Here is a 143426-nt window from a genome sequence, read left to right on the forward strand (position 1 = left end):
GGGGGGGGGGGGGGGGGGGGGGGGGGGGGGAGAGAATTCAGTCGCAGGCCCACTAATTATATTTAAAGGTATGGTAACACATGTAAATCGCCACCATGATGACTTTCAGCGCGAATCGGTTGGCTCTGAAACTTTAGGCCGGGAGACGCGCAGAGGCCCAGACGCCCAGTGGGAAGCCCATGAATTGGCTGCCGCTGATGTCTCCCGGCCTGCTGTGCTACTCAAACAGCACAGCACGCTGGGAGAATCGCCCCCTCCCCTCCCTTATTATTCCTTATCTGTGTTACTAATGAGCCAAGCAGAAGGACCATAAGCCCCTGGAGCCAAGCAGTAGTTTCCAGTTCCTCATGTCCTGTGCGGTGTTTGGTCTGGGGTTTAAAATGACACAATGCTGGTGTTGACTGGAGTTTGGGTCCGGAAGGTAAAACACTATGTTACTGGATAGAGTAACATTTGGGGATCAGTAATAATTTTGCTTTAAATCATCTGCATGGTAGAGACAGGGAGACCACTGACAGAGCCCTTTAACATGTGACTTTAATAAATCAAATCAAAAAAATCTCTTCATGCAAACTCTGGTTTGAGAACCCCTGTCCTCACCCTAGATTCCCCCCAACCACGGAAATTGCTTCTCCCTATCCATGCACCCTATTGGTTCCCCTTAATGCCTTGAATTATTTCATCAATTGACTCATTAATCCTCTAAATTCCAGGGAATATATCCCAAGTTAGTGGAATCTCCACACATAGCATTCTCAATTCTTCAAAGGCTTGGTGTCCAGAATTGAACCCAGTACTCGAGGTGTGGTATAACCAAGGAGGACATGGCGGTGGAGAGGAGGAGAGTTTAGAAATCCCAGAGTACTGGAATTATGTGAATCTGGAGGTGACAAAGGCATGTGTGAGGGTTTCAGTAACCGATAGGTTGAAGCAGTGATAGAGACAGGTGATGTTATGGAAGTGGAAGTAGGTAGAGATGCGGAGACCACGTGGTTGGACTTTTAGCTCCAAGTTGAATAGGATAGCAAGATTGCAAACAGTTGGCTTCAACCTGAGGCAGTGGCCCAGGGAGGAAGGGAAGAGAACATGTGGCAAGGCCAAAAAAGGACAGCTCTGATCTTCCCTGCTTTTAACAGGAGAAAATTCTGGCTCATCCAGGGACGGATGTCTGCAAAGCAGAAAGTCAACACAAAGCAATAGGAAGGTTGAGAAAGGCACTGCAATGGGAGATTAAGTGGAAGCTTATGTCTGGCCTGCATTGCGGCCTGAATTAAAAAAGAGGATTGAATAGCAAGAAAATCATTTATGGAGCTATAGTTTATTGTTCAGTAAGGTGCAACCGGTACAGGAGTCAATTGGAAGGCTTAGTCTCCATCTGCTACCAAATGGGTGCTCCAGCTTCACTGATTATAATTCCAAGAGATTGTAAAATGTGACAATGTCTTCAGTGCTTTCAGGCTGCATTGTTGATGTGGGCTAATTGCTTAGTGCAAGCATTGTTACTGTTGTCGAGGGTTCTGGTACACAAAGGGTTAATGCGGGACTGAAACTGAGTACAGTACTTGCATACAGTGACATAGGAAGACACCTGATCTAGAGCTACAGTCAGTCTGGAGACAGACAAAGTTAAGAACTAAAATTGAGTCAGCTCCATATCTGTACCTTCTACTGTAAATATGTATACAATCATGAGTTGTTAATAAAGACTTGCTGTTAACATACTCCAATCTGGAAGCCCATTTCATGGTGTCCCAAACAGGACACTTCATGGTGGCAGTCTCAGGATTTAAAGCCCGATTTTCACGGCAATGCTGAGAAACTAAGGGCACCTTCAATTAGTTCTTCACCAAATCTAACTCCCAACTGAAACTACAGACACTGAGAAAATTCACCAGAAAGTGAAGTCAGTCTCCTCACTCAAATAAATGTGTGCCTCTCTTTAAGTGCTGAGTCCCTTGAAACTGCATTTCAGATTCTCCCAGTTCTAAATGGATTCTAAATGGATACAAAATTGGCTTCTTGACAGAAGCCAGAGGGTGGTTGTAGAGGGTTGTTTTTCAAACTGGAGGCCTGTGACCAGCGGTGTGCCTCAGGGATCAGTGCTGGGTCCACTGTTATTTGTCATTTATGTTAATGATTTGGATGAGAATATAGGAAGCATGGTTAGTAAGTTTGCAGATGACACTAAGATTGGTGGCATAGTGGACAGCGAAGAAAGTTATCTCCAATTGCAACGGGATCTTGATCAATTGGGCCAGTGGGCTGACGAAAGGCGGATGGAGTTTAATTTAGACAAATGCGAGGTGATGCATTTTGGTAGATTGAACCAGGGCAGGACTTACTCAGTTAATGGTAGGGTGTCAGGGAGAGTTACAGAACAAAGAGATCTAGGGGTACATGTTCATAGCTCCTTGAAAGTGGAGTCACAGGTGGACAGAGTGGTGAAGAAGGCATTCCGCATGCTTGGTTTCATCGGTCAGAACATTGAATACAGGAGTTGGGACGTCTTGTTGAAGTTGTACAAGACATTGGTAAGGCCACACTTGGAATACTGTGTGCAATTCTGGTCACCCTATTATAGAAAGGATATTATTAAACTAGAAAGAGTGCAGAAAAGATTTACTAGGATGCTACCAGGACTTGATGGATTGAGTTATAAGGAGAGGCTGAATAGACTGGGACTTTTTTCTCTGGAGCGTAGGAGGCTGAGGGGTGATCTTATAGAGGTCATACGAGAGAAATTCAGGGAGTTGGGTGCTAGGCTAAAAAGTAAGGCCTCCAGGGTAGCAATCTCTGGACTGCTCCCGGTGTCTAGTGCAAGTGAGGCTCGGAACAGGGAGATTCTACAGTTGAACGCGTGGCTAAAGGACTGGTGCAAGAGGGAGGGTTTTAAATTCATAGATAACTGGGAAATCTTCAAGTCAGGATGGCAACTGTACAGAAAGGATGGGTTACACCTTAACTGGAAGGGAGCGAATATCCTGGCTGGGAGTTTTGCTAGAGTGTTTCGGCAGGATTTAAACTAGTGTGGCAGGGGGGTGGGGAACAAAACAGTAGGTCAGTAAATACTGAGGCTGGGGTTGAGCTGGGGGCCAGGGCAAGGCTAGCTAAGAAGAGGAGCACTCTGGAGGAGGATGACCTGAGTGGGCCTGGAGGTCTGGAGTGCATCTACTTCAATGCGAGGAGCGTAACGGGTAAAACAGACAAACTTAGGGCCTTAATGCTTATGCGGAATTTGGATGTGGTTGCGGTGACGGAAACTTGGTTAAAAGAAGGACAGGAATGGCAGCTGAATATTCCGGGGTATCAGTGTTTTAGGCGAGACAGAGGAGGGGCTAAAAAAGGTGGGGGAGTAGCGATATTAGTTAAGGAGCATATTACCGCGGTGCAGAGGGTAGACAACTTAGAGGGGTCATGTACTGAGTCACTGTGGGTGGAACTCAGAAACAGGAAGGGTGCAGTCACTATGCTGAGGGTGTACTACAGACCACCCAACAGCCCACGGGAAGTGGAGGAAAGGATATGTCAGGAGATTCTGGATAGGTGCAGAAAAAATAGGGTTGTTGTAGTGGGGGACTTTAATTTCCCTGGCACACACTGGAAAGTGCTTAGAGCTGGGGGACCGGACGGGGAGGAATTTGTAAAATGCGTACTGGAAGGTTCTTTGGAACAGTATGTAGATAGCCCGACTAGAGAGGGGGCTATACTGGACCTAGTTCTGGGAAATGAGCCCGGTCAGGTCATCAAAGTTTCGGTAGGGGAACATGTGGCAAATAGTGACCACAACTCTGTTAACTTTAGGATAGTAATGGACAAGGATGAGTGCTGTCCTACGGGCAGGGTGCCAAATTGGGGGAAGGCTAACTATAGCCGGAATAGGCAGAAATTGGTGGATGTTGATTGGGAGAGGATGTTCGAGGGTAAGTCCGCGTCTGGCATGTGGGAGTCTTTTAAGGAACTATTGATAAGGCTGCAGGATAGGCATGTGCCTGTAAAAAGGAAAGATAGGAAAGGTAGGATTCGAGAGCCGTGGATAACCAGGGAAATTGAGGATCTGATTAAAATGAAAAGGGAGGCGTATGTTAAGTCCAGGCAACTGAAAACAGATGGAGCTCTGGAGGAATACAGAGAGAGTAGGAAAGAACTCAAACGGGGAGTTAGAAGGGCAAAAAGAGGTCATGAGATGTTCTTGGCAGGCAGGATTAAGGAGAATCCTAAGGCATTCTATTCATACGTTAGGAACAAAAGAGTTGTCAGGGAGAAAATCGGACCTCTCAGGGACAAAGGAGGGGAATTATGCTTAGAACCCAAGGGAATAGGGGAGATCCTAAATGAATACTTTGCATCGGTATTCACGAAGGAGAGGGGCGTGTTAACCGGGAGTGTCTCGGAGGGAGGTGTTGACCCGCTAGAGAAAGTCTCCATTACAAGAGAGGAAGTGTTAGGTTTTTTAGGAAACATTAAAACTGACAAAGCCCCAGGGCCTGATGGCATCTATCCTCGACTGCTCAGGGAGACGAGAGATGAAATTGCTGGGCCTCTGACGGAAATCTTTGTCGCTTCTTTGGACACGGGTGAGGTCCCTGAGGATTGGAGGATAGCGAATGTGGTCCCGTTGTTTAAGAAGGGTAGCAGGGATAACCCAGGAAATTATAGGCCGGTGAGCTTGACGTCCGTGGTAGGGAAGTTGTTGGAGAGGATTCTTAGAGACAGGATGTATGTGCATTTAGAACGGAACAATCTCATTAGTGACAGACAGCATGGTTTTGTAAGAGGGAGGTCATGCCTTACAAATTTGGTGGAGTTTTTTGAGGAAGTGACAAAAACGGTTGATGAAGGAAGGGCCGTGGATGTCGTCTATATGGATTTCAGTAAGGCATTTGACAAAGTCCCACATGGCAGGTTGGTTAAGAAGGTTAAGGCTCATGGGATACAAGGAGAAGTGGCTAGATGGGTGGAGAACTGGCTTGGCCATAGGAGACAGAGGGTAGTGGTCGAAGGGTCTTTTTCCGGCTGGAGGTCTGTGACCAGTGGTGTTCCGCAGGGCTCTGTACTGGGACCTCTGCTATTTGTGATATATATAAATGATTTGGATGAAGGTGTAACTGGTGTAATCAGCAAGTTTGCGGATGACACGAAGATGGCTGGACTTGTGGATAGCGAAGAGCATTGTCGGGCAATACAGCAGGATATAGATAGGCTGGAAAATTGGGCGGAGAGATGGCAGATGGAGTTTAATCCGGATAAATGCGAAGTGATGCATTTTGGAAGAAATAATGTAGGGAGGAGTTATACAATAAATGGCAGAGTCATCAGGAGTATAGAAACACAGAGGGACCTAGGTGTGCAAGTCCACAAATCCTTGAAGGTGGCAACACAGGTGGTGAAGAAGGCATATGGTATGCTTGCCTTTATAGGACGGGGTATAGAGTATAAAAGCTGGAGTCTGATGATGCAGCTGTATAGAACGCTGGTTAGGCCACATTTGGAGTACTGCATCCAGTTCTGGTCGCCGCACTACCAGAAGGACGTGGAGGCTTCAGAGAGAGTGCAGAGAAGGTTTACCAGGATGTTGCCTGGTATGGAGGGTCTTAGCTATGAGGAGAGATTGGGTAAACTGGGGTTGTTCTCCCTGGAAAGACGGAGAATGAGGGGAGATCTAATAGAGGTGTACAAGATTATGAAGGGTATAGATAGGGTGAACAGTGGGAAGCTTTTTCCCAGGTCGGAGGTGACGATCACGAGGGGTCATGGGCTCAAGGTGAGAGGGACGAAGTATAACTCAGATATCAGAGGGACGTTTTTTACACAGAGGATGGTGGGGGCCTGGAATGCGCTGCCAAGTAGGGTGGTGGAGGCAGGCACGCTGACATCGTTTAAGACTTACCTGGATAGTCACATGAGCAGCCTGGGAATGGAGGGATACAAACAATTGGTCTAGTTGGACCAAGGAGCGGCACAGGCTTGGAGGGCCGAAGGGCCTGTTTCCTGTGCTGTACTGTTCTTTGTTCTTTGTTGTTTAGGTCTATAAAATAATGAAGGGCACAGATCAGCTAGATAGTCAATATCTTTTCCCAAAGGTAGGGGAGTCTAAAACTAGAGGGCATAGGTTTAAGGTGAGAGGGGAGAGATACAAAAGTGTCCAGAGGGGCAATTTTTTCACACAGAGGGTGGTGAGTGTCTGGAACAAGCTGCCAGAGGTAGTAGTAGAGGTGGGTACAATTTTGTTTTTTAAAAAGCATTTAGATAGTTACATGGGTACAATGGGTATACAGGGATATGGGCCAATTGTGGGCAATTGGGATTAGCTTAGGGGTTTTAAAAAAGAAAAGGCGGCATGGACAAGTTGGGCCGAAGGGCCTGTTTCCATGCTGTAAACCTCTATGACTCTAGTCCATCTCCTTGTTGATCCAGCACTCCCTTCTCACAGAGGAAACGCACTGATAGCATATGCAACATATTTAAATGAGGCAACCTGGTAGGTAGACCTGCTATGTAAACTAATGCTGAAACATAGGATCATTGAAGGTGAATCAACACTTATACTACAAACCTAACACATTACACACTATACAGAGCCAGTAACTGCTGCAAAGGAAACAGTCTATTTACTAACAGGTGAGATTTAATAACTTATTTATTAGTGTCACAAGTAGGCTTACATCAACACTGCAATGAAGTTACTGTGAAAATTCCCTGGTCGCCACACACCGGCGCCTGTTCAGATACACTGAGGGAGAATTTAGCATGGCCAATGCACCCAACCTATGGCCAACGCACCTAATTAAATATACTTGAGCTGAAAGTTATTATTTGTCTTGATCCTCTGGTGATCATAATCAGCGCTGAACAACAAAGCAGGAGCAGCCAGAACAAGAAAAGACTGCTGGTGCATTCCTATGGGCACTACCCACACTATTAAGATATGCAACACAGTCAGTCTACCAATTCAGGTATAACTACAAAGGAATGGCAAAAGTAATGTACCTAATGAGCCTGAGGCTAGGCAGGAAAGCAATGCCAGCAACTTTCAAAGCACAGCAGATGAGATCAGTTATCTGTATAGTACTGTCAGAAACTGCCAAAGTCACTACAGCACTCAATTATTATGCGACTGGTTCCTTGAATGCTACTACTGTGGACCACTGCAGCATCAGCATGTTGGCTATCAAGAAGGTCATTAGATGCAACAGAAATATCACAGAAACATTATTAGGCAAGGACAAGGATTAATCTCTCTCATCATTGACTAACATGAGCAGCATGATAGGGTGTACAATCCTACAAATCAACTGGCATTTATTAAGTTCAGAGAGTTATTCATTACTCCCAGGTTGCCATTCAAAACAGGAGTTCTACTCTACTAGAACCTAGAAAGAAAATGTTTCCTCAACAGCCATCTGGTATGCAACCATCAGAATAAAATAATCTTTCTGAATGCCAGCTTCCTTGGAGATCAAACTATGCTCGAATACATTCAGCTCTGACTCCTTTATCCGAGAGGGAAGGAAGTTTGAAAGAATGCTCATAGAAAACCAAGGCTGCCTTCGGCAACAATAGCTGGGCACACCCTGGTGCCAACCACAGAACAGCCAGAGTGCAAGTGCAACAAAGCTCAAGCAGAATGATTAGCAAATGTACCAAAAGCAACTTGGATATGTCTCTACCTCGTGGTAGCATCCTTCATGTATAATCTTCCTACAAGAGTCTCACAAAAACTGTCATCTGCTGCATTCTACATACGTCCACTCTGTAAAGGGGCCTCGGCTCAGAGATTGAAGAATTGGATGATGAACCCATGGCACAGTACAATACTACAAGTGATGAGGAACTAGCTGCTAAACCAGCCTTCAGTGAGGAAGACAGAAATACCAGGCATATGTCTCCAAACAAGTGTCAAAATTGGTCTATTTCTTAGAGCTGCAAACTAGATCTGCAAATAAACCCACCCAAAACCACCTCCATCTACACTTTCCATTGTTCGCATAATCACTCAAATACCACATTTTGCTGTTTTTCTTTATTTTTCACCATTGATACATTTAGCACAGCAGCCAACTTAACTGCAGTGGCTTTATTCTATTCGATGTGTGGTATATGAATATGTTGGTATGTTTTACAAAAAGGCTTCCCCTTCGTGTTGGCCGATTGTACATGATATCTAAAACCTCTTAATCTTTCTAATTGATTCCATCTAAAGGAGCAAGTGTGCTGGCAGGCTATAGGGTTGCTTGACATCCTGGAGGAGAGGACTCTGGTGCCCTTGGACCTCTTTGTGATAAGGCCTTGTATTAGAGTCAGCCGTGTGCAGAATCAGCAGTGTCAGCCTTGGCCTGCTTGTTTTCTGATACCATTAATAACAGTTGCCATGGGATGTTGATGATTCATAGAACACATCAGCCATCTCAGCCATGACTAATGTATGACATTGCTGCTAAGCAGTCTTTCAACATATTCTAAGAAGCTGAAGCAGGCTCAGGATACTGTGGTCAATTAGATATACAGTTTAAAACAAGTGAGGTCCACTCATTCATGGCACTGCATTAAAGTGCAGCAATCAGCAAGACAGTAACAGGCATTCTTTCCCAGTCTACTCACTTTCAACCTCATCCTCCCAAACTTCCTCTAACAGATCTATTCCGTTTTTATCCTTGCAGGTTGCATATTATTCCTTATTAAAGGTAAAAAATGGACAATGATTTCATAAAGCTATACACCTTGCCATGGTAATTTCTGACATGTTTTATATATCTTTATAAAGTTGTACCTAGGGTTTCCAACCCTCCATGATTGGCATGGAGTCTCTGGGAATTGAAGATCAGTCTCCAGGTCACTGCTGTGTGCAATCCTGGCGAAAAATCGTTGGGACATTGAAAAAGATATTTTTTGTCATTTTCTTTGATTATTTCTCTATTTACCAGGCATAAGAATATTGAAAATGAGAAAAGAAAAGGCTGTTTGGCTAACAGGCAAGCATCATCCAATGGTTTAAGAAGGTGTCATTGCTTTCCAGTTGGTATAGGAATTTCTGTATGTCAAAAAGGATACATGTGTTAGCTGACTAATGGCTGGAGCATGGGGGGAAGTCATGTGATGAAACCTCCATTTCATCACAGTTGGCAACCCTAGTTGTGCTTGAGTCTTATTACCTATACCATTGGATGCTGTGTTGCAAATGCCACATAAATGGCCATGTAATCCAAGGTAGATGGCAGCAGAAGCAATCATACATCCATGCCTGTGCAAATATAAAAATACACTCCATCATACTTCTCCCCAGGTCTCATGGTATGTTTTAGGAACTGAAGGGAAATAATAGTGATCTGGCAAAAAATTTAGATTTCTCAGCACAGTCTGTAATCCCTAAACGCTGCCTCAAAGGCAAGGGCTTGGCATTCAGCAGCATTTTCTCCTTCTATGACTACTTCCTTTCTATACAACATTAGCTATGACAAGCTAGACAAACTGAAGCAATATTACAGAAGTGATCATGCTTTGCATATGGTCTGCTATAATAATTAGAGGAAAACAGTTTTTTTTTCCTTTTGGGGACAGTTTTTGTAAGAGTAAAGATTTTCTGACATGAATGATAAAAAAGGACAAGCAAAAGTTCAGATCTTACGATAACACAAAGGTATTTTAAGGTATTATTAGTATCGATCGTGCAACAGAGCTTAAGGCCTAAGAGCCTCTGATCCTCCAGACTAATTGAATTAAAGTCTTGGACTATTTTCATTAAATGCATACAGATTACAGGGAGCGTGATGTGACAGAAATGTTTAAAATTTAGAATGGATGGGACAGTGTAGATAGAAGCAAACTGTTTCCACGAAATAAAGGTCTAGAATAAGTGGTCATTGATCCTGCCAGACTCTTTTCTGTCTCAATTACCCTTTAGGAAAGACAAGCTGGGGTAGGAAGAAATGAGAGAGTAGTGGTGATGTACTGGGCTAGTAATCGAGAGGCACAGGCCAATGCTTTGTGGCATAGATTCAAATCCCACCATCACAGCTTGCGGAATTTAAATTGAACGAATATAATCTGAAATTGAAAGCTAGTCTCAGTGATGGTAACCATGGAATTATCATTGAGTGTCATAAAAACCCATCTGGTTCACTAATGTCCTCCAGGGAAGGAAATCTCCCATCCTTACCTGGCCAATTGGGGGATGGGCAACAGTTGCTGGCCTTGCCAGCGACACCCACATCCCGTGAAAGAATGAAAACTTTTAATGGCAAGCAAAATTTGTAAGGATTCTGATTCCCCCAACTACTGAGCTCATGTTGTCATTCCCAATAAAAACTGGGGACTCCTTTATGTTATAATAGTTATTATAGTGATGTCAGAAATACCAGTTCGTTCAGCTCATTTCAAACAAAGTAGGCACAAATCCCAAACAGCTGGCTTCTAAAACCTGGACCAAATCCCAAAGGAGAGTTGCCAAAGCTGGTGCTACTAACATTTCAAACATTCTTATATGTACAAATTTCTATTGTCAGACTTCTATCACCTTCAAACTTCCCCTGACTTATACTGTCTAAAGTGAAAACTCCTCTTTAATACCATAGCTTATCAAGATTAAAGCTTTCCTTTCAGATCAGATGTATGATCACTATTTTGGAGTTTTCACTAAAGCTATTAACATGCCTGTCTGAATATACTTATCCCCAAGAGGTTCTTCACTTTTGCCTAGTGAAAATGAGCATTGATCATAATATAATCAATAAAATCATCTCCAAAAGCTTTCTGCTAACACCCAACCTAGCATTCAAAATAGAGACCATTACATGATTGAACCTTTATGTTCCAGGTTCATTCAAAAATAATTTTGAACATTAATAATTAAGACTGTGAAATCTTCTGCCAAAAAATCTAAAGAAATTTAACCCATAGTTTCATATTAGCAAGAGTTTTTTCTACATAATATAGTGCATCAGTATAATTCTGAATTTTATACCCTTATTAACTAAGGGTATGAAATTCAGATACATTGTACCACTGGAGTCAGTGCTAAAGAAGGTAAACACACACTGAAGGTGCACATTGCGTCATCTGTCAATTCATCTGCAGATTGTGCAGTGTACCAGTTTGAGAGCAATAGGAGGCACCACAAGAAACTAAACTGGTCATATCATGATGTCACACAACCTCACTGGCTGACATGATGCAAAATGGCAAAACAAGATGGAGCAGAGGGGAGAGCAAACGATCCATGGTCACACCATCAGCAATTTGCTATTATCACGACTGGCAACTGATTAACAAAAACTGGAAATTGAAAAGGAGCATAAAGTAGAAAGATCACTCTCAATGTCCTCAGTGATGTCAAATGCCAAGGACTCTAGTACAGATGGTTCTGTGATACAGACAGCTTAATATCCATAGAGTTCAGAAGATGCAAACATCCTTAAATTGTCCCCTGCTGGTTTATCTCTATTTCTTCTATTCTGTGGTATCTTGTCCCACAAGACAGCAGGCATAATGTTAGTGATTCAGTTGCACTGTGTTTGGATGATGTGCCTGCCATAGCTGAATAGCTGGAGGCATCTGGAGGCAGCAAGAGGTAAGAGGCTGGCAGCATTGCTCGGTGCATAATGGTGAGGTGGGGCATCTGTGTATTAGGTATGGGTCCCGAGTGATGATGAGTGATTGATGGAGGTGTGAGAGATTGGTGTTGCATTGAGTGAGAGAGGTCATGTGGAAGTGCACACACAGACCTTGGCCACCCCCATGAAGTCAGTAGTCCTTTTGTGGCATTGATATCAGGTCCTTAGCACTGAGTGGCAGGAACTGACCTCCCTGGCACCACATGCCAATCCTTTCTGAGGGTTGTCATTGAGGACTTACTGACCCACTGTGGAACCATGGTGTCTCTCCTCCAGTACTAGGGCCTCCAGAGTCTCAGCCATAACTTTGGAACCCTCTCTCTGCTTTAGTGTTCCAGTTCCTTGTTTGCAATTTGTTTGTTATTAATTTATGAAATATGGGTGTCACTGCCTAGACCAGCATCTATTGCCCATCCCTAGTTGCCCCTGAGAAAGTAATAGTGAACTGCCTTCCCAATCCACTGCAGTCCCTGAGGTGTAGGTACACCGATAGTGCTGTTAGTGCTGTTTCAGGATTTCGACCCAGCGACAGTGAAGGAACAGCAATATATTTCCAAGCCAGGATGGCAAATGACTTGGAGGGGAATCTCCAGGTGGTGGTGTTCCCAGGTATCTGTTTTTCTTGTCCTTCTAGATGGTAGTGGTCATGGGTTTGGACAGTGCTGCCAGGTGGAACTCGGTGAGTTCCTGCAGTGCATCTTGTAAATGGTACACACGGCTGCCACTGTTCATCGGTGGTGGAGAGATTGAATGTTTGTGGAAGGGATAGCAATCAAGCGGCTGCTTTGTCCTGGACGGTGTTGAGCTTCTTGAATGTTGTTGGAGTTGAACTCATCCAGGCAAGTAGAGTATTCCATTACACACAAGGTGAAGTGTAGCCCTGTATCCTTCACTAAGAGTGACAGATGACTGTGTCCTGAGGGTGTATATGATGAGGAGGGCTTAGTATGATGAGGAGGCATCCACACTTGTCTTGCCTGTCCAGCCAGCTGAACCCAAAAATGGCATTATACTCTCACAATCAAACTCACACATGAAGGTAGAATCTAGAAACTCGTCATCTGACTGGGACTCTGCAGAATCCTTGCCTCCAACAGCCTTCCGCGTAGTGGAGATCTTGCATAACCTTGTTTTCATCTGCTGTTTAACCAGAATCTGTGCTGTGTTCACCAGACTTTGACTTGAGCTCACTCTAGAACTTGATCCACTTGATCCCACTGTGCTGTGTATCTCTGCATTGGTGTAGGCTTGCGGGTGAATGCTGTGATGGGTCTTCATCCATTGTGTTTTCAGGATCCTGATTTGAAGTGGTGTGGGAACTGAGGCTGAGGGATTGGCTGCATGTTTCACTGTTACCCGACAAAGAGTGGACAGATTATTATCGATTGACTGCATAGTCAACATTACAAAGCACTCACAGTATAGCTGGAGCTGGGACCTCATTTGGTTTTGAGATACCGATCTCAAAGGTCTCCCCCTTTTGTTGTGGGTGAGCTTTTCCTGTATAAAAAGAGATGGACAGACTGTGAACATGGCAGATGCTGAGGCAGATGATATGGATGCCTGCCTTGTGTGGGTGTTAAGTAGGCCTGTGTAAGAGCTGAGGATTCGAGCTACACAGGGCGTGAGAGGAGCTGAAGATATCAAGGTGTGTGAGAGAGGGAGCTAGCGGTAATATCCCTTGGTAGCATGTGGATTGTCACATGTCTGGCAGACCTGTGGGAGTGTGAGCTGAGAATGAGGAGGAGGGGAGTTATCCTGATGGAGCGGATGAGATGTTTCAGAATTTTTCTGCACCAGAAGGCAGATCTCCTGTGTGCAGAGTTGGCGCTGACCACACTGGCCCCCTCTTCCCAAGCCGAGTGGTGTGGTTGGTGGACCTCCCTCTCACATCATTGGAGTAGAGGACATGCCCATGTTCCTCCATGGTGCCTAGAAGAGCCCTCAGCGCCTTGTGAGAAGTGCTGTTTAAATATGGCATCGAGGAGGATGAGCCAAGCGGGGGGCTGCCACGGGATTCAATATGCTTCCTGGGGCATGTGAGTTGGAAAATGGACTATCTGGCACAGGAACCCACCATTGCGGCCAGAGGGAAATGCTCCACTTTTGCTGTCCGTCACTACACTCAGTATCCGGAGAGGAAACTTCCGCACTTTAACTCAATCAATGGGGGGGAATCTTACCAAAAACTGACAGTGCTGTTTCTGAGAAACACGCCGGCTTTTTCTCCAGATCTTACAACACTGTGCCTAACAAATCAAGGGGCCGTATTTCACACCATTGTGCAGGCGGACAGGGTCTCAACACGTTACCAAAACCCAGCCGCAAGCTCCCACTAGGGTCCACCCCTTGGCACAGGTTGGAACAGACAGACCAATAAGTTTGAAATATATCAAAGTACCTTTCGTGCTGTTTTCACTATACTTCCAGTTATACTACCAATAGATTTTCAACACTGCTGCATAAAGCTTTTTAAGTACAAAAGACAATGAAACCCTAAATATTAAAGTCCTGTTTTGTATTATTTACACTTAGGTCAGTTTTCGAGCTAATTCTTCATTTAAAGGAGCATTCTTTCATGAAATCATCTTTGGCAAGCTATTTCATTCATTGATTGAATAGATTGTATTGCAATGCATGATTTTGTCAATGTTCTGAATTTACTAGTTCACCTTCCCCAAACAGTATTATTTAATTATGAAGACATGGGCCTGGATTTTCCCCCAGTCGCGTTGGGCGGGTTCGGTGGAAAATCTCGAGAAATCCCAAATCTCATTTCATGCCAACATAAACACATGCTGCAATATTTGAATTTATTAGCATCTAATTATCAGGCCTCTACGCCTGAATCTTCCCCCTACCCCACCCCACCTTCCTCCCCCCCACCCTCCTCCCCGCCACCATCAGCAAATCCATTACGTGAGGGCGGAACGATGTGAATCACGACTGGTCTCCAAAGGTGTGCATCTGGCAAACTGACCTCCCGAGGAGCTCTGAGTGCATCATCACTTGCAGGGGGAGTAGGGTCATGCCTTGGGCATTGCTCCTGCATTGCCTTGCGCACTTCCTGGGATTTGCCCCCTTGCACTGAGCTAAAGCAAGGGAAGGAAGTGATGGAGGCAGCTGATTAGATTGTCTCAATCATAATGAACCTTTCCCCCTTTCTGGAGGGGGATGTGGAGATGGGTGGTTAAACTATTAGCAGAGTCCACAGGGTCAGCAATGGGGGGGGGGCGGGGGGGGGGGGGGGGGGGGGGGGAGGAGTGGTGGTGAGTTGGGGAGAGGCAGAATGTCACCCATGACTGTACACTTACTGAACTACAAAGCTTTACTATTTCTTTTACCACTACTAGATAAATGGAAACATGAGGAAGTGCATCTAAAGAGACTAAATGCATGCACTTGCAAGTGTGATGGAGAAGGATTGAAAAGGCAGAGCGAGAGGGTGGGGTGATACGCACAGCAGGATGTACGTGAAGGTGCAAAAATACTCACCATTCCTGATCTGGTTAGTCTGCTAAATCCAGAAACGTAACACAATGTTCCTGCTGCTAGTCCCTTCTGGCAAGTGCCGCCACATTCTCTTTGTTGCAGCAGCAGGTTTCTTCATTCGTTGTGGGGGAAGATGATCTTTCTCTGACTCGTCACTGCACTCAGTAGTGTATCAAAGAATACATTATTAAACATTGGTGTGGCCCGTGACCACTCTGAATCCATCACAATATTTCCCCCACACTTTGCTGCAATACCTAGCTTCACCAGATGCCATCCTTGGATTGACTCTTTAAATGCTGGAGTTGAGATTGCTTCTTGCAGGCCTGCACAATGCCTTCTGCTGTACATTCAATGCCAAATCCAGAAATAATGTTAAGTGAGGTGACCCTGTAAAATTGCACAAACCAATGCACTGAAACTTCATTGGGTTTCTGACCCAATATCATTCCAAACATACTTTAGAGTTTTACTGTGACCAATATGAATATTTAACAGCCAAACCCTCATAATAATTTAACCTGATTTCAGGCCTATTGAATGATGCCCATATGATTTTATGATTTAAATTCATATATCTAATCAAAGATGACCAATATTGTCATTGTCTATTTGAATGTCTAATGTTGAAGCTAAAATAACAAGGCACAGGAACTACAAAAAGTAATATTAGAGGATAATTACAGGCTGAAATGTTTTGATTAAACATTGTACTGAAAATTGCAAGGATACCTTAAAATTATTATAAAACTAATATGACCATAGTTTCTATGATAGACATGGTGCTCCACATGAAAAATCATAAATAATTATGAAAAGCGTTGTGTTAATGTTACTGGACTGGTAATCCAGAGGCCCAGGCTAATGCACTGGAGACATGAGTTCACCTCTCACCACAACAGCTTGTGGGATTTAAATTCAATTAATAAATCTTGCATTGCAAGCCCTTCAGTAGTATCAAATCACTACAAAAAATTGAATAACCAAACAGACTACATTGATCGATTACCTGGGCATTAACATATTGGAAACAACAAAGGCACATCCTGTCCAGTAGACTCTGCAAAATCCTCCTCACTAATATCTGGTGACTTGTGCAAACATTGGGAAAGCTGCCCCACAGTCATACTCATTGAAGCACAGATTACAGCAGCAGATCCCAAAATGCAGAAATAGCATTTGGGGTTGCAGTCACCCCTTTCTCCGATCAATAATGATGATTGTGGAAGGGAGACTCTGGACCCAGTGGATCGATGGCGCCAAACAGCAAAGGGGCAGTTGGTGAGCCCAAAGTGTTCTTTAGCCTTAGGAAACGCTTTTAGCAGTGAGTACCCTGTGGATCCAGGATGCCGATGCACCGACTTGTCACAGACAGAGGCAAGTAAGTGTAACTCTGTGTGGAAATATTGGGAGGTAATGCGACTAAGCTGAGAAGGTGAGTGGCAGTTTCAAACTGTACTGTATTTCTGTTCTTGTTTGCTTGTTGTGCTGCTCGGACCACTGAGTTGCATACATCGGCAATTAGATCAAACAAATGAAGAAATTAGCTTCCTGAGATATCTTGAAAGAGTAAAAGTGTTCATTAGTTAGAATGGAAGCGGGAAATAATTTGGAATTCATTACTGACCATTTACTGGAAGTCTCCTGTCAATGGGCGGCACAGTGGCACAGTGGTCAACACTGCTGCCTCACAGAGCCAGGCATCAAGGTTCGATTCCCGGCTTGGGTCACTGTCTGTGTGGAGTTTGCACGTTCTCCCTGTGTCTGCGTGGGTTTCCTTCAGGTGCTCCGGTTGCCACTGTCCCAAAGGTGTGCAGGTAAGGTGCATTGGCCATGCTAAATTGCCGCTTAATGTCAGGGGGATTAGCTAGGGTAAATGCATGGGGTTATGGGATTGTGATCGGTGCAGACTCGATGGGCCGACTGGCCTCCTTCTGCACTGTAGGATTCTATGATTCAATGTACAGCTACCTATATGTACAAAGGTATTTCAGAATACATCTCAAGAACGTTTGATTGTAGACCAAATCAAGCTATTTTGAGCTGAAATCGCTCAATGGAGCAGCCATAGCTGAACTACTGTTCACAGTTTCCAGAACTTCTTGAAAGAACACTGATGACTTGGAAAGAGTTGAGATAAGAGTGGCAAAGATGAAATTGACATTTAGGTCTCTAAATTATAAAAAGAAATTTGAAGCTGAACTGGTTTACATTGAAGAAGAAAATTAGAGGCAATATACTGCAGATTTTTATTATTCTGAAAAAACAGCTAATGAGGAATATTGCCTGCAAGTGCATTATTAGATATAAATATGAAATGAAGAAACATCGAGTAAAATGAAGTTAGATTTTTTTTCCAGAAGAGTAATACATATATAGGATATCGTCCCAGGAAAAACACTTGAGGTTTTGTAAATCAATAGTCATACAAATGAATGAAGAGCCAAGTGAATATTGAGTTGGCCATGCATGGAGATTATGATGATAAGTGCAGAGGACTGAACACATCAGTTCAAAAGATAGTTTCCAAATAGTTTCCGGCCTGCGTCTTAGGATCTTAAAAAGAGTGGCTGTTGAGATAGCAAATTCATTGGTTATAATTTTCCAAAGTTCCTTAGATTCTGGAAGAGTCCCATTAGATTGGAAAATAGCTAAAATAACAATTGTATTCAAGAAGGGAGGGAGACAGAAGTCAGGAAACTACAGGCCAGCCTATCATCTGTCATAGGGAAATTGCTGGAATCCATTATCAAGGAGGTGAAAGCAGGATTCTCAGAAAATTACAGTTTAATCAGGCAGAGTTAACACAGGTTTGTGAAAGAGAAGTTGTGTTAAACCCATTTATTAGAATTTTCTGAGAAAGGTAAATTTCCAGAAAGCATTTCATAAGGTGCCACATCAAAGGCAACCACACAAGATTACATGGTGTCAGATGTAACACGTTAGCATGGATAAAGGATTGGTTAGCTAACAGGAGGCAGAAAAGGATAAATTTGTTTTTCAGGTTGGCAAGCTGCACAGGGTTCAGTGCTGAAGTCGCAACTATTTACTATCTGCATCAATGAATTGGATAAAGGGACCAAATGTATGGTAGATAAATTTGCTGAGGACACCAAGATAGGTAGGAAAGTAAATTGTCAAAAGGAGGTAGAGAGTCTGCAAATGAATTGGACAGGTTAGCAAGTGGGCTAGAATTTGGCAGATGAATTATAATGTGGGAAAATGAGAACTTGTCCATTTTGGCAAGAAGAATAGGAAAGCAACATACTATTTAAGTTATGAGATTGCAGAACTTTGTGGTACAGATGAATCAGGGTGTCCTGGTACGTGACTCACAAAAGATTAGTGTGCAGGTATAGCAAGTGAATAGGAAGGTAAATGGAATGGGCGATGCTGGCGATGACTGTTTGGGGGTAGTAGAGTGGAGGTTTTTTCCCTCTGATCTCAGTGCAGTTGGGCTTTGCTGACGTGTTTAGATTCTGCCTCTCAACATGACACCGTGAAACAAGTGCTAATTTTTTTTTTGACAAACTGCCATAAGATCTGGAGAGAAAACTGGCCCATTCATGCTAATTTTCAATCAGACCCTGACACTTTTTGATTTTTTGGTAAGATTCCACCACATATCTGGAGTACTATGTACAGTTTTGGTTTCCTTATTTGCAAAATAAAAAAATTGCATTAGAACAGTTCAGGGAAGGTTCACTTGACTAATTCCTGAGATGAAGAGCTTGTTACATGAAGAAAGGTTGAAAAGGTTAAGCCTATACCCATTTGAGTTTATAAGAATGAGGTGATCGATTGAAACATATCCTAAGGGGATTTTACAGGATAGTTGCTGGGAAGACTTGTGAGAGAGACTAAAACTAGGGGGCTCAGTTATGGGCATTAAATACCCTTGGGGGTTGCTAGTAAAGAATTTGCTGCGGATCGTAAGTCACTAAAACACCAGACCAGGTAAGGATGGCAAATTTCCTTCCCTTGGATGCTAGTGAAACAGATGGGTTTTTACAACAATCGACAATGGTTTCATCATTAGGTTTTTATTTCCAGATTATTATTGAATTCAAATTTCATCACATGCATGGTGGGATTCAAATCCAGCCCCCCAGAGCCTTACCTGTGTCTCTGAATTACTAGTCTAGCAACAATACCGCTGTGTCACTGCCTCCCCATGGCGTAATCTTATAACTTTTATATTAAGGAAAGGACTATAACAAGGATGAGCAAAAGAAACAGTGCTTCTTCTATAAAGTCTATAGAAGGAATAGACTTTTTATGTATATGCTTAGGCAATATTCAAACACTCAATATAATTCTATTTTATCTTCTTCTTCTGTGCAGTTGGCTTTGCTTTAAGGGGAGTGTGGTGTTATTTCAGGGTATCTATTTAATTTATGCTAGTAAGCCATTTGTGTCTATCACAGTATCCACTGTGATGAATGTCATGTATTTCAACAATGCAGTTTCTGCCAAATATATCAAGTAATGGAAATCGTCCCCTTGCATCTACATGAACCGTACCCCCTGCCAGCTGTATCAACTGTACTCTCTGCATCAACTGTCCTCTTCATGCTTCTCTGGTGTTAGTCTGAGTGGTTACACCCAACCCAGCTGCATAATCACTACAAAGGCATACCAGTTGTGCCAGCTGAGATTCAGCACCCTGCTTTCTGTCAGCTATTCTTTACATTGAATATTTAAAAATACTTTAAAATATCATGTGGTATTCCATTATGAGTTTTCAGTTAACCTACCCAGAAGAGCCAAAATACTGAATTGTACCAAAACAGTGCTCTAAATCGTTAAAAGCTAAAATATTTGTTGATGGTATAATTGTTGCCTTACAATCCAATCTTGATATTAGAGTTTAGAATTCTTTCCTCAGTGGCACATTAGAACAACATAAATATTACTGAACAGATGTATTCATTATAACATTTAACATTGGTAAAATGGAGTAAAAATTGATATCAATTTCTTGGATACTGTGATTAAATTGTATCAATAAAAGGATTACAGAAAATTACTCAATATTAGAAAGGGAGGATTATGTAGGAGAGGTGGGGGTGTTGATGGAGGAGGTAATTAACTTTTGGGTAGGACTTCAGAGGGTATTAACTGCAAGAGTGTGCATCTTTTGTCACTGATAGGTTCCTCACCCAGAAGTCAGCCTGATTAGGAGCCTTAATTTCAATTAAGCTGGAGGAGCAAGGCACAGAGGGAGGTATGTCCAATTCACAACCAGGTGAGGGGATGAAGGGTGATGGTTTGGGACCTACTCCTCGCTGAGGGTGGGATTTGATGCCTAGTTCAACGGGGATAGGGTGGTCTGATCCCCGACAGCATGGGGGCACATTCGGCTTTGCGGCAGCGGGGAGGGAGAGAGGAGGGTGGTTCCAATCTCCAACCCTGGAGCAGAATGGATCTGGCTGGGCTCTGATCCTCAACTGTTGGTGAGTACAATCACTGGCCCCAGAGTAAGTCTGATCCAAAAAGGGGTGGTCAAATCCCAAACCTTGATGGTCTTTGCATCTTGGTGTCGGGGGCAAGAGATCTGATAGTTCAGAGGAATTTGGAAGGGGTCAAGGAAGTAATCCTGCACTAAAGACACATATCTTTTACCCAAATTTCTCCTCATCTTCCTTCAACTGCTAAGGTTCATGAAGCATGGGAAATGTGGCCATTCACTATAAAACCTGCAAAGTTAAATCGCTGCTAGAATAAAAGCAAAATCTGTAGATGCTGGGAATCTGAACAAATTCGGCTTGTTTGGCAGCATCAATGGAGAGACAAACAGAGTTAACAGGTGGGGTTTTATGACCGAGCTCTGGGGAGGCTCGTAAAATCCTGCCCGAGGCCAACGGAGAATTCCGATCTGCGAGCCTCGCCCGCCACGATTCTGGGGCAGGCGAGGCCAAGGTTTCAAATCCATCTGATGCTGTTCCGGAACTCTGAAGGAGAGTCATACGAATTCAAAACATTAACTCTTGTTTCTCCCTCCACAGATGCTGCTGGACCAACTGCGTTTTTCAAACTTTTCTGTTCTTATTTTAAATCAGAGGCTACCGGTCTAATTAAAATATTTGAATTGCCAACCCGCCTCCTGGAAGCTCACCCTTTGTCCTGCTTCCATTAAACACAGAAGCAGGCAGATTGCAGTCAAGGTTCAGATTTTTAAAATGTTACAGTTTGTTCCATCACCATCCCACCCATATTTGACTGTTGTTGAGGGGTAAGTTTTCACCTAATTGTTTCTATCAACCAAAAAAGCAGAAAGAAAAAACTCACTTTCTTTCCCCACCTCTCACCCCAGCCACGGCAACCTGATTTGACACAGTAAGAGTTTTAACAATACCAGGTTAAAGTCCAACAGGTTTATTTGGTAGCAAATGCCATTAGCTTTTGGAGCGCTACTCCTTCGTCAGATGGAGTGGATATCTGCTCATAAACAAGGCATACAGAGACACAAACTCAAGTTACAGAATACTGATTAGAATGCGAATCTTTACAGCTAATCAAGTCTTAAAGATACAGACAATGTGAGTGGAGAGAGCATTAGGCACAGGTTAAAGAAATGTGTATTGTCTCCAGACAGGACAGCCAGTGAGATTCTGCCGGTCCAGGCAAGCTGTGGGGCTTACCGATAGTGTGACATGAAATCAAGATCCCGGTTGAGGCCGTCCTCATGTGTGTGGAACTTGGCTATCAGTTTCTGCTCAGCGACTCTGCGCTGTCGTGTGTCGTGAAGGCCGCCTTGGAGAATGCTTACCCGAAGATCAGAGGCCGAATGCCCGTGACCGCTGAAGTGCTCCCCCACAGGAAGAGAACAGTCTTGCCTGGTGATTGTCGAGCGGTGTTCATTCATCCGTTGTCGTAGTGTCTGCATGGTTTCCCCAATGGACCATGCCTCGGGACATCCTTTCCTGCAGCGTATCAGGTAGTACCTGATACGACAACGGATGAATGAACACCGCTCGACAATCACCAGGCAAGACTGTTCTCTTCCTGTGGGGGAGCACTTCAGTGGTCACGGTCATTCGGCCTCTGATCTTCGGGTAAGCGTTCTCCAAGGCAGCCTTCACAACACACGACAGTGCAGAGTCGCTGAGCAGAAACTGATAGCCAAGTTCCGCACACATGAGGACGGCCTCAACCAGGATCTTGGGTTCATGTCACACTATCGGTAACCCCCACAGCTTGCCTGGACCTGCAGAATCTCACTGGCTGTTCTGTCTGGAGACAATACACATTTCTTTAATCTGTGCCTAATGCTCTCTCCACTCACATTGTCTGTATCTTTAAGACTTGATTAGTTATAAAGATTCGCATTCTAATCAGTATTCTGTAACTTGAGTTTGTGTCTCTGTATGCCTTGTTTATGAGCAGATATCCACTCCATCTGACGAAGGAGCAGCGCTCCGAAAGCTAATGGCATTTGCTACCAAATAAACCTGTTAGACTTTAACCTGGTGTTGTTAAAACTCTTACTGTGTTTACCCCAGTCCAACGCCGGCATCTCCACAACCTGATTTGAGCTCAACACATGTTTATATTTGGGTCATTCCAGCAGTGAACTGCTTATACATTTTCAAGTGGCAAATCTAGCAACTCCACCTTGGAACCTAGTTAGTCCAGGTAAGTTAAAGCAGGGAGGAGACAATCTTGGGGGGAAGGGCAGTAGAGAAGTTGGCTGGATGACAGGAAACAAGAGAGTGGTAGTGAACTCTTGCTTTTTGAACTGGAGATGGGGAAACCATGGGGTCGACAGGGCTCGGTATTGCTTTTCTTGATCTATATCAATGACTTGGACTTGATTGTGCAGGGCACAATTTTAAAATTTTCTGATGACTTGGAAGATTTGTGAATTGTGAGGATAACGATTTCAAGAGATCGCAGACTGGCTGACAGAACAGGCAGACATGTAGCAGATAAAATATAATGCAGAGAAGTGTGAAGTGACTAAGGAGAGACTTAAGTGGCGATTTTACCTTTTCTTTTCCTAAGTGCTGGACGGACTTGAAACTGGGAGAGTTTCTGATCCGTCTTTTGGGCCTGTTTTCAGGCCACCCCATACACACTCTGCCTGCAAAATTTTGAGCAAGCCTGTTGCTCGCTGCAGAAGCTTGTGTGTGGGGCTTAATGCACCCAAAACCTTACAGAGGGAGGTAGTGCACATGTGCAGGCCTCTGATGCAGCACATGCACATGAGCAGTAGCAGGGACCTGACAGAAAAGAGAAAGCTGTCAGGCCCCTTCTAGTGCAGGCAGCCTGAAGCAGCTCCCTCCCCCTGGTATCGTGGGGGCCCGCGGTCCGGGATACAGCCCCCGCTGACCTCCCCTGCCGTCTAGACCGATCGCGGACCCCCAATCCGTAGCGATCGTGGACCCGCTGCCCTTCCCTCACCAATCACGTATCCTGCTGCCCTCTGCCCCACCGATCAATGCAGAGTGGCAGCAGGCCCCTCTCCTTCCATCCCTCCCTCCCCCCCTCCCAACCGATCAATGCAGACTGGCAGCGAGCCCCTCTCCCTCCCTCCCCACCAATAGCTGCAGAGTGGCAGCGGGCCTCCTCTCCCTCTCTCTCCCCCACCGATCCCTGCAGAGTGACAGCAGACCTCCTCTCTTCCTCCTGTTCCCTGCAGAGTGGCAGTGGACCTCCTCTCTCCCACTGGCCCCTCCCCCTGGCACTGCCCGGTGAGCATTGCCCAGGTGTCAGACTGGCATTGCCCAGGTGCCAGGATGGCGCTGCCAGTCTGGCACTGCCCAAGGGGCATCGCCCCACCACCCCCCACCCGGTCTCCCGGGGGGCGGGGCCTCAATGGCCTCCGGTTCCACCGGCGAGGCCAAGTCAACTGCTCCCCGTTCATGTGGAGCATGTCTACTCCTCGCCGGTGTGAACCTTTCTCGGTGAGGTCAGAAAGGGGGGTGGGCCCGGACGATTGAGCGCCGGGCTCTCTAAGCAGAAGTAAAACAACATTACAATAAATTTGAATGCATTAACCTGCCTCTCAGCTATTTCCAGCGAGAGGCTGACTGCACCGGAAATCCGGCGCTTGTAAAATGGCGCCATTTGTGAAAACCAGCGCCAATCGCGTTAAACGTTTTACACCCGACTTTATCACTACATTGCGCAACGCGATGGTACAAAAGCAAGGAGGTTATCATGAACCTTTACAGAACACAGGTTTGAGCTCAGTTGAAGTATTGTATTTAATCTTGAGGCATTAGAGAGCATGCAGAATGTTTCAGAAGTGAGAGATGTCAGTCATGCTGATATAGATAGCCAAAGCTGGGGCTGGATTCCATTAGAGGAGGGAAGATTGCTATATGTAATAGAAGTGTTCAAGATCATGGGGAGTCTGAACAGAATAGATAAGGAAAAATTGTTCCCATTGGCAGAAGGGTCGAAAACCAAAGGGCACTGATTTAAGATGACCGAAAAAGAACAAAGTCAACATAAGGAAAAACCTTTTTATGCAGCAAGTGGTTAGGATCCGGAATGCACTGCCCAACAGTGTGGCGGAGGCAGATTCAATTGTGGCTTTCAAAATTGAATTGGCTATTATCCAAAAGAGAAATCATTCCCAGGATTACCGGGAAAAGGTAGGAGAATGGGACCAGCTAGGTAGCACTGACAGAGAATTAGCACAGACATAATGGGACAAATGTAACCATTCCACGATTCTATGAATTGGGCTTCAACTCAGTGGCAGTGGGAATGGAGCAGTTTTTTAGGACTTCCTAATCCCACAAACATTGCTTACAAACTACTCCCCCACATTTTTTTTCCTAAGTGGGCTACAGGTCCTTTAAGGACCATTGGTTGGAGCTGCAATGCAATTGGATGAAACATGAAACATCAGATCAGTCATGGTCTCATTGAATGGTGGAGCAGGCTTAATGGACCGAATGGCCTATTTCTGCCCCTATATCTTATTTTCTTATTATGTGGGGCACACACTTCAATCATTGGCACTTCAAAATTACATTTGGGTCCTATTTACATCAAAGGATCCCGATTTCCATTTGCTAATGCACTGTTAATTTTGCACAAACACTAGGGTCACCCACTTCAAGGTCCCGATCTAAATGATGGAGGCCTAACTATTGGCTAGGAATGGGGAGATACTGCTGTATCAATATTTTGGTCACAATACTGCCAGGTGGAGGATGTGAAAAATCTTCCTTATAAGTCATCTATGATTTGGACTAGTATTCCCATTCTACTTGTTGCTTTTGGCTCTCAAAGTTGAAGGATTTCCTGTTTAAAACTATTTGCGTAGCTACTCAAATTTGAAGTTCATTCAGTACAGAAGGAGGCCATTCGGCCCTTCAAGGCAGAGAGTGGCTGTGGAGGGGTCTTTCTCTGCATGGAGGTCAGTGACCAGTGGAGTGCCCCAGGGATCTGTTCTGGGACCCTTGCTGTTTGTCATTTTCATAAATGACCTGGATGAGGAAGTGGAGGGATGGGTTGGTAAGTTTGCTGACGACACCAAGGTAGGTGGTGTTGTGGATAGTTTGGAGGGATGTCAGAAGTTGCAGCGAGACATAGATAGAATGCAGGACTGGGCGGAGAAGTGGCAGATGGACTTCAACCCGGATAAGTGTGTGGTGATCCATTTTGGCAGATCCAATGGGATGGAGCAGCAGTATAAAATGAAGGGTACCATTCTTAGCAGTGTAGAGGATCAGAGGGACCTTGGGGTCCGGGTCCATAGGACTCTTAAATCGGCCTCGCAGGTGGAGGATGCGGTCAAGAAGGCGTATGGCGTACTAGCCTTCATTAATCGAGGGATTGAGTTTAGGAGTCGGGAGATAATGCTGCAGCTTTATAGGACCCTGGTTAGACCCCACTTGGAGTACTGCGCGCAGTTCTGGTCACCTCATTACAGGAAAGATGTTGAAGCCATTGAAAGGGTGCAGAGGAGATTTACAAGGATGTTGCCTGGATTGGGGGGCATGCCTTATGAGGATAGGTTGAGGGAGCTTGGTCTCTTCTCCCTGGAGAGACGAAGGATGAGAGGTGACCTGATAGAGGTTTACAAGATGTTGAGGGGTCTGGATAGGGTGGACTCTCAGAGGCTATTTCCAAGGGCTGAAATGGTTGCTACGAGAGGACACAGGTTTAAGGTGCTGGGGGGTAGGTACAGGGGGGATGTCAGGGGTAAGTTTTTCACTCAGAGGGTGGTGGGTGAGTGGAATCGGCTGACGTCGGTGGTGGTGGAGGCAAACTCGTTGGGGTCTTTTAAGAGACTTCTGGATGAGTACATGGGATTTAATGGGATTGAGGGCTATAGATAGGCCTAGAGGTGGGGATGTGATCGGCGCAACTTGTGGGCCGAAGGGCCTGTTTGTGCTGTGGCTTTCTATGTTCTATGTTCTAAGTCTGTACCAACCACAATCCCGCCCAAGCCCTATTCCTTTAACCCCACACATTTACCCTGCTAATCCCCCTGACACTAGCATGGCCATTCTACCTAACCCAACCTTACAGTTTTAGACTGTTGGTCACAGAATTCTCAGTTTTGTTTTGAGATTTAAAAAAATTTGCATTATTACCTACTTTTAACCTGGAAAATATTATGATGTACTGCATGTATGCAATATGACACTGTTCTTCATTTTCTATTTAAAAATAAACTACTTATTTAGTTTTATTATAACATTCTGGTTCAAACAGAAATTGCATTTTCATCTTTTCATGCAAAGAAATTGTAATCCTTCTTTAGAATAGGTTATAATCTGTTTGTAGTTAATCCTACTCTCCATTTGCATGCTCTCTGTAGCTGCTCATTAGTAGATGAAACAGCTACTCAGGCACATAAGTTGTTGCATACCACAATACATTTGTTTAGGTGTGAAAGATGAAGCCATAAAAGCTCAGATGTTGTAAAATCTCTTTTTCAAATGCAATTTATTAATTAATTTTTTTAACTGCTGAGATTGAGTTAATAAACGACATACTAATCTCAGTCTTTGACCTTAGTTCTAATCAATCTAATAGCTGTAAACCAGGGTCAAAACATTGAGATAAGTTGGCTCAGAAATCCATATTTTTAATCGCATAATTAAAAATGAAATATCTCCCAAATGGATCATAAGACCATAAGACCATAAGACATAGGAGCGGAAGTAAGGCCATTCGGCCCATCGAGTCCACTCCACCATTCAATCATGGTTGATTTCAACTCCATTTACCCGCTCTCTCCCCATAGCCCTTAATTCCTCGAGAAATCAAGAATTTATCAATTTCTGTCTTGAAGACGCTCAACGTCTCGGCCTCCACAGCCCTCTGTGGCAATGAATTCCACAGACCCACCACTCTCTGGCTGAAGAAATTTCTCCTCATCTCTGTTCTAAAGTGACTCCCTTTTATTCTAAGGCTGTGCCCCCGCGTCCTAGTCTCCCCTGTTAATGGAAACAACTTCCCTACGTCCATCCTATCTAAGCCGTTCATTATCTTGTAAGTTTCTATCAGATCTCCCCTCAACCTCCTAAACTCCAATGAATATAATCCCACGATCCTCAGACGTTCATCGTATGTCAGGCCTACCATTCCTGGGATCATCCGTGTGAATCTCCGCTGGACCCGCTCCAGTGCCAGTATGTCCTTCCTGAGGTGTGGGGCCCAAACTTATTTTCATAGAAATCATAGAAACCCTACAGTGCAGAAGGAGGCCATTCGGCCCATTGAGTCTGCACCGACCACAATCCCACCCAGGCCCTACCCCCACATATTTACCCGCTAATCCCTCTAACCTACGCATCTCAGGGGCAATTTTAACCTGGCCAATCAACCTAACCCGCACATCTTTGGACTGTGGGAGGAAACCGGAGCACCCGGACGAAACCCACGCAAACACGAGGAGAATGTGTAAACTCCACACAGACAGTGACCCAAGCCGGGAATCGAACTCAGGACCCTGAAGCTGTGAAGCAGCAGTGCTAACCACTGTGCTACCGTGCCATGCTTTTATAAGGATTAAGCTTAATTCACACTTTCATACTTCCAGATACTAAATTCCAATTGTCTTAGAATAATCCAAATTTTAAGTGAATCCCCAAGAGGCTATACTGAGAAGATTGGGAAAGTTGATACATATTCCCAATTCTCAATTGCTTGCTCCAGATATGAACTAAGTTTTTGATTTCTTTCTGAATCTCTAGGAAATTTGTATTAAAAAATGCAATTCTCTAGTATCTTTCATGACACTCCAAATACTTTACAGACATAAAGTAGTCACCGTTGTAATGTAGGAAACTGCAGTAGCCAATTCATACACAGTGAGGTCTCACAAGCAGCAATGAGATAATGATAAAAGAATTGTTACATTGATGTTGGTGAGCGACAAAATATTGGCCTGGACATCAGGACAATTCCTCCGTTCTTTTTCAAATAGTCTCTTGGGATGTTTTACATCCATTGTGGCATTGGTGTAATGCATCAGTAGAAGAATGACGTTCTTTGCACTGTACTGAAGTGTTACCCTAATTATCTGTTCAAGTCTACAGGACTTGAGCTCTTGGCTTCTGCTTACCACTGAGCCAACAATGGTAGTCAGTTTTCTCCCAGTATCTTCCAAGTCCAAAGTCAAACTTTAGGCGAGTTGACTTTAAAGACAAAATAATCAACTAAGGCGAAATCAGCTGCAAGTTCCAAATAAATGTAAAATTTCCTGAGTTAACTTTTAAATTATGATGATTACTTTTGTTCATTTTAACTGCCAACTTAATAGAGTCTGCATTTTGAATAATATCATTTTCATTATAAAAAATATTATTCTAGTAAAAACACTCTAGATATTTAAAATCAATATTTATTAAGTGCTTTATTACTTTAACCATTGTACAGAATATATGTATATTTTTAAAATCCTATATTCTCTCTTTTCATGCAGTTTTTTCTGCACGCATATAAGAAATGGAAACTATTCCTAAACTGATGCAGTTATAATTTCTGCTGGTTTGCATCTCGTTCCTAAAATGAAAAACAAAACAAATCATATATTCCTGCAGGCATACAATCGGTGTCATATGTTTTCATTTTACTGAGTTTATTATTGCATCGTCATTTACTTTAGAAACAGACAAAACACTAACATGTATACTTGCATAAAGTAGAAGTCAGGAAATTAATTCACATGCTTCTTTCCATTTTGATACTACAATCATTTAAATAGCTTTTGTATGTCAAACAAATAATACCCTGAGTATTTTAAAATGCAACAAATAAATAAATCATAGAACGGAACTTTGATTAAAAAGCAGTGAGACTAGCCAACAAAATAATGTTTTATTTTGCTGAACAGTTCTCAAATGTTGTGGTGTTCTGAACAATTTCTAGATCTTGGATGCTAGAGGCATCTATGGTGCTATGGTCACTGGCATTGGTGCTAACCATGGAAGAGATACTAGCTATGAGGGAGTGCATATTTTTGGCATATATGTCTCGAATATTCATGTAAGGTAAATCAGAACAATCTTCTACAAGTTCTGCATTGCAACGGTCAATGTCCACCATTTTATGCTTCCTATAGTACTTGGAAAATTTATTGAAAATTATAGTAATGGGGAGAGCAACTACCAAAATCCCACATAGAATGCAGACGCTTCCTATGAGTTTTCCTAATAGAGTGACAGGGTAAGTGTCCCCATACCCGACTGTGGTCATGCTGATGGTTGCCCACCACCAGCTCATAGGAATACTATGAAGCCCTGACTCAGTTTCATCTTTTTCAACAGAATAAGCAAGGACAGAGAATATGGAGATCCCAACTGTCAAGAACAAGAGCAAGAGCCCAACTTCATGGTAGCTGTGCCTGAGTGTGGCTCCCAATGACCGTAGCCCCACTGAGTGCCTGGCCAGCTTCAGGATACGGAATATCCTCATTAGACGAAGGATTTGAATCACTTTACCCACGTTTTCTAACTCCTCGCTGTCTTCATCCATTGACTCCACACCCAGTGTGAAGTAGAATGGTAGAATTGATACAAAATCAATTATGTTCAAGGGGCTTTTGAAGAATTTCTTTAAACTTGGCGTGACCAAGAACCTTGCAATGAACTCCACGGTGAACCAAACTATGCATGCGATCTCTAGTCCTTCTAGTCCAGGATTAATTATCTCTTTGCCATCCTCATCAAATTGTTGGAACTCATGCATGCTGTGAATGCACATAGCCACAATGGATGTAAGGACCACACTTAAAGATAAAATCGCCAAGATTTTGGCCAGGAGTGAGTGTCCAGGATTTTCAAACCTGATCCAAACATTCTTTCTTATTTCTCCACACCACATATTGTTAAATTTATCCAAATCTTTATCGAAGGCTGACAGCTCTTCAAAGGAAGAATCAACACTTTCATCACTTTGCTGTTCCCAATCTTTATCCACCTTTCTCTCTTGGTACCTGTTGCTGCAGCAAGAGTCAATGAAAAGTTCATTAATCCCCCAATACTCGATCTCTTGGCTGAAAGAAAATGCACAAAGCTCTTCCATGACGTGCAGTTTCCCAGTGTAGTAGAAGTTCAAAATGTACCGAAACAAGCAGGGATTGCGATCAAAGTAATATTCCTTGTCCACAACATTGTAATCATCACAAAGCTCTAAAATAGCTTCCTCAGTGTCACAGTTCAGTAGTTTTCCTAACCTGGTGTGAGGAAACCGCAGCAGGGTACCCTGGTCGACTTTCTGTTTAAATCCTCCCACGTTTATGTTGATAAGTTCATGATCAGGCACTGTCCTTTCGAAAATCTGCCCATAAACCATGTCGACGAATCCTTATCGCTTTGTTGCTTCCATTTAATATCTCCAAGTAATTGACACGTTACACCTAAAATACAACAATTGTTACTTAGCATCTTACAGTTGAAAACATAAAGGACATTACAAGAAATATCTGTTATCATTCTAAAACAGAGGTCATGGAGGACACACAATATAAAATAAGCATTAAATCACGCATGATACCATAAGCAATTACCTGTAATGTGATTTACAGTATTTACTGAAATTCCCTCAAAACATTTACTTTCACTGGTTATTTATGATGCATGATATGAAGATAGACTGCAAATTAACTATATATCCCAGAATCCAATGAAATAACACATTCAAGACCCACAAATTGCATCGGGTCCAAAGGTTCAAAAGCTTATCTTCCGGAACAGTTAGTCAGACTAACAGTGGAAATGAGAGCTCCAAAGTTTGAGCACAGTTTACAATATTTCAACAAGAGAAAATAAAATATGGATTTAAAAAGCATTTATTGGTTATATTATCAATTGAAATTTGTTTATTTTTTAGTACAGAATTAACAGACATTAGATTTGTACAGAATTAACACTGACATTAAATTTGAGGAACGTCATTGAGTACATCAGGCATTTATCTACTGATATTACTAACTGAAATTTCTAAACAATAACGTTTATATATATCAGGCAGTGGTAGGAATAGATTCAGAATTCATCACAGGGGATGGTGATTTGTTAGAACAGACTGACCAAGGAGTCTTTGGAATGGATAGCACGGTAAATTTAAGAAGGTGCTAAATAAAACCTAAATTATGCTTTCAAGAGTACATTGGGGTATTTTTCAAACTTTTAGGCTAGCCAGATAAAGCGCACCAGCCTTCTCTAGTGTAAAAACAGAAATACACAGCAACTGGGGTGTGAGAGAAACAGAGCTAACATTTCGAGTTCAATATGGCTCATCTTCACAACCTCTTCCATTTCTAACCCAATGCCCTTTCCAGTACCCCACAAGGTGCCTTATGCCCATGTGTAGATGAAACAATCTTTGCTGGGATACAAAACCCAGAGAACGTCAGTGAAGAGCATCTCAGCAGTCAGAGCAGGGGCCTGAGCTGCCTCTCTGTCTGTCATGAAGTCACAGGGGTTGCACCAGTGATAGGAAAAGAGTAAAAGTTGGTAGTTGTACAAGGGTATGCACGAGTCCTTTACTTATTGTTAGAATGTTAAGTTTCTGTTTTATATGAGAGTCACATAAATATTATTGTCTTATGCCACTTTGCAATCTTGGTTACTGGCTGGAAAGTGGCATTTTCAGTTGTGCGATGATGAATGGGAAAATGTGAATTGACAGCATGCTTTGACAGGGTGTTGCGAAAAGAAAGTTTAGTTGTTTGTAGTCATTGCTTGGGAGGACAAAAGTGGCTTCTGCATGTGGTTGTTAAATGGCTGAATCGGTAGGACTATGTAAACCCCAGGATAATGTGAGCATTCCTGGCAGCAATGTGTGCCATTGGTGATGCGCTGCCCAAATCACTTTCCACTTCTTCCTCCTCATATTCCTTTCCTTCCTCAGAATCACTCATAAGAATCTGTGCTGCATTTTCCTCCGACAGATCCAAACCTCACTGTTCTGCTGCAATGTTTTACAGAGCATAGCACAGCACTATTATTCTGAATCTCCTGGCTGGATCTATCCAGGCACCTGAACTGCACCTTCAACTTGTCAATTGTTTGTTCAGTGATTCAGCTGGGGTCATATGACTTTCACTGAATCACTTTTTGGCCTCCCTTTTGCCTCAATCCTTGTCTCCAAGTACCCAACGGTAAATCTATTTTGATGTGTGAAGTGATTACGGTGAGTGAACTATAACAGGATGAAGGAATCATGTCAGCCATCTTGGATTGTTGTGCATACCTACATAAACATCCTTTTCTAGTTGTACACCATCTGCACAATGATGGAGTGGAGCCACTGTGGTTGACAAATACTCTACTGATTCATAGTTGCCTTAACTGCTACATATGAGAAGCCAGTCAGGGCCACAAATCCAAGCGTCCACTTATTCTGTCAGATGTCATTGCAGGCAAAGTTCACATAAATTGCCAACCCCGGCAAGGAAACTATCAATCTCATGTCTTATCTATTTGTCGTGCCACTCAACGCAAGATGCTGCCAATGTGACTGGATGAACCCTGGAAGGATCCAGAGCAAAGGAGTTGAGGGTGGTGGTGACTTTGACAATGACTGGTGAAACATGGCCAAGTGAACTTCTCGGCAGCATGTCTTACTCTAGCAGGCTGCAAATGCCTGCCATGACCTGACGCAACATGCTGAGCCTCTTGGGACACTGGTGTTCAAAGATGCTGAGGAAGATTATCCTCTGCTTGTAGACAGTATGAGTTTTAACAACACCAGGTTAAAGTCCAACAGATTTAAAACTCTTACTGTGTTTACCCCAGTCCAACGCCGGCATCTCCACATCATGTAGACAATATGCCAGCATGACTTTCAGCTCTCTGCTGTCCCCCTCTGCCCTGTAGATCTGTGACCAATAACCTATTAGTGGTGTTGGTCCTCCGGCTGATGGTGATGATATTGCTGGTGGTCATCTTGGTCCTCATTTGAGGAGCACACAGTGCAAACAGTATCCATGTTGATCAAACAAATCAGAATTCTGAAGTGCAGATTACACTGTCAAGTGTGCGGTCACCTTCAAAGGTGGGGGTTTTAAATCATCTCCAAGGTGTGTAAAATAACGTCTCAGGACAAATATTGTGAATAAACCCTTTCATGTGAGAGGAACGGAAGCAGCTCAGTGTTAAATGGAATATTTCCTTTTTCATGGGGTAGAGTTTTCTGCTCCGGAGACTAAGTGCAATGGCTAGCAGGAAAAATGGCACATCTGCCGCCAGCTGGAATAGTGGCTTGAACGTCAGACTGTCTGCTTTTCATTACATATGTATGAGCAAGATGTAAATCTCGAGGCGGGGCAGGCTGCAATCTCATTGGATCATGTTTCCAGGAGCCATATTTAAGCCACACCCACACACATCATTCACTCTCTGCAGCTCAGGATTTGTCCCGGCAAGTGATGGCCCCCCAAAGTAAAGCAGCTGACTGCTCCCAAATTTAGTGATAAAGCACCAAGGGTACTTCTGGATTTGGTGGAGACACACCAGGACGTGCTTTACCCCAGCAATGCAAGATGGACGTCCACCAATCTTGGGAGAAGGTCACCAGTGCTGTCAATGCCAACGCAGCCCACGAGAGAGCTGCCATCCTGTGCATGAAAAGGATGAATGATTTCATCACTCCACCGGGGTGCCAACTTTCTCTTGACTCTCAACTCCCACAAGCCCATCAGGCAATCTCAGGGATCTCACACACTGCCATTACATCACCACCAACTCTCACACATTTGACATCTTCATCTCTTCTCACAATTTGTGCAGTTGACGTTCTCAGTCCTTACACTCAGAACCCACAGAAAACAGGCATCCTTATCATCTGCCTCAGCAACGTGCCCATCCGTCTTTATGCAGGATAGGATTGCCCACAGCAACTGGGAGAGATCCCGGAGCAAAGGTAGGATGTTCAAGTTTGGGCCCCTCACAGAGTTTGAATATGAGACAGTGCTGGTCAGTGAAGAACAGATCCATGCCTGTGCCAAGGGGGAGATTGGCATCTCCAACCCACATGGCTGTGTAGTGAGGATATATGCAGCGCTGGGGACAGAGTAGAGTGAAGAGGCCTAAACACTTGTCTCGCTGAAACGATTGCCTGTGCAGAGAAACCACAAAGCCAATTCACAATGTACCTGCTACTTGAAGTAGATAACTAGTGATGATTGACATCCTTGAGGCACCTTGCATGAATGCAATACTATGAGAGCAATGAGGATTGCAGTGCTGCTCCTGCCTCTTAAAGGCTGCCAATCGCAGTGGAATGTCACTGAGATGTTTGCAGAAGCTGCACTATCTGAAGTCTGCTAGCCAAACACCATGTTACAGTTATTATCTTATAAAAGAAAGGCCACATGCTCCCAAGGCTGCATTACCTTCCAAGGACAAGTCCATCGTGTAACTATTCATTCAGAGATTGATGTGCTGCGCTGCGGCCGCATGATAAAGATTGCAATGAAGTTGGTTATGTGAACCCAGCATGGAGAACAAAGATCAGAAGCTACTACTGGCTAATCGTCATCCTCCTCCTGAAACCTGGTAGCCATAAGCAGGTCATATGCATGCCTGCCTCATCTGCCTGTGCTGTGGCTTCTTCCTCTGGAGCCGTCACTTCCTCATCCTCTTCCTCATTGGCAGAGATCTGCAACCCGTCCACCTCGCTTTCTGGCAAGTCATCCCCCTTTGGAATGCTAATGCTGTAGAATGCAAAAACACATTATGTTGCTCAAGGCCCCCTGGGGAGTGGAGTGTAGTGTGCCACCTAACCTGTCCAGACATTGGAAACACATTTTTGGGATGCTAATAGTCTGCTCAACCAATGAGTGTGTTGCAGCGTGTACCCCTCCTCAAAGGCACTTCGTGGGCGCAAAAAGGGCATCATCAGCTACATCTTCAGCAAGTTGCCTTTGTCACTGAAGAGCCAACCTTGGATGCACTGAGGGGCCCTCGAATATCTGTGGCAGCTGGGAATGGCTCAAGATGTACGCGTTATGGGAGCTTCCAGGGTATCTTGCACATACCTGCATAATCTGCATCTAATTATTACAGACCCACTGCACATTTAGTGAGTGGAACCATTTCCAGGTAATAAATTGTACTGGCTGCTGCCAGGGAGTTCTTAAAGCCACATGAGTGCAGTCTCTGGCACACTGCACCTGTGGGAATCTGAAGATGGCTGCAAATATTACTGTTCTTGTAGCCTGGCTGGCCTCACCAAGGGAGAACTGGATGCAATTGTGTGCCTTGCTAAATAATGTCTGTAACCTCTCCGTTGCACTTGGGTGTAGGAGCTGGAGAAATCCAGCAGAGGTTCCCAGTGGAGCCCTGGAAAGAGCTACTGGTAAAGAAATTCAGAGCAGTTGGGAGCCACTAGCAATTGATGGCCTCACAGTCCCTGCGGCATCAACTCCTCCTGGAGAATGTGACAGATATGAGTGACTACACCTCCAGATATGCAAAGGTGTCTACAGCATTGGCTCTTGATCATCTGGAGGAATAAGAAACATCTTCTGTACACCCTTGTTCTTGCCAGATGCCCATGTACCATGCTTCTGTCAGCTCCCACTTCTGGGTGTTCAGTGGGCCTTGCTGGCTCTTGATCATTAGAGGGAGAATCTTGCCTTTTCCCTCCCTGGTAGTGATAGGCCCTCCTTCTCCACTTCCTTTGTTGCCTGACTGGCAGGATGAACCCAATGCTTCCTGTTCCATCCATCATTCCCTTGTGTTCGTCTCTGTGGAAGCAATTAACAGAAATGGGAATGAACATAAGGCTGCAATGATCACCTTACATTCACTATCGAGGCTATCTGTGTGGAGCCATGTGTTCTGATCATCCCAGCCATTACACCCCTCTCAGTCCCTTCAATCAGCTCAAGTGCAGTGGTCAATTCCTCCCACAAGTCCTGAGAGCATGTTTTTCCATACTTGTTTTTCAATAAAGCCATTAGATCAGCTTGAAAAATGGTGGTGCTAATGTTTTACTGCCAGACCAGCTTCAACGCCCAATTCCACACCCGACGAGATCCCTCCCACCATACTGGAGGAACAACATGTTCAGGTTTCCCTCCAAACAATCACTCTGCTTCCTCAAGTGCAGTGTAATGAAATGCAGGTGAACATACCTCAAGGTCACATGTAAAGTGATGAATGTCAGGTTTATGTCACTTATATCCGGTCGTGAATTCACTGATCTAATTAGCCGCTGGCGTGGCCCTATGATGTGGAATGATTCTGACGAGTTGCCTTTAAAATGAGTATTTGTGATATTTAAATGAATGCAAATGTGATTCTCGACATGGCGTGATGGGCTGCCCTGCCCGACCCACTAAACCTACCATAAAAGTAGAGAGGGGACAACTGCAAACTTTTTTTATACACCAGTGGGAAACTGACTTTTGCCCCACCTCCACATTCTCACTGGCAAATTCCAAGAAGCCCCAGAAACCTGTGAAGTCAAAACTGCAAAACCCAATGTAACTAACCGTCCAATTCTCATATTGAAATTGGCAACCTTCCTAGACTGATGAGGTTGCATGCAGTCTCATGCACAGGTGTAAGCTACAGAAGTCAGTTTTCCAATGCACTCATTTTTTCTGGATTTCACCTGAACCAAATCCACACGCTCACCTTGTTAAATCTTACCCCCGTACACACACACACACAAAGCGCAACCACACACAAAGCGCAACCACACACAAAACAGAGTAAAGCATTTTATATATATATATTAAAAAAACTTTGGTAGAATATTGGAAGAATCCGGGAGAAACAGTGTAAATAGCAAATGGCTACTTACACCACTTTCCTGAGGTTTCAGCTGCTTTCACAAAAGGAGCCCCTGTGGAATTTCAGAGCCTATCAACCTTTGACATGATAGATTCCCTTTACAGAAATTGATCAGATTTGTCTTTGTCCTAAGAAAACAGCCACTAGGAAATGTGGACACATTGCTTGATTTGAAAGGCAGTTAGTCCCTTCTGGCATCACTTTAAGTTGTTCATAAAAAAGTGGTTTGTCTTCAAACACTTTAAATATGCTAAAATTACAACATAAACCACCTAATGAGAATCAACCCACTCTTCATACACAATGAGCATAATTTTTGTTTCCCCAATGGTTTTAACAACCAAAGGATGAACACATAATTCCAGACAGCTTGTTGTTGTGGAGAGTATTCGACTTTTGGGAGCATATCTGGCCAACGATGTGTGCCTGTAGCACCTAGGCAGGGTAAGCCATTGGTTTAATCCACCCTGCCTCAACCTCATCATCAGTACCAGTGACTTCAGCCTTCCAAGCAAACATTCTGGAATTCTCTTCCTGAACCCAGCCACCTACAGGTGCAAAATACCGCACATGCTGCAAATCTGAAATAAAGACAGAAAATGCTGGAAACACTCAGCCGTTCTAGTAGCATCTGTGGACAGAGGAACAGAATTAATATTTCATTAGAACTTCGTTATCTCCTCCTATTTCCTCCACTACCTCCTTAAAACCCAGCTCTTTGACCATTCCTTCATCACCCACCTAATATCAGTTTTCACCCAGCGCCCATTATTTTGCTTTAGTCTCTGAGAAGTGACTTGGAAATTTCTTGTGGTGTGTTTAAAGTAGCTTGCATGTGCAATTTCTATCTGTTCATGCTTTTCAGACCAGAAGGTCATTCTGTGGCATTCAGTCATCTTGCGGGTGACATTAACTGCAAAGTACCCAAGTACTCAAATAGTGTGTAACTAGTACACACAAGAGAGAGCATGTGTAGATAGTCATCAACTCCTAGTTGACATCTGCGTGCTGCCTGACTGCCCCTATGAGATGCCAAAGATCATTGCAGATGCCATTATGGCCTGCCTTTTAACCAAAAACTGAAAACAAACAGAGGGAGAAAAAACTAATTAAATTCTCTCTGCATTCGACTGCCCTGCAAACCATCTTTTCAGCAACCTTCACCTCTAAAGAGATGGACACAGTGTTGACATCACCAAATCTGCAAGGCCACTGGGATTGATGGTATGTACTCAGAACTCCTCAAAAACTAGGACGCAATTGGATGGATGTTGTAGAATGTGTATTCATGTATATGGTTCCATGACCTGTACACAAACGCAAGAGTTTTCACTTAGTGTGATTACAGGCATGGCTTGTAAGAGCTGCAGAGGATCTTGTAGTAAACTGTTTAAGTTTTAGTCCTTTGTCATAATTTCTACACAACACAGCAACTTTACATGGTGTCAGGAGCTGGCTGAGATGGCACAAGGACTTTAGTGCCTCTAGCCCGCTTATCTTTGATGAGAACATTGGCGACAATTGGAAAAAGTTCAAAAAGAAATGGCACGTATACTGCCATGCTGGTTGCTCTGATAAATCAAAGAAAGTACAAGCATACAAACTGTCGAACCAGAGGCGGTCAAAAAAATCTGAATCCTCTGCCTTCCAAGCTCAGGAAGACCAAGAGAACCCTGAGCTATTTTTAAAAATTGAACACTCATGTGTGTCCGTAAAAAAAGGTCAACATGGACAGACACATTTTTCACACCACTAACCAGAAACTCGTTGAATCGGTACAATCATATACCTCAACATTAAAATTCTGACAAAATGGGCATATTCAGTACTCTCACCAATGGAACTTGTAAGAGACCGTGTAGTGTATGGAATACACAGCATGCAGCTGCTCCATGAAAAAACTCATGGGAAGCTACAGAATGTGTATTTATGTATATATCGCCTGGACCTGTACACAGGAAATGATGTGTCAGTAGTGCAGAAGTTCTCACCAATGTGGCTACGGAGCTGCTGAAGATCTTGTAGTTAACTGTTTAAGTTTGTCATCATTCCTACACAACCCAGCAACTTTAAAGATGTGACTTGCCATACTCACCTCCAGCATCCTTGACACAGCGGTAAGCCCAGATGTCTGCTGCAATTCCAAAATCATTGCCAGTCCAAAGGTAGAAAAACCAGCCAATGATACCAAAGGCCATTGTCCCATTGCCCTCGGTCAACAGTCTACAAGGTGGTCAAATGGCACAGCCTTAATCTGTACTAACAAACTAATGAGCAACTGTAAGTTCTGTATCTATCTTGATGACAAGACCAGCCAAACACAGATGCTCAACAATGATTTGCCTCAGGGCACCGGGCTTTTCCCAAAATGTAGAAGGCAAATATGCCCTGTACCAAACCTGGTAGTTCATATGGGTGGCATGGTGGCACAGTGGTTAGCGCTGCTGTCTCACAGCACCAGAGACTTGGGTTCAATTCCTAGCTTGGGTCACTGCCTGTGTGGAGTTTACATGCTCTGCCTGTGTCTGCTTGGGTTTCCTCTGGGTGCTCCGGTTTCCTCCCACGGTCCAAAGATGTGGAGGTTAGGTGGACTGGCCATGTGAAATTGACCCTTAGTGTCCCAGGATGTGTAGGTTAGAGGAATTGGTGAGGTAAATATGTGGGGTTGTGGGATAGGACCTGGGTGGGATTGTTGTCGGTGCAGACTCAATGGACGGAATGGCCTCCTTTTGCACTGTAGGGATTCTATGATCTATGATTCTATGATTCATCTAAACCAATGGCATAGTACAACTAACGCAGGCATCATTCTACAGAAAGCAAGTAAGATTCTCTCAGGCAACCTGGATCTATTTATATGCTACCTCTGTACCTGAAGCCTCCACCTCATCGAGAGAAGACCGTCGTGTCAGAATTCCATCAGAACAAAAATTCCACAGGGGCATAACATAACACTTCTTTCTCTGGAATGCAACTTGCCTGTAAGCCTTACCCAAAATTCCTGTCCAGGTTGATGCCCAGGTCTCAGGTCTCACTTCATCAACATTGGCCAAAAAATAAAAACAACAAGGTCCAGAAACTAACTGCCAAGTCATGAGGGAGCACAGCCAGACCACTTCGCACTGCAACATGGACCTAGTCTACACTGCAGAATAGTGCTCTGCCATACAAAGATTTGGATGTGGAACCAAATGGCACCATGAGGACGGTATCAGGGATGCCAAAGTCCATTCCAACTGAGTGGCTCACAGCGTTGTCTCATTGCCCCATCTACCATTCACCATGATTTCACAAGATGGGAACAGTCATGATGAACATCAACCTTCCCATTCACAAGAACTTGAAAATCTGCCATGACAGTGCTTCTGGGCAGCACGGTGGCACAGTGGTTAGCACTGCTGCTTCATAGCGCCAGGGACCCAGCTTCAATTCCAGCCTCAGGTCACTGTCTTTGTGGAGTTTACACATCCTCCTGTGTCTGTGTGGGTTTCCTCTGGGTGCTCCGGTTTCCTCCCACAGACCAAAGATGTGTGGGTTAGATTGGTCATGCTCAATTGCCCCTTAGTGTCAGGGGGACTAGCTAGAGTAAATGCATGGGATTATGGGGATAGAGCCTGGGTGGGATTGTGGTCAGTGCAGACTCAATGGGCTGAATGGCCTCCTTCTGCACTGTAGGATTCAATTCTATGCCAGTCATTCAAGTAAACAGTAGCGGGTAGTCATGTAACTAGTAACAAAATCATGGAATGCATGTAACATAAAGAACCAGCATCTCACTGATCCAATCCTGGCCTCAATATCCCATGAAGACAGTGGACTATGTTTAACCAAATCTACATGGGACATGGATGATGCAGCCATTAGTTCGCAAGTGCAAGGTGAGAGATGACCCAAAGTGCAACTGTGACCATGAATTCAGGGCATGGAACACAAATCCTGCCCACTATGATCTGTTGCAGGAGGTACGTCATTTCCCCATTCAGCGCCTGGGAAACAATCAAAATGGATTACCAACTAGACATTATTGTTCCTTTCAAAACTGATTCGGAAAATTTGATCAGATTACTTGCCCGCCCTTTTAAATGCCAGTTAAATATAATGCCAACTTTGCAAGGGGAAACGGGGCTTAATAAAATAAATAATTATTTACTTCTAGATTATATTTGAGTCCTGAAATTACACTGAGGGTTACTAACATACAAGTCTTTCAACCATTTTAGCAGCATTATCATCCCATGCTAAAGTAGTGGGCAGATGAATTTCAGACATCCCACAGCAACATTTCAAGCCCCAGCGCTAGTGAGCTTGACCGAAAGAAACATTTTAACATGACTGCAGTGATAGCCAAGAGCTGATGAATAAAATAACTTTGGAAATTTGTAAATATATTGTGCTGTTCATTTCTGTGTTGTCTGTGTTTCTATGGTATTACGAGCACCCCAGTTGTAGAATTAAGTTATGGGGATCACCCTATAAGATTTTGATAATTCTACTAATTTTTAGAATCTGTAAAATATTTGGAATTTATTCCTTAATCATTTTTTTAAACAAGGACCAGTTTGACTGATGTTAGACAATTAACAGTGTCAAGGTACTTGGGGAACAGGAAAGCAGTTGTTTGTGAAGAAACTAAACCATTTTATTGTTTTACAATGGGGTTCGTTCGAGTGTTGAGCTGAAGCAGCTGTAAGTTGTCTTTATGGCCACACTACAATTAGGTGTTTATGTTAAATCAGTTTGAAGGAACAACTAAAAGCAGCCTGAACTTAAGGCACTGTTGAAACAAACTATGTATTGCTTTAATTGATCTGTATCAGACAGGAAACCTTAATTCTCTGGTATTATGAAAGGAAATGGCCTTAAATGTTGATTTTAATAGTATTACTGTGGCACTTGGGTTAACAGATGTTGATAAGAGAATGTAATGTTATTTATGGCTTCTCTGTACCTGGAATGAAACATGCATTTGTTTGTGATGGAATATAAACTTCTAATGGAGCTGTGTCTCCATCCTGATATCCTGAAGTTTTGAAAGGCACTAAATAAAAGTCAAGTTTGTCTTTATACCTCTTATAATGCTGACTTCCCAGTTCCATAATCAAGTTTACAATCCCCAAATACCATTTAAAATAGACTGCTGCCTTCATTTTGTTACTGTTAAAATATAAGAGGCAAACTTGTACAATATAACCATCTGATTTTGAACTTTTGGTCACATTATACCCCAAGAAAATTTGGAATTAATAATAGCATGCTTGCCAAACTTTAAAGTTGAAATGTTCGGGAGATTTGCCAAACATGTTATCATCCTGCACTTTGGTTTTTTTTAGTTTATTTATTCGTCACAAGGCAGGCTTACATTAACACTGCAATTAAGTTATTGTGAAATTTACCTAGTCGCCACAGTCCGGCACTTGTTCGGGTCATTGCACCTAACCAGCACATCTTTCAGAATGTGGGAGGAATCTGGAGCACCCAGAGGAAACCCATGCAGATACGGGACGAACGTGCAAACTCCACACAGACAGTGACCCAAGCCAGAAATTGAACCCGGGTCCCTGGCGCTGTGAGGCAGCAATGCTAACCACTGCGCTACCATGCAAACTGAACTCTTCCTGTTTCACTCTTCCAAAGTGAACATAACCTTCGAGATTTTCCAGAAACTCCACTGTGACTTCGGTGGAATATTCAAATTCAGTCATTCGTTTCATATCTCTGGAGAAATTATAGTGGGCAATTGGGAAAACCTGGAAAATATCTATGACTGTGAATTTGAACAATGATTACAAACTTCTCTAAAAGTGCATTATTGATATTAAGTTTTACTATTATTAAATTACACTAACCTAGCACATGATGTGTACACTCCTGGCCCACACTTGCAAATAACTACTTTGTCACTGATTTCAATAAAATCTGCAATAATCCATAGTCAGGGGTATAACTCTATTCTTGTCAACACATCACACTTCACAAATGGCAGCAACTGCAACATAATCACAGCCAGCATCTGGTGTTTTGAATGTGTTTAGCCTAATTCTCCTGATCACATAATCATTTCTGCATGCAGTGTGTCACCAATCTGGTCCTATTCCATGTTATATAATTTATTGTATTGTATTATCAATTAAATTAAAAGTTCAGTGTTATTTGTATTATGCACATCATGTACTGTTATACAAAAAAGGTTGGTAATCCAAGATGATAGCATAGGAGGATTCATTGTGATTGATAGGCAGGGCACTCATGGAAAAGAAGTTTGGAAATTTCCAACTAGCATAATTTTTTTAAAAATTGTTGACATCAGAAAAATAGTGATCAAGTGTCAAAAAAAAAATCGCTTTTAGGGGGAAATACTTTGCACTAGATTATTCAATCTTTTGTAAGTTAAATGATTAATTAGGCATTTCAGAAATGTTAAATGATCATTGTTACTTATTTGGGACTCCTGCTTCTTGAGTACAGGATGTCAGTTCATCTTATAAGCAGATTGCACACCTTACATTGAGAGAGTTGCACTTTATTTATTTGCAAGATAGCTTCATCGGGGGGTTTAACCACAGTATCCTTGAAACCTCAGCCAAATATTCATGGTGTTTTACATTTGTACTTTTGCAGTCTCTCTGATGGTGGATTAAGCCATCATTCATTGCAGCATCAGGAGAACAGGGGCTGGAGTGGTGGGAAGATTGCCAAAGATGTCAATGTCAGGGAACATTGCAACAAGAACGTGGCTACAATGCAGAAGTTAAAAGACCAGGATGCAGTGCAGTGCATGTTGAGGTTCCAGGACCAGATGCTAGGCCAATGGAGAGATGCACGAGAGAGACCCATGATTCTCTCATTCTCCACAGGTTCCAGCAAGCATCATGCATTTGAGAAACCATCAGTTCTAGGACATATCCATGAGGCCTCTGCTGATTAAGTTGCAAGATGATCACAGGAAGCTCTGATCTCCACAAGTCAATAACCCTTGTGCTTATGGGAAGCTGGCAATGACCTCAAAGCCCACAGATCTTTCAGCCTGGCTCACTGGATCAATGCTGAATGCACAATCTATCTGACCCTTTTAGAGACAGCATTCATCACCTCTTTGATGAAGCGATGTGGGGCTGCCTGTAAGATGCCACGCATATTCCATGTAGAGCCCGGAAAGGAGCCACTGGCGTGGAAGTCTAATTCTGACTTAACTTTTAAAGCCACTGGCATTGGGTTTCTCCCATCCAAAGGTAACTTACATCATCCGGAAAGAGATTGCACATATCAGTAACTACCTCCTTTGACAGCCTCAGACATTGCCTCTCTGATATCATCAGTGTGTAGTTGAGGCAGAAGCAGTAGACTCCTCATTGCTCTGCATCAAACATGCTCTTGGTTGTCTCCTTCCTGACCACCCTCAGCCTCTCGTCTTGCAGCAAGTGGTGTCTCTTGCTGGTCTTCTGGCTGCTCTTCAACCACACGTAGTTCAAGTTTTGCTCTGCACCATTCCTCTTCCGCTCGAGGTTCCAGGAGCACTGGGTGGGTGAAACTCATTTTGGGTGCAGAGATTCAGCAGAAAGCAGAACCATGGTGAGGGGGTGGCCTTCAATGGTGACCTGACCTTCAACAAACAATGTGCACCTGTAATCAAATGACACTCAACTTTGTCTTGGCTGAATTCACTCTTGTATTAACAGAGCTAGCCCTGGTCTTCCTTTCAGTGGCCCTGGACCTCCCCTCAATGATTCTTAACCTTTTCCAAGTTGCTTCCCAGCCTCCTCTTCCAAGAAAATCTCCAACTCTCACCTTCCACCTAGAGGACTGCTTCACCTGCTCACCAGCAGCTTTAACTAGTCATGAGAGTGAAAGCTCATCATTCCCATGCATCTCCAAATTGCTCAGGTAGCACTTAATTGCTAAAAGTTGCAATTTAATGAGTATTCATTGCATGTAATGCCATTAAAATTACCTTCCCACCACATGCCACCGGCATTGTCATCCTGCTTCCACACCACTGCTGGGACAAATCGATGCTTCCATCCCAACATTGGGGTCTTGACACTGTGCTTCCCATACTATCCAAAGCTCTCACAGCCTCTTTCCCCATTCCCTCAGCCAGCAGTCCTTTGTGGTGAATGAGTTTTAAGTGGGTTAAAATCTCATCCTATACTTCAGAACACAGCATTTACTTGGAATGTTTTTCTAAACCCTCTCTGGGAAATAATGGTCAAAAGATCCTCAAATGTGACAATTATTATGACATGTTCATTGCTCAGGCACTTAATGTTCTCCCACTATATCATCCATAGGTCATAAAAATCAGGGAAATACTTCAACGTCTTACAAGAAGGTCTGAAAGTGCATTGGGATGTCCTGAGGTTCCGAAAGGCACGGTATAGATGCAAGTCTTTCTTTTGTGAAAGAACATTCTAAACACTTCTGATGAAACAAATATTGGGTGGAATTAAGCAACAGAGGATTCACCAACAAGCTGAAGAACCTGCATCACCTCCATGGGGGAAGGCCCAACATAGTCAATGCCTATAAGCACCTAACTAGCCACCATTAGATCTTCCCTGGTGTTAAGAGCCCCAGGGGGTGGAAATCCCTCCCATGAGCCACGCTTTTGGGCATCAGAGGACAGCAGCTCTCCACTGCATGCAACGCCAACAGGAGCAGCTGCAAATAATGTACCCACCAGGAGCCTAGGATCGTCGAAGGATCCAAGCCACAGGTGAGTGAGGTTGAGGATTGTGGAAGAAGAAGAGAGCGAAGGGGATCAGAAGAAAGGGCATGGGGGTGAATTTCAGTGGGGCCTCTCCCTTCCCCACGCCCATTCTCTCAATAAATCACTGAAAACAACGGTCCTCCCTGAGATACCTTAAGCAAACCTGACAGGTTTGCAGTACAGCAAACCCCACACCCACTCGCCATTGGTTGAATACCAGGTGGAGGGATGAAGCCCTTAAGTAGGCATTAGTTGGCACTCAACTTGGTTGCCCCCCATGCCTAGTGCTTCATTATGCAGAGGCAGAAAGGTGGCTGAGCCCACAACCAGCACCCCTCATGGCTGATTAAGTGACACCCTCTAAACCCACTGCTAGCATTGCATTAATTTCCACCCATCAATTCTGTTTCCATTTCCATGGATGCCTGACGTGCTGAGAATTTAAAAGTCTTTAATTGTTTTCTTATTTTAAAAATAATCAAAGGTTTATCCTGATCGATCCAATGAAGCAAACAAGATAAACTGCAATGTTGTATGCCTTGTTTTGCTAATTAATTAGAATTTTGCATTATTTTTTTAGCTGGTGGCTAATATTGGTGAGATTTATCCTAGTGCAGAATTAAATCAAAAATTAAACTAAATCAAAAATCAATACAATGTGAGAAAACATTTATTAGAAACTGTGTTCTTTGTTCAGTGTTTCTAAAATATTAATGTTACAGTGATAAATATACCTCTAACATCCCAATAGCATTATGACTAGAGTATTATTGTTGCTTTAGAATCACAGTTGAAATCTGGCTGGGCAAGTTTAGTCAGTGAACAAATGAGCCATGCAGATGGGAGGCAGTCTGAATTACTGACTGTGAGTTAAATCTATTGGCTCGCACTGTCAACTCCCAAAACCCCTCCTATTGGGCAACAATTAAAATTCAAAAGAACAAAAAGGAAACGATGTTTGCATTGGTACTTTGTAGCCGATCCTAAAAAGTGGTAGATTGAAGCAACATCCTTAGAAGGCCCACAAAATTCTCTTGGATTTATGTTGCTTGATATGGTTCATACATTGTGCCATTTGCAGGCAGATCCGCAGACAATGTAATCTACCTCTATGTCACAAACAGTATCTTATGCATTGCTGCATCAAAGCAAAACGCTGGGGACGCTAATGAAATAAAACAGAAAATACTCGAAAAGGAAATACTCGGCATATCAAGCGTCATCTGAGGAGAGAGAAACAGAAGTTTAGAGTCGATGCTCTTTTGTCAGGACTGATTTGTTTCATTGGCCCAAAATTTGCTGAAGCGCAGCATATAAGCACCATGGGCTGCAATCCCCCCCATTGTTTCTGGGAGTGCGAGCTAAACAGAAAGGGGAGCTGAACTGAACAAGACATCTGGAACCCTGGCGAATAATGGGACCGACAATGTATCTCCTTAAACTAATTAAATGTCAGGTCAGGCGGAGCAACTGATGGAGAAATAAATAAGAGTTCATCAAATTTAAAAACAGAAAAATAAATGGAGGGAAAGAACAGTAACATTCAAAAAAGGGGGGAAAGTTAGGAAAAATGTAAATGTTTCAATTGTGAAAGCTTGTAGCAAAAAAATGTACTACCTGCGAACGTGAGAGTTCAGAAGTTTAATGTGTTCCCTTTCTGGGCCTCCAGGATTCAGAGCCATAAATCACCCCCATTTCGCATGGAAAAAGCAGCCTTAACTTTCTGCAATGAATTTAATTCATATTTACAGCGCAAATCCAGGAACTTAAGGGGTGGCTAATGGCGTGCTCCTGTCTCTGGAAAGCAAACGGCAGAGTGGCGTTAACTGGAGAGCAATTTCTGATGATTCGGTATCACACTCCATCAGTCCACCGTGCATAAATTGCTGTGGTAGCGGGACTCTTCACCTACTAATAATGGTGTGCCCCGTGAATTGATCGTTATATTTCCAGCAAATTCTGGGCCATTAGCTATTAATGGACTGCTCACCGTTCTAAAGTTGTGCAATATTAACCCTTAAGATACTCTCCAAATGATCTGGCTACCTTCCTTGACTGAAAATAATGGTAGAATTTGCACAACATTAGCACCCATTAAAAATCAAACACTGGCTATTAAAATCAAAGACTGACGCGCGCGTTTTAATGACTAGTGATACCAAGTATTTAAAAGGGGCAAGATTGTTTCTCCTCGAATCACTTGAAATAACTGCTGTCAAGATTACAAACAACGCCGCTTCGAAATTAAATGTTAAGCAGGCAGATTTGTACGCGGTTATAAATAGCTTGGTGGCAACAGTAAAACAGGAATTTTTCACGCTTTTACAGAAATTGAGCATCCCCTTGGGAAAAAGTGGACGGGCAAATCAGAGAGAAAAAAATCAATAAGCGCCCATAAACCTCGCACTGAGAGCATCACACCACTTTTACTATGGATCCACGTATAGAAATAATGGCTCGAATGAACCAAGGTCTAATAACTAAACTCACGATTTAGCATCACAAACTTCAGCCCCATCTCGTCTCTTTCGATGACATTGACCTCGAAATCCTATCGAGTGTATTTGCTTAAAATTTGTATTGTTTTACAACAATAACGGGGCGGGCGACCTCACTTTCCGGATATCTCTCGTAGTACGGGCCATTGCCCGTTTATTAATGAACTTCTTTCTGCTCTGTCATGTTGCTAAAGAAACATGTGTCCATTCGGACATCGAAGCGAACTGTCTGTTCAGAGACACGTTGAGCGGACATGATGTGAAAAAGAGTGCGAGTTCAAATGCTCCACTGTTGTGTCTCAAAATCACTTCCTCATACCTATTCTAATCTCGCCAAGTTAAGATTGTGACATTAGCAACAACCGAGACAGAGGACAATGGCAAAGGATAAACGCCAAGATTTAACTAATTATTACGTTGCATTTACATTCAGTACCTGAGTTTTTAGCATGTGTGAATATCTGAATAATTAAACGAAGCTGAACTTGAAATCTTACACCAGGTGACTCACAACTGAGTGAATGTCAACATTTTGGCTTTTTAGTTTACACAGCAACTGTACTGCAAGATCATTTTCGGTGCGTTTAATGAGTTACAAGGCGACCTCCGAAACTGGAGAATGTGAAGTACCGAAAGATGTACAAATATGAGGCAGATACCCAATTTAGAATATAAAGGAATAGTGCTTCAGGAGAAAAAGACACTTCAATGAAAAACGGACGGCGCCGCTCGAATGAGTGATTTAAAGAAAGTATGACGAAGAGCTTGGAAATTACTATTAACGTAACATGGGACTTTCATGATGTTATCTCCAAACACTTCTAATAGTTCCAAAGTGGTAGCGTTACATTATATATATATATATATATATATGTAATGCGTTCCGGATAATGTAGTCAACTATACTCAGGTTTATTTTAAAAAGCCGAGGAAATAAGCCGTCCATCTAACATGTCTAATACATTAAGTCATGGGTGTGTACCAAGTAGCGTAGGAAATGCATCAAGACTATAACTGCAAACCCAAGACACTAAACGCGTGCGACTGTACAGGTGTGTGGATGTTGTTTATGACTTTCGATATCTGGAATCTGGTGGAACCTATTAACAATCTTAAATCTGTTCAGCAACATTCATTAGTTAGATTAAGTTTCATGCCGCGAAAATTTACAAACAATTGCTGCTACAAAAAGAATCCAAATGAACAAATGAAGCAGTTAGCTAAGGAGCATGTACAGTCATTGATAACTTCTGAAGTATAATAATGCACGTGTGCGTTTATTACCTTTCTTTGACTTTTGATATTATAGCTTTCGTCCAAAAGTACGCTTCTGCCATGCAGTTGCAAAAATACACAAAACCCTTCGAAGTCCATCCTGGCCGTTTAAATTGACATACAGCGTGTGTGACTTGAGGCTGCTCGCTCCCCATGTTCCGGGTTCAGGCTCTGAGCGCTGCTGCTGTTTTGCGGTCCGAGCACCGGATTATATCTGGAGGCGGGACTTCGCTCATTCGCCCGCTGGTTGGCTTGTCCTTACCTCGCTGCTCAGTTTGATTGGCGAATCGCTCTCTCCCTGCTTTCTCTCTCTCCTGATTAAAATTAAACGTTTAAAGTTCTTTTCAGCAAACTGCTATTCATTGCATGGATCCCAAAAGGGGCTGCAAAATATCCTCCCCCCCGGAAGGAGCGCATTTCAATCAGTTTGCCCAGTATCAACTGAACAGCGTGTCTGAAAAGCCGGCGTCGCTCTTTGGGTCAGACTGGATTAGAAAGTGTGGGAATTGTCCAACCCTGTGCCCTGGCAAACATCCAAACGTAGCCAGTTGACAGATCCATTAGGAAGTCACAATCCGTTTTCCATTTGCTTGGCCGTGCAAATGAATAGAATAACAAACACGATTAGACCACAAAAGTAAACGACTATCCAGTGGGTATGAATGAAAACACGCCGATTCCAACTTTAAAATAATTCATTAGGAAAAACCGAATCGATGTCAAATTATTGCATTCCGAACTATAAAGCTTTGGGCTTGTTGTGACTGGCACGCTTTTAGACTGCTGTCACTTTTGACCAATTTAAAAATTACTTCAGAGTTTATAAATGTTACTTGGTTTAACAATTCACGGGATTGTTATAGCGCAGTAGGAGACCATTCGGCCCCAAACCTTCCCCCCATAACCCTGCACATTCTTCCATTTAGAAAACAGTGGAATTATTTTCTGAATGCCTCAATTGAAGGTGTCTCCACCAAAATCTCAGGGAGTGCATTTCCTATTTTAACCGCTCCCTGTGTGAAAACATTTTTTCCTCTTATGGCCTGTGCTATTTTGCCATTTACTTTAAAACTGATTCCAGTCATTCTTGAAACTTTCGCAACTGGGCTCAGTTTCTCCCCATCCCCTTTGTCCAGACTCTTCATGATTTTGAATACCTCTATCAAATCTCCTCTCAACCTCTCCCTCTTCAAAAAAAACAGTCACCACTTCTCCAATCTATCTTTATAACTGAAGTTCCTCAAGTTTCAGCACCACAGAAACAAAACTGAACAATATTGGCAAAAATGGCCCCACACAAAAAAAGCAGAAAATACAGTGACTTAAAACAATAAAATGGAAATAATATTGTTTACAAAATTAGCCAGGGATATCCAGTTATGGGGTACCTGAAGGTTAACCATTAAATATTATTACATGCAATTAAATATAACATTTTATTTTACTAATTTAGGGTGACAATTGTAAGAAAATTGAAAAGCCACTGTCCAGTTAACCCACCCCTATACCGTCACAATGATATTTGCTTCTGAGGCTGTGTTTGATGGAGAATATGTTACGACATTATTTATTACAATCACTGCTTTCTAACAATAATTTAGAAATGTACCTAATTTTTAAATTATTTCATTTGTGTGAAAATCACACTTCATAAAAGATGCAAAGGCTTTAGGGGGTGTGTAGAAAATATTTGCCAGCATGTTTTCGGGGATGAAGGACTTTAGTTACCTGGATAGATTGAAGAAGCTGGGGCAGTTTTCCTTGGAGAACAGAAGATTGATTGGAAGCTTTCAAAATTATGACAAGTATAGGCGGACTAGAGAAATACTGTTCGCATTCTCAGAAGGATTGAGAAACGGAGTACACCAATTGAAGATATTTGACAAGAGACCAATGGTAACATGAGAAAAGGCTTTTGGATGTAGCAAGTGGTTAGGATCTGGAATGCACAGTCTGAATGTGTGGCAGAGGAAGATAAGATTGTGGCTTTCAAAAGAGAATTCAATAAGCACCTGAAGATTAAAATAATGCAAGGCTTTGGGAATTGGGCAGGGTAGGAGAACTAGCTGAATAATTCTTGCAGAAAGCTGTAACCATTCTGTGATTCTATTATACAAACAGCAAAATACAGTTTTGTGCCCTTGTACTGGAAAGTTGTGAATGTTAGTTTTTGAGAATCACTGAAAAAAGGCACATGCCAAAGCTTTTCATCCTGCACTCATCAGGACATTCACAAGAATATCAAATATAAAGGGAAGACAATTTATACTTCACAAGAAGAGAGTGCTGATTAGGTGGCAAAAGGACTCGGATTGATAGAGATGTGCCATGGAGAATGCACCAGTAAATTGATGACTGAAAATTAACTGCCAAGATTTGTTTGAATTCAAACCAGACAGGTTGACAATGATTGGTCAAGAAATTGCCATGGGGAATGAACCAGAAAATGGCTGTAACTTTTTTCATTGAAACAAGCACAATGTGTATATGTTCTTTCTGCCTGCAGAGGACATGGCACTGTGTATTAATATATGTAATTTCTTGCACATGCAAGTGTGCCACACTGTGAGCTTGACTGATAATCTTAAGTTAGTTGTAACTGTAATCCTTAGCACACTCGATATTGTTTAACAAATTTGTCTAATCACAGAATCACATCTAATGTTGGACACTGTGGGCAGGATTTTCCAGCCACGCTCGCCCCAATGCTGGAAAATCCTGCCCGAGGTCAACGGACCTTTCCATGGTCTGTGTCCTGCCCATGACAATTCCCGTGGTGGGCGGGACGGTAAAATTCTGCCCTGTGTTTGAGTTTCGCAAGTATGGCCTGGTTGGATATGGTCAGTGCCTTGCCTGTTGCAAACCTCTGAAGGGCCATGGCTGTTTGACACACTGACAGTTTGCAACTAGTTGGCATGGAACAACATGGTACAGAGGGGTATTAAATGAAACATATTATGAATTAATCACTTGTGTAATTCCACTATATTACACATAGATATTTCTTATTTATTATATTTCTATAACCGAAAAGGCACCTGCCTTAAGATGTTAATGTTTCCATCTGGTATACTGGGGCAACTCACAGGTCAACTAAAATACTCTAAACTCTTTAGCCTTCCTGCAGTCAGACACTCCCCAACCTGTCTGTTTTCAGTTGCTCCCTGGATACTCATGTTCTCAGTCAAAGAAAATTCTGCTTCGAATGAAGTAAAACATTAAAGGAACCTAAGGAATCTCCAGTGATATGAAAAACAATTGCCGGAATTCTACCGCCCTGCCCGCCACGGAATTGGAGGGGGTGAGGGGCGGACAACGGAAATTTCCATTGACCTTGGGTGGGAATTTCCGGTCTCGCCTGAGTGAGGCCATAAAATCCCTCAAATGGGTCCCAGGATTGGTAGATTGAACAAGAGGTCATACATCTAAACCAAGTCTAATGTTAAGGTAAAAACACAGGCAACAAATTGCTTTAGAAATTGCTACCTACTCATTCCACTGGATTGTTTTATGGTGCTTGCTAATTGCTCCTTAATAGCTTTTTAACTCTGAATAGTTGTTCATTAATACCCTTTTTAACTGCTTAGTAGTCATTCATCATTAATATTTTTACCTACATATTCACATTGCAAGTAGTCAGCATTATTCAGTTAATATTGCTTTCTAGATGTTTTTTATTTGAGTCAATCTATCAGTGGGTATAGAGGTATTTTTGGGTGATAGATATTTTGGATGTTTGAACGTGATGGGAACAAGATGACAGATTATTTTTATTTTGTTTGGTTAGTGACTGTGATATAATAAGTGTCTGTTTGTTGACTAATAACCGACTGACTATTAACCAACAATTTTCTATTTTCTCAGATATTATATGTAATCAAGTATTTTCACAGGAAAATCAGGTATTAATAAACTGAAGGCCACTTGGAGTATACTGTAGCTAAACCATTGTCTTAATGTATTCACATTTGTGATAACATATGTGTACAGTATAGCGGATCTGCAGGAAATAGAAAAAAAAATTCATTTTTTCTTAAAACGTATCATTTTTCTTTTACCCCATCCATTCTTTATGTGCTTAGCCTTTGTTTCCACTTTGACTCGCAGAGAAACTTAGAAATGTACAACACAGGAGGAGGCCATTGAGCCCATTGTGCCTATGCCAGTTTTTTGAAAAAGCTATTCAATTTGTCTCACTTTTACTCTTTCGTCATAACCCAGAATATATTGAATTCCATTCTGAAAGATACTGAATTCACTGTGCAAAACAAAATCCTCATTTCCTCCCGTTGGTACTTTTGCAGATTACCTTAGACCATAAGACAATAGGATATAGGAGCAGAATTAGGCCATTTGACCCATCAAGTCTGCTCCGCCATTCAATTATGGCTGATAAGTTTCTCAACTCTATTCTCCCGCCTTTTCCCCGCAACCTTTGATCCTATTACCAATCAAGAACCTATCTATCTCCGTCTTAAATACACTCAATGACCTGGCCGCCATAGCCTTCTATGGCAATGAATTCTATAGATCGACCACCCTCTGGCTGAAGAAATTCCTCCTCATCTCATTGTCCCTGGTTACTGACCCTTCCAACTTCCTTATCTACTCAAATCAAAACCCTTCATAATTTTGAATGCCTCTACTAAGACTCTTGGTCACCTTAGTGCTTTAGAAAACAATTTCAGCCTTTCTAGTCTCTCAAGGTAACTGAAGTCTCTCATTCCAAGTAAATCTCTTCAGTATCTTCTCCAAGGGCTTCACATTTTTCCTATTGTGTGGTGCCCAAAACTGGCCTCATTATTCCAGCTGGAGCCAAATTAGTGAATTATAAAGGTTTCGGCATAACTTCCTTGTTTTTGTACTCTATGCTTTTATGTATAAAGGCCTGCTTCAATTCCATATGTTCTTTTCAGCAGTTTTATCAACTTGGCCTTCAAGAGGTGTATATGTAAATCCCCAAGTCTCTCTGTTCCGAAACCCTTTTAAAATTGTGCCATTTTGTTCATATTGCTTCACTTTTTCCCTTCCAAAATGCATCATTTTACATTCCTTTGAATTAAGCTTCTACTGTCATATGATTGCCCATTTTACCTGTCTGTTTATGTGCTCTGGAAGTCTGCTACTATCATCTTCACTCTTTAATGCATCTGTAAACTTTGAAATTTTGTCTCAAATCCAATGCCAAGACTTTCCGGCCCGCTGTGATGGGTTTACCCACAGCATCGACTTTGTTTGGGACTGGAAGATCCTGCCCATGGAAGGGGCTGGAAAATCTTGCCCCAAGTCATTTATAGAAAGAGAAGTGGGAACTCTCTTTAGACTTCTAATTGGATATAAAAAATTCTTCACTACTACTTTGCTTGCTCTCTCACAGCCAATTTCCTTTCCACATTGCCACTGCCCCTTTAATACCATAAGCTTCTATTTTGTTAACAAGACGATTATGTGGCACTTTATTTAACACCTTCTGAAAGTCCTTTTACACAAGATCAACTGAATTACCTTCATCAGCCCACTCCATCATTCAGTCGAAGAACACAATCAAGTTTGTCATACATGATTTCCTTTAACAAATTCATGTTGACTGTTTTTACTTAACCCATATTCTTCCAAAAGGCAAAATCTCATTTCTTCCCCTTGGTGCTTTTGTGGACCATCTTAGATCTGTGTTCCTGGTTACAGACCCTTTGTAATTTAATTTTGCCCCAGATTATATATTCGCAAAATTACTTCGCCACCAAAGTTAAGCTGACTGGTTTATATTTACCGGGCCCAACCCTCTCACAATTTTTGAACAGGGATGTTATATTTCCAACCCAACTGTGTTTTGGCACCATTCCTATTTCCAAGGAAGAGTGAAAAATAGTGACCAGAACCTACATCAATTCCACTTTCAATTCAAATCATAGAATCCCTTCAGTGCAGAAGGAAGCCATTTGGCCCATTGAACCTGCACTGACAACAATCCCCATCCAGGCCGTATCTCTACAACCCCACATATTTACCCTGCTAATCCCTTTGACACTAAGGGTCAATTTAACATGGTCAATCCACCTAACCTGCACATCTTTGGACTGTGGGAGAAAATCAGAGCACCTGGAGGAAACCCACGCAGACATGGGGAGAATGTGCAAATTCCGCAAAGACAGTCACCCAAGGCCGGAATTGAACCCAGGTCTCTGGCACTATGAGGAGGCAGCGCTAACTACTCTGCCACCAGACCACCCATCTACCTCCCATCTAGACCGAGTAAATTTTATGCCTTTGAATACTACCCAGCTTATTAGTGCATCATCTTTATCTATATGTATCTTATTTAATTTTGCTAGCCCCTCTTCCCCACCTCATCCCCCTTCACTGGATGAATCCTCCAATCCTGTGAAGACAGATGCAATGTTCTCAGTTGTGTCTCCCCATCATGTCTTCTGCCTCCACAAGATTTTTTGTTAACTGATTATTCTTTCACTTTCTGCATGTTTAGAAATATTTTGTTGTTTATTGCTAAAATGAGAGACATGTTGCCAAAACCTTTGGTCATGCACTCAAATGGGCAAACACAAGAGTGCCAAATTTCAAATAATCCACGGCCATATCTGTACCAGATGCATGGAACTGCAACTCCTGAGGGACCGTGTAAAGGAGGTGGAGCTGCGGCTCGAGGACCTCAGTTTAGTCAGGGAAAATGAGAAAATAATAGATAGAAGTTATAAGCAGGTAGTCACACTGGGGCCTCAGAAGGAAGACAAGTGGGTCACAGTTAGGAAGGGTAAAAGTCAGAAGATGTACCAGAAAGTACCCCAGTGGCAGTCTCCCATAATAGTAAGGGCTGGGCAACAGATGGGAGAGGGGAAGGGAGTAAGCAGTCAGTGGAGGGATCCCCTGTGCTTGCCCTCCAAAATAGGTATATTGTTTTGGATTCTGTGGAGGGGGATGACCCTCCAGGGGTAAGCCACGAGGAGCAGATCGCCTGCACAGAGACAGGCTCAGAGGCCCAGAAGGGAAAGAAGGGGATTAGGAGAGAAATAGTGGTAGGGGATGCGATGGTTAGAGGCACGGACAGGCGGTTCTGCGGGCGCGAACGAGACTCCAGGATAGTAGTCTGCCTCCCTGGTGCCGGGGTACTGGATGTCTCCGAGAGGGTAGGAAGCATATTAAAAAGGGAAGGTAATCAAACAGATGTAATTGTACACATTGGTGAAAATGACATAGGTAGAAAGAGCAGGGGGTTCATACAAGAGCAATTCAGGGAGATGGGTGCTAGGCTAAAAAATAAGGCCTCTAGGATAGCAATCTCTGGACTGCTCCCGGTGCCTAGTGCCATTGAGGCCAGGAACAGGGAGATTCTACAATTGAACTTGTGGCTAAAGGGCTGGTGCAAGGGGGAGGGTTTCAAATTCATAGATCATTGGGAAGTCTTCAAGAGAGGATGGCACCTGTACGGAAAGGATGGGTTACACCTTAACTGGAAGGGCACAAATATCCTGGCTGGGAGTTTTGCTAGAGTGTTTCGACAGGGTTTAAACTAGTGTGGCAGAGGGGTGGGGATCAAAACAGTAGGTCAGTAAGTACTGAGGCTGGGGTCGAGCTGGGGGCCAGGGCAAGGCTAGATAAGAAGAGCATTCTGGAGCAGGATGACCTGAGTGGGCCTGGAGGTCTGGAGTGCATCTGCTTCAATGCGAGGAGCGTAACGGGTAAGACAGACGAACTTAGGGCCTTAATGCTTACGCGGAATTTGGATGTGGTTGCGGTGACGGCGACATGGTTAAAAGGACAGGACTGGCAGCTGAATATTCCAGGGTGTAAGTGTTTTAGGCGAGACAGAGGAGGGGCTAAAAAAGGTGGGGGAGTAGCGATATTAGTTAGGGAGCATATTACAGCGGTGCAGAGGGTGGACAATTTAGAGGGGTCATGTAATGAGTCACTGTGAGTGGAGCTCAGAAACAGGAAAGGTGCAATTACTATGCTGGGGGTATACTACAGGCCACCCAACAGCCCACAGGAAGTGGAGGAACGGATATGTCAGGAGATTCTGGATATGAGCAGAAAAAATAGGGTTGTTGTAGTGGGAGACTTCAATTTCCCTGGTATAGACTGGAAAGTGCTTAGGGCTGGGGGTCTGGACGGGGAGGAATTTGTAAAATGTGTACTGGAAGGTTCTTTGGAACAGTATGTAGATAGCCCAACTAGAGAGGGGGCTATACTGGATCTAGTTCTGGGAAATGAGCCCGGTCAGGTCATCAAAGTTTCGGTAGGGGAACATGTGGCAAATAGTGACCACAACTCTGTTAACTTTAGGATAGTAATGGACAAGGACGAGTGTTGTCCTAAGGGTAGGGTGCTAAATTGGGGGAAGGCTAACTATAACCGGATTAGGCAGGAATTGGTGGCCGTTGATTGGGAGAGGCTGTTCAGGGGTAAATCCACGTCTGGCATGTGGGAGTCTTTTAAGGAATAGTTGATAAGGCTGCAGGACAGGCATGTGCCTGTAAAAAGGAAGGATAGGAAAGGTAGGATTCGAGAGCCGTGGATAACCAGGGAAATTGAGGATCTGATCAAAAAGAAAAGAGAGGCGTACATTAGGTCCAGGCAACTGAAAACAGATACAGCTCTGGAGGAATACAGAGAGAGTAGGAAAGAACTCAAACGGGGAGTTAGAAGGGCAAAAAGAGGTCACGAAATGTTCTTGGCAGACAGGATTAAGGAGAATCCTAAGGCATTTTTTTCATATGTCAGGAACAAAAGAGTTGTCAGGGAAAAAGTTGGACCTCTCAGGGACAAAGGAGGGGAATTATACTTAGAACCCAAGGGAATAGGGGAGATCCTAAATGAATACTTTGCATCGGTATTCACAAAGGAGAGGGACTTGTTGACTGGGAGTGTCTCAGAGGGAGGTGTTGACCCGTTAGAGAGAATCTCCATTGCAAGGGAGGAAGTGTTAGGTTTTTTAGGTAACATTAAAACTGACAAATCCCCAGGGCCTGATGGCATCTATCCTAGACTGCTCAAGGAGACAAGAGTTGTAATTGCTGGGCCTCTGACGGAAATCTTTGTCTCTTCATTGGACACAGGTGAGGTCCCTGAGGATTGGAGGATAGCGAATGTGGTACCGTTATTTAAGAAGGGTAGCAGGGATAACCCGGGTAATTATAGGCCAGTGAGCTTGACGTCCGTGGTAGGGACGTTGTTGGAGAGGATTCTTAGAGACAGCATGTATGCGCATTTAGAACGGAACAATCTCAATAGTAACAGGCAGCATGGTTTTGTAAGAGGGAGGTCGTGCCTTACAAATTTGGTGGAGTTTTTTGAGGAAGTGACAAAAACGGTTGATGAAGGGCCGTGAATGTCATCTATATGGATTTCAGTAAGGCATTTGACAAAGTCCCTCATGGCAGGTTGGTTAAGAAGGTTAAGAGGTGGCTAGATGGGTAGAAAACTGGCTTGGCCACAGGAGACAGAGGGTAGCAGTCGAAGGGTCTTTTTCTGGCTGGAGGTCTGTGACCAGTGGTGTTCCGCAGGGCTCTATACTGGGACCTCTGCTATTTGTGATATATATAAATGATTTGGAAGAAGGTGTAACTGATGTTATCAGCAAGTTTGCGGATGACACGAAGTTGGTTGGACTTGCGGATAGCGATGAACATTGTCGGACAATACAGAAGGATATAGATAGGCTGGAAAGTTGGGCGGAGAAATGGCAGATGGAATTTAATCCAGATAAATGCGAAGTGATGCATTTTGGAAGAACTAATGTAGGGGGGGAGTTATACAATAAATGGCAGAGCCATCAAGAGTATAGAAACACAGAAGGACCTAGGTGTGCAAGTCCACAAATCTTGAAGGTGGCAGCACAGGTGGAGAAGGTGGTGAAGAAGGCATATGGTATGCTTGCCTTTATGGGATGGGGTATAGAGTATAAAGTCTGGAGTCTGATGTTGCAGCTGTATAGAATGCTGGTTAGGCCACATTTGGAGTACTGCGTCCAGTTCTGGTCGCCGCACTACCAGAAGGACGTGGAGGCTTTAGAGAGGGTGCAGAGAAGGTTTACCAGGATGTCGCCTGGTATGGAGGGTCTTAGCTATGAGGAGAGATTGGGTAAACTGGGCTTGTTCTCCCTGGAAAGACGGAGAATGAGGGGAGACCTAATAGAGGTGTACAAAATTATGAAGGGTATAGATAGGGTGAACAGTGGGAAGCTTTTTCCCAGGTCGGAGGTGACGATCACGAGGGGTCACGGGCTCAAGGTGAGAGGGGCGAGGTATAACTCAAATATCAGAGGGACGTTTTTTACACAGAGAGTGGTGGGGGCCTGGAATGCGCTGGCAAGTAGGGTGGTGGAGGCAGACACGCTGGCATCGTTTAAGACGTACCTGGATGGTCACATGAGCATTCTGGGAATGGAGGGATACAAACGAATGGTCTAGTTGGACCAATGAGCGGCACAGGCTTGGAGGGCCGAAGGGGCTGTTTCCTGTGTTGTACTGTTCTTTGTTCTTTGTTCTTCGTTTAATCACAACAAATAATAACGAGCACCCTTTTCTCCTGTAGTATAAATTGTTTTGATTGAAATTTGGCGTTCTTGTATTTGTCTTGAGTGCAAGACAAAATATCGCTTTCAGCGATATTCAAGTTCTGTCCTACCAAGTGATTTTGGTGTTCTATTTTATATGATCTACTAATCTTTTGTCCTTCACTCTCTTAGCCGCTCTTACTTTGTTCTTTAGGTCAGTTTTGCACATTCCCAATTTTACTTAATTTTCTACCACATTATCAGAAGCATCTTTTTAATCTCATTTTAATCACAATTTCTTCAATCTCCGAAGGTGTTCTTGCTTTGAATGCCACATCTTTCCCCATCATGGGGATGATTCTCCCAGCCTGCTACACTGCTCTAGCATGCGACAGGCCGGTAGACATCAGCAGAGGTTGTTTCGCAGGTTCCCCGCTGGGCGCCATGGCCTCTGTGCGTCTCCGCGGCGAAGATTTTTTGTGTAATCAGCTCCGAACCGGAAATCAGCGTGGAGCTGACTTCAATATTTAAATCGGGATTTACATCCTATTAACGGGCCCAGGACTGAAGTCTCCAGGCCAGCTAGCATCTCCCCCCAGTGCCAGGAGTGGTTCCGCTCCAACAGAGTTTACCACAGCTCTCATGAATGGGGAACAGGTGGCCCAACCCCGCTGGAGGGAACAGAGGCCATGGAGGCCCCCCAAAGAGGTTGGGGGCAAGGGGGGGTGCCAGCCTGGCCCCCGACACTGCCCAAGGGGCAAACTGGCAATGCCCAGGAGGCACCTTGGCACTGCCCACGGCTATCCCCTTGAGGAAATGAATAAAACACAAGAAATAATACTTAATTTCCCAACATATTCTGGGGACAGGAATGTAGTATATCAGGTAGCAAGTACCACTTGGTCTGAAGATTGGATTTATAGGACTCCAAGATGAAGACCCAATAAATATTAGGGCCCTAGACAAAGCTGAATAATAGCTTTGAAGGTAAGTTCAGGTGAGATTTTAGTGATTTTTTTCAGAATTGGGTATATTTTGGAAAGTTAGTGATTCCTTATTGACCACATTTGTGGTGAATGGAAAAATAGAGACAAACTTATACAGATAAAAGCCTAAAGTTTTTGCATACATTCCAACCAAGTAACAACGTCAGCTGTATAAAATCAAATGAAATAGTGGGAAAAATGCTGAATTTTATGTATAACCAAGTTGCATCTATGACTATTTTACACTTGAGTACCTGTAACCTTTTATGCTGAGTCAAACAGTCCTTTACCTAAAACCTGCTCCTGCCCACAAATCTGGTCTTGCCACCTGACTGTAAAGAAAGGTTTCTGCCAATTGCACTAATTTGAGGGAGCTATCACATTCCATCAGATTATCAAGGACACAGAAACTCATAGTCCCATGAATCCAACATTAGATCACAGGGAAGAACAGATAATTCAAGCCACATGTCTTTTTTTCGTATGTTCTTTCATGAGATGTGCGCATTGCTGACCAGGCCAACATTTATTTCACATCCTTAATTCCCCTCAAGAAGGTGGTGGTGAGCTGCCTTCTTGAAATGCTGCATTCCATGCAGTGCTAATACTGCATGGACTGTTAGGGAGAGAGTTCCAGGATTTTGATCCCGTGACAGTGAAGGAACAGCAATATATTTCCAATTCAGGATGGTGTGTGGCTCGAAGTTGAACTTGCAGGTGTTTCCAGATATCTGCAGCCTTTGTCCTACTGGGTGGTTTTGAAGGTGTTGTCTGAGGAGTCTTGATGAGTTCCTGAACTGCATCTTGCCAATGGTACACTCTGCTGCCACTGTGCATTGGTGATGGGGGAGTGAGTGTTTTTGGGTGGGATGTCAATCACGTTGGCTGTTTTATCCTAAATGATGTTGAGCTTCTTGAGTGTTTTTGGACCTGCACTCATCCAGCCGAGTTGACGTTACATTACACTGTTAACGTGTGCCTTGTAAATGGTGGACACGCTTTGAGAGGTCAGGAGTTGAGTCACTCGCTGCAGGGTTCCTAGTCTCTGACTTGCTCTTGTAGTCACAGTAGTTATATGGCTAGTCCAGTTCAGTTTCTAGTCAATGGCAGTTCCCAGGATGTTGATAGTGGGGCAGCAATGATAATGCCATTGAATGTCAAGAGTGATGGTTAGATTCTCTCTTGCTGGAGATGGTCATTGCCTGGCATTTGTGTAGTACTAATGTTACTTGCCACTTGATAGCCGAAGATGGGATATTGTCTAGGTCTTGCTACATTTGAACATGTACTGTTTCCATAACTGTCGAGTCGCAGATGATGCTGAACATTATTCAATCATCAGTGAACATCACAATTTCTGACATGATGGAAAGAAGGTCATTGATAAAGCAGCTGAAGATGGTTGGACCTTGGACATTACAATGGGGAATACCTACAGCGATGTCCTAGAACTGAGGTGATTGACCTCCAACAACCACAATCGTCTTTCTTTGTGCTAAGTATGACTCCAATAAGCAGAGAGATTTCCCCCCGGTTTCTATTGACTCCAGTTTTACTAGGGTTCCTTGATGCTATACTTGGTCAAATGCTTCCTTGATATCAAGGACAGTCTCACCTCACCTCTGGAGTTCAGCTCTTTTGTCCACATTTGAGCCAAGGCTGAGTGACCCTGGTAGAACCCAAATTGACCATTAATGAGCAGGCTATTGCTAAACAAGTGCCGCTTGATAGCACTGTTGATGACCCATCTCATAATTTACCGATATTCGAGAGTAAACTAATGGCACTATAATTGGCCAGGTTGACTTTGTCCAATGTTTTGTGTACAGGACAGACCTGGCCAATTTTCCACATTGTTGGGTAAATGTCAATGATATAACTGTACTACAACAGTTTGGCTAGGGTCTTCTGCATTGCTGCAGAAGTATCAATTAGTTAATTGAAGAATAGCAGTCAAGTGAAGCTATAGCTATGTCTTGCTGCAGAAAACATAGTTTAGCAAGTTGAAAAAATGCCTCACATCTGGACAATTCCACTCCTACGATGCTACAACAACAATTTATATTTACAAAACATCTTTAATGTCATAAAATGTTCCAAGATACTTCACAGGAACATTATTAAACAAAATATGATATTGAGCCACATAAGGAGATATTAAATCAGATGGACAAAAGCTTTGTCAAAGAGGTAGGTTTTAAGGAATATTTTAAAGTATGAGATTAAAGCAGAGAAATGGCAAAAGGTAGTGGGGTATTCCACAGTTTAGGGCCAAGGCAACTGAAAGTGCTACCACCAGTAGTGGAGTAATTAAAATCAGGCATGTTCAAGAGGTCATAATGACAGATACCTCAAAGGATAGTGGGGCTAGAGGAGATTATAGAGATAGGGAGAGGGGAGGCCATGGAGAAATTTAGAACCAAGGAGAGAATTTTAAAATCAGGGCATTGCTTAAATGGGTACCAATGTAGATCATCGAGTATAGTGATGATGGTTTACCAAGACTTGATGTGAGTTCGGGCACAGTTTTAGGTGGCCTCAAGCTTGCTGAGGGTAGAATGTAGGAGATCAGCCAGGATTGTATTGAAATAGTCAAGTCTAGAGGTAACTAAAGCACAAATGATGGTTTCAACAGCAAATTAACGGAGACAGTGGTGGAATTGGGCAATGTTACAGAGGTGGAAATAGGAGATCTTGGTAAACATGAGGTTGGAAGTTCATCTCAAATGATCATGGTGTCAAATGTGACAGCAAGATCACAATTAGATTGCCTTAGTCTCAAGCCGTTGTCGGGAAAGGGATGGAGTGGTCACAAGATAACCAAGTTCGGCACAGGGACTGAAAGCAAAGGCTTCAGTCTTCCCAATATTTAATTTGGCTAAATTTCTACTCAACCATACTGGATGTCTGACAATCTAGCAATGTAAGAAGTCTCACAACACCAGGTTAAAGTCCAACAGGTTTATTTGGTAGCAAATACCATAAGCTTTCGGAGCGCTGCCCCTTCGTCAGATGGAGTGAAAATCTGTTCTCCAACAGTGCACAGAGACACAGAAATCAAGTTACAGAATACTAATTAGAATGCAAATCTCTACAGCCAGCCAGGTCTTAAAGGTACAGATAATGTGGGTGGAGGGAACATTAAACACAGGTTAAAGAGATGTGTATTGTCTCCAGACAGAACAGCTCCATCTGATGAAGGGGCAGCGCTCCGAAAGCTTATGGTATTTGCTACCAAATAAACCTGTTGGACTTTAACCTGGTGTTGTGAGACGTCTTACTGTGCTTACCCCAGTCCAACGCCGGCATCTCCACATCAATCTAGCAATGGTGCAGGATTCAGCAGAGGCGATGGCAGAATAGAGCTCGTGAAGTCAGTGTGAAAACTAAAACTCTGCTTTCGGATGATGACTACTCCTGAGGCTGTTTGATTATATTGATTCATGGGAGACTAATCATTCAGGCTTTTACTGTTGAGTTGTGTGTGCAAGCGTAATTTCACCTCGGCAAAACTAACAAACTGTTCAGCACATTCTAGATGCAATCTGCTAATTGCATACCAAAGGAAACTCCAGGCTAGGATACTTTTTAGTCAATGAAAATGATACCTAAGCCAATCAGTCTTCTGTGGGCCCCTGGGTAAATGTTTGTGGATAGATGGACAAATAGACAGATTGATAATTGACTGCATCAGGGAAAGGTCGGAAACATTGTAATGAGGGCAAATGACACATAATTTTGATCTTAAAGGACACAGATGTGCAAAAGGAGTGGGAGAAATGGTTTAAAATATCATATGATCATATCAGCTTTCCTGTAATCTTGTTCAAGTAGGTCTGGTTCAACAAATGAGAGCTCCACATACCAGAGACTTATTTTGCCCAGGAGAGAATATCAGAGCTAGAAACGTTTTGCCTCCCTCTTGAGGTTTGTAAGGAAATCACAAAAACAAATTAACAAGCCGACTCCATTTCACTAAAAGTAATCTGAGCTAAAATACATATCTTAAATGTAAATTACAGTTAATCACTTTGATATTTAATTCCTAATGCTGAAAAAAAATTAAATAATAAATGTAAGTAATACAAATATAAACTACAAATCATTAAAAGAAAGAATTTAAGCAGAAAATAAACAAATAGAGGAGAAGGATAAGCATAATATTTCAAAAATATCTAGATCGAACTCATGGTACTGAAGGAAACTAAATATTTTACAACATCACCGAGATTAGATGAAATTATCTCTGGCACAATCTGAATGGGTTTCCTCCAGGTGCCCCGTATCTTTCCACACTCTAAAAATGCGTTCGGTTGATTGGCCATGCTAAATTTCATCTTAGTGTCAGGGGGATTAGCAGGGTAACTATGTGGAATTACGGAGATAAGGCCTGGGTGGGATTGCTGTCAGTGCAGTTTTGATGGGCCAAATGGCCTCCTTCTGCACTGTAAGGGTTCTATGATTCTATAATTGTCTTTTAATGCCAGGAGCCTGTAAACCTTATTCTACTGACATGATTCAATTTGAACTAGTATACCTTTTTGCTTACTACAATATCACATCTGAATCAGTCAGTTTAAGTCTGGAAATGTCAAGTTTTTCCAGTCCTTCTTTATAACTCAATTCCCCAACAATTGGGAATTCATTATGTGATCCTTTTCTGAAGTATCTACAGACTGTGAATGTCACAGAGTCATAGAGGTTTACAGCATGGAAACAGGCCCTGCAGCCCAACTTGTCCATGCCGCCCTGTTTTTAATCACTAAGCTAGTCCCAATTGCCCACATTTGGCCATATTGCTCTATACCCATCTTACCCATGTAACTGTCTAAATGCTTTTTCATAGAATCCCTACAGTACAGAAGGAGGCCATTCAGCCCATCGAGTTTGTACCGATCACAAATCCCATCCAGGCCCTATTCCCGTAACTCCACATATTTACCCTGCTAATTCCCATGACACTAGAGTCAATTTAACATGGCCAATCAACCTAACCCGCACATCTTTGGACTGTGGGAGGAAACCGGAGCACCAGAGCATTTGGAATGTCTTCCTTTCGCCTTGATGACCACTTGCCAGAATACTCAAAAGTGAAATTTTCCAAGGCAGTGAGAACTTTATTTCTATCAGACTCTCAAATGTCTACACTATTTTGGTCACATAGTTCAACATTTTACCTTCTTTGTTGATTGCTACTCTGCATGATGGGACATACCGAGCATATGGTCTACTAAATTCCTGTGATCTCTTTTAACGTTACCCTTGAAACTAATTCAATACCATCACAGCAAAATTATATCCTTCATTTGTTTTCCTATGTCAGGGGTTCCCAAACTGGGATCTGTGGATCCCTGGGGGTCTCTGAAGAGTCTTCAGCGGGTCCATGGAGCTGGTGGCTGCCACATGACTGGCAATCCACGGTTCAAAAGAAACAACCGACCAATTTCAAAAATAATTCCACCAATGGAAAAGACCAATCAGAGCAAGACCTCTTAGAGCACTGGATGCTGATAGGTAGACTAGTTAGCATATAAGCATTCAGTGATCCAAGAGGCTATTCTCTGATTGGTCCATTTCCATCTTCCTGTTATGGAGTGGAAAAACCCACGGCCAACAGGGGGGGAACTGGAGACAAAAAGATTGCTGCCTTACAGCATCAGGGACCCGGGTTTAATTCTTGCCTTGGGTGACTGTGTGGAGTTTGCATATGGATAATATGCAAACTCCACACAGACAGTCTGCATGGATTTCCTCCAGGTACTCCAATTTCCTCCCAAACGCCAAAGGTGTGTGGGTTAGGTTAATTGGCTATGCTAAATTGCCCCTTAGTATCAGGGGGATTAATAGGGTAAATCATAGAATCCCTACAGTGCAGAAAGAGGCCATTCGGCCCATGAGCCTGCACCGACGACAATCCCACCAGACCCTTTCCTTGTAACCCCAAGTATTTAGCCTATTATGTCCTCCTGACACTAAGGGGCAATTTAGTATGGCCAATCAACCTAACCTGCACATACTTGGATTGGGGGAGGAAACCAGAGCACCTGGAGGAAACACATGCAGATATGGGGAGATTGTGCAAATTCCAGACAGACAATGACCCGAGGCTGGAATTGAACCTGGGTCCTTGGTGCTGTGAGGCAACAGTGCTAACCACCGTGCCACCCTGAAATCAATATGTGGGATTACGGGGTAGGGCCTGGGTGGGATTGGTGTTGGTGCAGGCTCGATGGGCCAAATGGCCTCCTTCTGAACTGTAGGGATTCTATAGTTCTATGATGCTTTGATGTAAGTGTAGAAAGTGTAACCAATTCCTTTAATGTACCAGAAAGTCTAAATATTGATGTTCAATGGTAATTGGTGTGAACATACAAAGATCACAAAAGTTGAGCATCTGAGCACAACTAGACAAATGGCATGTCAACATTTATTTCAAGGGCTTTGGCAAAATGTTCCCTAAATCTTATCTAGCTTCAGTGACCACCCCTGGAAAATTGTGCACACTCTTTTTAAAAATATTTTGAAGCAGTGATGTACTTGTCTTTGAGGGATTATTAGCATAGGGTTACCATATCAGTTTACAGTGATCAGAGAGGTGTTCTCTGATGAGAGGTGGAATATATTGGCCTACATTTATCTCAAAATTAGGGAAAACTGTGAGGTTGTTTCATTGATACACATACAATTATGAAAGGTATTGAAAGATTTGGGCAGTTGATTCCCCTGGCTCTGAAATATAGAAAGGGGAGGGTGTGGGGAGATTGTTGCTGTGCAGATTCAAGAAAGTCAGTCAATTCAATGGGACCGAGATCAGATGAAATTATTTTACTCAAATCCTTGGAATATGTTTTAGTTCTCTGCTACTGTGGCTTCTGGATGTTTAATTGCTGAATTATTAAAGGCTGATTTTATTGTTATTATTATTCAATGTTGGGATGTGGGCTTCATTGGTTGAGTCAGTATTTATGGCCTATACGTAATTGTCCTTGTTTATTGTTTATTTGAAGGCAATGTTGTCCCCTTAATAATAGGTGATGGGATAATTACTCTGATAGCAGATCAGTAATTGGATATCAGTAATATGGTAGGTATTGGTTTAGTGGTATTGTCACTGGACTAGTAATCCAGAATCCGGGGTAATGCTCTGAGTTTGAATCCCACTCCGGCAAATGTTGAATTTTGAACACAGTAAAAACTCTGGAATTAAAAGCCTAATAATGACCATGAAACTATTGTCTATTGTTGCAAAAACCTTCCTGGGTCACTAATGTGCTTTCGGAAAGGTTCTACCATCTTTATTTGGTCTGGCCTACATGTGACTCCAGATCCACACAAATGTGGTTCACTCTTAAATGCCCTTTGAAATAGCTGATAGGGCTGTGTGTGTGTGAGAGAGAAAGGTGTGTGTCTATGTATTAATGTGGGTAAGAAATGTGAGTGAGTGTGGGAGGGAAGAGTGTGTGTTAGAAAGAGAGGCATGTGTGTGAGAGAAAGGGGTGAGTGAGAGAGATGTGTGTGAATATGGGAGAGAGAGATGTGAGTGTTTGTGGGAGGCAAAGGTACATGTGTCTGATAAGAGAATCAGCTTTCCAGCATTGTTACTCCTATTAAAAATGACCAAAGGCAAGACTTGGGTATCTTTTTTCATAACTTTTTAATTGTTACCGGATTACCCACTCCTAAACTGGGTACTACTTCTGGGGTAAACATTGAATGGCCATGGGAGGATGATTTGGCCAGAGGTTAATGTGAGATGGGCATGTAGTTGGAAAATTTATTTTTGGCTGTGTGCCTCTTTATTCCTAATATATGCAGAGATATAACTAAAAAAAGACTTGTTTACATTTGATTTCTATGTTCGCATCTATTTCACGGCAAAAAGTTGTGTGAACATTATGAGAATGCTTGGAGTTCCCTGATGCTCTTCAGAGATCACTTGGGGTTCCATGGCTCAAAAGGTTTGGGAAACCCTGTCCCATGTTGTACTTGTCAATATTAAATTTCATCAGCCTTTGTGTCAGCTACTTACATAATTTGTTTAACATACTTAGGAGTTCCTGAGCTGTTTCCTCAGATTCAATTGGGTATTCTAGTTTGGAATCAGATGTAAATACAATGAATCTAAGTGTTTAATGGATAGTAGAAACAGTGAAATAAGACAGAAAATCATTGTCAGTTGTGGCTAAGCATTCCACTTCTGGGCTACAAGGTTGTGGGTTCAAGCACCAGTCCAGAGAACATAAAACAGATTGGCACTCCAGTGCAGTTTTGATGGAATGCCAACTTTCCAATGGGAATTGTTATGGTTGTAATTGCAGCAATGCAAGTTCCACCCCAGGAACTTGAGCATAAAAGTCTAGGCTGACCCTCCCAGTGCAGCCCTGAAGGAAAGCAACACAGTCAGAAGTGCCATATGTTAGATGAGACATTAAACCAAGGTCCCATCTATTGTAACGTGCCTTTAAGGGAATGCAGAATGACATCACCGGAAATGAAATTATCTAGTTCTTGATTGACTTTTGTTTGAGCAGAACACATACAAAAAGAGACATTTCTGTTGCTGGTGTCTTCACAATTTATACCCATGTAACTCTCATCCCATGTGCCTAATCTCAACAAATGAACACACAATACATTTACCCAATTCCTCATGAGTGACTGGTGCTTTTATATCATTATAAAACATAACATGGTTTGCAGCAGTTGTTCCTTTAAAACAACATGATGCTCATCTTGGCAGCAAAATTAAGCACAGATGCAACATGGTGAACAGTCTTAGGTCATGCTACATGACATAAGATGACCCTTAATGTTTTGGTCAGAACGCAACAAAGTTGCAGCATGGAGGAGTGTTGAAACCATAGTGTGGTGACTGCACAGAGAAGCTTTGAAGACACAGTGCTCAAATGAAGAGCTGGTAAGCAGACAATCACTCATGATGAGACTGCAATGTATAGCCTGCCAGTTCAGTGAGTGGGGATTGTATGTCAAGAGGAACAGCACAAGGTTAGCACAGTCAGGAAAGGCAAGTGACCTGGGTATGGGCCAGATTAATAATGAGGGAGGGAGAATCAAAATCAGGCCAGAGATTCTAACGGGTGGGCCTTCAGAGAAGTGTGTGAATATGGCTACAGTGGCACTCATTCAGGTACTATAGTAGAAGGAAGGTCCAAGAGATATTGTCAGAGCGTCTACAAAATTTCCAGTCTGAAGATACAACTGACTTATTCACCTAATTCAAAATGTTTAAATGTTTAAACCACCTAAAGAGCCACGGTTTATTGGTCACTCACCTGATGAAGGAGCAGCGCTCCAAAAGCTCATGATACCAAATAAACCTGTTGGACTTTAACCTGGTGTTGTGAGACTTCTTACTGTGCCCACCCAAATCCAACGCCGGCATCTCCACATCATGGTTTATTCAGGTGTATCTGAATTAGACAAGCAAGCCTAAATTTTCACCTAGTAACAGGGAATTAAGTAAATAAAAGCAAAATGCCATGGATGCTGAAAATCTAAAAAAAAACAGAAAATGCTGGAAGAGCCATATGGACTTGAAACGTTAACTCTGTTTCTCTCTTCACAAATGCTGCCAGACTGTTGAATTTTTCTCAGCATTTTATGTTTTAACTGGGAATGAAGGTCTGTGTAGGCTGAACAAATCAATATTAACAGCAGAAAAGCTAATCACTCCCTAAAAGATATGTTACTCCCCAAAAGGTACATTAGAAAACTGGTTCAAACTCAGGTTAAACTTTTGTGTTCATTGACTAAATTTCATGTTATTTCAACAACAGCCTACAGCATTCATAGCAGATGCAGAAAAGGGCACATACTGTAATTTTGCAGATGCAGAACTAGAAGCCAGAGTTGAGTTAGTAGCCGCATCCACCTCCATGAAGCCATTCCAGAAAGATCTGCTAGACAAGCCTGAAATTGAAGACCTACTCAAAGTTGGATGCAAGCACGAAGCGATCCTCGCAGGTCAACAGAGCTTATAAATCCTAAGTACAAACCCAATTATTGTACAAACACAATTAGTAGATGACACACTAAGTAGAACACCCAAACCTAGCAAGACATGTGGGAGTTGTGGCCTTCCAAAGGCTGCCCAACTTTTCATCAATTCTGCAAAGTATGTGGCAGAAAACACCAGTAGCACCAACAATGCAATACAGCAAAGGCTGATGCAGCTATAAACAGTGCATTGATCCAAACAGACCATACATAATGGGTACCTTCAAGCACTTGAAATGACAATCTTGTATCCTGTCAGAAACATATATAGGAGGTGATTCACAAACCAGAAAATGATGATGTGCACAATGGGATAAAGAGGGTGAACACATGTTTTACACCGCTAATCTAATGGAAAACATAGATGTTGTCAAATTATCTGAATTGCTTGCCAAGATTAAAATTATCTCTCCTAAGAAAGTTGGCAACTATTTGTTATTGGCCAAGATTAACAACATACCACCTTGGCAATTCTACAAAACATTTATTCACAAACATAGAGGCCCATGTCGCAACCTGTTACTTTCAATGTACAATTCTTCACTATTTCCATGTGCAGGTTCTATAGTCCTCAATTGCAAGTACAATCAATCCCCTGGGTGTCACAGAGGTTAATATAAGATTGATATCCAGATACCTAATAATCATTAATAGAACATACTGTGAATTTAAAAATAATTTCTATCTAAAAAATATATAAAAATGATAATCAGAATTTGCCAAGAGATTGGAAACATTTTCATTGTGAATAAAAATATGCTCAAGTCAAGTGAAGGTAGGTTGAGGGCAACAGGTTCTCCAGCCATATATTGCAGAATATTTGCCTTAACAAAGCAGTCCAAACGTTATACTTCTGGTAAGTTTAACACTTACAATGCCAGCAGCTACAGGAACCTCTGTTCTGGGTAAGCTTCTTAATATTAAAAAAAAGGTAAAGTCGCCATAGTCCCAGATGACCATAGGCTGCTCTCCCCTTTGAGGGGGAGTGCTGACCGGTGGTAATTTCAATCTGAGGATCACCACACCTCAGGCGAGGGACAAGGTTGAGAAAGTAGGCCTTCATGAATAACCTCGACTGGTATGGGAATACCAGTGACAAGTGGCAAGTAACATTCACGCCACACAAATGCCAGGCAATGATCATCACCAATAAGAGACACTCTAACCACCACCCCTTGACACTCAATGGTATAACCATCACTGAATCCCCCACTGTCAACATCCCTGGGGTTACCATTGACCAGAAACTCAACTGGACTCACCACATAAACACAGTAGCTACAAGAGCAGGTCAGAGGCTAGGAATACTGCAGTGAGTAACTCACATCCTGACTCTCCAGAGCCTATCCACCATCTACAAGGCACAATTCAGGAGTGTGATGGAATACTCCCCACTTGCCTGGATGGATCCAGCTCCAACAACACTCAAGAAGCTTCACACCATCCAGGACAAAGCAGCCCGCTTGATTGACACCACATCTACAAACATTCAATCCCTCCACCACCGACGTTCAGCAGCAGCAGTGTGTACTATCTACAAGATGCACTGCAGCAATTCGCCAAAGATCCTTAGACAGCACCTTCCAAACCCACAACCACTTCCATCTAGAAGGACAAGGGCAGCAGATAAATGGGAACACCATGACCTGCAAGTTCCCCTCCATGTCACTCACCATCCTGACTTGAAAATATGTCACCATTCCTTTGCAGTTGCTGGGTCAAAATCCTGGAATTCTCTTCCTAACGGTATTGTGGGTCAACCCATAGAACATGGACTGCAGCGATTCAAGAAGGCAGCTCACCACCACCTTCTCAAGAGCAACTAGGGATGGGGAACAAATGCTGGCCAGCCAGCAACGCCCATATCCCACGAATGAATAAAAAATAAATAAAGCTGCACAGCTGGTGTCACTCTGCATCACGAACCAGCTGTCCAGCCAACTGAGCTAACCAATTCTCTGATTTTAATATAAGTATGCACACAGATATCAATAAATTTAATAACTATTGTTATTGTAATACACAAAACACGCTTTAAAGCTTACATCTACATCCAAGGCATAATAATAAGTGAATAGGCAAAGAATATTGGATTGGCACAGAAGTTTCCAAAAACTTAATTTCAACTGTTTACATAAATAATCGCTTCTAAAACTAGACCTGAAGTTGTGCATGGCTGGAGGAAAGGAAAAAAGCAGGATTGAAAACTTCTACCTATGAGAATGAAGCCCAAAACATTAAAGCCTGAGTATCACTCAAGTGGGTGCACATAAGTTACAACATGGAAATAAGCACAGATAGTGTATACTCTGTCATTTATTTTATATAATTTAGATTTGTATTATGTTTATAGTTGGATAACTAGCAAAGTTGTGAAGGAGAAAATATGAGATGCTTGACAGAGATTTCTTTGATTTACTGAGGAGTTAGGACTTTCAAAATTGAAACATTATTGTCTGAATTTTAAATTGGGTATGCTTTGTCTTGTTCACCTTTCATAATATAGTGGACAGTTTGGGGTGAGTGCTGTCCACCCACTTCACCTTACGTGCACTCGCCTTCAAATGTTCCAGTGGGGAAGGAAGAGCTGTAAATTCTGGGTAGATTGTCAGGACTGGAAGAGGGATTTAATTCTAATGAAATGAAATAAACAGGAAATTGGGTCCATTTTATTAACATCAGGTTACACAAGTATCTTCCTGGTATCATAAGGACATGTTCAAACTTAAAATGTGCATAAATCAACAATGGGGATGAGAAAAATATCAGGCATGATTGAATGACGGAGCAGACTCGATGGTCCAGGTGGCCTAATTCTGCTCCTATGTCTTATGGTCTTAACACGAATGATGAAATCCTAAACAAACCATGAACTTCTAAGTATGGAAATTTCAGTTTGAACTCATCACTCATACACATCAGGTACACAATCTTTAGAAATCTCAATCAGGGATTTTGTTTTCAAAATTTTAACGTGATAATGACCAGATAATCTGTTTTTGTGATGCTGATTGAGGCATAAATATTGGGCCAAGATACCCAGGATAAATCTCCTGTTTTTTTTCCAAGATAGTACTGTGGGATCTTTCAAACACACCTGACAGGGCAGACTTGTAAAACGCTGCAGACGCTGAAAACAAGAAACAAACAAAAATGTTGGCAATACTCAGCAGATCAGGCAGCATTTGTGGAGTTCACATTTCAAGTCCATGACTTTTCTGCACAAGAGTTTAAGGTCTCATCCGAACATCAGCACTGGGGCAGTCCAGGATCCCTCAGTACTGCCCGAGAGGATCAGACTTGATCTTTTTAACCATAACTGAGACCCAGCAAAGGGGTGAAGATTGAGCAGTGACTCTATAATGAAAAGCCCAGGTGCTGCTGATGAGCGCGTGACTCTGAGCCCAGGTTAAATAGCGCGCCTCCCCACTCCTTTCATTGGGAGCGTGTTTGCATTTCATTTCTGTTGCGGGTGAAGCAGCTTAACGTAGTGGACTGGGCATAGAATTTGGACTATGGCGTCTGCCCTGTTATTTCGGTAAGTTTTTTTTTGCAATGTGAAGGGAGTTGGAAAGGAGTTTCCCATCTTTGTGTTCACGGCTGCTCTATTTATTTAACAGATTGATATTATCGGTGGTTGTGACGACGCCTGTAGTATGGATGCAAACTGCGCCTCCAGGTCAGTGTTGGCCTTAAACCGGGTGTACTTGTGTCCTCTCCCAAGGTCTGGAGTTTAATATTGAAGGAATTCCTTTGGTTCACTTCTGCAGGTTTCCTGAAGACTGAATGTCGCGACAGTGTCTTTTGGGTTGGACTCAATAAGCACTTTCTTGCTGGGAGGTTTTGGCAGATTAGTGTTATTGGTAAGCTTTTTTTTTCTCCACGCTGCTCGGTTGGTTTTAATACTGGTGGGATGGAGTCATGGATTTGCATTGTATGCCAGTTCCAACTTTGACTCTAATCTAGGGATCTTCCCCCGCGTCGTGCAATAATAGTGCAAACGTCTTAAACCTCCGATACAAAAAATTAAGTGAACCGGATAGCGTTTTTATTTGTGTCGACTTAATGTGTCCTATGAACTATTTAAATGTTAGTAATTTTTCCTCTTAAAACGCCCTCCATTTTCTTACTGGTGACACCGAGGTGGACTTTAGTGAAGTAACTTGCATTTCAAGGCACCGCATCATAAGTGGAACCAGGCTGATTAGCGATGTTCTACCCTGAAATTTTATATTGGTGTACTCATCAAGAAGGCAGCTCGCCGGCAATTAGTGATGGAAAATAAGTTGTCCTAGCCAATGATGCTCACAACCCATGAATGATTTTTAAATAAAATTATTGATGTGGGATACCATTAGATTCTATAAATTCAAATCCGACTGGTTATCATGCATGTGCTTCATAGATCTAGGTTGACTGACACCCTTGGAGCCCATCCAAGGTGATTTTAAAGAGGTGTGTATTCTAGCTGAATATAACCAGTAACATAGCTTTTTTAAAATCCTGCTGTGGACTAAGAATTGGAGCCCAGTAACAAATCCTTCACTGAAAAACTTTTCTCAATGTTTACTCCTGGTCGAACTGAGCAGTTGATTCACTGAAGTTTATCATACAATGTGACTATTACAATAGTCACTGTCCAATTTGATAAGCTCAGGATTATCAAATTGGAATGACCATCTTCAAGAAGAAATCTAACCATAGCCCCTTGACACTCAAAGACATTACCCACCATCAACATCATTGAACTGGAATAGCCATACCATAGACACAAGAACAGGTCAGACTAGGAATCCTGCAGTGAATAACTCTACCTGATTTCTACAAGGCACAAGTAAGGTGTGTGATGGAATATCTGCCCCTGGCCTGGATGAGTGAGACTTAACATCATCTGGGACCCATTTGGCACCCTTCTACAACTGTCCAATGCCCAGTGGCAGTCATGTGTACCATCTCTCCTGGCCTTAAACCCATGACTTCTATCATCTTGAAGGGCAATGTCAGCAAACACATGGGGAACTCTAGCTGGAAGCTCCCCGCCCAAGTCACTTGCCGTTATGCTATTTATTCACTATCACCCTGGGTCAGAATCCCCTCTAATTGCACTGAGTGGGCCTGCAGCTCACCAGCACCTTGCAAGCAACTAGGAATGGGTAACAACTGCTGGCCTTGCCAGTGATGCTTAGATCCTGTAGATTAATTCTTAAGTGACAATATTTCCAATACTTCATGACTGGAGATGAGACATCTGATCCAACGGTTCAATTCTATACTATGCATTACCGAGGGAATTCATTTCAATTCCATTAATTGTAGCTTGATGATTCATGAATATTTAGTCCATCCGTTGTGTATGGAAAGATTGTTACAGTCAATACAATCTAGTAACTTGAGCAACTATGCCACTTTCAATAGCCTAGAAAAACTAATGGGTGAACCTTTCCTCTTGTGCCACTGCCCCCATACAAATAATCCTGCAACATGGATTCTCAGGACATGTTTGACCTCCAGTTCACTTTCTCTTTGCAGAGAAATATCATCAATAATCATAATTGATTCAGCTTGCATGATAACCCCTTGTTTTACTTTCTCAGATCAGTCTGGTTATATTTTTCCCATTACACCAAAGTTTGCATCACAATGTGGTTATACAATTGTAGTGGATCGCCAGAATGTGGAATTCCGTGCTTCTGTCCTCAGCTGCTTTGTCCATAATTTGGTAAGTAGATCTGAGTATCTAGTGTGGAGATGCTGTTTTTACATATTTGCCTTGACCAGAGGATGCACTAGTGAGATGCAAATATTGCTTGTTTCAATATTTAGGATGCATTTGAAACATGGTCCAAATTTTACAATCTTGTTTAGAGCATGGTTTCTTGGGACAGCAGCATTGGAGGGATAACTAACTGGCTTAATATAAGGCATCATGACGGGGATGGAAGTGCACAAGATTGCTCAGTCCTTGGTGCCTGAATGATCAAATATTGCCAATTGTAAATCTATTACTTGAATGTTTTTATTACTAGAGTTTTCTTATTTATTGCACTTCAATTTATCTGCAGAATGATGAGCAATTCAGTATCACTATACAAATAAAAGTATCAGAAACTGACACACAAGCTTCAACATATATTGAAACCATGACTTGTATGTACTCACCATGGGCTGCAAGGGAAATGTACTGTGAAGAAAACTATATGCAGGTAAAACATTACTAACTGCCCAGTCAAATCAAACAAGCCATTTTGCCTGAACAGTTGAGGAATCTGTTTTTAATCAGCATTATTTAATTTAAATATCTGTAGGTGTAACAGTAGCCTATACTGATCTTCAAATGCTTGATGCCTTTCCACTAGTGTATCCAGTAGGTTCTTTTGCATTTCTTTTTGAAAAGATGTGCTTTGATTGCTTGTGTCCTTGTAATTTCCCTGTGGTCCTATTTAACTTGAAATGGAAAATCTCAGTCTGACAGCATCTGTGGGGTGAACATAGCTAGTGCTTCGAGTCTGATTCTTCAATGGAGTGATAGTTTGGCTCAGTGCCCAATAGTATAAAGGTATGTAGCATTTGTAATGCACTAACTTCATCTTATAATCAATCATGCACAGGTCTCTGTACAAAGAAATATACCACCCATTGAAGATTATGCCCAAGATGCTGAAGATTGGGCTTTAGTATTTCCAGAAGTAAGTTTTTATTTTAAAGATTTTCCAACATTGGAATGGAAAGGAATTGTTTGATACAAATATGTGCACAGGGTGCAGTGTGGCTTGCCCAAAAAGGCAAAAATGAACACCTTGTAACCCAGGTATTATAAATGGCTATATGCACAAAATACTAAACCCCCATGTTGAATTGTGGTGATGCCAATAAATCATACACAATGATAAAAGGATTGCCCAAAATTGGGTGTTGTGGCAGACTTCTATCTGGCATAAAGATTTTCTCTGAATATTAGTGACACATCAGATTCACTATATTTAGTTGAATATTATCTGCTGATGAGCACTCCATGCATGACTTCTGGGTAACTGACCAAGTCACCCTAACCACTGCAGGCTAGATTTTTATGTTCTAGCCTTGTACCATAAACCTTTTAAACTGGTCTGTAATTACCTCCCTATCCTCTTCCAATACAAGTCATAGTTCCATCAAGGCCTCTCCTGGCTGAGTTACTTGCAGGAATCCAAGGGCCACACAACAGTGCCAATTTGACTCTTAATCTCCAGCTTGGATACCTTTCCTTTTAAAGGGATGTTGTCTGTCTTTTCCCTGATGCAAAAACTTCAGCAAATCATGCCATTCTCTGCACACTGCAGTTTTTGGTCTGGGTACTCCCACCTGACAAACACCTTTTTGCACAGTACAATTCATCCAAATTATCAGTTACCTAAAGCATGTTAACTATTAACCATAATTTTTTGGATCAAATGAAATGAGGGGTAAGGTGCAATGCAGATTGTGGACTATGACTTGCGATTGCAAGAAGTTTTCTGAATATCATGCATTAAAGTCACATGCACTTCTTGGTTTTAAAGGGTTTTCATGTTAATACGAAATAGTAAAATTTCTGTGCATCTGGGGGGTGTAAAATATTGTGACAGGGATGTTGAGGTGTTCTTTACCAAGGCAATCCATGGTACTGGAGAGCCCAGTTTATTTTGGGCCTAGAGTATGCTGAGTTGCATTAATGTAGATTCTGCCATCTAATTTGACTCCACTTTAATCTCTCTATTTGACCCATGCTTTCTCTAGTTTTAAAAAATCATTTATACTGCACCTGTTGGCATTTTCTGATTTTTGGAGGGGAAAATTTAACATTGGACACTTTTCCTACTTCATGAAAGGACTCATCCAACCTTTTTGGTTTTATTCATCAAGGCAACTAGTGCAGAAAGTGGGATATGGCAAGTAGTATTTCACATGCCTGGTGGCAAAAAGAGGATGACTGTGAAAGAAGCACATCAAATGAACTATGGCATCATCACCACAATGTCTCGGATATTACTCCGGGCTCCATATCATACAAATGAAGCTCAAATAGTTTTGGTGAGTTCACTAAACATTCACTCCCCAAGATGGCATTCTTGGGGTCCAATAAAAAGGATTTAAATTTTAACTATGCAAGTAAACTTGGGCCATGTTTTTGAGGAAGAGAAGGTGTTACAGGCTAATAGGCTGGAGGAAATAGATGTTCGGAGGGAGGATGTCTTGGCAGTTTTGAATAAACTGAAGGTCGATAAGTCCCCTGGGCCTGATGAAATGTATCCTAGGATTCTGTGGGAGGCAAGGGATGAGATTGCAGAGCCTTTGGCGCTGATCTTTGGGTCCTCGCTGTCCACGGGGATGGTGCCAGAGGACTGGAGAATGGCGAATGTTGTTCCTCTGTTTAAGAAAGGGAATAGAAATGACCCTGGTAATTATAGACCGGTTAGTCTTACTTCGGTGGTTGGTAAATTGATGGAAAGGGTCCTTAGGGATGGGATTTACGACCATTTAGAAAGATGCGGATTAATCCGAGATAGTCAGCACGGATTCGTGAAGGGCAAGTCATGCCTCACAAATTTGATAGAATTTTTTGAGGAGGTAACTAAGTGTGTTGATGAAGGTAGGGCAGTTGATGTCATATACATGGATTTTAGTAAGGCGTTTGATAAGGTCCCCCATGGTCGGCTTATGATGAAAGTGAGGAGGTGTGGGATAGAGGGAAAGTTGGCCGATTGGATAGGTAACTGGCTGTCTGACCGAAGACAGAGGGTGGTGGTGGATGGAAAATTTTCGGATTGGAGGCAGGTTGCTAGCGGTGTGCCGCAGGGATCAGTGCTTGGTCCTCTGCTCTGTGATTTTTATTAATGACTTAGAGGAGGGTGGATCAGTAAATTTGCTGATGACACCAAGATTGGTGGAGTAGTGGATGAGGTGGAGGGCTGTTGTAGGCTGCAAAGAGACATAGATAGGATGCAAAGCTGGGCTGAAAAATGGCAAATGGAGTTTAACCCTGATAAATGTGAGGTGATTCATTTTGGTAGGACAAATTTAAATGTGGATTACAGGGTCAAAGGTAGGGTTCTGAAGACTGTGGAGGAACAGGGAGATCTTGGGGTCCATATCCACAGATCTCTAAAGGTTGCCAGTCAAGTGGATAGAGCTGTGAAGAAGGCCTATAGTGTGTTAGCTTTTATTATTGGAATATTGTGTGCAGTTCTGGTCACCTCACTATAGGAAGGATGTGGAAGCGCTGGAAGGAGTGCAGAGGAGATTTACCAGGATGCTGCCTGGTTTGGAGGGTAGGTCATATGAGGAAAGGTTGAGGGAGCTAGGGCTGTTCTCTCTGGAGCGGAGGAGGCTGAGGGGAGACTTAATAGAAGGTGTATAAAATGATGAAGGGGATAGATAGAGTGAACGTTCAAAGACTATTTCCTTGGGTGGATGGAGCTATTACAAGGGGGCATAACTATAGGGTTTGTGGTGGGAGATACAGGACGGATATCAGAGGTAGGTTCTTTACGCAGAGAGTGGTTGGGGTGTGGAATGGACTGCCTGCAGTGATAGTGGAGTCAGACACTTTAGAAACATTTAAGCGGTTATTGGATAGGCACATGGAGCACACCAGGATGATAGGGAGTGGGATAGCTTGATCTTGGTTTCAGATAAAGCTCGGCACAACATCATGGGCCGAAGGGCCTATTCTGTGCTATACTGTTCTATGTTCTATGTTCTAAACTGACTACTTTTCAAACCAACTAGGTACAAAATATTCCTTTGACTGTAATCCGATCAACAAGCTTTTACAAAGAGCAATGGATGGCTTTACTAATTGACACTGCAATGGCTTGTCCTGTTGGTAAGAAATTAAATGTTCACTGAACAGCACTACCATCTCCTCTTTTCCTTTCCCTACTGAAATAACTGCATACTATTGTAAAACTTGAAGCATGTTTATCCCTCGTTTGGCTTGACTGGGCACTGAACTGTAGGCAAGCTAACTATAACTATCCAAAGTCTTGTCCTTCTTTATATTCCTCTAGAGGGTACCATTGTCTCCATGATTACACATGACATTGTCAAATCAGCATGTTTTGGTTCCCATTAGATGGTGTTACAGTCACTGATGACATTATCATGTGGACTGTGCCAAGAATCTTCACTCCAATTGTGACCAGTGCAGTTCATCAAGACAACACTTCCATGGGAGTCAATGGCATAAAGTTGGACCCCACACAAATGGCAGAAAGAAACTATACACTTGTTCAAAATGATACAGTTCTTGCTATTAATGTCCCAATTGGAGCACAGGATGGATACTATAAGGTTGGTTGAATTTGGATTTTTGCAAGTTTATCAACCATGTTGAGATTGAACCCATGATGCTATTCCTAAACAAACCTAGTAAATCAAATTCTTCTGTCATGGTATTGGCTTCTGGTTTTCAAAGCAAGTTCTCATTCCAAAATCACACTGTGCATCCAACTGGTAGATTCTGGATGTACACCATCATCCGTTTGGTTTGGCTCCACTCGAGCTGCAGTACCACCATCTCATGATTTGAATTATTTGTCCCATTCTATCTTGGTTGCTGTCTCCTACACTACCTGCCAATTTGAACTATATAACATATTCAAACTGACATTGTATAATCGAGCTGAAATTAGATTTTTGTTTTGGACCCATTTGGCTCCATACAAATAGTACATTAAACCTGCAGAAACTCAACACCATTTTAAACCAAGTGCTCTAATGAATTTTCACCTTTCCTTTCAGAGCTATGTGGTGGGTGGACAGTATGGTATAACATACAGCATCAATCTGTTCATGGAACACCAGTGGGAAGATGAGGCATGGGGACTGAATAAAATCAGTGTGATCCGTCCAGTTACTACTCCATTTATTCCTGAACCCTTGGTTCTCATTGATGGTATGTACTAATACTGAGAATTTTTCCATTTTGGAGATGCTTGCAGTGAAATCAGTCAAGAATTGTCCATAGAAAGTGGTTTCTGCCTTTGAACCACTGCAGTTAAAGACAATCCCATCATTGGATTGTTTTTGTAGGTGTTCCCTTGCACCTGCTGCCCTCCAACCTTTTTTGGGTTGGCAAGGGTCATGGGTATAGGAGGTGCTTCCAAATAGGACCTGGGATAGGCTACAAAGATAATGTTAATAGAAATCCCAAGAATCAATTTAACAAGTTTGAGTGATTCCAAGTGCAAACGAAGACCTTGAGCTCAAATGAGTTTAGAGACAATACCTTGCTTTCTCAATCTCAGTTACTGGCAAGTAATTCTAATGACAAACTAAGGGTTTTGGGTTGGTGCTACTTGAGTTAAAGAATTTTCTCTGGCCAGCAGATCAAATTGAAATGCCATTTTGCTCTGACAACCAGTCCAGCATGGACAATTAACCTGTGATAAATCCATTCCCTCATCTATCAGTGGTCAGTGAACAATTCAGCTTTTTCATGTCTTCCAGATACTGTTCCTGAGCAATGGCTATTCAATGTCACGCTGGGCAACTTTCTTCCTGATGTCGAACTGAAAAAACTCACTCTGGACACTCAATCCTTCCCTGTGGATGAAGAAAACCAGATGTTTAATGTATACGATGGGACTACCACCAATGAGACGGCCCTAAATAGAATCTTCATTCTGGAAGTTCCAATGGAGTCACCAGTTGTAGACAGAAAGGTAATGGAATATCTGGGCTCTTTCCACATTGCTGCTTGGCTGTGTTACTAACTCTTGCCTTTCCTTTTTCAGTATATAGGAGATGGCATTGAACAATACACCCTTGATGTCATCTACACACTGACCGTGGTACCAGAAAATCTAACATTCATATATGTAGCTCATTTAATACACCAGCATAAAATAGGTAAGGGGCTTTTCTCCATGTGCAGATTAAAAGGCAATTTCAATGCTCTGAAGTAATGAAATAAAATGTTCCCATCAGTGCTTCCTGTGGCAAATGGCTTTTGTGACGAAGAGAACATGACACTGGTAGTGTCACATGAAACATCGGATTATTACTGGATTCCTTTCATTGGAAATGTACAGCTAACCCCTCATTATGCTGAGCAGCATGGTTATACCTTGAGCGAGAATGGTACCCACTCAGTAATCACAATTCCACATGATGCAGCTCCAGTTGTCCATGAGGTAAGCTGCTGCTTATCCAGTGTCTTGCTTGATGTCATTTCAGATGAGCCTAACTAATTGTGGTTTTTAATACAGGCATTAAACAACCAAGGCCTTCGCAATAGATTTGACTTCAAGCTCCGGGATAATAAAACCCTGGATGTGCTAGTCAACTTCTCCGTTTCTTGCAGCTTTTCAATAACCAACCTTCTAAGTAAGCACTTGACTTTCTCACTCCCAATATCCCAATCTCTTTTAGTAGGAATGACACTGACCAGTTTCTTTTCCTTAGCTTGTTTCCCAGATGGAAGAATTGTCATTACTGCTCTAAAACTTGAAGCATTGTTGGGAATAGATGGCAAAATGATGCTGAAGGATAAAGCCTGTAAACCAAAGGAGAGTACTGAATTCCAAGCCACCTTTGAATTTACTGCAGCCTCATGTGGGACAAGTAGACGGGTAAGCCAGTAATTGATTTCTATTCCGATACGAGTTTGTATTTGGGGCTCAACAGGCATCTAATAATTGACTTTGACTTCTCTCGTAATAGTTTGAGAAGGATTACATGATCTATGAGAATGAAGTGGCATACTTCAAAAAATCAGCACCAACTGGTGATCCCATATATAGGTAAGAATCTGAGCAAAGGGCATTTGTTTTTGTAGCTGTGAAATAGTAAGTAACTTTGTTTGTTCCTCCTAGGCTTGCCATATCATGTTATTACCATGTAAATGACACACTGCATCATCAGTTTGAACACCAGATTAATCCTCAGCCAATAGTCTCACCTGGATATGGACCTCTAGTCTTGGCTATGCAACTTGCTAAAGGTAAAACTAGCTAGTGTAAAGTCACTTGCATGAAATGGCTCTAAAGCAAATATCCAGTACATGATTTATTAATAGCCGAGGTCAATTTGAAATGAAGTTCTTGACCCACCCCAACATTCCATTTGCTTGTATGTTTGCAGAAGTGTCATATTCTAACCTGTATGAAGACCATGACTATCCAGTGGTGACATATTTGACTGACCCCCTCTACTTTGAAGTGCAACTGTTGCACAATGAAGACCCACAAATTGAATTGTTCCTGCAAGATTGCTGGGCAACTGCATCACAAGACCGACGTGGCATTCCACAGTGGCCAGTTATTGTCAACAGGCAAGAAATGAGCTGCTTCTCAAGTTGGAAATCTAATTGTTTTGAGTTTGGGTAACAAGCTGCTTTTTTTTGTTTGTAGCTGTGAGAACAAGGCTGACATGCATGTGACCATCTTCCATCCAGTAAGCAGGAGTGAGAGGGTCAGATATCCCACTCACTTCAAAAGGTTTGAAGTCAAGATGTTTGCCTTTACCTTGGGAAATGCTGATATCTTGGAGCAGGTGAGGATTGCTTCAGCACAACGTTGTCTGTAACTATGCATTTTCTACATGTCCTTGCAATGATGCTACCTTTCTTTGTTAGGTATATTTTCATTGCAGTGTAGTCTTGTGCAGGAAGGAGCCAGTAAACGAGCTCCTCTGCCCTGGTCTCTGTGTACCAGGAAAACAACGAATGGGTAAGGCATTTTAAGATTGGAATAATATCTGTTGCCTTGTGACACTTGTACTGACTAGCTGTGTACAACTGCAGGTCGGAGCGCTGATGCAGAGCACCATCTACAAGGCTATGTATCATCAGGAGCAGTGGTGATCTTGACAGAATTCCATACTGTTGAAAACCAGATTATGAAAGGTGAAGACTTATTTGAAGAATCCTCCTTGAGCTATCAAATCACTGATACTGAAATGTATTTATTATTCTTTTTTAGATAGCCAAGTGAAGTCCTATTGGCCATTGATACTATTTGGAGGCTCAACAATCATTGTTTCCATGGTGTTTGGAATGTTTTTGCTTACAAAAGCCAAATGAGAAGATTTTGATTAAAGGAGAATTTATTACTCAACTATATCTGTCTGTAACGTGATTCTCTTGCATCAAGTCGTGAGCTATAATGGACCTGTGTCCATTGGGTAGTCAGGATTGAAATGCCAGGACTTGCAAGCATCATGGCATAGTCTTTTAGGCTTACTGAATGGGGCATCCAAAATGTTTATCAAGCATTTCAGTTAATATGTTGGCTTATAATACAAGGCAACAATTGCCCTGTTATTGGTCCAACTAGTAGTAGCCTCTAAGTTTGCTTGCCCATTTTAAGTGTTTTTACTTTCAAGGGCAGAAATTTCTTGGCTATTGATTGACTGTTTAATTGCAAATATTCTGATGTCCACTAACCCCTTCAGTTATACTGCAGGCACCACAACTTATTTGCAACCTTTCCTGGAGACCAATCCAAAGGATTTTGTCAGGGTGCATAAACTGTCTGCATTTCCACCTTCCTGCTTTGAGTCATGACCTTTTTAGGTCACTTCACTTTGGCTAGGCTCAACTTGTGTCATCATTGTAGAACTTATTGGCCTAGAACCTCTAATTTGCAGTAGAGCTCCTCAATGTTGATGTGGTAGCAGTGTAACTTCTGTTCAGCATAATTCAATTTATTTTAAACCTGACCATTTATCTTGGGCAATTGGCCAGTAACATCCAAAATTGCACTGAAGATAACTATAAAAGTATGCTGTTATTTAAACCACCTTGGTTCTGTAACCCTTAACTAACTTTTTCTCTCCAACCATGCCCACTGTGATAACTTTGGGTGCATGAAGCTGGTGAATGGGAAAGGAGTTCTAATTGAGCAGGTTGCTTTGTCCTGGTGTTGAGTTTCTTGCATGTTACTAGAACAATAAATGCTGGACTGTTTTTGGGAGGGGTGGGGGTAGAAAATCAAATGTTACTTGGAATTCCCAGAACTTGTTCTTGTAGCCAGTTTTTTTTTAATGACTGGGGTACCATTGACCAAAACTGAACCAATGTTAGTGGGTAATTTGGTTATGTTTGTAAGAATCTCTATCATTTTCCTTGCACTAGGTGTGGAACAAATGTTACTTGTCACAAGGTCTTGCTGCATGTGGACATGGACTGCTTCAATAACTAAGGTCATAAATGGTTGTGAACATCCCACTCCTGACCTTGTGATGGAGGGATGCTTTCTGAAGCAGTTGTAAATTGTTCAGGTCTAGGACACTGCCCGGAGGAGCTCCTGAGATGACTGACCTCTAACAACAATCTTCTTTGCTAGGTACAACTCCAGCTAATGGAGAATTTTCCTCAATTCCCATTTGAATTCCACTTTTGCTAGGACTTCATGCTGTGCAAGTTTGTCCATGCTTGGAATGAGATCAGAAAATGAATGACCTTTTTGCTTCACTTCCCTGGGCCAAACCCAGGTGTACCAGTTTTCAGGGATTCATAGAACAGTACAGCACAGAACAGGCCCTTCGGCCCACAGTGTTGTGCCGAGCTTTATCTGAAACCAAGATCAAGCTATGCCACTCCCTATATCATCCTGGTGTGCTCCATGTGCCTATCCAATAACCGCTTAAATGTTCCTAAAGTGTCTGACTCCAGTCCATTCCACACCCCAACCACTCTCTGCGTAAAGAACCTACCTCTGATATCCTTATATCTCCCACCACGAACCCTATAGTTATGATAGATACCCTACAGTGCAGAAAGAGGCCCATCGAGTCTGCACCGACCACAATCCCACCCACTAATCCCTCTAACCTAGACATCTCAGGACTCGAAGGGGCAATTTTAGCATGGCCAATCAACCTAACCTGCACATCTTTGGACGGTGGGAGGAAACTGGAGCACCCGGAGGAAACCCACACAGACACGAGGAGAATGTGCAAACTCCATGCCCCCTTGTGCAAACTTATGCCCCCTTGTAATAGCTCCATCCACCCGAGGAAATAGTCTTTGAACGTTCACTCTATCTATCCCCTTCATCATTTTATAAACCTCTATTAAGTCTCCCCTCAGCCTCCTCCGCTCCAGAGAGAACAGCCCTAGCTCCCTCAACCTTTCCTCATAAGACATACCCTCCAAACCAGGCAGCATCCCGGTAAATCTCCTCTGCACTCTTTCCAGTGCTTCCACATCCTTCTTAGTGAGGTGACCAGAACTGCACACAATATTCCAAATGTGATCTCACCAAGGTCCTGTACAGTTGCAGCATAACCCCACAGCTCTTAAACTCCAACTCCCTGTTAATAAAACTAACACTAAGGCCTTCTTCACAGCTCTATCCACTTGAGTGGCAACCTTTAGGGATCTGTGGATATGGACCCAAGATTTCTCTGTTCCTCCAGTCTTCAGAACCCTACCTTTGACCCTGTAATCCACATTTAAATTAGTCCTACCAAAATGAATCACCTCATTTATCAGGGTTAAACTCCATTTGCCATTTTTCAGCCCAGCTTTGCATCCTATCTGTCTCTTTGCAGCCTACAACAGCCCTCCACCTCATCCACTACTCCACCAATCTTGGTGTCATCAGCAAATTTACTGATCCACCCTTCAGCCCCCTCCTCTAAGTCATTAATAAAAATCACAAAGAGCAGAGGACCAAGCACTGATCCCTGTGGCACTCCGCTAGCAACCTGCCTCCAGTCTGAATTTTCCATCCACCACCCTCTGTCTTCAATCAGATAGCCAGTTACCTATCCAATCTGCCAGCCTTTCCTCTATCCCACACCTCCTTACTTTCATCATAAGCTGACCATGGGGGACCTTATCAAATGCCTTACTAAAATCCATGTATATGACGACATCTGCCCTACCTTCATCAACACACTTAGTTACCTCCTCCCAAAAATTCAATCAAATTTGATTCACTTCAATTTCTTGCAGTTCTTTCACTAGCTTTTCACACACCAGCCCTAACTTCCAGTGTGGACACCAACTTGAGCATAGACTTCACTGAACTCTGCTTTGTACCTCCAACTCAAATTGTTAATTTTCCTGAGGATGGTCCTCTGACCAGGGCTCAACTCTGTTTGCACACTTCTGCCTAAAACATTATCCTTTTTGGCAATTAACTCTGGTCTGTTTACCAACCACAACCCGGTTCTAACTAGCATTTTTTTGTTGACTGCAAATCTGTCTTACAAATCACAACATGGCATCACCCCTTCCACCTACTGGATGCAGGGGAAGAGAACAATTGTGATTGCAAGAGGAGTTATCATGCACTAGCTAACCATGAAGGTTTCAGATGTTTTTGGCTTACTAGGTATCTTTGACCTGGGGTCGAGGGAGGCAGCATTCTAGTGTGTTCTCTGAACAATTTTTTACTTCTCTAACTAAAGTAGAGGAGGGGACATGGCTGTGGTCCTTACCAAAGTGGGGGGTGGAAAGAGGAAGAATCCAAGATGGACTGAGATAAAGGAATGGTGGTATTGGAGAGAATCATTAAATTCTTGATCCTAGTAGGGCTAGAAAACAATGGATTTGGGTGATGGAAATTTGCTCTTGAGGTACAGGAAAATCAGGTAATGGGTTTTGACCCATGTCTGGAATGTGCCACGTTCCTATGGAAATGGGTTATGTAGGGACATCCCAATTGGATTTGTCTATCCAAGTTCTATTAACTTGGAAATAACTAACTATAGTTTAAACCTGACCCCCAATACCACAAATTGAGTCATCCAATCCTTAACATTCAGCCTCGCAACAGTGCTTCTGAACAGGTTTGATTGAATTTCAGGCTACTGATTTCAAGATATTAGAGGGAAAGATTACAAAAGACTCTTGACCCCAATCCTTGATTTGATATATTTTTTTTGTAACTGTCCAGTACTCAATACTGGGAAAAACTCAGGTCAGGCAGCACCAGTGTAGAGTAACCTTTTCAGTTTGTATATTGGAATGTTGACTGTCTGTTTTTCAGGATTTTCTATTTCAGATTTCCAGCATACAGTTTGCTTTTTTCAGCTGCTAGGGCAGCACAGTAGCAAGCACTACTGTTTCACAGTGCAAGGGACCCAGGTTTGATTCCTGGCTTGGGTCACTGTCTGTGGGGAGTTTGCACATTCTCCCCATGTCGGAATTTCCTCCCACATTCTGAAAGACATGCTGGTTGGCTGCATTGACCCGAATAGGCACTGGACTGTGGTGACTAGGGGAATTTCACATTAACTTTATTGCAGTGTTAATGTAAGCCTTGCATGTGACTAAGTACTGCTGAATAGGCAGGATTTACCTGTCCAGTATTAATCTGCATGAAGTTTGGTTCCATAGACAAGATGTGGAGATGCCAGCATTGGACTGGGGTAAACACAGTAAGAAGTCTAACAACACCAGGTTAAATTGGTAGCAAATGCCACTAGCTTTCGGAGCATGCTGCTCCTTCGTCAAGCTAGTGGCATTTGCTACCGATTTAACCTGGTGTTAGACTTGCTGTCTATAGACAAGTGCAGGAATTGACAGGTGAGTCTTAAAATTGAAACGGACCTCAGCTACCACATGACAAATATAATTCACAAACATTTTATTAATAAGCTGCATGTAAAGGATTAACATTTAGGTGGTTTTGCATTGACATGCTAAGACCACAGGCAAACACAGGGATGAAGAGGCAAAAGGGTAATAGCTATTGTATTTGTGGTTTAAAAAATGCTCCAGTGCCATGGGGTCAAATACCACCATGGGGTCAAATCCCGCCATGGCAACTGGTGGGTTATCATTGTTTAAAAACTAATGCACTTTTGGCTAGTCTGGCCTGTGTATGACTCCAGAATCTCTGAAATGGCCTTGGAATTAGGGATGGAGGAATAGACAAAATACTGACTTTGGTTATGTCCATATCCCATGAAATAAAGGGAGGCATTTCTATGCATGATGTAGTGGGTGATATATTCTTAGTTCTATGAGCTTCTACATTGGAATACCCAAATTTTGCATCTCAACCCATTTTTTTCAAATCTATTAATGCTGTCTTATGTCAATTTTTACTTCTGACACATCTCAGTCCAAAACAATAACCTGTGTTTTCTCTTTGCATATTTGAGTTTATTGTTACATATACAATGAACAAGTATTTTTGCATGCTATACATGACCTCTGATTTTATCTTTTTTCCCAATGGAAGAGAATGTCCTGGGTGCAGGGGGATTATGCTAGCCCCTTTACTGAGACAGTGGGATGTGTAGACAGAATTGATGGATGGGAAGCTGGCTTTTGCATAATGCCCTAGGCTTCATTCACAGCCCTTTGTCATTTCTTGCAGTCTTGGACATAGTAGGAGCCATAAGCTCTGATTTATAACCAGAAAAGATGCTTTCTGTGGTGCATGAGTGATAGTGGACATGCCAAATTTCTTTAGCTGCCTGAGACCGAGGCATGGACTTTCTAACCAGTGTCAGCGTGGAGGGAGCAGGACCAGTTGGTAATCTGGACACCTAAACTTGAAACTGTCAACCATTTCCACTTCATCCCACTGATGTAGACAGGGGCATCTCCTTCGCTAAACTTCCTGAAGCTGATGGCTATCTCCAAACCATTTAAAGCAGTATTTACATGGCAGACCTGAAACATTCTCTCCACAGGTGCTGCTTATCTGAGCATGTTCAACACAGTTCAATAGATTTCTAGGTACTAACACCAAGGAATGGGGGGCCAGTACCAATCGGGTAGATCAGCCACAGCATGCAGGCTTGAGGGGCTGAATAGCCTACACTTGCTCCTATGTTCCAGCATTTTGTAGTTTTATTTCAAATTTCTAGTATCAATACTATTTTGCTTTTAGACTTTGATTTAGTATTAGCATAATGAAGTATAGTTTCTTGTGCGCTGTACAGACAAAGCATACCATTCATAGAGAAGGAAGAGAGTGCAGAATGTAATGAAGTTTTAGAAGCATAGAACAAGAGTAAAAGATAAAATTTAGAAGGTATGCTGTGCCCAGCTTGCAAGAAGTCACCTTGCTCTGGCATTTTTTTTGGAAGGGGGGGGGGGGGGGGAGAGAAAGAAGAAACCATGTAGGGTTTCTTAAACTAGCAATGCCGGGAGGTTTAATTTTTGTATGTAAGTCAGCCTTTCAATGTTTCCCTGTTAAATCTCTAGGTGCTAGTCTTGAATTCATCCGCCTACTTTTTTTGGGTCTCCTTTTGCTGTTAACCTTATTCTAGGTTATTTTTCAGTTGGCAAACGCAGGGCTTTACTGTTTTTCACAAAGGACTAGCTTAATGTTTCCTATATACATACAAACATATCCATCATAACTGATTATCAAATTCAATACCCTGATCCCAATTCCCCCTCCCTCATATCCCTTGATCCTGAGCTACCAAAGGTGGTGGTGGAAGCAGACGCATTGTCAGATACAGGAATGAATAGATATGGACCACAGGCAAAAGGTGTCAATGCAGGCATGGTGGGCCAAAGGGCCTGCTGTTGTACTTAATTCCTTGTTCATATATTTTGGCCTTCACTGAATTCTAGGTGAAGAAACTTCAGTCCTAAAAGGCCTACACCTACCACCTCCTCCTCCTTTCTTCCACCTCCCCCCCCCCCCCAAATTCTCAAACTATAACCATGCCTCTAGACTCCATTTCTCCTCCCCCTCCCACCCCTAAACTATCAGGAACAATTTATCTCAGTTAATGGTAGGGCATTGGAGAGTTCCAGAACACACAAATCTAGGGGTACATGTTCATAGCTCCTTAAGTGGAGTCACAGATGCACAAAAGTGAAGAAGGCATTCGGCATGCTTGGTTTCATCAGTCAGAACATTGAATACAGGAGTTGGGATGTCTTGTTGAAGTTGTACAAGACATTGGTAAGACCACGCTTGGAATACTGTGCACAGTTCTGGTCACCCTATTATAGAAAGGATATTATTAAACCTAGAAAGAGTACAGAAGAGATTTACTAGGATGCTACCTGGACTTGATGGTTTGAGTTATGAGGAGAGGCTGGATAGACTGACTTTTTTTCTCAAGTGTGGAAGGCTGAGGGGTGATCTTATAGAGGTCTAAAAAAAAATGAGGGGCACAGATCAGCTTGATAGTCAATATCTTTTCCCAAAGGTAGGGGAGTCTAAAACTAGAGCATAGGTTTAAGGGGGGGGCGATACAAAAGTGTCCCGAGGGGCAATTTTTTCAGAGGGTGGTGAGTGGAACAAGCTGCTAGAGGTGGTGGTAGAGGCAGATACAATTTTGTCTTTTTAAAAGCATTTAGACAGTTACATGGGTAAGATTGGTATAGAGGGATATGGGCCAAATGCAGGCAATTGCGATTAGCTTGGCTTAAAAAAAAGGATGGCATGGACAAGTTGGGTCAAAGGGCCTGTTTCCATGTTGTAAATCTATGACTCTATCTCAATCTCATTTACACCCATTCAAATAATCTGCTTTCCTATCTTTGTTACTGAAGTGGATAATCTCACATTTATTTATCCATTATAATGCATCTGCCCAAAACACACTAACATCTCTGCTGCATCCTCAGAAAAGCCTTCTGAAGTCTAAATAGACCACAACCATCAGTTCTCCCTGGTCGACTCTCAGTTACATCCTCAAGGAATTCCAATAGATTTGTTGAGCATGATTTCACTTTCTTAAATCCATGCTGACTGTCTGGTTATGCTACTGCTTTCCCAATGCAGTGCTAGGAAATTCTTGATATGGACTTTAGCAACCTCCCACTACCAGCATTGGGTCGCTGATCTATAGTTCCCTATTTTCTCTCTCCATCCCTTTTTTAATAGCAGGTTTACATTGGCTAACCTCCTCCAGAGTCTAACATATTTTGGAAAATGACCACTAATGAATCTGCCACTTATGTACTCTGGGATGAAGATCATTAGACTCTGAAGATTTAGTCTCCTTCAATCCCATCAATTTCCCCAAAACCATTTCTCGATGAATACTAATTTCCTTTTCAGCTCCTCACTTAACTAGTTTCCCTCCACTTCTGGTACATTATTCATACCTTCCTTTGTGAAGATAGTATGAATTTAGTTCCTCAGCCATTTCTTTGTTCCCTGTTATGAATTCCCCCATTTATGATTAAGGGGTCGACATTTTGTTTTTGTCAATCTTTTTCACTTGCATACCTATAGAAAATTTTACATGTTACTTACTTTCATACTTTTTCCTTAATCAATCCTTTGGTCTACCTTTGCTGCATTTTAAACCGCTCCAATCCTCAAGACTATTGCTTTTTCTTGCCAGTTTGTATGCTTCTTTGAATCTATTTTCCCTTGCAAGTCATGGTTTAGCTACCGTTCCCTTTCCACTCTTACACCAACTAGGAATAAACAATTTAAGTTCACCAATCGTTCCTTGAATACCTGTCCACTGTCCATCCTTTCAGTTATGTTTCCTGTTCTTCATAGCCAACTCGTGCCTCATACCATCAGTTACTCTTTTATTGAGATTCAGGACCCTGGTCTCAGAATCAACTACCTCACTATGCACCTTGATATAAAAAAAAACCAGGGATTCTCTCTCAACTACATAATCCTCATTGCACAATACCTAGTCCAAGATGGCCTGTTTCCTCATTTTATACATCCCCTTTTGCTTCTTAACTTGGCCCATATCATCTGTGCTAATATTGTTCCTCAATACTGTACCAATATATCTTTACTCAACAATGCAACTCCACTTTCCTGAACACTGAATAGCCTTTAATGTTTCATTCCCATTCTTGGAGTCATGCAATAACCCCCTTTTACATTGATCTGTGCAACTAATTCATCCTTTTTTATTTTGAATTTTCAGTATTCAGATACAAAATATTTAAGGCTAACAATGTGCTTTGATTCTGGCCCTTAATTTCTCAGCCTATCGCTTATTTTCCTTGATAGCTTTTTCTTTTTCTCAATTTGCCTCTGCTCTATTAATTTAAACTCGCCCCAACTACTCTAGCAAGATCTCTGTCCTGGTCCTGTACAAATTGGGCAGGTTCCATCTGGACAAGTCAAGTCCCCGCTCCCCCAGAACTGGCCCCCATGCTGCAGCAATCTGAAACCCTCCCCCTTTCACACATGTATTCATCCTATATATTCAGCGCTGGTAGTAATCATGAGAGAACTGCCTTTTATGAGGTCCTAATTTGAGCTTGCTTCCTAGCTCCCTGTCTTGTTTTCCCCCTTTAGATGGTCCTGCAACTGCTTTGAGGCATCCTTGACCCTAGCATCAGGGAGATAACATACCATCATGGAGTCTCTTTTGCGGCCACAGAAAAGTCTGCTTGCAATTTAATCTATGACTATTGTATTTCCATGCTTTGCTCCTCCCCTGTGCAGCAAGGCCAACTGTGGTGCTATAACATTAGCTGTTGGTGTCATGCCCTGAGGCTATTCCCCTCAACAGTATCCAAAATGGTATATCTGTTTTGTAGGGGAATAACCATAGGAGATTCCTGCACTGCCTAGTCCACAGTCCCCCATTCTTTTTGCCGGTGGAGGCTGACCCTGCGGTGTGACCACTTCTCTATCCATGCTATCCACTATACTCTCTGCCCTCTGGATGCTCCACCGCGTCCCTAGATGCCATTCCAGAAGCTGCAAATATATAATAACAATATAGCATATATGTATGTCTACCTCGCTACTTGAATAAAAATAATAATTGTGAATTTCAACTTGGACCTTGGCGTTATTAAAATATCTTCTTTTGCATAATGGTAACCCACACTGAACATTTTGAGTGCATATGCAAATATTCATTACAACCCACTGCTGAAAATATGGAAAACCTTGTATGGCTACTAAATTCGTTGGCTGAATCACTATTTAATGTAAAACAAATTATAACTGGTGGTTTAAATCTAGTTCACATACTGTAATACTTCACATGTTAAACTAAGAATTACCTGGAGGTATACACAGTGCCAATGGGAAAAGACATATAATAAAGACTGGTCGAATCACAAGCTGCATCTTTCTGAACCAGTTACCTGTTGAATATTCAATGCCCCCATGGCATTGCTCACATTAGGTCTGAGATGAGGCTGTCGCTAGTTTACAACAACAATGTCAAATCGCGATTTCATTATATAGTATTCTGGGATTTCATCAGTATTTTGGGAATAGAATAATGCAATACAATATGTCCACTTGTCCTTACTTGAGAAAGGATGTACTGGCACTGGAGTGGGTGCAGCGGAGATTCACCAGGGTTGATTCCAGAGTTGAGAGGGTTGGCTTATGAGGAGAGACTGAGTAGATTGGGGCTATACTCATTGGAATTCTGAAGAATGAGGGGAGATCTTATAGAAACATATAAGATTATGAAGGGAATAGATAAGATAGAAGCAGGGAAGTTGTTTCCACTGGCAGGTGAAACTAGAACTAGGGGGCATAGCCTCAAAATAAGAGGAAGCAGATTTAGGACTGAGTTGAGGAGGGACTTCTTCACACAAAGGGTTGTGAATCTGTGGAATTCCCTGCCCAGTAAAGCAGTTGAGGCTACCTCATTGAATGTTTTTAAGGCAAGGATAGGCAAATTTTTGAACAGTAAAGGAATTAAGGGTTATAGAATATTATAGAAACCCTACAGTGCAGAAGGAGGCCATTCGGCCCATCGAGTCTGCACCGACCACAATCCCACCCAGGCCCTACCCCCACATATTTACCCGCTAATCCCTCTAACCTACGCATCCCAGGACTCTAAGGGGCAATTTTTAACCTGGCCAATCAACCTAACCCGCACATCTTTGGACTATGGGAGGAAACCAGAGCACCCGGAGAAAACCCACACAGACACGAGGAAAATGTGCAAACTCCACACAGACAGTGACCCGAGCCGGGAATCAAACCTGGGACTCTGTAGCTGTGAAGCAGCAGTGCTAACCACTGTGCTACCGTGCCGTGTTATGGTGAGTGGGTGGGTAAGTGGAGCTGAATCCACGAAAAGATCAGCCATGATCTTATTGAATGGTGGAGCAGGCTCGAGGGGCCAGATGGCCTACTCCTGCTCCTAGTTCTTATGTTTTATGTTCACTATTCCCTGAAAATGAAAGCAGTGTCCGTGTTTATTTATGAAAATTTATTTCTAGATTGCTGATATTGTTTCGTGTAAACAAAACACAGTGATAACTTACATCGATCTGCAATGGTGTCAAATTCACATGAAGAAATCAATAGGTAAGGTGGCAACCTGTGCTGAGGGCATGCAAGGTAGTCCATGAGTTGTGTCAGCTTGGCTCAGCAGACGCACCTTCACTTCTGCTTTATAAGGTTGCGGATACTCGCCCCATTTCGGGGCTTGAGGAAATAATGTGAGATGTTGTTTGTGTGGGATACAGAGCGAATTAGAGGCATTCATTGTCAGAGGTGTCATCGTTTATGAAACGTTGGAGTAGTCTTTCCTGAAGATAACTTTTTTTGCATCATATCTTAGATGCCAAGGGCGTTTTTTGAGTTCCTGGTAAAACTCGCGACAGAAGATTGGACAGAGATCCCCCGCAGCAATGTTACACTGCGGAATTGAATGTTCACCCGCCTCTTCGGCGGGACATAAAAGATTCCCGGTATTATTCAATGAACAGAGAGGGTGGTTCCGTTCAACAAGATATATCTTTTAACCAGATTAACACGTTATTTTTCAATGTTGCTTGTGGGATCAAATACGCAGAATTTGATTGCTGCATTCTCTACCTCACAGAGTCACAGAATGGTTACAGCCCCATTCGCTCTGCCGAAGGAACAGTTTACCTAGTGCCACTCTCCTGTGTTCTCCCCATAGTACATTCTTCCTTTTCAGATAATAATCCAATCCCTTCTTCAATGCGTCCATTGAACCTGATTCCACCACATTCTCAGGCAGTGTGTTCCAGGACTTAACCACTCTCTTCCTGAAAAAACTTTTCCACTTATCACCATTGCTTCTTATTGCCAATGGCCTTAAATCTCTTGTTCTCATTCTTTCCACCACTGGGAAGTTTTCCCCCTACCTGTCTAGACCGCTTGCGATTTCGAATACCTTTACCCAATCTCCTCTCAACCTTCTCTTCAAGGAGAACACTCCCGACTCCTCTAAGCTATCTACTGAAATGAAGTTTCCCATCCCTCCAACTGTTTTCTGCACTCGTTCTAATGTTTTGACATTCTTCCTGAAGTGTGGCACTCGGAGCTAGATGAAATGCTGCAGTGAGGCTGGACCAGTGTTCTGTACATAACTCCCTTGCTTTTGTACACTGTTGCAATTAATACACCTAAGGAGGTTGCATGCTTTATTAACTGTTCGAACAACTTTTTCTGCCACCTTCACTGATTTAAGCACACATACATCCAGGTCTCTCTAATCCTGCACTACTTTTAAAATTGTATCCCAATATTATATTGTTTCTTCTATCTGATAACAATGACTCAATTTCAAATATTTAGGTTTTCTGAGGATGTGAAAGACATTGTCTGAATGCAAGTTATTTTCTTTACTGTGAAGAAGTCATGCAGACTTGAAACTGGTTCTAGACTCCCCAACCAAGTGTAATGTCTTCCTACATCTACCCTGTCTATTCCTTTAAGTATTTTGTAGGTTTAAATAAAATTACATCTCATTCTTTGAAACTCTAGAGAATACAGACCAGTTTTCCCAATCACTTTTTATAAGACAGTCCCAGCAACACTGGAACAAATCTGGTGAACCTTTGTTGCACTCCCTCTTTGGCAATAATATCCTTTCTGAGGTAAGGGGACCAAAGCTACATGCAGTACTCCAGGTGCAGCCTAACCAAGCTTCTATACAATTGAAGCAAGACTTCACTACTGCTGTACTCAAATCCTCTTGTGATAAAGGCTATCATCCTTCCTAATAGCTTGTTGCACCTACATATTAGCCTTCAGTGATTTATGGACAAGGACACCTCGGTCTTTTTGTACATTTACACTTTCTAGTTTCTTACCATTTAGGAAATCGTCTGCACATCTGTTCCTTCTACCAAAATGGATTACCACACATTTTCCACATTATATTCCATCTGCCATGTTCTTGCCCACACACTAAGTCTGTTCAAATCTTCCTGTAGCTGCTTTACATCTTCCTGACAATGTACATTCCCACCTAACTTTGTATCATCCACAAACTTGGAAATATTACATATGGTCCCCACATCCAAATCATTGATATGTATTGTGAATAGCTGGGGCCAAAGTACTGACCCAAGTACCCCAAAGCCTGCCAATGCAAGAATGACACATCCTTAATCTTGTTCCTATGTTAACTCTATTTCTCTCTCTATATATGCTGCCAGACCAAGGGAGGCATGGTAGCACAATGGTTAGCACTGCTGCCTCACAGTGTCAGAGATCTGGGTTCGATCCTTGGCTTGGGTCACTGTCTGTGCAGGGTCTGCACATTCTCCCAGTGTCTGTGTGGGTTTCCCCCAGATGCTCCAGTTCCTCCCACAGTCCAAAAGAAGTGCTGGTTAGGTACATTGGCCATAGGTTGATGACTAAGGGAATTTCATAGTAACTTCATTACAGTGTTAATGTAAGCCTACTTGTGACACTAATAAATAAACCTGCTGAGTTTTTCCAGCATTATTTTATTATTTCAGATCTCTAGCATCCGCAGTATTTTGCTATTACTTTGCTCTTACTGTTTGGGTTTTAATTGACTGATACAATTTAGATGTATCCAAAAGACAGAACTAAATAAAAGATGTTTAATTCCCCAACGTGGGAAATAATAAAGGTTAGAGTTTTACAGCACCGAAAGAGGCCCTTCCGCCCATCAATGGTAATGTTCCTTTAGAACCGAAAAAAATATGTTCTGAGATTAATGTAGCGATTATAATTCAATCAATGGAGTCAGTTAGATATCATTAACTGCGATTCAGTCAACAGAGCCTTATAAGAATGAACAGACACCTAGACAAGAGCATTGCAGCCGCACACCGATAGTTCGGTACAACCACAGAACTCACAGTTATCCCAGACGAGAAATTTATAGTAGCAACTCTATTTCTCCTCCCACATTAAGAACATTCCATTCATAGAATCATAGAAACCCTACAGTACAGAAAGAGGCCATTCGGCCCATCGAGTCTGCACCAACCACAATCCCACCCAGGCCCTACCCCCATATCCCTACATATTTTACCCACTAATCTCTCTAATCTACGCATCCCAGGACACTAAGGGGCAATTTTAGCATGGCCAATCAACCTAACCCACACATCTTTGGACTGTGGGAGGAAACCGGAGCACCCGGAGGAAACCCACACAGACACGAGGAGAATGTGCAAACTCCACACAGACAGTGACCCAAGCCGGGAATCGAACCCAGGCCCCTGGAGCTGTGAAGCAGCGGTGCTAACCACTGTGCTACCGTGCCGCCCTATTCTCCATCCATGGAGAAGATTCAGTAGATGCCAGGACACATTTGAAATGTTATTTCACACCGACCTGGATCTCGACTGTAACAAGCTTCCACTGGACAGAGTGCTTCTTTCAGCTTCGCCTCAATGTATTTGCTATGTTTTGCTTTGCTGTGCAGTCTATCTGGTAATCACGTATCTGGTCCCAGTAAATGTTAAAGTTGCAAAGATTTTCCACTTCATAGATGGTGTCACTTATCATCCCCCCACAAAAACGCCATCACCATTATGTCCAATGTCTAATTTCCAATCGTATTTTTATCTGAGGTGCTTACACATGGCATTACCCAACCACCTCCTCCCACCTTTACAAATATATGGACCTTTCCCCACAACTCGCTTTGAATCATTTAAAACATTTTCCTCAATCACAGCACCAAAATGATCCGAAATCAAAGACACACAGTATCCTATGTGACCCTGGTGCATTATCCCGGCTGGTCTTTTCTGCAGTCCTTGACACAGTCTACTTCAGCATCGTTTCTCCATCATTGTCCATGCTTGCTCAGACTGTTTCACTTTATCTCATTACTGGCACTCATGCCTTCAGCAGTGTACACCGCGAGCTCTGGCATTGGAGTCAAGCCTATGATTATAGAATACAGTTAGCATTTGTGTATATGTCTGCACTGTACATGGTTTTTGTGGTCTCTCGGGTCTGTGGTGATCTCCCCAGCCATTGTGGACAAGACTCGGCCGCCGGCTGATGTCCTGGGAACCTGCAGCAGGTGCTGCTGATGAGCGCGTGACTCTGAGCCCAGGTTAAATAGCGCGCGCCTCCTCACTCCTTTCACTGGGAGCGTGTCTGCATTTCATTTCTGTTCGGGGGGAGCAGCTTAAACCTGGGCAGTTTGGGGATAGAATTTGGACTATGGCGTCTGCCCTGTTATTTCGGTAAGTTTTTTTTTGCAATGTGAAGGGAGTTGGAAAGGAGTTTCCCATCTTTGTGTTCACGGCTGCTTTGTTTGTTTAACAGATTGATATTATCGGTGGTTGTGATAACGCCTGTAGTATGGATGCAAACTGCGCCTCCAGGTCAGTGTTGGCGTTAAACCGGGTGTACTTGTGTCCTCTCCCAAGGTCTGGAGTTTAATATTGAAGGAATTCCTCTGGTTCACTTCTGCAGGTTTCCTGAAGACTGAATGTCGCGACAGTGTCTTTTGGGTTGGACTCAATAAGCACTTTCTTGCTGGGAGGTTTTGGCAGATTAGCGTTGTTGGTGAGTCAGCCGCTGTTGCCTTTATTTGCTTACCTGTAAAGGTGCTCGGCTTCTAGACCTAAGACAAGTGTAATGGGGACCTTGTGCAGCGTCTCGGGCCGTGTAATTCAGGAATTGCAGCCATTTCACTGCACCCAAATCTGAAGATCAATATACAGTGATGGTGGTCGCTGAAGAGCAAAGAAGTGTATTTCTTTAAAAAGGACCAAAGTGGGGTGTGCAAAAAGTAATCCTGCTCTTTCGTGAGACGCTAACAATTCACTTATTGGTAGTTTTTAATGGGTGTTTAACGAACAGAAAACGTAGAGTGCAGTAGCATGTTAATTCTGACGTGGGTATGCAGTTTGTTGCATTAAAACAAGTGTTTTTGGATACTCTAGTATGATTCGCATATCGTGCGAAAAGATATAAAATGCAATGTTTAATAGGTTTCCTGATTACCATGACTTTGAATGCAGCCAGATAAAGTAATTAATTGAGGAAATGCAGAAACAGCTCCCACATTGCTTTTATTCTGTATAGGGAGTGATTTTTTTTTTCCTTGACAATCACATGTAGCTCGAGCTTGGTTACCAGATTAACATTTTTTTTACTCTTAAAAAGCAAATTGGGATAGATACATATCTTGTATGCACCTGTTGATCTTTTGTATATTTTCTCAGCTGAAAGCACGTTTCTGTTTTTAGGATAGTCCCACCAATAAATGAATTTTAATTCTAACTTTTTTTTGCCGTTTCCAGATCCAGCTGGCAATATCTATCTTATTACACCAAGCTTTGCTTCACAGTGTGGTTATACAATTGCAGTCGATCCTTGGAATAATGTTGAATTCCGTGCCTCCATCCTTAGCTGTTGTGTGCATATTGTGGTGAGATATAGATATATATATACATATTTAAAAATAAGTGCTTTCTTTCCCCCCCCCCAAAAAAAACCATAAAGATTTTGGTATCTTTTGGGGTGGGATGGTGCCAAAAACAGTTCAAGGGGAGAAAAATGAACATGGGACTCTATGCACTTTAATTTGAATATCATATTCTTAACCTGAGTCTGATGTTCTGAGCTGTTCTATAATTAGTAAACCTGCATCTGTAGACAGAATCCTTGATACCAGAACTACTAAAATGTATAGAATAACCATATCCAAATGTGACCTTTACTGCTTTTACTTTGTTTGCAGGCTGATGAACAGTTCAACCTCACTGTACAAATACATGTAGGAACTGGCAGATTAGTGTCTTCAACGTATATTCAAACTCTATCTTGTATGTACTCACCGTGGGCTGCTAGAGAAATTTTCTGTGAAGAAAACTATATGCAGGTAAGTCATGGTTTTTTGCTATGATTAGCATTATTGATTCACTTAATAGCAATTGAGGAGATTTAGAATTCAGCCAGCAATAAATTGTAGAATCTAATCAAACAATTTAACATTTATTGCTGCCATTAGCACCAACTTGTATTTTTAATGCATTACTCAACCTATCAAATCTCTTCCATGTGCAGGTCTCAGTGCAAAGAAATATACCACCAATTGAGGAAGATTATGCACAAGATGCTCAAGACTGGTCACTAGTACTTCCAGAAGTAAGATATCATGGGGAATGACTTTCAATGCTGCTCATACACTTGCAGCTCTCAAATATTTTTGTGGGACTTATTGCTGGGTGGCCAGCATTGCCCATCCCTTCTTCAGAGGGCAGTTGAGTCAATCATACTGCTGTAGGTCTGGAGTCACTAAGTACATTAACCAGATGGGTTTTTGCTAAAGCATTTTGTACAATGATCCATGTCAGCAGCTAAGATTGTTGCATTGAGAATTTTCATGACTTTGGCTTAATCAGCCAAAATTATTTATATTGGGCATATATCAAATTGCTTTTGGTATAAATTACAGTACATTTTATGTTCATAAGTTCAGACTTTGTCTGAACTTCAGAAGTTGCAAATGTTATCTTTACTGAGTACTTCTCCTGTCTTGGTCTTTTTTATTCCTTCCATGGCTTTGCTCAAGTGCATCAAATTTTAAATGTTGAATAATAACTTGCAAACCCGCTTGTTGCAACTATTTGTAAAATAGAAAATTTATCATGGTCTCTGTTCATCTAGGCAACTAGTGCAGAAAGTAAAATATGGCAAGTAGTATTTCATCTGCCTGGTGGCAGAAAGCGTATGACTGTGAAAGAAGCCCAAAAAATGAACTATCGAATCAACACAACAGTGTCACGTATATTGTTTCGTGCTCCGTATCACACAAATGAGGCTCAAATTGTTTTGGTGAGTTCACTAGTACCATTTCACTTTCTTGAGACCCAAAAATGTCTAGACTGACACATGACTTCCTGTTTATTTTAGGTCCAAGGTGTGCCCTTGTCTGTCATACGATCAAGTACCTTTTACAAACAGTATTGGATAATTCTTGTTGTTGACACTGCAATGGCTTGTCCTCTTGGTAAGGAGCCAAATACTACATAATCCTAAACTCTTCCTTCGATTCAAATCCAAGCTATCTTTCTATAGTCCTTGCAGGAAGCTGCCTTGACTTTTTCTGGACTAAAGATATCTTGCTGTTAACAACTTTAAATTTACTGTTATCCCTCAGATGGTATTTTGTTCACTGATGACATTATCATGTGGACTCTGCCAAGAATCTTCACTCCAATTGTGACCAGTGCCGTTCACCAAGACAACACTTTCATGGGAGTCAATGGCATAAAGTTGGACCCCTCAAAAATGGCAGAACAAAACTATACCCTTGCTAAAAATGATACAACTCTTGCTATAAGCGTACCAATTGGAGCACCAGATGGACACTACAAGGTTGGTGAAGTATTGGATGCCATTTTTATTTATGGATTGTCACAACTAACTGAAATAGAATATCAAAGCCTGATTTCACAATGAGGAAAAAATGTAGGCCAATCAAGCCTGCTCTGCCATATGAATAAGATCATGGCTGAAAATTTATGACCTTGGTTTGCCCCTTCACTTCGATGTATATCAATTTGTCTCATTCTGACTTGCACTTGCACATTGAGCACTCTGACTAGAATTCCAAACCTTAAACACGCAATACATTCCTCTTCCCCCCCCCCCCTTAAATGGGCAACCCCTTAATTCACAACTCTGTCCCGGTTCTATTTTTTAACCCCATGGAGTAAATCGTCTCCTGTTTCCTCTATCTTGAAGAGCACCTCATTCAGCTAAACTCAGTTCAGCATCCCCTCACTTTTCTTCCCCTTCATCTCAGGATTTTACCTTGTGAAACTTTTCTGAACTGCTTCCAATATAAATATATCCCTCAGTACTCCCAGGTGCAGCCTCTCCAATGTCCTGTGTAGCTGTAGCAAGACTTGCCTTCCTAATTGCTGTACCCACATAAACTTCTGGTAATTTTCATGTACGGAGATGCCCAGATCCCTCAGTACTACAGAATTCTGCATGGTTTCTCTACATTTTCTGCTTTTCTTTTCATTTTCGCACATACCTTTTCTGCCAAACTATTGTCCATTCTCTTGCTCATTGTATATCATTCAAGATTATAACCCCTGTGGCACTCCACCAGTTTACCTACCTGAAAAGACTACTTTGGGTTCTGTTAGTTACTAACATATCACCCAACATGAGCTCCTGTGTGATGACCACTTTTTGGCATCTTGGAAATCTGAACAACCTTCTGCTTCTGTTATAACTCCAATTTACATTCTCACTTCTACCTCTAAAATGGATTTTCCCAAGAACCAATGAACTAACTGGCTTTTTTTCATCTCCTTTTTACACTCTTCAATCCACCTGGACTGAAACTATCCTAGGATGCAGGACGTTTTGCTAGCCTTTATTTTGGAATCTTTCTTTTCACCTCCTTGGTTTTGTCCTCTACTGTGAAGCTAGATACAAAATATTCAAGTATCTGCCACTTCATTGGTTGATGGCAAGATTGGGAATTAATAATGGAAAACAATGAATACTTGCTATTTAAGTTAAATGTTTAACTCCTGCTCCACTTTACAAGAAGTTATGCAGATGGGGCATGCCCTTTTCTGTATTTACTGGTTAGCCACCTGATCTGGCATGATTGCCTTGCCTTTTAACTTTTCCAAATCTCTCCTTGCATGAACCTGCCCCTCAATTTTTAGTTTGAAACCCTCTACTGTTCTCATTGCACAAATTGCCAAGACTGATTCAATATTGTCCAGGTGAGGCTGTCCCAATGGTATTGCTCATACTGGGGGGCAAATGCCCCACAGGCCCAAATCTATTTCTCCCACACCAGTCTTTGAAGCACATCAACTCCTGTGCCAATTTGCTCTTGGATTTCTGCTTTTTTAAATATTCTCTCCTAGTTGTTCATTATTCCCATTGGTACCTATATAGACCATAACCAAATCCTACCCTTCCCATTTTCTGTCCAGCCCTGAGGTGTCCTTTAACCCTGCTACTGGATGGTTCTTGGCTGCAGAGAACAGTATTTATCTCCCTATCTATACTTGTCCCTGCAGTACAACTACCTTTTAGTTTGTCTTTACTGCCCCTCCCATCTGCTGTGTTTTCCCCCCCCCCCTCCCCCCACCCTCCCAAAACGTGGTCTGGTCAGTTTCCACATCTTCCCTGTTTTCAGCTGCAAGAACACCAAACATGCTTGACAATGGCTGTTCCATTGTTGCTTTCTGCCTCACTTGTCATTGCTTCCCATCCTTGACAAACCAAACATGAAGTACCTAACCCAAAGTGTACAGCTAACCTCTCCAGGTGTATCAATGTCCAAGCTCTCCAGCTAGGAGTCCATATTCCTTAACTAGTCGCTGTTGGTTACCTCTTGCTACACCCCACCTGCCCTGCTCTAATGCATAAATTTGGAAATATCACTATGTATACAAAGTAACTAAAGCTATAAATTTAAATGCAATGCTTGTATCTCCCCAGTAATTTAAACTTCTGCCCCTGTTTGGACAGGGGATAGAACATGAAAAGCGGCATTTCTTCCCTTTCACCAAAATTTCCAAGTTGGCAATTGTGCTCCCACACTGGAGATGAAAACAAACTGAATTTGGGATGTGTTATAGACAACTAACATTTTGAATTGTCTTTCACATTTTCAGAGTCATGTGGTAGATGGACAGTATGGTATTGTATACAGCATTAATCTGTTCTTGGAACACTTGTGGGAAGATGAAACATGGGGACTGAATAAAATAAATGTGATCCGTCCAGTTACTACTCCATTTATTCCTCGGCCCCTGGTTTTCACTGACGGTATGTACTTTTTTAAACTAAGCATGGCAAAACTAACATTTTGCATTTGGGGTCTTCACCACTTCACAATGAAATGTGACCTGAGGAAGCATTCATATATACTATTTAACATTTGAGGATCACTTGGTCTGCTTGAAGTTTTACTAAGTAAATCTGACTTCACTATGGCAATTAATCTGCCTCTGCAGATGAAACCATGCCCCACAAACAATGGCTGTCTGGACAAACATCTGCTCAGTCAGAGCATTAATGCTGTGATAGACACAGGCCATTGCAGAATTCTACAATAAGTCTCAAGGAAACAAGATGGTGGGTCTAATGCATTGAATAATTGGGACACTGATTCATAGCTGAAATTTGAAAATGAACATCCTATATTAGGATTGCAAATTGACACCAGATGAGCCCTTGCTGCCCCAATGTCACCCAACCTCTGCCAAATTTGTTCCATCTGAAAGGGCACAAATTACAATTTTTGTACATTGCCTCATGATTTTCCTGCAAATCATACCAGGGCTGCAGAAAAACATCAAACTGTGCATGTGACACTTGCAGCAAATGCAACTAGATGAAAAACCAATGCCCATGGTTGATGCTGTTCATCCACTGTACAAATTTAGCTTTTTCATGTCTTCCAGATACTATTCCTGAGCAATGGCTATTCAATGTCACACTGGGCAACTTTCTTCCTGATGTCGAACTAATAAAACTCACTCTGGACACTCAATCCTTCCCTGTGGATGAAGAAAACCAGATGTTTAATGTATACGATGGGACTACCACCAATGAGACGGCCCTAAATAGAAACTTCATTCTGGAAGTTCCAATGGAGTCACCAGTTGTAGACAGAAAGGTAATGGAATATCTGGGCTCTTTCCACACTGCTGCTTGGCCGTGTTACTAACTCTTGCCTTGCCTTTTTCAGTATATAGGAGATGGCATTGAACAATACACCCTTGATGTCATCTACACACTAACCGTGGTACCAGAAAATCTAACATTCATATATGTAGCTCATTTAATACACCAGCATAAAATAGGTAAGGGGCTTTTCTCCATGTGCAGATTAAAAGGCAATTTCAATGCTCTGAAGTAATGAAATAAAATGTTCCCATCAGTGCTTCCTGTGGCAAATGGCTTTTGTGACGAAGAGAACATGACACTGGTAGTGTCACATGAAACATCGGATTATTACTGGATTCCTTTCATTGGAAATGTACAGCTAACCCCTCATTATGCTGAGCAGCATGGTTATACCTTGAGCGAGAATGGTACCCACTCAGTAATCACAATTCCACATGATGCAGCTCCAGTTGTCCATGAGGTAAGCTGCTGCTTATCCAGTGTCTTGCTTGATGTCATTTCAGATGAGCCTAACTAATTGTGGTTTTTAATACAGGCATTAAACAACCAAGGCCTTCGCAATAGATTTGACTTCAAGCTCCGGGATAATAAAACCCTGGATGTGCTAGTCAACTTCTCTGTTTCTTGCAGCTTTTCAATAACCAACCTTCTAAGTAAGCACTTGACTTTCTCACTCCCAATATCCCAATCACTTTTAGTAGGAATGACACTGACCAGTTTCTTTTCCTTAGCTTGTTTCCCAGATGGAAGAATTGTCATTACTGCTCTAAAACTTGAAGCATTGTTGGGAATAGATGGCAAAATGATGCTGAAGGATGAAGCCTGTAAACCAAAGGAGAGTACTGAATTCCAAGCCACCTTTGAATTTACTGCAGCCTCATGTGGGACAAGTAGACGGGTAAGCCAGTAATTGATTTCTATTCCGATACGAGTTTGTATTTGGGGCTCAACAGGCATCTAATAATTGACTTTGACTTCTCTTGTAATAGTTTGAGAAGGATTACATGATCTATGAGAATGAAGTGGCATACTTTAAAAAATCAGCACCAACTGGTGATCCCATATATAGGTAAGAATCTGAGCAAAGGGCATTTGTTTTTGTAGCTGTGAAATAGTAAGTAACTGTTTGTTCCTCCTAGGCTTGCGATATCATGTTATTACCATGTAAATGACACACTGCATCATCAGTTTGAACACCAGATTAATCCTCAGCCAATAGTCTCACCTGGATATGGACCTCTAGTCTTGGCTATGCAACTTGCTAAAGGTAAAACTAGCTAGTGTAAAGTCACTTGCATGAAATGGCTCTAAAGCAAATATCCAGTACATGATTTATTAATAGCCGAGGTCAATTTGAAATGAAGTTCTTGACCCACCCCAACATTCCATTTGCTTGTATGTTTGCAGAAGTGTCATATTCTAACCTGTATGAAGACCATGACTATCCAGTGGTGACATATTTGACTGACCCCCTCTACTTTGAAGTGCAACTGTTGCATAATGAAGACCCACAAATTGAATTGTTCCTGCAAGATTGCTGGGCAACTGCATCACAAGACAGACGTGGCATTCCACAGTGGCCAGTTATTGTCAACAGGCAAGAAATGAGCTGCTTCTCTCAAGTTGGAAATCTAATGATTTTGAGTTTGGGTAACAAGCTGCTTTCTTTTTTGTTTGTAGCTGTGAGAACAAGGCTGACATGCATGTGACCATCTTCCATCCAGTAAGCAGGAGTGAGAGGGTCAGATATCCCACTCACTTCAAAAGGTTTGAAGTCAAGATGTTTGCCTTTACCTTGGGAAATGCTGATATCTTGGAGCAGGTGAGGATTGCTTCAGCACAACGTTGTCTGTAACTATGCATTTTCTACATGTCCTTGCAATGATGCTACCTTTCTTTGTTAGGTATATTTTCATTGCAGTGTAGCCTTGTGCAGGAAGGAACCAGTAAATGAGCTCCTCTGCCCTGGTCTCTGTGTACCAGGAAAACAACGAATGGGTAAGGCATTTTAAGATTGGAATAATATCTGTTGCCTTGTGACACTTGTACTGACTAGCTGTGTACAACTGCAGGTCGGAGCGCTGATGCGGAACAGAATCTGCAGGGATATGTATCATCAGGAGCGGTGTACTTGGAAGAATTCTCTATTGAAAACAAGATTGTGAAAGGTTTTTTAATTAAAAAAAATATATATTTGGATTGGCTGAAATGCCTTCAGCAATACTGAAATAACTTTTTTTTCTTGTAGATGACAACTACATGAAGTCCCATTCCTGGATGTTAATTGGATGCTCAGCAATGATCATTGCTTTGATTGTGTTTGGGATAGTTGGTCACAAATGGCAAATGAACTTGTTGCACTAAACTTTAATAAATAACACTTTTTTTCAAATTAAAAATGTTACTTGGTTGAGTTTCACGATAAAATGGCAAATTGAACAAATTCTGGCATGGTTCGTTAACCAAACGTCTTTGGCTCACATCAATTGCCTAAAACTGGGTGTAAAATTAATTCAGATCTTGGAAACTAACAGTAACAAGATTATCATTCAGCATTTTTTTTGGTGGTAAGGTGGCCATGTACTAATAGATTTCATTGGGGTGGATGACATTGAGAGATATATTGAAGACAGACTGGAGCTTGCAGACCCAAGCCCAGATCACAAAGCTAAATGTTTTTGCATTGGAACATAAATTCTTGTTCATTTGCACCATGTCAGATTAAGTCGTCAGGCTGAAATACTATAAAAGTAAAATTATGTGCAAAAGCATGTTTAGTTCTAGAAGGCTCTGATCACAACATGTAGCTGGCTTATTTCGGTAATACAGATTGCACCGAACAATTATATTAACCCTTTTTGGCTTTGGCTTAACAGTTGTATGTTTAAATAGGTATGTCAGAATTGTTACAGTTCATTGTATTGAAGTCTCCTGATGGAGGCTGCATACTGACTTTGGACTACTTTAGGTACTAATAGCCCACTGAGCTGATCTCCTAGACGTGGACAGCACAGTGGTTGGTTGCCTCACAGCTCCCAGGACCTGTATTCCATTCCAGCCTTGGGTGATGTCTGTGGAGTTTGTACATTGCGTGGGTTTCCTTTAGGTGCTCTGGATTTTTTCCACAGTCCCAAACTGTGTAGGTTAGATGGATTAACCACAGAACATGAGGTTACAGGAATAAAATGGGACAGAGGGCCAGGGTAAGATACTGAGTTGCTGCAGATGTGATGGGCTGAATGGCCTCTTCTGCATTGTAAGGATCCTATGGATGTTTACTTTTTTTTGTGCGCTGCTTCAAGTTACAGAACAAGAACTTCATGGCCAGTTGCAAATTAAAACAGCCGGTCAGGGGTGGGGACTGCTTATACTTGTTGCCAACGCTGCTGCCACAAGAATAAGCAGAGAAATCGACTAAGACAATCTTGATGAAGTCTTTGTTTCTGGCTGCTTTGCAATACTCTATTTGAAAGCCTGACCGCAGGGGTCCCTGCATCTGATTTTTGAAACTTGAGTGAATTTGCTCAGAACTGTTTCTGTCTTTCTTTGCATAACTTCCTGGATTTTTGATTTCTCCTGCAGATGGTAAACCTGGTCATTCAAAATATATACTTTCATCTGTGAATGCATAGCTTTTGCTAATTTTTACATAACTAGAACTTTAATTCCTGTTATGGCAGTAGAAAACTCCTGGAATTTATCAGTCTTGCACTCTGTTTTATCCAGAAAGAGATTTTGGTGTTTCTTTAAAATTGAGTGGTGAAATTGTGGTGGTTTTTTTAGTTGAGCCAAATTCTAAGAGGCATAATTGCTGCCTCCCATCCTGATTGCCATAGTGTGGTTATATAGTCAAGAGTTTGCTCCTTTGCTATCTCATTTCTGCCTACACTTTCCAAGAGCAACTTCTTACCTCTGCATTTTTTTTCTTGAATGCTTATCCAATTCCCATCCACATGCTCAGGTAGTACACTGCAGATCCTGACCATGAGAATTTATTGGTGTCCTTGGGTTCTCGTTTTGATTGGGATACTCTGTTCTGACTTGAGAATTTTGCCAATGATCTTGGTTCCAATGCAACATACAGGCATGTTTGTGGCTCCATTAGTTATGGAACAACTCCTAGGGTGAACTTTCTGAAACAGCCTTCTCTTTCCTTTCTGTAACCTGTCATTTTACTGGTGGATAACTGCTACTGTACCACACTGACAAGAGATCAGCAAAATGTCCTGAACTTGGCTGGGTTCATAGCTCTTGTACGAAGTTAAGCACAAAATTTCACTTCTATTCCTATAATTCCTGAGAATGGTGTCTTGCTGGATTTTTCCTTTGAAAACAATCATACTGTACTTGCTGCTAAAATCTAGCTATATTGGTATCGGAACAAGAGACATTTGTGCATCTGTTTATCAGATGTTGCCATTTAAGCAAAAAAAGTAGCATCCTTAGACTGCTCTTGCAGCCTAAACTACAGACCCTTCAGACATGGAGATGATAGCAATGTACAGTTGTGTTAATACGAAGCACCTTTTGGTAATTAAATGTTTAAATTGGGTTTTTTTTAAAAAATGGAGTGAAGACTCAAATAACAAATCTCAACCATCTTAACTTGGCAGGTTTTAATCAAGTCTTCCTCCTGGTTCCCAAACTACCCCAAGGAGCATCTTGATAAAGATTAGAAAATAGCTTATTTGCTTAGTGTTGGTATCTTGATCTTTGTAGTTGTGTAAGCATTTTCAGTTTGGCAACAATGCAAACTCTATATTGCAATTCTGACATGACATTGCCCAAATCAAATTTCATCAAGTTGCAGGCAAAAATAAAATGATGTATGAAATCCAAAACAACATTAGCAAATGCTTGATACAGCCAGCAGGTCAGACACCATCAGAGAAGCAAATGCTTTTTTCCCCTTGGTTGCTGTCCTACTTCCAGCATTTCAACTTTTGAAGTTGGTTTGAGTGGTAATTTTGGCGAATGCTGATCATTCACTGTCACACTCTTGCATAAAATCTGGCCCAAGTCTCCAATCCTGAGCTCAGTATGTTTGGGGGAGCTGAAAATCAGCTAAAGGTGCAATATGTGGGATTTGCAATTCAAAATTCCCATCTGGCCAGTGGATAAGGATTGAGAGGTCTTTAACCGAGGCAACTGATTTACAATGCATAGATTTAATTCTGATGGCTTGGGCTTTGCAGTCAGTGTTGAAAGAAGTGTTTGCCACAATTGATCTAGTGAACATTTTGGATTTCACTTTTCTTGATTTCATCCTGGAACCATCTGAGGTGATCTCTGGCCTCCAGCAACAGTGACATTTTGAAGCGGGTTAATTGGTCAAAACAGTGGCAAAGTCTCAGACAGCAGAGCAAAAAGCTTTAAGATTTTTAAAAATGATTTAACAGTGAAATAGTTTGGAACATACACATGAGCTTCTAATCTCATTCATATCGTTATTTACAGATGAGGATGGGGAAGTTACAGATTTAGTGGTAAGGATGGTTATGAATAACCTGCAACATAGACTAGCAATGAGCAGTCAAGTGGCAGATGGCATTTAACAGAAGTGAGAGGTGATGCATTTATAGACTTGGTGGTACCATTCTAAAGAGTACCTTGGAACAAAGATTTATTTTTCTTTTCATGGGATGTGGGTGTCTCTGGCAAGGCCAGTATTTGCTGCCCATTCCTAATTGCCCTTGAACTTGGTAGCTTGCATAGCCATTTCAGAGGCCAGTTAAGAGTTAACCACATTGCCATGGATCTGGAGTTACATGAAGGCCAGACCAGGTAAGGATGGTAGATTTCCTTCTCGGATGGATTTTTAATGACAGTTGATATGGTCAACATTACTGAGACTAGCTTTTAATTCCACATTTATTAATTGAATTTAAATTCCACCATTTGAACCCATTTCCCTCGAGCAGCCTGGATCTCTATTAGTCCAGTGACATTACCACTACTACCATCTCCCCTGATTGATGGGCATCAATCTTCAAAGGTTATATTGAGAGACTGGGTGTTTTGGGTTTTGTGAATAATGCCAAAACAGTTGATATGCTGAAGCTTTATAAAGCTCTGGTTAGGGCTGACTGAAGTATTGCATCCAGTTCTGGTCAGCACACCATTTTGGGGAGGATGTGAGGGTACAGAAGATTTACCAGTGTAGTTGTAGGAATGGAGACTTGGTTACAAGGTTGGATTGGAGAAGCTGGGGTTGTTTTTCAGATTGAGGGAAGATTTGATAAAAATGTAAAGGATTATAACCAGTTTAGATGAGGAAAAGCTGTTCCCACTAACTGATACAGGTTAGGCATGTGAGGAAACATAGGAGCAGGAAGAGAGGCCATTTGAGCCTGCTCCACCATTCATTACAATCATGGCTGATCGTCCAACTCAGTTGTCTAACACTGCTTTCTCCCCATAACCTTTGATCCTGCTCACCCCAAGTGCTCTATCCAGCCACCTCTTGAATGTATTCAAATGTTTTGGCATCAACTACTTCCTGTGGTAATGAATTCCACAGGCTCACCACTCTTTGGGTGAAGAAATACCTTCTCACCTCTGTCCTAAATGGGCTACCCCGAATCCTCAGACTGTGACTCCTGGTTCTAGACTCCCCCACCATCGGGAATATTCTTCCTGCATCTACTGTCTAGTCCTGTTAGAATTTGATAAGTCTCAGATTCCACACCCTCCCCCCACCCAATCATCTGAACTCTAGTGAAAACAATCCTAACCTTATCAATCTCTTCTCCATACATCAATCCTGCATCCCTAGAATCAGCCTGGTAAACCTTCGCTGCACTCCCTCGAGAGCAAGAACATCCTTCCTCCGCAAAGGAGACCAAAAACTACAAACAATACTCTAGGTGTGACCTCACCAAGGCCATATATAATTGCAACAACACATTCCTGCTCCTGTATTCAAAACCTCCTGCAATGAAGGCCAACATGCCATTTGCCACCTTTACTGCCTGCTGCACCTGCATGCTTGCTTTCAGCAACTGGTGCACAAGGACACTCGGGTTCCACTGCCCACTCCCCTATCCCAATTTACAGCCATTCAGGTAGTAATCTGCCGCCTTGTTTTTGCTTCCAAAGTGAATAACCTCACACTTATCCAAATTATACTGCATCTGCCACTGATTTGCCCACTTGCCCAATCTGCCCAGATCATTCTGAAGGATCTCTGCATCCCTATCACAGTTCACCCTTCCACCCAACTTGGTATCATCTGCAAACTTTGAGATGTTACATTTTGTTCCCTCATCCAAATCATTAATATATATTGTGAATAGCTGGGGTGCCAGCACCGATCCCTGTGCCACCCCACTAGTTACTGCCTGCCACTTTGAAAAGCACCCATTAATTCCTACTCTTTGGTTTTTCTCTCTGCCAAACAGTTTTCTATCCATCTCAATACACTTCCCCCAATCCCCATGCACTTTAATCTTGCACAATAATCTCTTATGCGGGACTTTGTCAAACGCCTTCTGAAACTCCAAATATACCACATCGACTGGTTTCTCCCTTGTCAATGCTATCAGTTACATCTTCAAAGAATTCCAACAGATTTGTCAAGCATGATTTCCCCTTCATAAATCCATGCTGACTCTGTCTGATCCTGCCACTGCTTTCTAAATGCTCTGCTATAAAGTCCTTGATAATGGATTCAAGAATTTTCTCCACTACTGATGTTAGGCTTACTGGTCTATAATTCCCTGTTTTCTCGCTACCTCCCTTTTTGAATATTGCAGTGACATTAGCTACCCTCCAATATGTAGGGACTGTTCTAGAGTCTATAGAACCCTGGAAGATGACCACCGATGCATCACTATTTCTCGAGCCACTTCCTTACGTACTTTGGGATGTAGATAATCAGGCCCTGGGGATTTATCCGCTTTCAATCCCATCAATTTCCCCAGCACCATTTCTCTACTAATATTGATCTCCCTCAGTTCTTCCCTCTCACTCAATCTTGTATTCTCTAACATTTCTAGTATCTGGTTTGTGTCCTCTTTTGTGAAGACAGAACCAAAGTATGAGGCGGCATAGTGGTTAGCATTGCTGTCTCACGGTGCAGGGGACCTGAGTTAGATTCCCAGTCTGGGTCACTGTCTTGTGGAGTTTGCATGTTCTCCCCGTGTCTGTGGGTTTCCTCCGGGTGCTCCAGTTTCCTCCCACAATTTGAAAGACATGCTGGTTAGGTGCATTGACCCGAACAGGCGAGTGTGGCGACCAGGGGAATTTCACACTAACTGCATTGCAGTGTTAACCTAAGCCTTACCTGTGACTAATAAACTTTATGTATTCAGTTGCTCAGCCATTTCTTTGTCCCTAGTTATACATTCCCTTGTTTCTGTCTGTAGGGGACCTACATTTATCTTCACCAACCTCTTTCTCATCACGTAACTATAGGAACTCTTAGTATCAGTCTTTATGTTCCCTGTAAGCTTACTTTTGTACTGTATTTTCTCCTTAATCAAGAACTTTTTTACACAGCCCGTAGTAATGCTCTGAACTTGCTGTCCACGAGGGCAGTGGTAACAGAAACAAGGGAATTGGGTGGGCATTTGAAGGAAATAAACCAGGAGAGCTAAGGAAATTGAGCAGGGGAATGCTACTGACTGGGTTGCTCTGCAGAGAACTGGCATGAGTGAGACCTGATCCGCTGAATGACCACCTATGCTATAAATTATTTGATCTCCAGTCCTTACAGATGAAAATCAACTAAACATATCCTGTGGGGAATCATTCACTCATATTTCTGTAGTAGCCGTCCATTTGCAAGTAATGACTGGATGCTGGCTGTTACAAAGGTCCACAATATTTAATCACTGGCATTCATGCTTATGAACAATACCTCTGGGTATGCCACCGTGACATTGGGGCAGTGAGAGCTAACACCAAGCAAGAAATAAAATAGCAATTCTTGTATTTTCTCAGTGGAATCAGAATTTTAAAAAACTTATTATTGTTTAACCAACCATTGCTCCTGCTAAAAGGTGAAAAGAAATGTGTTGTCATCTGCATTGTAACAGCATAAGTGAGATTTTCTTTTAATCTGAAGGGTTTTGTTCGGTGTTGAAACGACAGATGGTCTGCTAGATGTTTTTTTAAACTCCACTTGCTATCAATTCCAGTGCAGTGACTTACTTAGGCTGACTGTACAAATCTGGATTGCTGCAACTGGTCACGTGGAGAGGACAGCAACTTACTTGCATACCATGCCCTGGTCCTATTTCCTATGGTGGGCAAGAGAAATCCAGTGTGAGCAGAATTTATATGGGGTAACATGCCAGCAGAGAGGAAAAGGCACTAGGGCTGATTATAATTTCAATCCCTATTCCATTCTTCCCAAATTGTACTCGAGTGAAGTGTTTTTCTTAATTTTCTAATGCCATCTTAACGGACATCTATGGACATTTTGTCAAAGAAGATTCTGCATTTCACATCAAAGTGAGAAGCTGTATTTTTAGAATATTTTGAGCCTTGCTTATTGTGAACACTTTTCAAAATTAAAAACTGTAGCATCATCGAGGGATAATTAAAAATGCACCCACTAAGCTATATAAACATGGATTCCAGTACATAAGTGCATTATTGCTCCAAACTGCAAATCTAATCTCAACTAAGCTTCTAAATCATAGAATTCCTACACTATAGAGGAAGGCATTTCAGCCCATCAACTGTTCGAAAGAGCATCTTACCCAGAAAGTCATGCGGCAATTCCTGTTGCACATCTGGCTGGAATAGGGTAGAGATTTGCCTTGTTGGACTTATTCTGCAGGTTTTTGCAGTGGAACTCAAATTGCCTGGCCCTAAGCAGCCTCTTGTGTAACAAAGGGGTGTGATCAGTGACAAGGCCCATTATTATACATTTCACTGCGAGAAAATGTTACGGGGAAATCGCCCGTCCAAACCTTTCAGGATTAAGGAAAAGGAATCAGTGAAGGGTTCCCATCACTTGTAGGTTGGCACTATTGCTAAGAGTTGAAGATTAATGGTTGATGTGTGTCCTATTTATCACAGTAATCCCTGTGTTGTAAGCACCAAGGTAGATGACTGGTGGGTTTGAATACTTGCAGTGTTGGGTTGGCAGGAATTATTCTCTTGCATTTAAATTATTGATATCAATTCTACACATCTTATCATAGTTCACCAATAATGCAAAAGATTAGGCTGTTGGGTAGCCACTAATGTATTTAAGCTGTACATCAGAATTTAAATATAATGGTCATGCTACAGCTGGTATTTGCAGAATCAATATCTGAAACTTGGTTAATCGTTAGTAAAGACTAGGTTTTTGAAATGTATCATACATTATTGGTAATGTTCTGTATTAGAAATAGCTTTTACTTTCCCTTTGGCACTGGGTAGGTTTCAGTTCAAAGAATAATATCATGAATTAGAAATTATCATAAAGACTGGGTAGCAGGTATTCTATCTGTCAGGCCAAGCAATATTACAAATTCTTAAAAACTGTACTTTCTTTTAACTTAGAATGGCTGTACTAATCACCTGACTTTTGGAACTGTAAGTTGGCCAGGCTTATGGAAGCTTCTAAAACTGAATTATAATGACCACAGCCTTCTGGAATGCCACACCTCACATTGCCAAGAATAAACAAAAAAAAAGCAAGAATAATAAAGTCTTAGATCACCTGCTTCCAAAACTGCCCAGAATAAAAGAAGAGCTGACGAAATTGATTTTCTATAACAAGTGCTAAGGCTCCTATCTGCCTCCATTGTATTTTGACGGTTTTGACCGTGAGAGATGAAAGCTACTTTATTTAAATGAATGGACTGTTGATTACTTCCCACGTACCAATGGTCAGTTATCACATGACCTTAACTCTTTCATTGTGGAAGTGGTTTATTATAAGACCTGTTTGCTTGCACAAAGAGATAACACTGCAAAAGATAACACAGAAGTAACACCACTGCAGAAAGAGATAACACTGCAAAAGATAACACAGAAGTAACACCACTGCAGAAACCAGGCTATAACATCTAGCCTGTTTGCCAAACCATGAAGCCTAATGTTTAAGGCCTCCTCAAAGCCTGTTTCCAGCTGATCCACCTTCAGAGAAGCAGACGAGACCTTCAGCCCATGGAGAAACTGCTGGTGGTCTGCTGTAAGTAACTGGACAGTTTTGAAAGTGCTGCGTCTGTAGAACCAGAGAAGAAAGGAACTTTCTCTCCTCCCTGTAAACCTGATTCCACCTCTCAACCTTAACTGTTAAAGCAACCCTGAGCAATTCAACAGTGGAAGCCATCACAGCTGCTGAGGCAATCTTACAACCTCAGAATCTTCATTTCAAACAACACTACATTTTGACTTCAAAAACTACCGGACTTGTATTGAATAACACAAACTGAACTTAATTCACGTTAAAAAGTAGCATTTTTATCTTCATTTATGATCAATCTCTGTTTGTACGTGATAGTAACTTTATCTTTTCTGAAGTAACTTCCAAAGCAATAGTGTGAAATAAACTAACCATTTTTTAAAGTAAAACTGTTTTGCTGTTAGATTATTTTAAATTGAATTTCTCACTCCAAGGGTTAAAAAAATAGCAGATACATTAGAGGTGATCTTACTAGAATTTGGCAGAGTGTTGATTCTGGTGAGAAGAATCGCATGTTTCTATCTCCAGATCTTACCACACTCTATCAAAAAAAAACTGCTGGGTGTGTTCCATGGGGTGTGTGTGTGCATATGGCGGGGGGGGGGGGGGGGGGGGGTGGGTACACGCACTGGCAAAGCCTGGCTGCACCGAGATCAGGGCTCCATGTTCAAAGGGTTCCCCGATCAAAACATGAATAATCCTTACTCCCGTAGCCCACCACAAAGGTCTCAGGGGCTGCTCCCACCACTATCCCAAATCGGAGTCGGCATTCACCCCCTCCCTACCCCTCCCAGAATGACCATCGCTGGCATCACCAGCTCCCATGTTTACCCCGGCCACCACCCCACATACAAATGATGAACTCTTTCCCCCCCCCCCCCCACACCTTTCCTGTCTATTAGGCTCCCACTGGGGTCTACCCTGGCACTGCCCTGGCACATATTGACACTGGCAGCATGGCATGGTGCCAACCTGTCACTGTCAAACTGTGCTAAGGGCCAGTGCCTGGGGCATTGCCAGGCCACTGCCTGGCCATGTCCCTCTTCCCCAGGGGCTAAGCTCGCCTTTACGCTCCCTGGGTGAACCTGTTGTAAACCGTGCCGATGTGACGTCACATCAGCGCAGTGTGAATATATGGCGGGAGGTTCCATAATCAGCAAGGGGGGGCAGGATTAATGAAATGTAAATCCGTAGAAATGTATTTTATGTCGCCGGTGAAAATCAGAAATCGCAATCTTGCCGGCGCATATCTTGCCGCATCTTGAGCCTCTGCTGGCATTCTGGTGGATGGTGAGAGTGGGCTCAATATCCTGCCCCAGTTCATGAGTAGCTGCGGGAAACACATTTTGAGAGTTTCTGACACATCGGTCATCATTAGTGATGCGCGACAATCAAGCACGAGGTACAAGGCTTCAGCGATTGAAGGCTTTTATTGACAAACAATGGAACTATCTAACACGAGTACACCAATCCAGACTGGAGGGGTCCCGCCTGAGCAGAGGGTCTTATACCTCTCCCCAGGAGGCGGGGCCTGACCGGGATGTGCCATAACAGCATCCACCACAGGTATATTAATCCCACAGTGTAAACACCCTAACCCAACAACAACATTATAACACCCCCACAGTGGCAACACCCTAACCCAACAGTAACATTGGAATAACCCCACAGTGGTAACCAACGATGGTTCACCACATTCACCCCTCCTTTGAAAACAAAGGCCGGCGGGGTGCGAAAACAGATTACATATATACAAAATCTACAAGTCCAGACGGTCTGGAGGACCGCACCGTCGCTGTGATCTCCTCAACACCGGTTGCGACACCGGAGCAGGTGCTTGCGGTGGCGTTCTCTCCAAAACAGCGTCCGGCTGTCCCCTCGAGGACTCACGGGCCGGTTGACCCTGGTGAAGCGGTGGTGCAGGGGATCCTGGTACCTTCTGTGGTGGCGCCGATCTCCGAGTCTCAGGCAAGCTGTACATGGGAGTATAACTGTTATGCACTGGTCCCGGTGCTGACCGCGCCACGTCTGGGGAAGAAAGAAGTGAAAGGGGGTTCGTGACAGGGGGTATAGGAGCGACAGGAGTTGCTACGTCCCCTGTGGGCGCCAGGTCTCGAATCGAGACTGTGTCCTCTCGCCCGTCAGGATATGCCACATAGGCATACTGAGGGTTGGCGTGGAGGAGTTGGACCTGTTCGACCAAGGGGTCGGACTTGCGGGCCCTCACATGTCGCCGCAGAAGGACGGGTCCTGGGTACGTCAACCAGGCTGGTAAGGAGATCCCCGAGGACGACTTCCGAGGGAATGAGAACATCCTCTCATGGGGAGTAGCATTGGTTGCCGTACACAGGAGGGAGCGAATGGAATGAAGCGCATTTGGAAGGACCTCCTGCCACCGGGAGACTGGAAGGCCCCTGGACTTCAGCGCCAATAGGACAGCCTTCCAGACTGTAGCATTCTCTCTCTCCACCTGTCCGTTACCCCTAGGGTTGTAGCTCGTGGTTCTACTAGAGGCAATCCCGTATGAGAGCAGGAATTGCCTCAAGTCGTTACTCATGAACGACGAGCCCCTGTCGCTATGTATGTAGCAGGGGTACCCGAACAGGGTAAAAAGATCACTGAATGCCTTAATCACTGTGGCAGTTGACGTGTCCGCACAGGGGACAACAAACGGGAACCGGGAGTATTCATCTATGATATTGAGAAAATACACATTCCGGTCCGTTGAGGGAAGGGGGCCCTTAAAATCCACACTCAGCCTCTCGAAGGGGCGAATGGCCTTGACCAATTGTGCCCGGTCAGGTCGATAAAAGTGCGGTTTGCATTCCGCGCAAATCCGACAGCTTCTCGTTACAGACCTGACATCCTCCACCGAGTAGGGCAGGTTACGGGCTTTTATGAAGTGGTAGAGCCGAGTGACCCCAGGATGGCACAGGTCATTATGGAGGGCGTTCAAGCGGTCCTCCTGCATGATAGCGCATGTTCCGCGCGAGAGGGCATCCGAGGGCTCATTGAGTTTCCCTGGACGATACATAATATCGTAATTATAGGTGGAGAGCTCAATTCTCCACCGCAAGATCTTATCATTCTTGATCTTGCCCCTCTGCGTATTACTGAACATAAACGCCACGGATCGTTGATCCGTGATCAGGGTGAACCGCTTCCCCGCCAGGTAATGGCGCCAGTGTCTGATGGCCTCCACAATAGCCTGAGCCTCCTTCTCCACCGCTGAATGCCGAATTTCGGGACCTTGAAGGGTGCGGGAAAAAAACGCGACGGGCCTGCCTGCCTGGTTCAGTGTGGCGGCCAGGGCGAAATCCGATGCATCACTTTCCACCTGAAAAGGGATGGATTCATCCACCGCGTGCATCGTGGCTTTCGCAATGTCACCTTTCGAAGCCTTGAAGGCCAATTGGGCCTCCGGCGTGAGTGGGAAAGTCGTGGACTTGATAAGCGGACGGGCTTTGTCCGCGTAGTTGGGGACCCACTGCGCATAATAAGAGAAGAAGCCGAGGCATCTCCTCAGTGCTTTTGCGCTAGCGGGCAAGGGAAGTTCAGTAAGGGGGCGCATACGGTCTGGATCAGGGCCGATGACCCCGTTTTCCACCACGTATCCCAGGATAGCTAACCTGCGCGTACGGAATACACACTTCTCCCTGTTATAGGTCAGATTCAGGCGAGACGCAGTGCGCAGAAAGTTCTGGAGGTTTGTGTCATGGTCCTGCTGGTCATGGCCGCAGATGGTGACGTTATCCAGGTACGGGAAGGTAGCCCGCAACCCGTTCTGGTCCACCATTCGGTCCATAGCACGCTGGAAGACCGAGACCCCATTGGTGACACCAAATGGAACCCTAAGAAACTGATACAGACGACCATCCGCCTCAAAAGCCGTATATTGTCGGTCCTCTGGGCGGATGGGGAGTTGATGGTAGGTGGACTTAAGGTCTATGGTGGAGAACACCCGGTACTGCGCAATCTGATTGACCATATCAGATATGCGCGGGAGAGGATACGCATCCAGCTGCGTATAACGATTAATGGTCTGACTGTAGTCGATGACCATCCGGGGTTTGTTCCCGCTTTTAACCACCATGACCTGCGCTCTCCACGGACTAGCACTGGGCTGTATGATCCCTTCTTTGAGGAGCCGCTGAACCTCAGATCTAATGAAGATCCGGTCTTCAGCGCTGTAACGCCTACTTTTAGTAGCGATGGGCTTGCAGCCTGGTACCAGATTCTTAAATAAAGAGGGTGTGGTGATCTTTAGTGTGGAAAGATTGCATGCGGGGCACTTTGGACAATTTGGAGGCTGCGGCTGATTCCCTACTGCCAGCGAAGGGAGTGGCCCACCGTACTGTAGGATCACACTCTTCATGTGGACCATAAAGTTTAGTCCGAGGAGAATTGGCGCGCAAAGGTGCGGCAACACAAGGAGCCTGTATCGCTCGTAAATTGTGCCCTGCACCTCCAGGGTTACCATACAACGTCCTTGGATCGGTACAGACCGGGACCGTGATGCCATAGAAATTGTCTGTTTGGCAGGTAGAACCCGGAGTCCACACCTCTTTGCAGTGTCAGGGTGAATAAAACTCTCGGTGCTCCCACTGTTAAACAGACAATACACAGTACGACCATTTACCTTGATGTTCATCATCGAACAGTCAAGCCTGTGATGCTTTGTCTGGTCCAGAGAGATCGACGCCACCGTTGGCCCTTGGATGTCACAGCAGGCAGCCGAGGTTGATACTGAGGACCCCTGCTGGTCGCTCCTGGTCGTCGTCGACCACGATGGCCGCCCCCATGAATCGCACGTGGGTGAGGGCGCCAAGCGTAGCGACTCCTGGTGGTCATCTTCCTCCTCCGCCAGCCACGATGGCGTCGTCCTGGATTCGCACGTGGTCGGACCTCATGGATACTGCGACGCCGAAGGAGATTGTCTTCGCTCTGGAGGGTCACAGGCTGCATTGCCGTTCTTGGGCTTCGATCTGCAGACTTTCGCGTAGTGCCCCTTTTTACCGCACTGACTGCAGATCGCTGTTTTAGCTGGACACTGTTGCCGTGGATGCTTGGCCCCTCCGCAAAAATAGCACCGCTGGCCGCCTGGAGCTGCCGCCGTCGTCGGGTCGATATGGGAGCGCGAACCCGTGGGGCGAGGAGGGATTTGTGCTTGCTCCTGCCACGTTGTCTCCCTCAAGGGGGGGAGGTTTAACACAGATATCAGAAGGACATATTTCACACAGAGGGTCGTGGGGGCCTGGAATGTGTTGCCGGGCAAGGTGGTGGAGGCGGACACACTGGGAACGTTTAAGACTTATCTAGACAGCTATATGAACGGAGTGGGAATGGAGGGATACAAAAGAGTGGTCTAGTTTGGACCAGGGAGCGGCGCGGGCTAATTGTTCCTGGTTTCTCGTTTCAAGGCTTCATTCTATGATCATCTTGCTGGTGCCAGTACAGAGTGAGACTGCGGATAGTTGGGAACCTGTCTCGGGGGCAGGGAATTCATATGGTGTTCGTGGAAGTGGAAATGACTAGGGTTGGGAAGCATTTTCCGATCGGGGCCATTGTGATCTCCTGGACTCGTTTCGATCGCCTCAGGCGGTCGGAGAGGAATTTCCCAGATTTTTTTCCCCATATTGGCCCTGGGGTTTTTCACTCTGGGTTTTCGCCTCTCCCTGGAGATCACATGGTCTGGAATGGGGGGGTGGGGGTGAGTTAATAGGTTGTAATGAACAAAGCATCGTAGCTGTGAGGGACAGCTCGGTGGATAGGATATTGGTATGTAGATAGGCTGGAAAATTGGGCGGGGATCCTGGATTCAGGATTCAATCCTGGACCGGGGAGCGGCGCGGGCTTGGAGGGCCGAAGGGCCTGTTCCTGTGCTGTATTGTTCTTTGTTCTTTGTGGTCTTCGGGGTACAGAGCCAAGCTTTTCGATGCTGCCTCCAGCATCTCAGCCATCTCCATCGCTTGGGTCAGGTTGAGGTCCCCTTTCTCCAGTAGCTTAAGCCGGATGTACGAGGACCCTACCCCTGCTACAAACGCATCTCGGGCGAGGTCGTACATGTACTGCTCAGCCGACACAGCTTTGCAGTCGCAGCCCCTGGCAAGCTGCAAGAGCTCATTGGCGTAGTCCTCCATGGTTTCGCCCGACTGCCGACGTCGTGTAGCGAGGAGGTAACGAGCGTGAATCTCATTGGGTGGTCTCGTGTATCGTTTTTTCAAGAGCTCGATGGCCCTCGGGTAAGTGGTGGCCGCACGAATCGCGAGATAGACCGTGTCGCTTACCCTCGCGTGGAGGACCTGGAGTCTGTCGTCGTCCGTAGTAACTGCTGCAGAGGCCGCCAGGTAGTCCTCGAAACACTTCAGCCAGTGGTCGAAGGTGTTAGAGGCACCGACCGCACGTGGGTCCAGCGTCAGACGCTCTGGTTTCAGCATTTGCTCCATACTCTCTTTACTGTCGAGAGTTTTGTGTTTGTCAATAAAATTGATGTGCGACAATCAAGCACGAGGTACAAGGCTTCAGCGATTGAAGGCTTTTATTGACAAACAATGGAACTATCTAACACGAGTACACCAATCCAGACTGGAGGGGTCCCGCCTGAGCAGAGGGTCTTATACCTCTCCCCAGGAGGCGGGGCCCGACCGGGATGTGCCATAACAGCATCCACCACAGGTATATTAATCCCACAGTGTAAACACCCTAACCCAACAACAACATTATAACAACCCCACAGTGTCAACACCCTAACCCAACAGTAACATTGGAATAACCCCACAGTGGTAACCAACGATGGTTCACCACAATTAGTTAAGTCACATTTAAATATTGATGTTTTAGATACAGAAAGCTGAAAATAATGTTTGACAAATTGTATTTCATCTTCCTAATGGAACTAAAAGCTTCAGTGTAAATGAAATTTTGGAGGCTCATTACAGAATTGACACAACTGTTTTTTTGGCTATTATTGAGAGCTCAGTATTATGCTACAGTAGCTGTTAATGATGAGTATTGAGAATTGTTTCAATTTTTAAAAAATTCTTTTATGGGACGTGGGCGTCGCTGGTTGGGCCAGCAACCACAATTGCCCTTTATTTTCTTTATTCTTTCATGGGATGTGGGTGTCACTGACAAGGCCAGGAAATGTTGCCCATTCCTAATTGCCCTTGGAACTTAGTGGCTTGCTGGGCCATTTCAGAGGCCAGTTAAGAGTCAATCACATTGTTGTAGATCTGGAGTCACATGTAGGCCAGACCAGATAAGGACAGCATATTTCTTTCCCTCAAGGATGGCAGATTTCATTTTTAATTCCAGATTTTTAAAAATTGAATTCAATTTTCACATCTGCCGAGGTGGGATTCAAACCCTGGTCCCCAGAGAATTACCCTGGGTCTCTGCATTACCAGTCCAGTGACAATATCACTATATACCACTGCCTCCTCAAGTATTAATTTTGTATCATAACATCTTCATGCATTTTCTCCAGGTAGAAAATGTGCCAATATTTAGCATCTGATCAACTATCTTTTACAAATAAAAATGGATGATCATCTTGATTGACACAGCAGTGGCTTGTCCTACTGTTGAGTATAATGGCGTTTTTGATTAACTGGGTGTTTTCTTTAACAGTACACACCTTGTCTTGCCCTCAGAGGAAAACCTCTCTCTATTTTTCCTCACAAATCCAGTTTATTTATTTAATTTAATCTAACTCTTACACTTTGTCACTTTATATGATATCATTCATATCTCTAAGCAAGTTTTGATGTGACGAATGTGATATAAGCAACTTGTTTCTTAACAGTCTACAAACCTGTTAATGTCAGTTTCAAGAACATTCCCTAATGTGACCTTTTTTTGAATTCATTCATTCATGAGACGTGGACGTCACTGGCTGGCCATCTTTTATTGCCCATCCCTTAGTGCCCTTGGAGAGCAGTTGAGATTTAACCACATTGCTGTGACTCTGGAGTCACATGTAGGCCAGACCAGGTAAGGACGGCAGATTTCTGTAGTATTTCTGTAGTAGGGAAAATGCTTGAATCTATCATCAAGGAAGAAATAGTGAGACATCTGGATATAAATTGTCCCATTGGTAAGACGCAGCATGGGTTCATGAAGGGAAGGTCATCTTTGACTAATTTGGTGGAATTCTTTGAGAACATTACATGTGCAGTGGACAATGGGGAACCTGTGGATGTGGGTGTATCTGGATTTCCAGAAGGCATTTGACAAGGGGCCACACCAAAGACTGCTACATAAGATAAAGGTGCACGGTGTTACGGGAAATGTATTAGCATGGATAGAGAATTGGTTAACTAACAGAAAGCAAAGAGTGGGGGTAAATGGGTGTTTTTCTGGTTGGCGATCAGTGACTAGTGGTGTGCCTCAGGGATCAGCGTTGGGACCGCAATTGTTTACGATTTACATAGATGATTTGGAGTTGGGGACCAAGTGTAGTGTGTCAAAATTCGCAGACAACACTAAGTTGGGTGGACGAGCAAAGTATGCAGAGGACACTGAAAGTCTGCAAAGGAATATAGATAATCTAAGTGAGTGGGCGAGGGTCTGGCAGATGGGGTACAATGTTGGTAAATGTGAGGTCATCCATTTTGGTAGGAATAACAGCAAAATGGACTATTATTTAAATGGTAAAAAATTGCAGCATGCTGCTGTGCAGAGAGACCTGGGTGTCCTTGTGCAGGAATCTCAAGGAGTTGGTTTGCAGGTGCAGCAGGTAATTAAGAAGGCGAATGGAATTTTGTCTTTCATTGCTAGAGGGATGGAGTTTAAAAACAGCGAGGTTATGTTGCAGCTGTATAAGGTGCTGGTGAGGCCACACCTGGAGTACTGTGTACGGTTTTGGTCTCCTTACTTGAGAAAGGATAAACTGGCAATGGAGGGGGTACAGAGGAGATTCACAAGATTGATTCCGGAGTTGAGAGGGTTGGCTTATGAGGAGAGACTGAGTAGATTGGGGCTATACTCATTGGAATTCAGAAGAATGATGGGAAATCTTATAGAAACATATAAGATTATGAAGGGAATAGGTAAGATAGAAGCAGGGAAGTTGTTTCCACTGGCGGGTGAAACTAGAACTAAGGAGCATAGCCTCAAAATAAGGGGAAGCAGATTTAGGACTGAGTTGAGGAGGAACTTCTTCACACAAGGGGTTGTGTATCTGTGGAATTCCCTGCCCAGTGAAGCAGTTGAGGCTACCTCATTGAATGTTTTTAAGGCAAGGATAGATAAATTTTTGAACAGTAAAGGAATTAAGGGTTATGATGAGTGGGTGGGTAAGTGGAACTGAGTCCACAAAAAGATCAGCCATGATCTTATTGAATGGTGGAGCAGGCTCGAATGGCCAGATGGCCTACTCCTGCTCCTAGTTCTTATGTTTTTATTTCTTTCCGTAAAGGACATTAGTGAACCAGATGGATTTTTCCAACAATCGATAATGGTTTCATGGTCATCAGTAGATTTTTAATTCCAGATATTTTTTACTGAATTCAAATTCCACCACCTGTCATGGTGGGTTTCAAACCTGGGTCCCACAGAACAGTAGCTGAGTTTCTGGATTAATAGACTAGCGATAATAACACTAGGCCATCGCCTCCCCATGTTTGTTTGGTTCATCTGCTGCTATATTTCATTGATTCCTTTGGTTCATTTTCAAAATACTATGGTTATAATCATACATTGAAGTTTAATATTGGGTCTGAGCACTAATATATTACAAAATACACATCATGAATCAACTTGAGAACTGAGAACCAATGGAAGAATACTTGGGTTTATGGTCCTGTCCACTTATGGCTATCAATTAAAAGTTGAGACAAATATTAATCTCATCTCTGCTGACAAGTGGAACTACCTTCATAGAGAATAAGATTACCTGGAGAATTCCAAGAAGAATCCCATTGCTTAATTTCCTCAAATAACTCTTCTATGATGATTCTATTGATATGAGTCAATAGGATTGTACTGAACCCAGAAACAATACAATGAGTTATACATTGTCATACAATTGTAAAAACATTGTTGCTAGCATTCCCAGTAGGTGGCTATTATAAGGTTAGTATGGGGTGTTGTCACTGGCTAAATTCTTTGAATTATACAACTCAATCAGTTGCAGCAGTCTATTTAACTTGTGTTTAGGAACGATGTAGCTCATGGACAATACAGCATTTCGCGCCACCTAATTATTTGTAAAACATCAATGGAAGCTAACAATGTGCACAGTTATTCATCAAATTGCCACTCCCTTCATGTCTCAGCCATCAATTGTGAGCAATACTAAGCAAAATTCTTGACACTAACTGCCTTTTTAATTGGAAAAGTATTTTTTGCATATTTTTCCCCCCTCTTCCAGGTGCAATACCAGCAAATAGACTATTCAATGTCACTTTAGGAAACTTTCATCTTCACATGGAGCTTGTAACTCTGCGGCACCCAGATAGATCTGGCAGATAAAATGTTAAAATGTATGAAGCTACATTGACTAAGAATGCTAAAGTCTTCATATTGAAAGTGATCTTTGAAAATTTAAATATGGAGTAAGAGGTAGAGTGAATAGTAAAGTGAAATGTTGTTTTTGAATTTCATCTGTATCATATAAATGTGCAAATGTGACCAGAAGATATTATTTTTAGCTTCAACTAACTATTGTCATACCTTTATTATTTATGGAAACTAAGGTGCCATTATCAAACTTTACAATGAAATAAGAGCTGATTATTGCACCTGAACTGGAAAGGCACCAATATCCTGAGCAGGAGGTTTGCTAGTGCTGTTCGGGAGAGTTTAAACTAGTGCAGCAGGGGGTTGGAACTACAACAGCAGACAAGTAAGTGTAAAGACTGGGAAAGAAGCGCAGAGTAAGAGCAGGCAGAGGGAACCCGCGGGGCTCTTCGGGACTGGAGGTCTGGAGTGCATTTGCTTCAATGCAAGAAGTATAACAGGTAAGACAGATGAACTGAGAGCCTGGATTACTGCATGGAATTATGTTGGAGATATGGTTAGAGGAGGGAAAGGACTGGCATCTTAACATTTCAGGATATAGTTGTTTTAGATGGCACAGAAAGGGAAACATAAGGAGTGGGGAGTTGCATTGCTGATTAGGGAGCAGATCACAGCTGTGTTGAGGGAGGACACTTTGGAGGGATCTTGCAGTGAGGCATTACGAGTGAAGCTCAGGAGTAGGAAGGGTGAAATCACAATGTTGGGAGTGTACTATAGACCTTCCAACAACCCGCAGGAGACAGAGGAGCAGATGTGTAGTCAGATACTGGAAAGGTGTGAAAAAAGCAAGGTAGTTGTGAGGAGAGACTTTAACTCCCACCATATTGACTGGGATTCCTTTAGAGCCAGGGGCTCGGATGGAGAGCAATTTGTTAGGTGTGTCCAGGAAGGCTTTTTGATACAGCATGTTGATAATCCAACTAGGGAAGGGGCCATACTAGACTTGCGAACGCCGGCATCTCCACATCATGACTGGGGAATGAGCCAGGCTAGGTGATTGATATTTCAGTGGGGGAGCATTTTGGGCTTAGCGACCATAATTTCATATGATTTTGGGTAGTCACGGATAAGAACAAGAGTGGCCCTCGGGTGAGGGTGCTTAATTGGATGACGGCCAAATACATTCAAATTAAACAGAAACTGGGGAATGTGGATTTGGAGCTATTTGAGGGCAAATCCATATTTGACATATGGGAGGCTTTTAAAAGCCAGTTGATTCATAAAGGCAAGTATCCCATATGCCTTTTTCACCACCCTACTAACATGCCCTTCCGCTTTCAGAGATCTGTGGACAAACACGCTAAGATCTATTTGTCCCACAGAACTTCCTATTGTCCTACCATTCATTGAGTACTTTCTTGTCAAATTACTCCTTCCTAAGTGTATCACCTCACATTTTTCAGGGTTAAATTCCATCTGCCACTTATCTGCCCATTTGACCATTCTGTCTATAACTTCTCGTAGCCCAAGACACTCTGCCTCACTGTTAACCACCCGTCCAATCTTACTGTAATTGACAAACTTACTAATCCTACCCCCCACATAGTCATCACAGACAGAGGGTGATGACTATCTGTCATCACCCTCTGTCTCCTACAACTGAGCCAATTTTGAATCCACTTTATCAAATTACTTTGTATCCCATGTAAATTTACCTTCTTTATAAGTCTCCCATGCGGGGCCTTCTCAAAGACTTTGCTGAAATCCATATAAACTACATCGACTGCACTACCCTCGTCTACACACCTGGTCACCTCCTCAAAAAACTTGATCAAATTTGTTCGGCACAACCTCCCTCTGATGAAGCCATGCTGACTGTCCCTGATCAAGCTTTGTGTCTCCAAGTGGAGATTGATGCTCTCCTTCAATAGCTTCCCTTTAATCCCGACAAATGCGAGGTGATGCATTTTGGAGGATCAAATTTGGGTGCAGATTATATTGTAAATGGCAGAACCCTTAGGAAAATTAACATACAGAGGGATCTGGGCATGCAGGTCCACAGTTCCCTAAAAGTGGCAACACAGATGGCCAAGGTGATTAAGAAGGCATATGGCATGCTCGCCTTCATCAGCTGGGGCATTGAGTACAAGAGTTGGAAATCATGGCCAGAATTCTCCACCCATACATACTGGCGGGATTATCTGGCTCCACTGCCAGTGCACCCTGCCCGTGGGTTTCCCGCTGGCATAGGTTGATGTCAATGGGAATTCCCATTGACAGTGGCAGGACCAGAGAATCTAGCTGCTAGCAAACAACACAACACCTCCCGCCAGCGAGAGACACACGGTTGAGAGGCCGCAGATTCTCAGCACACATTGCGACTATATAAAACCTTGGTTAGGCCACATTTGGAGTATTGCATGCAGTTCTGGTCGCCACACTACCAGAAGGACGTGGGAGCTTTGGAGAGTGTGCAAAGAAGGTTCATCAGGTTGTTGCCTGGTCTCGAGGGTGTTAACTATGAGGAGAGGTTGAATAAACTAGGATTGTTTTCATTGGAAAGTTGAAGGCTGAGGGGCGACCTGATAGAGGTCTACGAAATTATGAGAAGCACAGACAGGGTGGATAGTCAGAGGCTTTTTCCAAGAGTGGAAGTGTCAGTTACAAGGGGGCACAGGTTCAAGGTGAGAGGGGAAAAGTTTAAGGGAGATGTGCGAGGGGATGTTTTTCATGCAGAGAGTGGTGCATGACTGAAACGCGCTACCAGAAGAAGTAGTGGAATCAGCACATTAGCAGCAGAAGGTTTCTTTTAGTTGAGTTAGGGCATCATGATCAGCACAGGTTTGGAAGGCCAAAGAGCTCCTGAGTTATACTTCTCTTTGTTCTTTGTTCTATTAAGATTTCACATTTATTTGGTCAAGGCTGAAGTGAAGGGGTTATTACTGAACCAAACCAGTGACACCTGTGACAAAGCATTGATGAGCTGTAACTAAATTATCCATTATCAATTATAACAAGTGTGTAAACATGTTATTAATCTGATAACACAAAAATCCAAATTTGAACCCTTTGAACACTGAAACATTAGTCGTTCCAAAATTACTTGCCAAGTGGAACCTTATGGACTATCTGTAGGCATTAGTAGCCAGCCAGATTGGAACAATAGTCTATATATACTGTTCGCAGTCTTCAACATTAGACCAGACAATCTGGCCTAAAAACTTGACAGATCGTTGTTTTTACACTGTTGTGGATGGGATTGACAACAACAGATTTAATGGATTACTTCCGGAGTGGTGTTGGCAGCCGATTGAAAGACTTGAACAACCCTGGTTTCCTTTATTTTTTGTATCCAATGCCCAACATCAAGAACAAGTTGCAAGAAGTCATGGTCATGCCTAGCTAATATGTTCTTTCTAGGACACACGGCAATTGTAGAAACCTCTTGCAAAGTTTCTTGCAAAACTCCAAAACAGTTGTTTTTATGCTGAATTTGTTGTCACTTTTACCTGAGCTGATCCAAATTTTATATTGGGTTAATGATCATCAAAATGGTTAGACACTCTCCCACAAGGCTAAGTTACCAAATGTATTTTGGTACATGGATTACAGCTTCCACATTCTTACGTGCAATCTCTATGCCTGTAGGTGGTGCTATGATACTATTCAATGTCGATCACCAGTCAGTGATTAAACACTCAGATTGAATCCTGCAAACTCCAACCTATAGAGCTCTCCTTGTCAACTCTCATCTCATCCACGATTTGAGTTCTTGTCTCTACAGTAAGTGATTTCAGTTCCCCATTGAGATAGCTACATAAATAACTACATTCTCTCAATTCTGCTTATATTCAACCTCTTTCAACTTCCACACCACCCTCGTCCCCACCTCCGTCACAAACACACACAACCTCCAGCTCTGAACAGCTCCTGTTGTCAATCACTTGTTTTCTCCTCATCCCCCTTTAGCAACTCCCTGGAAATTTCTCTATAGCCTGGTTCTGAATAGCTGTCTGAGTTTCTACAAATCACTGATAGTATTTAATTTTTATAGGTTTAGTTTATCTTTAGATGTGTGCAAGGAATGGATAGCACTTAAAGGATCAAAATGGAAAATCTTGCAGCCTCCATGAAAAGTTGTATGTAAAAAGCTTTAAATGTAATGAAAGAGTAAGATCGGACAACAACAGGATTAGACAGTTGCCAGAGGAGCCCAGTAAATCAATAGGATAGTTCTTCTGCTGCCAATCCATACCATAATTGCCATTGTAATATGGTTGGAAAGAGGCAGAGACTGCTGTTGATAATTATATGGTATGGTTTTGCAGTAGACATAAGCTCTGATTTCTATAGTGGAAGTATGAAGACTTGAATTTATTAATCTCAGTGTCTAATTTTACAATCCAATGTAGTAACATACCAGCAGCATAAACATCTTCCAGCCATCTCCACCCATTCAATTTCAGATTTTGTTTCTTTGAGCAATGTGCAATAAGAAATCAAGTGACTTCAATGTAAAATGTATTGAGACTAATGAATTCTCTTGCAGAATATCTAAACCTTCACATCGGATGAAGGGATTGTTTTCTTCTTTTCCAATGTACAATTTTAAATTTTTCTGCCTAAATCTCTGGTGTTAACGGCTCATTAAAATAACTCTATTACCTTTAGGTGGTATTTGTTATTTGGATTGGATGATAGAGCAGTCTTGCATCAATCTGTACGTGGTCTATTTAGCTTCCGTTTCTTTGCCATTTACAGTATTCTAACCAAGCCCTTCAGAAACTAGTATCCTCCTTATAATATTGAAGGGAACCGCTTCAGACTTTTGTTGTCTTTCCACTTATCCTGCCTGTTCTTCCAATTAGTTGCACTTTAGCCTCATTCTTATTGCCAATGGTGTTTTCTTTTATCTGCATTTCACGTATGTATTTTCACGTAATTTGAAAGACAATTGCAGGTAATTCAATGGAAGCTAGCATGTCTGAAGCTACTTAACTTTCTACCTTTCTCATATCCCTTTTTTCCTCTTCCTTATCTTCCGTGGTGGATCAAATGACCATTAATCTGAAACCATGCCATTTCTTTGAAGAGTTTTTACTATTTTATATGGAATAGGTTGGAGACCAGAAAATTTATCTTCCATCGTTTCACTGTCAGAGAGAAGAATATACATAGGACATATCAGACAGAAATAGGCCATTTGGCCTAACTAGTTTACAACTCAAAGTTAATAGGTTGATGGTGTATTTTCACTTATTTTTTCAACAGAAGGTGCAGACATTTTTATTTTGAAAATTAATCCAAAATACAAATGTCTGAATTATTTACTTTCACCATCAGTGGCGATGTGCTATTCCAAACAGGCCTCCTCCATAGCATCACTCTTAAACCTGAACCAACTTTGTTTAGATGGAGTGGCAAACTATTCAACATTTCTTAAAAATGATATATGTTGAGATGAAACTCCTACAAGTGATCTGCACTTTGAAAGGAAACAAGCTTCTTCTTCATGGCGTTTCAGTAAAATCCCTTGCTTTCAAGTAGTCCTCCTTTTCCTGATCTTCCTGCATAAATTGGTGCTGTGCCTAAAAGAGAATAACCAGAATAATAAAAAATTCTCATTGAACTGGGAAATATGGGAAACTTGCATTTATTTGGTTCCCGTAACCTCACAATGGCCAAAAGCATTGTACAGAACTGCAAACTACTTCTTTTCTGACGCATCAGTCACTGTAATGTTGGAAACATAGCGGCCAATTTGTGCACATTAAGATCTCAAACAATAATGCAATATGACCAAATAATTCTCTTCTAATGTTGATCAGAGGGCAACTTATTGATCATGACACGTTGAATAACTCCATAGTATTTTCTAACATATGCCACAGACTATTTTACATCTATCTGAGAGAGCAGATGGGGGTCTCAGTTTAATGTCTCATCTGAAAGATTATTCTCCCTTGAGTGTGGGCCTAGATTTTTAAGATAAGTCTCTGGAGTGAGACTTGAACCCACAGCTTTCTGAATCAGGTGAGAGTACATCCAACAAACTCAGCTGGGTTTGACACAGCTGGCGTGTGTCTCTCTTGAACACACACAAGGTTGTCATTTACTACCACAGTTTTACGACGCTTAGTTCAACAATTTTATTATATTTGAAGACTGATGTCAGAGAGCAAACTTTCTGGGACTGCAACATACACCTCATTTATTTTAATAAACATCCTGATTTCATGATCACATACCTTAAGGCATAAACATTTAAGATGCATGCTTAAAAATATCCTAATCCACAACGAGCATATTCTTGCAATGGGGGAATATTTATAATTGGGTGACTAATATTTGGATTCTCTTACCAACAGGTTTGCAATGTGGTGGGTCAAATGACTGTTAATCTAAAACCCTGCCATTTTGTTGAAGAACTTTCAACTATGTGGAATGGGTTAGAGACCAGAAAATTTCTCTTCCATCGACTTGCTGTCAGAGGGAGGAATGTACATAGGGCACACTGCACAAAAATAGGCCATTTGGTCTTACTAGTTGATGCTCCTTTTGAGTTGCCTCCTGTCCTTCCTCATCTATCAGCATTACCCTCTAGTCCCTTCACCCTCATGCTTATCTAGCTTTTTAAATGCATCTATAGTATTCTCCTCAACCACTCTCTGTAGTAGCTAGTTCTACATTCTCAGCACTCACTGGGTAAAGAATTTTAAGTTTCTTCTGAATTTCCTGTTAGGTTAAGTGTCTATCTTATATTGATAACCTCTTGACATGCTCTTCTCCACTCTTCTCTCTTTATTTACTTTATTAAAACCTTTCAAAATTCTCCAACATTTCATACTTCCAACTTGTTCATCCCATCCTGATGGATGTACCCTCAGATTTCTGGGATCATCCTTATAAATCATTTTGTGTCCCTTCCAGGGCCTCTATTTTTATATAATATGCCAACCAGAATTGTGTGTGGCACTCTGGTTGTGGTCTAACCAAGATTCAGCACACACTTAGTATAACATTACATTTCAATCTTCTCCGTTTAGAAATAAACCCGTGCTTGGTCTGTTTTTGATGTGCACTTGTTAATGTGTCACTACTCTTAATGATTTGTGTATTTTTACTTGCTCCTCTACCACCTTTAGATTGTTAGGCCAAAATTTTCCAGCCCTTCACACCGGCAGGATCTTCTGGTCCTGTTGATGTGAATGAATGGGATTTCAATGGCTCGCTCAAATTCCGCCTTCCTTTCTAAGTAATATGCAATCTTTTTATTTTCTTTGCCAAAAAGCAAGAACTCACATTGATGTTAAAATTCATTTGCCAATTATGCTCACTCTGCAGGTTTGAAACTCTTGCAGTTTCCCTCTGTATTGATTCTTCAACTTGTCTTTAAATTTAGAAATTGTGTTTCTGATTCTAAAGTTTAAGGCAGGAATTTTCCAGTCCAACAGTAAGAGGGACCTGTCATGGGGAATGTGGCTGAACATTGACTTTCAGCAGGACCGGAAGATCTGGGCAACGGGTGGGGCTGGAAAATCCTGGCCTAAATCATTAGAGAAAATTGTGAACGGCAATGGTCACAACACTATTTTATGGGACACCACTTCCACCTTGTGTAATTCTGAATAACAACCCTTAACTACCTACTCCCTATTTTCTGTCTTGGAAGCAGCTAGCTATCCATTCTGCTAACTTATCCCCAGGCCCCACATGCTCTGATTTTCAATTCGTCTTTTATTTGTACCTTATTCAAGATCTTTTGAAAAAGTTGATAACTTGTGCTCACTCTTTCTGTTGCCTCTTCAAAAAATTCAACAAGGTTGTTCAAGTATTACTTTCCCTTTCATGCTGACTATTAATTTGTGTCATTGGAAACAGATTTTCCTTATTATTCTTATCAAAGCCTCCTTAACATTTGCTGTTCCAAGGAGCATCTTCAGTCTCTCCACATAAATGAAGTCTCTAATTTGCGGCACTATTAAACTAATTGGCAAAAGAACCAACAGCAACATGAAAAACTCTTTAATGCAGCAAATGGTTCCAATCTGGACTGCACCACTTGTAAGTACGATGGAAGCAGATTCAATCATGGCTTTTAAAAGGGAATTGGACAATGACCTAAAAATCATTAAATTGCAGGGCCAAGGGGAAAAGGTAAGAATCATAGAATCCCTACAGTGCAGAAGGAGGCCATTCGGCCCAACAAGTCTACCCCAACAACAATCCCACCCAGGTCCTATCCCTGTAACCCCACACATTTACCATGGCTAATCCCTCTAACCTACGCAACCCAGGAGACTAAGGGGCGATTTAGCATGGTCAATGCACCTAACCCTGCACATCTTTGGACTGTGGGAGGAAACCAGAGCACCCAGAGGAAATCCACGCAGACACGGAGATGACATGCAAACTCCACACAGACAGTGACCCAAACCGGGAATATGAACCCAGGTCCCTGGAGCTGTGAGGCAGCAGTGCTAACCATTGTGCCACCATGCGACTATCTGAATTGCTCTTGTGGAGAGTTGACACAAACAGAACAGGCTGATGGTCTCCTTCTGTGCTGCAATAATTCCATGATTACAAAGCCTGAAGAGCTTCCTATACCTAGCCACCTCTATATCTTTATTCTTCTCCTCTTCACAGCATCAAGATAAACATCTTCCCATTGTAAATCCAGGTCTGAATGCTGCAGCCTTCAAATAGAACTGAGTGTAAACAGCAACAAAATGTGTTGAATTTAACCCCAAAGTCCAAAAGAAAGTCACTATGCAGATAGGGAAACATCTACTCTTAGCAGCAGCAATACATTCCTTCTCACTGTGATACCCTCAGCATTTTCTTCATAGAATTGACCTTCATGGTTTCAGCCCTCCTACCTCTGTAACCCTCCTGCAGCCCTACAATCCTCCAAGATCTCTGTCTTCCCATGATGTTGGCCTCTTACACAGCCCCCTCGCTCTTTGACTGAGCTTTTGGTCAACTGTCTAAATACCCTTGTCAAATTTTGTCTGTTAATTAATGCTTCTGCAAAGTATTTGGTACATTTTGCCGTATTAAAGGTGCTAATTAAATGCAAGTTGTTGTTGATATGGTAGCAGCAATTATTTGCACAGAAAGGATAAAGATGTCCCCTTGACCCCATTTAAGGGTGGCAGAGCAGGGTTGTGGTGGGTCTTAAAAGTACCTAGTAATTTTATTTCATAGCAATGCATTATTTTTATGGTACATTTAAGGTAGAAATCTTTAAAAGCACACTTTATAGCCCAAATTCGCCCCAAAAATAAGTCAGAGGAGAATCAGGCTTGGGTGTCATTTAATATCACTCCAGAACAACAATGTAAACTTTAGTATGCAATTTCACACAATTTCCTTTAATCTGTAAATTTATGGTCTTTTAATTGATATAGTACCAATATAAAAGGAAAGAAATAAACATCAAGAAATCATTTTCTGGGGTGAAGGCTATCTTTAAACACGGGGTTAGATTGATCAATGACCAGATTGTGCTGCCTTTTGATTATTTTTAGAGGATAGCCTTCATACTTCAACTTGGATCAATTGCTCCCCGCACTCCCCATCCCCCGCTAAATCTCAGGATTGAAATCTGTAAGCAAATATCCTTTCTTTCACTAGTTCAACATCTTGAATGTTTGCAGGATTTTTCAGGATACCTTCCATGCCAAATTTCTTACAAGTGCTTGAAATCTGGCTAAATATCCAAGCTTAACGTGTATATAATGTTGGGCACATATCCAGAATGCTAACAGCCATACCTGGACAGTCAATTCTGCTAAATAGGTGGTTTTTATGACTTCTTGTGTAGAAACACAGGGCACAGTAGTCAAAATTGTCACATTGAGTGCAAACAAATCTGGTGCCCACAATTGGGTCTCTTCCACAACCATCACACCTTTTTAGATCACAGTAAAAGAGAAAGTGCTGTTAAATATGACATGTGGTTAAACTGCTATATCTATAAATTCTTTAAAAACATGGTTCATTATTAATACCATAGGATCAGGCCATGCTGTCAGAAGAAATTACAGCCATGATTATATACAAATTATTACTTAATTTTTATATTTTCCTGAACAGTCTCTTGAACAGTTATCGACAAGTTGTTATTTTACTAAGTGTTGTCTCTTAAGCACACATCTAGTCAATTCAATTGACCTGAAATCGCAAGAAAATGGTGCGACAAGTCTTAAGTACAAAAATAATCTTCCTTTCTTAATGAGAACGCTGGGTTCTGGTCTGGGCAACATTTCTTTTGTCAGTGACAAAGAATGTATGATTTTGCCATACAGAGATCTGGAAGGATGGCAGTCCAGATATGGCATGCCCTGCAAGCAACTCCAACAGGTTTTGCTTTTTGGTCTCCCACAGGACGAGTACCCTACCCACTGCTGGATGAATGCCAGCAGCAGTAGATGACACCCTGAACATACAAACATGTGAATTAAGAGCAGGGATAGGCCACAAAAGGCCCCTTGAGCCTGCCCCATCATTCAATAAGATCAAGGCTGATTTGATTGTAACTTCAACCCCACATTCCTACCGACCCCAATAACTTTTCACCCCTTTGTTAATCAAGAATCTACCTGGTTCTGCTTTAAAAATATTCAAAGATTCTGCTTCTAATGCCTTTTGAGGAACAGTGTTCCAGGGACTCTCAGCCTTCTGAGAAAAACAATTTCTCCTCATCTCTGCCTTAAGTAAGTGACCGCTTCTTTTTAAACAGTGGCCCCTAGCTCTAGATTCTCCCACAAGGGGAAACATCCTCTCCATATCCACCCTGTCAATAGACCCTGACAATTAAAGGTTATGATCAAGTCACCTCTTCCTCATCGAAGATCCAGTAGATACAAGCCTAACTTCTCCAACCCTCCAAGCCTCATAAGACAAACTGCCCATTCCTGGTATTAGTCTAGTTGACCTTCTCTGAAGGTATTTATATCATTCCTTAAATTAGGAGACAAATACAGTATACAATACTGCAGATGTGGTCTCACCAATGCCTGGTACAACCTTTTGTAATCAGTTCCTCTCACAATAAATAATAACATTCTATTAACTTTCCTAATTACTTGCTGTACCTGTATACTAGCATTAAATGGATATTAATTGGTGATGGGATGGGAAGGCCATCCACAGGTCTTTCCTCCTGGACTTAATTAGGATGGAGGCAGGAAAGCAGTGGGCTTCCCACCTGCCACCCTCTTGCCTGATTGAAAGCCCCCAGCCTTTAAACTTGTTGCAAAGGAGGGAGCATTAAATTCTGCCCATTTTTTCCTCTTCCCAACATGATGACGAGCAGCTGTTTAAAGAATATATTTTTTCAAAATGCTTATCCAATTCCCTTTTTAAATCTGTTCTAGATTTCGCTTCCTTCACTTCCAAAAAGCTATCCAAGGGGTCCATCAAGCATTGCACAGTATGAGTGCATTTCTAACCATATAATGTTCAGCCAACTTAATAGAAATGATGAGGCCTGCAATCCCCAATGGAATATCGAAAGGCATGACCTTAACCTTGTATCTATTTTTAGTTCATTCACAAGATGAGCTGCCTTTTGAACTGCTTTTGTCCCTATGGTATTAGGGAAGGAGTTCCATTGATAGTGATGGAACAGCGATATATTTCCAAAATCAAAATGGTGAGTGACTTAGAGGAAAACTTCCAATCTGTGGTGTTCCCATGTGTCTGCTGATCTTATCCTTGATGTTATGTATTTTTCCATAATGGCAGGAAAGAAAATTGCAAGTTAACCTGTGTTAGCGATTCTACATTTAAGAACATAAGAACATAAGAACTAGGAGCAGGAGTAGGCCACCTGGCCCCTTGAGCCTGCTCCGGCATTCAATAAGATCATGGCTGATCTTTTTGTGGACTCAGCTCCACTTACCCGCCCGCTCACCATAACCCTTAATTCCTTTACTGTTCAATGCCTTAAAAACATTCAATGAGGTAGCCTCAACTACTTCACTGGGCAGGGAATTCCGTAGATTCACAACCCTTTGTGTGAAGAAGTTCCTCCTCAACTCTGTCCTAAATCTGCTTCCCCTTATTTTGAGGCTATGCCCCTTAGTTCTAGTTTCACCTACCAGTGAAAACAATTTCCCTGCTTCTATCTTATCTATTCCCTTCATAATCTTATATGTTTTTATAAGATCTCCCCTCATTCTTCTGAATTCCAATGAATATAGCCCCAGTCTACTCAGTCTCTCCTCATAAGCCAACCCTCTCAACTCCGGAATCAACCTAGTGAATCTCCTCTGCACCCCCTCCAATGCCAGTATATCCTTTCTCAAGTAAATTTCAGTGTCATTTAATTTTGTGCGATTGTAGATAATCTGAAAAAATAATAAATTACCAATATTTACAAAATAAAGAGTTCTGTAATGTAGTGTATCCATCCAAAATCAATATCATCTGTTTCTAGATTCCTGAAGTACAGAAAAAAAAGACAAGCGTGAGATGCATTCTTCCAATTTCAAGAAAATATCTTTAATACAACCTGACCTCTTGCCTAATACACATTTAAGATGGAATCTAAGATTATAAAGTTAAAAGCATGATTCAAAGCAAATCTTTTTCACTTATTTACAGGTAATCATCATAACTTCCCAAAAGTTAAATTTAAAGAAGCATTGATGCTGGTAGTGGGAATTTGCAGCTTTGCCCACTTCCATTCTGCACCCCAACAAATAGCCACCCCATCCATGTGTCTCATTGCCTCGAACAGAGCTTATTGTGACAGAGGCTGAATTTTCTACATTTTTTAAATGTTTTACCTCCAGGACTGACTATGGGATTCTTAATTTTCTTGCTTTTCAGTCAGTTAAGCCTAAGCATGGTGAACAATTCAATAAAAATATCTCATAAATATCTTTTAAAATCTGTATCTACAGTGTAAATTTCTATTCAATGTGTTAATTTATTTTGGGCTTTTATGAAGTATATTTTGAAGCTCTAGATATTATTTCTGTTTTGATTCTCAAATAAAGTTAATCATGAATTCGTAACATTTGGATATCCAAATATGCTTTGAGGTCCCTATTCAAAAATTTGGGGGATTATTCATTTTGTATCTGAAGAGCTTTCAAATTTTCTTTTTTTAAGATCTTAGAATCTGAAGTCAATGCGAACTGCTGTGCTATTTCTGTAATTGATTTAAAGAGGCTGTAAATTTTGTAGAAAACTTTATTTTGGCTGGGATTTTCTACCCAAAAGTCCATTGACTTTGGCAGAACATGAAGATTCCACCAGCAGGCAGGGCCGGTTTCTTGACCATTTTTTTGTTTTTCATTTGAGGTTCAACCAGAGAAATTTATCTTTGCCTGGGCTTGGCTACTTACATTTCTGTAATTTCACTTAAGTTTGCCTGAGCGTATTTTTATTTCCTGGAATTACCTAACTGCTTCCCTGCCAAGGAAATCAATCCAAACTGGACCTGCTGTACAACAACACAATGCTTCAGGTTTTCTCCCTACTGCATGCTTGGTATTACATTTCAACCAGCCAGACATAGTCTTATTCCATTTCTTTTCTAGTCCAGACACTGAAAAGTGATTGCCAGAACTTCCTTCAGACATTTTAATCCTCAGGTAAAGTTGAATGCAGATGATGGTGAATAACGCAGAACCTACTTATTTTCCTGGATCCATGTTTGAGCGTTTTCTGAGCGCAGTACATGTCGCAGCACTGTTTTCTGACCAATACTTATGTTAAGGGTGTCAATATCATTTTTCGACATGTTCTTTATGCTTTCAAGCGTGGAAAGACCATGATGTTTCAAGAGATTAATTGTTTCTTCATTCAGATAATGGCATCTGCACCAGTCTTCCATGCTCCTCACAAACCTGCTAGTACAAATAGCATTTAACTTAAAACTCCCAACTTTCTTATGCTGAAAGAGAAACTTTTATTCAGAAAAGCACCACATAAATGAAAATTACTTCTTCCACATATGATACATGTCAGCAATGCAGAAAGCTAATTTCAGCTGCACCTCTTAGCTGTGTGACCTCTACCCCCAAGAAGAAGAAAAGTAACAAAATCATGAGAACTTCATCACGCAAAATAAAATTAAATGCACATGCAGCAAAAGGCACTCTGACCCATGATTGAAGCAAGCATGTGGTAACACAGGACAGGCAATAGAACCAAAGCTCGGGTAAACATAGGCAGAGGTTTGAGAGATTCATAAAATCCAGAAAGAACCAGTTCTGGTTCAGTAGTGTTATAATTCCTAAGCACTTTGTGTTTCATTGTAAATTCCCCCTGCCTTTATGTATGTTTGCAATTTTTAAAATCAGTTGTATATAGAAATCATTTTGTGACAAGGAGTACATGTTTATTGAAACTTCTTGGCTAGAATTGTGATAAACCTTTTCAATATTCAAAGTGTCAAATTGTATGACACACAATAAAGTGAACATTTATCACTGAGATAACATAGTCTAGTCAAGTGGTTTGATTATATGTCTGATGTTGGCTGTGTCTCAGTGAATAATTCAGTAATGTTTTGCTGAAATATATAATTTTTCAATATTTGCATTCCCTTTAAATCCTTATTTTAAACTTTTTTTTACTCCAAGTGAAATCTTTATTTTTAAATGGAGCATTTTGATTTGTGGAAAGCCAGACTCTGCAATCACAGGACAATTATTTTGCTACAATATACTGGCTATTCAGCCTCACTCAGCTAAGCCTAACCTTTGTTGTTTTTGTTGTGTTTTCTATAAACTTTTTGTATATTAAGCTGAAAGAG

General features: G+C 42.4%; 2 protein-coding genes across 2 annotated transcripts; one reads left to right on the top strand and one right to left on the bottom strand.

The window, feature by feature from the left end:
• Positions 1-29393: 29393 nt before the first annotated feature.
• kcns3a (potassium voltage-gated channel, delayed-rectifier, subfamily S, member 3a) lies at positions 29394-30869 on the bottom strand. The gene has a single exon (XM_078213740.1). It carries the CDS (start codon positions 30867-30869, stop codon positions 29394-29396), a length of 1476 nt encoding a protein of 491 aa, XP_078069866.1.
• A 10306-nt stretch (positions 30870-41175) lies between these two features.
• On the top strand, positions 41176-85361 carry LOC144493999 (uncharacterized). Its single transcript, XM_078213572.1, has 20 exons — positions 41176-41286; positions 71098-71284; positions 76912-77036; positions 77380-77520; positions 77926-78003; positions 79199-79366; positions 81065-81161; positions 81411-81628; positions 82079-82232; positions 82787-83001; positions 83074-83188; positions 83267-83472; positions 83548-83665; positions 83744-83910; positions 84002-84081; positions 84154-84281; positions 84422-84611; positions 84691-84832; positions 85067-85184; positions 85261-85361. Exons 1-20 carry the CDS (start codon positions 41176-41178, stop codon positions 85359-85361), a joined length of 2859 nt encoding a protein of 952 aa, XP_078069698.1.
• The last annotated feature ends 58065 nt before the right edge of the window (positions 85362-143426 follow it).

The sequence above is a fragment of the Mustelus asterias genome, chromosome 5, assembly GCF_964213995.1.
Source record: "Mustelus asterias chromosome 5, sMusAst1.hap1.1, whole genome shotgun sequence".
Taxonomy (NCBI): Eukaryota; Metazoa; Chordata; class Chondrichthyes; order Carcharhiniformes; family Triakidae; genus Mustelus; species Mustelus asterias.

Coding starts and splice junctions, on each gene's coding strand:
- LOC144493999 (XM_078213572.1), top strand. CDS start 41,176: ATGCAGCCATTAGTTCGCAAGTGCAAGGTGAGAGATGACCCAAAGTGC. Junction 77,521..77,925: donor GTGAAGAAAACTATATGCAG/GTAAAACATTAC, acceptor AATCATGCACAG/GTCTCTGTACAAAGAAATAT. Junction 84,833..85,066: donor ATGCTGATATCTTGGAGCAG/GTGAGGATTGCT, acceptor TGTACTGACTAG/CTGTGTACAACTGCAGGTCG.
- kcns3a (XM_078213740.1), bottom strand. CDS start 30,869: ATGGTTTATGGGCAGATTTTCGAAAGGACAGTGCCTGATCATGAACTT.